This window comes from Bos indicus x Bos taurus, chromosome 11 (genome assembly GCF_003369695.1).
Source record: "Bos indicus x Bos taurus breed Angus x Brahman F1 hybrid chromosome 11, Bos_hybrid_MaternalHap_v2.0, whole genome shotgun sequence".
In the NCBI taxonomy this organism is placed as follows: Eukaryota; Metazoa; Chordata; class Mammalia; order Artiodactyla; family Bovidae; genus Bos; species Bos indicus x Bos taurus.
This window is the reverse complement of record NC_040086.1, coordinates 103,335,309-103,467,791: the sequence shown is the minus strand read 5'-3', so window position 1 is coordinate 103,467,791 and position 132,483 is coordinate 103,335,309. Positions and strand designations below refer to the sequence as shown.

General features: G+C 57.7%; 10 protein-coding genes and 5 non-coding genes across 24 annotated transcripts in view; 5 read left to right on the top strand and 10 right to left on the bottom strand.

Moving 5' to 3' along the window:
- Positions 1 to 6,261, bottom strand: part of CACFD1 (calcium channel flower domain containing 1) — a 9,143-nt gene extending 2,882 nt beyond the window's left edge. Inside the window, exons 1-3 of one of the 2 annotated variants that reach the window (XM_027556815.1) lie at positions 6,072 to 6,261; positions 2,851 to 2,923; positions 2,178 to 2,303 (exon numbers count right to left, since the gene is read on the bottom strand). In XM_027556815.1, coding sequence (XP_027412616.1) covers positions 2,178 to 2,303; positions 2,851 to 2,923; positions 6,072 to 6,192 — 320 coding nt within the window. In that variant the 5' untranslated portion in view covers positions 6,193 to 6,261. Of the gene's footprint in view, positions 1 to 2,177; positions 2,304 to 2,850; positions 2,924 to 3,262; positions 4,686 to 6,071 lie in introns of those variants that run through there. The other variant, XM_027556817.1, reaches the window with a different exon arrangement.
- Positions 6,262 to 6,898: 637 nt separating this feature from the next.
- On the bottom strand, positions 6,899 to 40,495 carry ADAMTS13 (ADAM metallopeptidase with thrombospondin type 1 motif 13). Of its 2 annotated transcripts, none has more exons than XM_027556811.1 (30): positions 40,337 to 40,495; positions 39,935 to 40,001; positions 34,740 to 34,915; positions 32,411 to 32,494; positions 31,774 to 31,898; positions 31,507 to 31,653; positions 29,122 to 29,268; positions 28,682 to 28,844; positions 27,808 to 27,912; positions 26,874 to 27,025; positions 26,725 to 26,788; positions 24,269 to 24,398; positions 23,663 to 23,811; positions 23,215 to 23,335; positions 22,658 to 22,738; positions 21,628 to 21,809; positions 19,519 to 19,654; positions 19,306 to 19,435; positions 18,617 to 18,799; positions 17,527 to 17,704; positions 16,805 to 16,925; positions 15,255 to 15,384; positions 14,960 to 15,139; positions 14,053 to 14,235; positions 11,806 to 12,010; positions 10,758 to 11,064; positions 10,124 to 10,270; positions 9,614 to 9,790; positions 7,910 to 8,094; positions 6,899 to 7,318 (listed from the first exon to the last, which is right to left on the bottom strand). In XM_027556811.1, the coding sequence occupies exons 1-30, from the start codon at positions 40,427 to 40,429 to the stop codon at positions 7,154 to 7,156; spliced, it is 4,413 nt and encodes a 1,470-aa protein (XP_027412612.1). In that variant the 5' UTR covers positions 40,430 to 40,495; the 3' UTR covers positions 6,899 to 7,153. The 2 variants fall into 2 exon arrangements, with proteins under 2 accessions (XP_027412612.1, XP_027412613.1); XM_027556812.1 differs by having other exon boundaries at positions 39,935 to 39,998.
- Positions 40,496 to 46,252: 5,757 nt separating this feature from the next.
- On the top strand, positions 46,253 to 55,034 carry REXO4 (REX4 homolog, 3'-5' exonuclease). Of its 3 annotated transcripts, none has more exons than XM_027556804.1 (8): positions 46,253 to 46,768; positions 48,780 to 49,114; positions 50,821 to 50,958; positions 51,140 to 51,333; positions 52,074 to 52,162; positions 53,006 to 53,080; positions 53,742 to 53,816; positions 54,210 to 55,034. In XM_027556804.1, the coding sequence occupies exons 1-8, from the start codon at positions 46,556 to 46,558 to the stop codon at positions 54,321 to 54,323; spliced, it is 1,233 nt and encodes a 410-aa protein (XP_027412605.1). In that variant the 5' UTR covers positions 46,253 to 46,555; the 3' UTR covers positions 54,324 to 55,034. The 3 variants fall into 3 exon arrangements, with proteins under 3 accessions (XP_027412605.1, XP_027412607.1, XP_027412606.1); XM_027556805.1 differs by lacking the exon at positions 46,253 to 46,768 and adding an exon at positions 48,096 to 48,433; XM_027556806.1 differs by lacking the exons at positions 50,821 to 50,958; positions 51,140 to 51,333 and adding an exon at positions 47,498 to 47,522 and having other exon boundaries at positions 46,253 to 46,808; positions 48,984 to 49,114.
- Positions 55,004 to 79,806, bottom strand: STKLD1 (serine/threonine kinase like domain containing 1). The gene is made up of 21 exons (XM_027554501.1): positions 79,645 to 79,806; positions 79,206 to 79,355; positions 72,554 to 72,640; positions 70,521 to 70,565; positions 69,174 to 69,248; positions 68,349 to 68,450; positions 65,436 to 65,506; positions 64,701 to 64,816; positions 63,115 to 63,233; positions 62,495 to 62,658; positions 61,880 to 62,010; positions 61,133 to 61,216; positions 59,374 to 59,648; positions 59,061 to 59,253; positions 58,556 to 58,696; positions 58,303 to 58,433; positions 57,677 to 57,902; positions 56,999 to 57,127; positions 56,799 to 56,927; positions 55,618 to 55,758; positions 55,004 to 55,462 (listed from the first exon to the last, which is right to left on the bottom strand). The coding sequence occupies exons 1-21, from the start codon at positions 79,804 to 79,806 to the stop codon at positions 55,134 to 55,136; spliced, it is 3,000 nt and encodes a 999-aa protein (XP_027410302.1). The 3' UTR covers positions 55,004 to 55,133.
- SURF4 (surfeit 4) lies at positions 79,620 to 91,262 on the top strand. 2 transcript variants are annotated; one of them, XM_027556808.1, is made up of 6 exons: positions 79,620 to 79,852; positions 86,484 to 86,670; positions 87,216 to 87,292; positions 87,797 to 87,840; positions 88,205 to 88,391; positions 88,959 to 91,262. In XM_027556808.1, exons 1-6 carry the CDS (start codon positions 79,805 to 79,807, stop codon positions 89,223 to 89,225), a joined length of 810 nt encoding a protein of 269 aa, XP_027412609.1. In that variant the 5' UTR covers positions 79,620 to 79,804; the 3' UTR covers positions 89,226 to 91,262. The 2 variants fall into 2 exon arrangements, with proteins under 2 accessions (XP_027412609.1, XP_027412610.1); XM_027556809.1 differs by lacking the exon at positions 79,620 to 79,852 and adding an exon at positions 84,577 to 85,929.
- SURF2 (surfeit 2) lies at positions 91,074 to 95,177 on the bottom strand. Its single transcript, XM_027556810.1, has 6 exons — positions 95,050 to 95,177; positions 94,798 to 94,952; positions 93,486 to 93,589; positions 92,496 to 92,684; positions 92,161 to 92,327; positions 91,074 to 91,609 (listed from the first exon to the last, which is right to left on the bottom strand). Exons 1-6 carry the CDS (start codon positions 95,125 to 95,127, stop codon positions 91,526 to 91,528), a joined length of 777 nt encoding a protein of 258 aa, XP_027412611.1. The 5' UTR covers positions 95,128 to 95,177; the 3' UTR covers positions 91,074 to 91,525.
- A 72-nt stretch (positions 95,178 to 95,249) lies between these two features.
- LOC113901832 (surfeit locus protein 1) lies at positions 95,250 to 99,010 on the top strand. 2 transcript variants are annotated; one of them, XM_027556796.1, is made up of 9 exons: positions 95,250 to 95,331; positions 95,428 to 95,479; positions 96,372 to 96,505; positions 96,586 to 96,668; positions 97,310 to 97,501; positions 98,211 to 98,283; positions 98,361 to 98,523; positions 98,664 to 98,745; positions 98,833 to 99,010. In XM_027556796.1, the coding sequence occupies exons 1-9, from the start codon at positions 95,257 to 95,259 to the stop codon at positions 98,900 to 98,902; spliced, it is 924 nt and encodes a 307-aa protein (XP_027412597.1). In that variant the 5' UTR covers positions 95,250 to 95,256; the 3' UTR covers positions 98,903 to 99,010. The 2 variants fall into 2 exon arrangements, with proteins under 2 accessions (XP_027412597.1, XP_027412598.1); XM_027556797.1 differs by having other exon boundaries at positions 95,253 to 95,331; positions 98,876 to 99,010.
- A 223-nt stretch (positions 99,011 to 99,233) lies between these two features.
- RPL7A (ribosomal protein L7a) lies at positions 99,234 to 102,621 on the bottom strand. The gene is made up of 8 exons (XM_027556799.1): positions 102,524 to 102,621; positions 101,726 to 101,846; positions 101,071 to 101,220; positions 100,650 to 100,790; positions 100,373 to 100,452; positions 99,927 to 100,057; positions 99,569 to 99,638; positions 99,234 to 99,393 (listed from the first exon to the last, which is right to left on the bottom strand). Exons 1-8 carry the CDS (start codon positions 102,524 to 102,526, stop codon positions 99,289 to 99,291), a joined length of 801 nt encoding a protein of 266 aa, XP_027412600.1. The 5' UTR covers positions 102,527 to 102,621; the 3' UTR covers positions 99,234 to 99,288.
- On the bottom strand, positions 99,738 to 99,802 carry LOC113901948. The gene has a single exon (XR_003513607.1). It is a non-coding gene; the product is annotated as a small nucleolar RNA SNORD36 (small nucleolar RNA).
- On the bottom strand, positions 100,129 to 100,201 carry LOC113901946. Its single transcript, XR_003513605.1, has one exon. It is a non-coding gene; the product is annotated as a small nucleolar RNA SNORD36 (small nucleolar RNA).
- Positions 100,529 to 100,603, bottom strand: LOC113901947. Its single transcript, XR_003513606.1, has one exon. It is a non-coding gene; the product is annotated as a small nucleolar RNA SNORD36 (small nucleolar RNA).
- Positions 101,297 to 101,367, bottom strand: LOC113901952. The gene has a single exon (XR_003513610.1). It is a non-coding gene; the product is annotated as a small nucleolar RNA SNORD24 (small nucleolar RNA).
- On the bottom strand, positions 102,026 to 102,100 carry LOC113901951. The gene has a single exon (XR_003513609.1). It is a non-coding gene; the product is annotated as a small nucleolar RNA SNORD24 (small nucleolar RNA).
- A 24-nt stretch (positions 102,622 to 102,645) lies between the features above and the next one.
- MED22 (mediator complex subunit 22) lies at positions 102,646 to 109,284 on the top strand. Of its 4 annotated transcripts, none has more exons than XM_027556802.1 (5): positions 102,646 to 102,731; positions 103,256 to 103,417; positions 105,013 to 105,093; positions 105,886 to 106,094; positions 108,521 to 109,284. In XM_027556802.1, the coding sequence occupies exons 2-5, from the start codon at positions 103,295 to 103,297 to the stop codon at positions 108,711 to 108,713; spliced, it is 606 nt and encodes a 201-aa protein (XP_027412603.1). In that variant the 5' UTR covers positions 102,646 to 102,731; positions 103,256 to 103,294; the 3' UTR covers positions 108,714 to 109,284. The 4 variants fall into 4 exon arrangements, with proteins under 4 accessions (XP_027412603.1, XP_027412604.1, XP_027412601.1 ...); XM_027556800.1 differs by having other exon boundaries at positions 102,660 to 102,766; XM_027556801.1 differs by lacking the exon at positions 102,646 to 102,731 and adding an exon at positions 102,755 to 102,839.
- A 2,135-nt stretch (positions 109,285 to 111,419) lies between these two features.
- Positions 111,420 to 122,855, top strand: SURF6 (surfeit 6). Its single transcript, XM_027556795.1, has 5 exons — positions 111,420 to 111,667; positions 115,189 to 115,383; positions 115,936 to 116,024; positions 116,914 to 117,117; positions 117,248 to 122,855. The coding sequence occupies exons 1-5, from the start codon at positions 111,574 to 111,576 to the stop codon at positions 117,725 to 117,727; spliced, it is 1,062 nt and encodes a 353-aa protein (XP_027412596.1). The 5' UTR covers positions 111,420 to 111,573; the 3' UTR covers positions 117,728 to 122,855.
- Positions 122,856 to 132,483: the final 9,628 nt, after the last annotated feature.

The following is a 132,483-nucleotide window of genomic DNA, read 5'->3' as shown; positions in this document are numbered from 1 at the left end:
GGATCAAATCTCAGAGGTTGTGAGATGGAGCAGGTAAGGCGTGTTAACTACCTAACACGATGCCTGGAACAGCATAGACAGTAAAGAAACCAAGGCTCTGACTGGCGCAGTAAAATCAGCCACATCTCAACAAGGAAGATTCCAAAGGTGAAACTGCATGGGACTCGCCCGCGGTGAGGCGCACGCGGAGCGCGTCACCGGTGAGGCATCACCCCGCTCCGTCTGGTCCCGCTGGCACCACCTGGAGGAAGGTGGGCACTCTGGCTCACGTGTCCACAGGGTCAGTGCCTGGTCCTGGTTGGGACGTCCAGACCAGCGTCAGTGATCTGGGTTAACACACACACCCTGTACGCAATGAAGACAAGACTGTATACCCTCTTCTTGGGCACGACCAACTGAATTCTACCTGCATGTCCATTCTGGCGGGATGTGCGATCATGAGGTTTTACTGGAGTTATAAAATTTCCCAGTAATAAAATAATAATAGGAACTGTGAAGGAAAAAAGAGACCGTGGGAAAAAAATCTTCTGTCAAAACAAAATTAAAGGCAAACAACAGGCTGGAAATATATTCACAGGAAACACAATAAAAGATGATGAAATCTTTAATACAGAAAACACATGCAACTTACCAAGTAAGACATGATGATGCCAATGGGTAAAAAGGAAACGAGACCATTGATTACCAAAGAAGAAAATGCAATTAGTAAAAGCGTAGAGAAAAAGACGTCACCTCTTAGCTAACAGATAGAAACGTGAAAATAGCACAGCGCCCAGGGCCAGGGACAAGGAGGAAGAAACCAGGGGAGCCCCTGCAAATTGTGGCACCCAGGGCCAGGGACAAGGAGGAAGAAACCCGGGGAGCCCCTGCAAATTGTGGCACCCAGGGCCAGGGACAAGGAGGAAGAAACCCGGGGAGCCCCTGCAAATTGTGGAAACAATTTAGCCACACATTGGAATCATCTGAACGACCATCATCCTTGACCTAGTCACTCCACACCTGGAAACAGATCCTGAGGAAATCATCAGAAACACAGAAATTTTTAGCACCAAGATGCTCATCGCAGCCTGACCTGTACTTCAGTTGGCAAACGAAGAAAAGCGTGACACAGCCCGTGGGGTAAGTATTTCTGTCACTAACCGTCATCTTATGAAGCCTTTGTGGTAAAACTGAAAACATTTGTACCATGATGTTAAGGGGGAAAAACCAGGACACAAATTTACTTGCAATGGTTAAAACTGGGTGAGAAGGGGGTTTTTAATATGCCTGCAGACAGACTGAAAGAACTCATATCACAATGTAACAGGCAGTGGGGCTTTGAGTAACAACTTTCTCTTCTCCAGGTTATCTTTAACAAACATACGTTACTGTTAGCATTTTAAAATACATTTTAAAAATAAAGATCAAGGCACAGGACATGCATTTCATATTCCTCTGTGATCAGACACGGGGGAAGCAGCTCTAGAACCGAACACGCATCTTATGCTCAGACTGTCACAACCAGTGGCCTCCAGGAAGGGAAGAAACCTTTGAAATAAAAACCTCTGTGTTGACGCCTAAGGATAATCCAGATAACCACTCCTCCTGCTGCTGCCTGGAGCTCTTAACAGCCTCCCAGACACCAGGCGCTATTCTAGAAGCTGCATTAGACACATCCTGAAGTTAGTTCAACCTCAGGGTTCAGACGCGAGGACTCGGATGCGGACCTTGTTGCTAGGGGTGGGACAATCCGAGAAAAGCACGTTTGGAGGCCCTATTTCCTGTTCTTCCCCCTTCCGTGTCAGGACACCTAGGTGGGCCACTCTCCTGAAAGGCTTTCCAGAGGGACACAAGGATCTACCAGAATCCGCCCAACAACTCCAAACGGATGGGCCAACAGCCGAGGGGAGCCTCCCTTCCCTTATCACCCTCGATGCTGCAAGGCGCATGGGCCTCGCATCTGAAGCCTGTGTGCCCGGAGCTGCGGGCGGGGGCAGAGCCCTGGGCGCAGAACCACTGGATCACGTGGTACAGCAGGTCCATCGTGCAACTCAGCACAAAGGCCGTCCCCGTTTAACCTCCCCGGGGAGTACACAGGAGTGGTCAGCCGTCCCCTCCCCGCTCCCGGCCAACACCGCTGCGTGGGGCAGAGGCAGGGTCTGGGGGAGCCGAGTCACGCCCGGCCCGCAGCACCTCACCCGCAGTAGAAGACGGCCTTCTGCCAGGAGCGCAGCCGGTCTGCCTTGGCTGCCACGGCGTTCGCAAACTCCATGAACTGGCAGCAGAAGGGCGCCTCGCACAGCAGCAGGACAGAGGCGTTCATGCTGGAGGGCCGGGGAGAGGAGCAGACTGACACCGGGCCAGGCTGGCGGGTCCCGGCGCCCGTGTCCCCGGGAAGCCACCCCTCCCGCTGCTGCCTCGAGGAACCCCTATCTGGGCTGCTCACCCCACCAGGCTCCGAGACAAGCCAGAACAGGGTGGCTGGAGCAGGGTGCCCAGGGCAGAGCCAAGGCTGGGGGCTGCCACGGCCCACCTAGGGGAGCTCCCATGGAGGAGCCCAGGTCCCAGTCGCAGTGACCAGACCCTGGGCCCTTCCAGCGGGCCGGGCCCTTTCATCCCCGCCCCCCCCAGCCTGGAGGGAAAGAGCCCCCGTTTGCCCCAAGAACCCCCCGAGCCTCGGAGCAGGAACTGTTCTGCACAACTCACACCCCTCCCAGGTCCCTGAGCCCCCCGCACACCACCAGCATCCGGCATGCCTCACAGACCAGCGCTCCCAACTCGACCCCCATGGGCTCCCCCCAGCCCTCCTGGAAGGTGAGGCTCTACACACACCCCCAACCCCCTAGGCAGGACCGTCGCACGCTTACTCACACCATCCACACGCCGGCCGCGATGTTCAGAGGATGGATGGTGATGCAGTTGAAGAGGCCCGAGATCGCACAAGCTGGAAAGAGAAACACACGAGCGGGAGTCGGCCAGGGGAGGCCACCCAGGGAGACAGCTCCAGACGGTGCGAGAAGCCCTTCCGACTAAGCCCCAGGCTCTCCTCACAGCACCCAGACGTCTGCCCTCGGATAGCTGACCCAAGCGATGCCAGCACATGGCTCCACAGACCGGTGAGGACAGACTCAGGCAGGTGAAGTGCTTGCCCAGACCCCATGGCCAGGGCGCAGCTGGATCCCGGAGCCGGCTTGCTTGAGGGCTCAGTGAGGGCATCCCGCCCTCTCTCTGTTCCAGGCCTGGGGGAGCCCACCCTCTGAGCCCCAGCTGTCCCGACACCCACCTTGCAAAGTGAGCAGCATCAAAGACAGACTGTCTCTCAAGGGCTCGGGGCAGGGAGGCGGCGCCACGCACGGCGCGGGCCGCGAGAGAGGCCCTTTGGGTGTAGGTGCAGACAGGAATGCCCCTCTTGGAACAGAAATCGGGATCAGGTCAGCCTGGGTCACAATCCCCGCTCTGACCACAACCCAGCCCAGTGACTCTGGGTACGGTCTTTTCACCTTTCCAGGCCCGTTTCCTCTCCTGCAGCCCAGCCCACCCACCTGGAAACACCCAGGGCCTGCGGTGTGGAGGGGGCATCCTCTGCTACCCGGGAAAGTGGCTTCCCTGGGGCCCCAAACGTGGAGCCCGCTCACGCCCCCGATGGCCTCCCGTGGCAGGGTCTGTGCACTCGCCTCCCTCCGTCCCCAGGGCCCCAGCCCGCTTCACCAAGAACTCCGGGAGCCTGCCAGGCAGGGCCAGGAAGCCAGTTGCTGGGCAGGAAGCTGCCCCCCCGCCCCAAGGCAACAATGAGCAACCAGTTCATTAAATTTGCAGCAGCTCCCTCCATACCTGATCCCTGAGAAGGCCTGGAGCCCTCCTGGTGTGTTCCCGTGTAACCCTACACAGACAGCAAGCGATGCAAGACGAAACCACGTGCAGGAAGGAGCCTGCCCTGTGTGACCCCCAAGGTCTCCCACAGCAACAGACGCGCTCCGCCCTACTAAAGGTGGCACCTGTCCCGGACCAACCGTCACCTTCATTCAGGCAGCAGGCTCCCCAGGCCACAGGTGTGAGTGCCCAAGACATGGCACTGCTTCTGCCCGACAGTCCGCTGTGCCCGTCTCGCCTGACAGAGGCCCATACGTCCTGCCTTCCACCTCCACCCCTGTGTCTACCAACAGCCAACCTTCCAGGAGGACCAGGTTTCAACCCAGACAAGCAGGCTCCAGCCAGGAGCCCTTTAACCATCAAGGGCTGGAAGATGTCCCCTCAGGGGCCTCCAATGCTCGTCCCAAGTGAGGGGGGTGTCCAGGGCCAGCCTGTCTTCTCCAGATGACAATCAAGACCCCGAGGAAATGCCTCTCCAAGGCCCCCTACCTGAGGAAGGTGGTGCTCCCGCACAGCGACCAGACAGAAGCAGGAGCTCTATCTGAACTCTAGTCTCATCTCTAAAACTCCTATGTGCTTTGCAATCGACCCTGTGTTACATGCTGTTGGGAATCCACATGACAATCACGTTCCCAAATCTGCAGGTGAAAGTGACATTTCAGGGTGAAGCCACAGGTCTCTCTTCATCTTCATGGGTCAGCACCCCAACACTATGAACTCCTGCAGCGGCCCAGGTATCCCGCTTCAAAAGCACAGAGCTGGCTGGGATGCCAGAGTTAACAAGGGACTCAGCCTCATGGCTCAGCTGGTAAAGCACCTGCCTGCGATGAGGAGACCCGGGTTCGATTCCTGGGTCGGAAAGATCCCCTGGAGAAGGAAATGGCAGCCCACTCCAGTATTCTTGCCTGGAGAATCCCATGGACAGAGGAGCCTGGCAGGCTACAGTCCACAGTCCATAGGGTCGCAAGAGTTGGACAAGACTTAGTGACTAAACCCCCACCACCGGCAGGGCTGAGGACCCCAAGACAGAGGGAGGAGGGTGATAGCCCACAGGACACAGTCAGGCCCTCCACTCCCCTCCCCATGCCTCATCAATGTCAGTCCCACAGCAGCCTCACTGATCTGCCAGGGAAACAGCTACCCAGACTCTGAAGGATCATATCTAAGACCCGACCAGTCTCTCCTACAAAGTCAAAAGCATGCTTCCTCTGAATAGCAGTGACAGAGACTCAGAGGCCCTTTGGTGACTGGCAGAGGGCCTGTCCCACTCTGGCCTCTGGACAGGGGCACACCCTGCCAGAGTAGCACACTCCTAACCTGCACTCCTGGCTTTCTTCTGGCCTCCACCCACCTGGGAGGGCCCCTAAAGAGGTGCTCCTTCTGGCATATCTGATCAGGGTCTGCCTGGCCCCGGCCCTCTGTGCCAGGCAGTCACTGTTCAAATCCTGAGAATGCCTAGACAGACACTCCCTTTTTAAGACCTCGGGCTGTGCCCGCCTGAGTCCAGTAATTCTCAAGGTTGTGGGTAGCAGCACCATTCAGCTAGACTGACGCTTGCCTCGGAAGACCTCCAGATCTTTATTTCACTGAGTAGCAGATCCGCCTTCCTATACCTGATCTTTTGAGGGTGATTGCGCTAAAAGAGCCTGGCTTCCCGGAAAACTTGAGGTTGGGGGTGTGTCCAGGACGAGCCTGCATCCCGGGAACAGGAGGATGCGAGGCGCTGCTGCGGCTGAGTTGACAGCCGGAGGCAGAGCTGACATCAGAGGAAGCGCACCGTCTCCAGATGGACCCCGAGGACCCAGAGGAGGGGCCACCTCCCTTCCTCGGGGATCACCTGCTCCCCGACACCACCTGCCCCTTGGGAAACCTGGCCAGACCTGCACCCGCCCCACGTGTAAACAACCTTCGCCGGAGGATAAGGCGGTCGCTGTCCGCACGCGCAGCAGAGTCAGCAGGCGGGGCTGCCCTCCGGCCAGGCGCGTCGGGGGGAGGGGGGAGCAGCAGTGAGGCCACGTCGGGCCCGCGGCTCCCCGGGCGGTCACGCTCCACCTCCCCCGCGGCGGAACGCGCCTGGAGTCCCGGCCGCCAGCCGGTAACCATGGCAACCACAGAAGCGCCCGCTTCCCGCGCGCCCAGTGCATCCAGCAGACTGCATCCCGAGCGGGTACCTTCCCGGGGGCACGCGGGGTGGGGGGCGCGGGGCCGGGCCGAGTACTCACAGACTGCCCCTAACACCCCCGACAGGCGACACAGCCAGCGGTACCACCACGTCATGCCCTCCTCCTGCGCGGGCTGCGCCGAGCTCCCGGGCGCCACCGCCGCCCCGCCCGCGCCGCTCATGGTGCCGCCGTCCGGCGCTGCCCGCCGCGCGCACAAAGGGCCGCGGAACCGGCCGCGTCGTCCCGGCGCGCGGCCTTGTGGGAGAGGCGGCCGCTTATTAGCATAGGGGGCGGGGCTGGCGGGGAAGGGGCTGGCGGGGCCGAGCGGAGGGAGGGCGCCCGAGAGGCCCGGGCTTATTAGCATAGGGGCGGTGCGTCGTGTCTTTAGCATGGGGGCGTCTTTAGCCCTCGGATACCTGGACGGAGAGCGCCCGGGGGCCTCGCGCTTATTAGCATAGAGGCGGGGCTTCGTGTTATTAGCATACGGGGCGGGACCCGCTGGAGAGCCCGGGGGCCTCGCGTTTATTAGCGTAGGGGGCGGGGCCGCGGCGAGGTGCGCCCGAGAGGCCCGGGCTTATTACTGTACTAGCACAGGGCCGGGCCCGGCCCCGCCGAACTCTCCGACGGTCTGCCTTCCCACCCAGACTAGCCTCCCACCCAGACTAGCAAAGGGGCGGGGCGTCGCAGGGAAGCGACAGGAGCGCGGGCATCAGGGCCTCGGTACTCCAGCCTCCCTCCTCGGGTAGACGGACGTCCGCTGGCAGTGGCCAGGGGTTTTCTGGAATCGGGTGTGGATGTGGAGCCCGACTGCGGCCAGGGAATCCCCGTCGTGCGGTGGGCTGGGTTTTCAAGCCGTGTTCGGACACTTTGGATAAAGAAAACGCCACTCAGCCGGAACGCTCCATTTATTGGTATCCGAGGGCTGGGAGAGTCCCGCCTCCCACCCTCTAGTGTTCTGTCTGTTGGAGGAGGCACTCAGACACCAGAGTCAGCTCACCGGGGCTGGACGGACACCTGCCAGGTGTTCATAAATGTCAGGCACCTTCCTTTCCCTACCGGGACTGGGAGGAGGCATTCCACTGTGTCCACTGGGCAGCTTAAGGATGCGCTTGGAGAGGAAGCTGAGGCAGGGGATCGGCTGGCTAACCAGCTCTCGTGTGGAGGGTCCAGTACTGGCCCCGAAGGCTGGCGTGTGCTTCCAGGAAGCCCTGGCTAAACTCCATCTCTGCCTGGCTGCCCTCTGACTCCCAGTAGAGCGTCTTCTGCCCACGAAATGCTGTTGTCCTCAGGCTGTGGATGTCCCGGATCTGGGAGAAAAGAGGCAGCCCAAAGGACCGACCACAAATAATAATTAGCATAAGCATTTTATGTGTAAAGTATCGTACACCCAGGTCACACAACAGCCCATCACAAAGACGCTGTTATTCTACCTGAGCAACTGAGGCTCAGAGAAGCTGCACTCCTTCCTCAAGGACACACAGCCAGAATGCCAGAGCTGGGATCTGAGCCCAGATTTGTACAGAGGCCAGACAGCCTCCTGCAGGGAGCTGATACCTTACAGAGGCCAGTTCGCCCAGAACACACCAAAGCTCATCGAGGGAGGGCTTGGCCTACTCTTCCAGTAAAATTATCTGATGTGCTAAAATTATGCTTCAGTCCTGGGTGAACCGGCTGCCTACATCAGCCAGTTCTGTATTTCATTCTTGTAGGGAGCTCAAGAAACATTTGTTGGTGAATAAATGGAAGAAACTTATCTCCCATTCATTCATTGATTTTGAGGATTTTGGTCTGAAGTAGACTCAGTGGCCCAGTCCAGTCCCTGCCCCCTGTCCCCAGGGACGGCTGTCCAGAATGATAGCAGAAGTCAGCCCTTCCTGTCCCCATCCCAGCAGCCTCACCAAGATGTAACTGGCATCAGTTCCCTCGGCTCTGGTGCCGCTGTCCACGGTCAGGGCATGGATGGCAATCCGGGCCCACGGGGCCACGTCGATGAAGATGCGACAGCCCCCCACGTTCCTCCCATCTGGACTCATCGATGGGCTCGAGATTTCGCCCCGGGGTCCGAAGAGCTGCATGTCACATCCTGCAGGGGAGAGCAGGTGGACAAACTGGGAGAGGACCATCTCACACACAGAGGATGCCCCAGGGATGGTTGCTCCTGCCAGAGGCCAGGACAGCTTACGGCCAGGCAGCAGTGGGGGTCGGTGCGGCACCACGGTCAGGATCAGGGCCCCCTGGCAGAAGTCCCCACTGAACCCCACCTCTACCACTTCCTGGCTGGGTGACCCTAATGAAGGCTTTAAATGCTCCGGGCTTCAGTTCCTTCTGTAAAGTGAAGGGAACAGCAGCACACACTGGGCAGGGCAGACTTTTTAAGATACCTCAGGGAAGCCACACGTGCAAAAGAGCTTCATACCAAACCCGGCCCGGGGGCAGCCCTCCTGAGTCTCCCCCGAGGTAGGTGCCTGTGCGTGGGGAGCCTGGGAAGTGAGGAGCGATGACCAGGCCAGCAGCCAGGGCCTGTGCTCCATGCTGAGGGGCCAAGGAAGAAGGGTCCCAGGATCCCACTTCCCACCTGAGCTCTGGGGGGCCCAGAAGTGCCTGGAACCCCGGGGGAAGCCACCTTCCAGCAGCTTGGGATGCAGAAAAAGGGCAAGACCCCCAAAGCAAGCCAGAGGGCTATCCACGGGTCTGCTGGGGCCCCAGGCTTGCAGGGCTCCCGGCCACTGTCCTGCACATGAGGTGCGTGTGCACACACACCCTGCTCTGCAGAGGATGAGCCAAGAGGACAGTGCACTCAGGGGGGCTGGGCAAGGCAGCTTGCAGAAGGCCCTTAAAGGATCCTGAAGGACCTGAGTGCCAGGCCAGGGTGTGGGGCCATGGTGGCCTGAGGGAGGGTGTGCGCCCTTGTGCCATGGGGCCCCAAGAGGAAGGGAGGCCACACAGCTCGGGACCCCATCCTGGCCACACGCGCAGGGGTGGGGTGTCAGGGGGTCCAGGAAGGCCATGCATTTCATTCGCAGTCAGCTCATTACTTTGCCGACAAAGGTCCGTCTGGTCAAAGCTACGGTTTTTCCAGTGGTCATGTACAGATGTGAGAGTTGGACCACAAAGAAAGCTGAGCACCGAAGAATTGATGCTTTTGAACTGTGGTGTTGGAGAAGACTCTTGAGAGTCCCTTGAACTGCAAGGAGATCAAACCAGTGAATCCTGAAGGAAATCAACCCTGAATATTCATTGGAAGGACTGATACTGAAGCTGAAGCTCCAATACTCTGGCCACCTGATGCGAAGAGCAGACTCACTGGAAAAGACCCTGATGCTGGGAAAGATTGAGGGCAGGAGGAGAAGGGGGTGACAGAGGATGGATGGTTGGATGGCAGCACTGACTCAGTGGACATGGGTTATGAGCGCACTCAGGGAAACAGTGAAGCACGAGGAAGCCTGGTGTGCTGCAGCCCCTGGGGTCTCAGAGAGTGGGGCACAACGGAGCAACTGAACAGCAATGGCTCAGTCCTCTGTCTGCCTGGCCCGCCAGCCCATCAGCACTGGCCCCGCTGGCAGGTTCTGGGCGGGTGGGGAGGCTCCACTGCCTCGCCGTACCTCGGTGGAAGGCTCCCAGGGCAGGCTGGCTTGAATACCGCAGCAGCACTCCGCCTCCGGGCCGCACAAGACGCTGCCTCACCAGCAGCGTGTTGGCTTGGGAGCTGAAAACCATGCCGGCCGGCTTCCCGCACATCTTCCTCCACACGAGCCTGCCCCAAAGCAGCAGCATCTCCCCTGGGAAGGGGCAGTGCAGTGAGGACCCGGCACCCCCAGTCCAGCGGCAGCCCAGTGGCCTGGGGCAGACTCAGCTGAGTTCAGGTCCCGATGCTCCCACTTACTGGCCATGCAACACTAAGGAACTCCATGTGTAAATTAATCTCTTCTAGCCTCAGTTTCCTCATCTGTGAAATGGGGACAGCCACACCCCAGTCCTCAGCTGGCTGTAGTGATTACACATGGGGAGGCACTTGGAGCATGCTCCCAGGCATGGGGCACCCTCGAGTTACCCTCACTGGCACCCCCAGACCCTGGGACTGGCAACAGCTGCTCCCGTGGCCCCAGACATACCAGCACTGCAGTTGAGAGAACCCTCCAGAAACCGGAGAGTCACCACTTCACCCAGGGGCCGCCCGATGGCCACCGCACAGTCTGGCCGCGCCGTGCCTCGCATGTCGATGATTCCCGTTGGCCCAAGGTGCTGCCGGCCACAGACACCTAGCAAGCAAGCAGCAGGACGGCGGGTGAGCAGCACTCCCAGGTGGCGCGTCCCCCGCAGGGCAGGGCCAGGGGAGGAGCCTGGGAGCTGGGGTGGCTCATGTCCTCCCAGGCCCCACCAGAAGCCTTCTCGGGTGAGCAGGGCACTGCGTGGGTCAGCGCATCACCACCCCAGGCACAGAGCCACGCCTGATGCGCCAGTGGGTCACACGGGCAGGGCTTCTGACTCTTCTCAACCTTCGGGTTCTTCTCCCCGATGGTAGTAAAAGTGAGCTTGCACTTTCCCAGTGAGGCAGAGGGCCCAGCCTCCCAAGCCCACCCCTCCAGTTCAGCCGTGCTCAGCCCAGTGTCCAGAGTGCTGCAGTCACAGGTCCACCCCCTTCTCTGGGAGGTCCCCATGAGGAGCTCGGTCTTACTCTCCCCGGTGAAGATGCCTTTGCCCCCCCTCCTGCAGCCCCCCCGCACAGAAAGAAGGAATGAAACTAACTGGTCTCCACTGGGCTTTCCTGGGGCCCGGGCAGGCGTCCTTGAGCTGGGGAGAGGAGGCGGGTGTGGGGCTGGGGCCACTCCAGGGACGCAGCTGTGGCAGCTGTGGTCTGGCCTGGAGCAGTGGCTTCCTCACGGGGCGCCGGGCTGGCCATCCCCTGCCCCACGCAGGGCCCAGCCTGGCAGCCCCGCACGGTCACTGGCTTGGGCAGGTGCTGGCAGAAGTCGGCGGGCACAGGCACCTGGGCCCCAGGTCCTAGGCAGGCGTCGTGCCGATGCTGGATGCCCTCCCCACAGGAGACGGAGCACTGCCAGGGAAGAGGGACAGAGTGAGGCTGACCCTGCCAGGGCAAGACAAGCACAGTGGTTGACCAGTGGCCAGGCAGGATCTGATATAATCTCTGCCCAACGCAGGAGGCGAGCATACGTGCCCATTCTCCAGATGAGAAGACTGAGGCTCAGAGAAGTCACCCTTCAAGGGTCACAGAGGGAGGAGGAGCATGGATTCAAACCCGGGTCTCTCACTGTGGCCCTCCAGGCCTCGCTGCCTCCAGGCCGCAGAGTGAGGACCTGTGGCTTCCTCCTTCCGCCCTCCGTCACTCACTCAGTGCAGTGTCCGCCCTGCCTTCCCGCCCCGCACCGCCCCTTCCAAGCGATCATCTCTCCACCCCGGATGCCCAGGCTCCTCCTGACGCTGGCGGCCATGTGCTCCGCCTCTTCTTCCCTCCATGCTGTGAGCGAGCCCCTCCAGGGGGAGGGACCCAGCCCTGTCTACCTTCATCTCTCCAGGGCCTTGCAAGGTGCTGGGCGTGGGATGGCAGCTGCTCACCTTCCGGAGTTATCAGCCCTTCATCTTCGGGCGTCTCCAGACCTTGGGGCCTCTGAAGGCCTACCTGTCCCCTGACACCTCTAGGTCTTCCGTCCCTGGGTGCCCTAACAGGCCTGGCTCTCCCCCTCCTTTCAGGGGATCACGACCCCCTGCCCACGTCCCCATGCGTGAGGACCCTCGGCTGACACACTGGCCGGCCGGCCCCAGCTGCAGCGCTTACCTGTGTCCAGGCGCTGACGTGCCACCGGTAGGCACAGTCAGCGACGATGCAAGGGATGCTGGCCTGTGGCTGCACAAGACCTGCGCAGGCTGCCCCGTCCACCTCTGTGTCCTGGCCGTGGTCCAGCCGCACACAGGCCAGCGAGCGTGTGGCTGTGCCTAGCCCACAGCTGGCCGAGCACGGGCCGAGGGACGTGACTTTCCACCTGCAGCAAGAGAAGACCCCAGAGAGGGGCTCGGCTCCCCCAGAGGTGGCACTGCCCAGGGGGGCTTCTCGGACGGCCAGCCAGGACCAGTTCCGAGGCCCCTGGGGGCTTCCAGCAGCACAGCCCCTGGGCCCCTCCTGGCTGATCACCGGGCTGAGTGGCATGGGGGAGGCTCTGCAGGAAAGAGAGCTCTGTTTCCTTAAGAAGGTCCCCCCTTCCGTCCCCTTTGTCACAGAACACCCGTGGCACCAGCTGCTGGCTGGGTCAAGAACAGGGCCGGGGCAGCGGTGCCCTGGGATGATGGACAGCTGATTTCCGTCCCCATCATTCACTCCTGACCATGGTGGTTTATCATCTTTCAGCAAATGATGACGACTGGTGCATTTCAGAGCCGAGGCTGAAGCCAGGCAGGCTGCCCTGGGGCCTGGAGTCCTTATCATCACACTAGGCTGCCCCAGCCCTGAGACCCGAGATGCCGCCTCCCGATTGCATGCCTTCTGTGGGCTTGGTGCTGTTCTAGATGCCAAGATACGGCCGGGAACCAGACCAAGTCCTCCCCACGCGCCTCGGAGCACACACAGGTCTCTGCCTCGTGCCACTTGGGGCCGGATGGGTCTTTGTCGCGGGGCCATCTGAACGGTGGAGGGTGTGTTTAGGGGCACCCCCGGCCTCCACCCACCATATGCCAGCAGCAGCACGCCCCCCGCCCACCCGCGTTGTAACGGTGTCCCGGGGGGACCCCCTGCCTCCCTGTGATGGCACTTTGAGCAGAGCCTGGGGAGGGATTTCTGAGGAGACACATACGAGAGCAGCGGGAAGGCAGGCGCACAAGCATCCCCTGGAATGTTCCAGAACATCAAGGGAGGCCAGGGTGGCCACAGGGACATTCCAGGGGTAAGCAGAGCTCCTGTGTGCACGAAATGCCCATTTGAAAAATCCCAGATCATCTCAAATATGATGCGCAAAAATAAATGGAGTGCACGTTTTAGCGTGAGCAAGGAAATCAAGGGACACGGGTGTGGATAGCAAATGGATCATAAAGTTACAGCGATTAAAACAGTTTGACTTGGGGGTGGCGGTAGGTGGGGGAATAAGCCAATAGAGCCTGGTAGGAGGCCCCACACAGATCCGACACACAGGAGAAGTGAGGTGCAATACAGGGGGCGCGTGGCAGGGGCGGGGGGTGCAGCCAGTGCTGCCGCGAGCTGGTGATGTGGAGAAACAGCTTGCTCCCCTACTTTGCACGCGTGCTGAGTTGCTTCAGTCGTGTCCGACTCTTTGTGACCCTATAGACTGTCGCCCTCCAAGTTCCTCTGTCCATGGGATTCTCCAGGTAAGAATACTGGAATGGGTTGCCATGCCCTCCTCCAGGAGATCTTCCCAGCCCAGGGGTCGAACCTGAGTCTCTTATGTCTTCTGCATTGGCAGGCGGGCTCTTTACCACTAGCACCCCCTGGAAGCCCCCTACTTTGCAACAGACCCCCAAATAAATCACAGATGAGTTTAAAGGTTTCAATGTAAGTGAAGTCGTCCTGTGGTGGCGTACTTCTTTAAAATGAAGGAGACAGAGGAAACAGAGATACAGAAGCATCTGTGAAGCCTGGCGGTAGGATGTGGGTGACTTACACTCTTTTCTGGATGTTTGAGTGACACAGAGGAGCACTGTGTTATTTAAAGTGCAAAATACAAAGAGGAAGCCGCAGGAGCACTGGGAGCTTCCCCATCGGGCTCCCATCCATCTCTGGACCCCCCTGGCAGGACCTGCGCTGTCCCCGTGGCTTCAGCAGTGCTGAGCCCCAGGTGGACTGCCCTCGGGCCCCGCTCAGATGCTGCCTCCTCCACTGGGAAGCCCCCAGCCCACCCCCATTAGAGCTGACAGCGACTGAGTTTGCCAGAATGGCACCAGGTGCAGCCTGCCAGGAGGAAGGTGGGGGTCCTGTTTCCGTTGCCCCCACGACGCCCTGTTACCCCCATGGGCCCAGCCCCACATCAGCACACGCCAGGCACTCAGGCTGCCTACTGCCCACGCTGGGGCTGCTGACCTGGGCGGGCAGGGCTCCGGGCTGCAGGCCTCCTGTTGCTCCGGGCGGGGCAGCCCCTGGCACTGGGTGTCCGGCAGGATCTCCTCGTCCGTGTCCTCGCCGTGGGCCCGGGCACAGTACAGGATCCTCTGCGCCACCCCTCCCCCACAGCTCAGGCTGCAAGCGGCCAGCTTGTACCGCCACCTGGGGCAAACGGGAGTCAGGGGGCGCCCCGGGGGACCCGGCTTCCCCTCACGTCCACCCCAGACCGGAAAGGGCCTGGAAAAGGTTCTCTTTCCGGGGAGTCACTTTTACGTCTCCCCTGGGAGGCTCAGCGCAGTGGACAGAGAACATTCAGAAGACCCCACTTTGCAGAAGGGGAAGTTGAAGGCTGACGTGTCCAGAAAAGCAATGGGGGAAGGGGCAGGGCACCCAAGGGGCCCTGCAGAGACATCGGTCTCCAACAGGAATCCCACACCCATCGTCACCCGGGCCCGCTCCCCCAGGACTCCCAACCTTCTTTCCCGCTGTGTTTCCACATCACACCAACACCGTCCATCAAATTATACATATACACACATACATCAATCTTCTTTGTCATGCGTCCCCCCCCAGCCCCCAGCGTCTGCTCCATGAGACGGGGATGCCTCTGTCTTATTAGCGGTAGGGTCCCTTTGTGACAGCACAGCAGCTGGGCACAGTAGGTGCCCAGTAAAGAGCAACTGATGAAAAATGAGCCACCAACCGCATGTGCCCACAGCATTCCAAACCCTGTGTGATAAACGCCCTACCCCCCAGTCTTCTGTGCACCAGTATGACCCACTCCTGCGGGTGAGGATGCCAAGACTTAGGAGCTAATGGGAGGTGATGATGCCACCCTGCAAGGATGCTCGCCTAGGACCACCTGCCTCCTTAGGGAGGGGCCCACCTGGCAGGGCAGGGCTCCAGGCTGCAGTCCTCCAGGGTCCTAGGCCGGGGCATGGGCCAGCACTTGGAGTGAGGCAGGGAGACGAGGCGGCCTTGGTCCATCCTCACACAGCGAACAGCCAGTGGCACCTGCCCGCCTCCACAGGTCACCGGGCACGGTGCCAAGGCTCGGGTCTCCCACCTGCAGGGAGGGAAGGCCAGTGTTCCGTAGGGAGCCGCAGCCAGGGTGGAGCGCCTTCCTCCCGGGGGCACCCAGACTGCTGCAGCTCTGCACGGCCTCCCTCCCTCAGACTCACCTGGCCGGGCACGGGGCAGCCTGGCAGGCCTCCCGCCGGCTCCCAGGCTTGCTTGCCAGGTCACACAGCTCTTCCCGGACGGGTGTCCTGAGGGCAGTGTCCATGCACACAAAACGCAGTTCCACCAGGCCTGCGGGGAGGAAGGAGGAACCCCCCACCCCGAGAAGGGGGTCAGCGAGGACCATGGGAGCCCCAGTCTCTGGACAGCTCTAGCAGATGAGGCCTCCCTGGATTTGAGTCCCGGCTTCCCTCAGAGCTCAGTTGGTAAAGAATCTGCCTGCAATGCAGGAGACCCCGGTTCTATCCCTGAGATGGGAAGATCCCCTGGAGAAGGGATAGGCTACCCACTCCAGTGTTCTTGGGCTTCCCTCGTGGTTCAGCTGGTAAAGAATCCGCCTGCGATGCGGGAGACCGGGGTTCTATCCCTGGGTTGGGAAGGTCCCCTGGAGAAGGGAAAGGCTACCCACTCCAGTATTCTGCCTAGAGAATTCCATGGACTGTATAGTCCATGGGGTCGCAAAGAGTCAGACACGACTGAGCGACTTTCACTTTCTGCCACCTACCAGCTGTGTGACCTTGGACAAGTGACTTAACCTCTCTGAGGCTCAGTTTTTTCATCTAATGGTGCCTGATGTGGAGGGATATTTATCAAGATTTTTCCAGGAGACTAGACAGTGCTTGATGGGCTTCCCAGGTGGCTCAGTGGTAAAGAATCTGCCTGCCAATGCAGGAGTCACAAGAGACACGGGTTCGTTCCCTGGGTCAGGAAGATCCCAGGGAGAAGGAAATGCTAACCCACTCCAGGATTCTTAACCTGGGAAATTCCATGGACAGAGGAGCCTGGTGGGCTACAGTCCATGGGGTCACAAAGGGTTGGACATGACGGAGCGAATGAGCATGCACGCACACACAGAAAGTGCTTGGCACATAGTAGGCACTCAGAAATGGTGGCTGATCTTTTTATTGAGGGACATTGTAAGAGTTGCTACGTTAAAACCCCTTACTGTGTCTACCGCCAAGATGTTATTAGGGCCGTGTCCTTGAATCTCTCCTTTAGGAGTATCCACAAAAGAAATCTCTGGCCTCAATTCTAAGTACGCTGGGGTTTAGCTGAGCAAGTGATTAGGGTTTTAGGTTAGTTAGATATTTTCAGCCTTGCCTCGCAGCTTGCAGGATCTTAGTTCCCTGACCAGGGGTTGAACTCGGGCCACAGCAGTGAGTCCTACCCAATGGCCCACCAGGGAATTCCCAGGGTTTTTAGTTTAAAACACTCTGTATCTTAACATTAATTTTTGCTTCTCTGGATTGGCCACCAGAAAGCTCAGAGCTAAGTTTGGGGCCTTCCTTAGACCTGAAGAATACGCTCCTGGGTCCCAGCACGGCTGGGTTTTATGGTCACTTCCTACCTTCCAGCCAATCAACAAGCACGTTCGCATGGTTGCTGTGCTTGGCTGGCCCCAGTCTCCTTGCTTATAACGTCATGTCCTTGTGTATGCCACCTCAAACGCTACTCTCGAGTTAGCCGACCCTCAGGAGCACCAGGGCCTCACCTTGACCACAGGAGACAGAGCAGGGCCCCGCCAGGGGTGTCCACACGTGCGCGGCAAGTGCCTCCAGCCCGGGGCCGCCCGCTGGGGACGCAGCCTCCCGCCCCGGGGGCCGGACGTCCAGCTGCAGGGGCCAGGCACCGAGCTGGTGGGTCTGGGCCTCCCACCTCCAGACCCCCGGGCACCTGGCCCTCCACTCCCACCCAGCACACCCCTTCAGGAGAGAAAGGAAGTGGTCACCAGTACCCAAAGGCCACCCACCCACGGCTGCTTTCCCGGGAAGCTGGCTTCCTGGCTCCGGCAGTGACTTCATGCCCCACACTGGCCTCTACACCAGCCTGAGCAGTCACCGTGGGGCAGGCGGTGCTGGGCCTTGGGAGCCAGATCAGCAGGCACGCCTGGCCCTGAAGTCCCCTCCCCACTGCCACAGCCCAGGGAAGTCGGGGGCATGGGCTGGCATGCTTGTCTGAAAGCAACGCCTCCCAGCTTGAGCCCATGGACGCCGGTGGGAGCCTGGCAGCAAAGTGCCACCATCTTATCAGGCTCTGGACGCTTCAGGCTGCTCGCCAGTGGGGAGGGGACGTCCCAGCACCCTGAGCTCTGCATCGAAGTCTGCCCTCTGCCCAGGGGCCTCCCGGGGACAGCAGCCCTGCACGAGGGAGGTCTTCCAGCTCTGGCCAGGAGGCCAGTGTAACCAGAGCTCCCCCTTCTCCCAGGACGCTCACCTGGTCCCAGCCGGGAGGACATGTCGCCTCGACACAGGGCTCCGGGGCAGGCGGCTTCTCGTCTGCAGAGCAGGGCCCAGCAGTCACCAACAGCCCCGTGCCATCTGACCCCAGCACACACGTCGTGTTCTGCACGGCCGGGTCTGTGCCACAGGCCGACGAGCACGCGTCTGTTTCCCTGAGGACAGGACACGACAGCCGTCAGGCTCTGCCTCTGCCTTCGGGCGGTCGTGCAATCCAGGTCCTGGCATAGAGAGGCGGTGAACCTGCTCCCCAGTCTCCAAGAGCCCACAGAGGGTCCCCCACAAAGAGGCAAGGCCAGGAGCCTTTCCCTGAAGCCTGGCTGAACAGCTGCGGGCCTCCACTTGGCACCCAGGGTGCAGAGACTAGCCCTGATGCTCCCGCCTTCCAGAGGCAAAGGCGGGTCCCCAACCAGAGAAGAGCGTGGCTCCGCGCGACCTAGACCCAGCGGTGCTGGGAGGCACGTGCCAGATGCAGGCAGCTCGCCAGCTCAGGGGCAGCAAATGCGCCTCCTACTCCGGCCCTGAGAGCTAGAGGCGGCCTGAAGTGCTGTGTGGAGAGGATCCCAGGGCAGCCTCAGCCCTCAGCAGGAGAGAGCAGTGACTGCTGTGTCTGCCACAGTCACACGGCATGCGGGGGACAGGGAGGGTGCCCAGGGCCACCCGCGGACCACCAGCGCCCAGGCCACCCCCCTCCCCGCTACCCAGGTGACAAATCTGGGACCCAGAGAGGGAGGGGACTGGCTTGGGTGCCCCAGACGGCTAGCGGCAAATCAGACTGATAAGTCTCTGTCAGCTGGAACGCTGCAGGGTGGACAACGGCAGTGACAGAGTGACGTCTGTGGCTGGACATCTGTGGGTTTGCTCTGTCCTCACGAGTTCGAAAAAAAGTTCAAAGAGAGGGGACTGGCCAGTCCAGGGCCTCCTGGGTGGGAGGGTGGCAGGGGCTGGCCAGAGGCCTCGGGAAGAGGGGACACCCCAAAAGGGAAGGGCTCAGTGCAGGGACGAGCCCCGCCAGGGAGGCTCTGCCCGGATCTGGCCTTGGGGGGCCCTGCCCACCCCGTGCTCACCTCTGGGGGCAGGGCTGGGAATTGCAGGTGTCCATGGCCGCCGGCTGCGGGGCCAGCGCTCTGCACCGGGAGCGGGGAACGGTCCTCAGCAGGCCGCCCCGGGCCTCCACGCAGCGCACCTCTCGCTCCCGCAGGCCACCCCCACACGAGGCGCTGCAGGGGCCGAAGTCTCCAGCCTCCCAGCTGAGGAGAGGAACAGGGCATCAGAACAGATCCGTCTGACCCGTCAGATCACTTCCCTGGCCAGGGCAGGGCTCAGGGTCCCTTCAGGGACCTAGACGCTCTCCAGGTGTCCCTGAGCCACACCTGAGCCTAAGGACATCTGTTTGAAAGCGCCAGCAGCTGGCTGCCCCCTCCCCCCACTCAACACGGACCACCTTGCTCCTAGCATCGTGCTCCCACCGGGCTGTGGTCCCTCCCCAAGCCAATACCACAACTCTCGCAGGCAGGGCGGTCCTCTCCCCGAGCAGTGGGCGCCTGAGCTCAGAGAGGGAGCGAGCTACCCATAGACGGGGGCAGCAGGTCACACCAAGCTGACCAGCCACTCGGGTCTGCCCGAGTCTCGGTGTCTTCACCTGCCACCTGGGGACACTGCCAGGGCCGATCAAGGACTCGCCCAGACCCTGCCAGCTGTGCTGCGAGGGCCCCTGAGCCACCCCACCCCCAGGCGGGCCACGGCCAGCACTCACTGCGGGGGGCAGGGCCCAGGGGTGCAGGTCTCTGACCACGCCGCGGGGGGCCGGCTCCCTGCACAGCGGGCAGCCTCCACCCACTCACTCCTGGACTGGTCCCGACAGCTGTAGGTCACCTGGCGCAGCCCTGGAGGGGAACAAGGGGCTGGGCCACCTCCACAGGGCAGGCGGCATGCCAGGCTTCCAGGCGAGCCCCGCCCTGGGCCCCACCTGCCCCGCAGCTCACGGAGCAGGGCCCCCGCACCGGGGCCCACGCCCAGGCCCGCCGCTGCTCCGGCTGGAAGTAGGTGAAGGTGATGTCGGGGCGGGCGGGGCTGCCGTACTCCTCGCCGTAGCGCCTGTAAACCTGCCGGGAGAGGGGGGCTGTCACGGCCGCCTCCTTCAGGAAGCCTCCCGCCCTGCCCTCCTCCCGCTTACGTTCTTTCACTCAGCAAACCACCGCTGATGCGGAGCCCAAGCCACACGTAGCAGCCAGGACACTGCCCCCGGCTCCGGGAGCTCATGGTGGCTGGGGGAGGGTGGGCTGCAGCCAGGCACAGCGACGGGTGTGCACAGGGGGCCAGGGAGCACCGAGAAGGGCCCCGAGGAGGCTGAGCAGGGTGGACAGCTGGAGGAGGCCGCGGAAGGGGCCTTCCAGGCCCAGCCCGGGGTGAGAAGCCCACAGCTCTGGCTTCTGCAGCATGAGTGAGGCCGTGGGAAGGGCAGGGACGGGCCGCATCTGGGGCTCTGGAGGGGGCCTGGCAGCCTGGGCTCGGCCCTGAGGACACAGCGGGTTAAGGAAGAGGGTCCCAGGGAGGCTGGGCTTGTCTGTACTGCAGAAAGGTCCCTAGGTCCCGGGAGGGGCCAGCCTGGTGGGCAGAGGCCAGGAGGAGGCTCCTGGTCCCAGCACCTGCCCCCACCCGTCACAGCCCTCTGCTAACACGCGTGTTCTCGGCACACACACCACCCCCACTGTCACCAGCAGGTCCTAGGTCAGAGGCCCTGAATGCAGCCTGGGAATCTGTGTTTCTATCCGCGCTGCAAAGGATGCCAAGAGAACTGCTCGACAGCCAGCGTTTGGAAGTAGGCTCCTGGGGTGGGGAGGGGGCTGAGCTAGGCAGGCCACATGGGGAGGCAGGGAAGGGGTTAACCGCTCCCCAGGGGCTCGCTCTGGCCTGGCCTTCTGGGGGGAGCCCCGCTGTCTCCCCAGCTGTGGGAGCAGGGGGTGGGCTGCTAGACCAAGTCAGGGGCCGTCGACACTCGGCCCACCCCCAGAGGCTCTCCGGGGCTACTTCACCCTCCACTGCTTTCTGTCCAGCCCCATAAGCACCTTCCTCAGCAAAGCACACAGGGGCCGCTCGCAGGCCAGGTCCCAGCGGGAAGGACCCGCACAGACACAGCCTGGGCTCCGTCCACCCCAGAGAGACAGCAAGACCCACACCCACGCCGAGCTGCCCCGGGCGGGGCCTGCGGCCAACAATGCCTGGCGCACGCTCGCGTCCACTCCCCGGCCTGCCTGTGACCCCAGGAGGTAGGACTGCTATCCACGTGCGCGTGGGGGGTGCCGACGTTCGGCCAAGCCCCTACTGTGCAGGATTTTGGGGAAAAAATAGACGAATCTTCACAATCACTTTATCTCGGCGTGCTTAGTTTCGTTTCGCAGATGGGGGAAACCGAGGCTTGGAAAGGTTAAGCGTCCGCCCCAAGTTTCTGTGGAGCCAGGGCTGAACCCTGGGCTGAGCCCCTAACCGGGCTCTTGGCCCCTGTGTCACCATGCTCCCCTGTGTCACCCTGTGTCACCCTGCTCCCCTTTCTTAGGCTGATTCTGCTCCGCCTGTTGGGACGACAGACCCCACGGGGGCCTCTAACCCGGGCGTCGGCCCGGCCCCCCCAGCTGTCTAGAGGCCCACGGCCTCCGTCGGTGGGTCTGACACAGCCCAACCCCCACTGCACCTGCACAGGGACCCCCAGCAGCTCCCCAGGCCCCCAGGAGGGAGCTCAAACCCCTCACGCGGCCAGCAAGGCCCCTCAAGGTCTGCCCAGGCCTCCAGCAGCCTCCTCACCGGAGGGCCCCCTTGCTCCCCGCCCCTGAGCGCCTCTCCACTGCAGGCCCTGGTCCCCCAAGACTCTCCCCGCCCTGCTTGCCCGCAGCCTCAGCCGCAAGGCCCCTTCCTGGAAGCCCCCGGTCCCTCTGCAGGGCTCTCCCTCTGAGCCGCTCTCAGGACTCCAGGGGCTCCGGTGGGCTCTGAGTGGGACCCCAGCCCTGCAGTGGCTGCTGAAGGAGCAGGTGTGGGTCTGAGCTGATGGACAGGCCGACCCCGGCAGAAGCCCTGTGGTCACCTGGATCTCCATGTCGTCCCGGGTGGGGCCCCGGATGCGGATCTCCTCCCGGCGGGGCAGCCGGTCCTCGCTCAGGGTGACCCTGTACTCCACGCGGTTGTCCTCCAGGAGGGAGGGGTAGCTGGTGCTGGCAGACGCGCTCCCGTTTCCGGCCACGACGTAGCGGCCACGCACCCTCACCGCTGTGGGCGAGGGGCCGTCAGCACTGCAGGGCCCCCCACCCTGGGAGCCAGAACCTCCCCCTCCCACAGACGGCCCTGTTAGGGAGAGGGGACAAATGTGCCGGCAGGATGCACCGTCCAGGGCTTCACCTGCCACGCCCGCCCCAGGGCCCCCCGCTCTCCCGGGAGCAGACCTTCCTGGCGCCCCACGCACAGGGTGTCTGACCGACGGAGGCTTCCCCACACCGTTACTCTGTGCCTCTTCCCGGAGCCCGGGGAGCACTGTGGACCTGCTCCCTCACCAAGGGCAGGCACAAGGACCTCAGGGTGAGCACCCCAACCCAGATTCAAAGGGCACCCACGGTGTAGAGAGGTCGGCCTTCCCCAGAGACGGGTCTGACCAGCGCCCTGTGCCTGACCTGATCCGTCTTTGTTTAGGGTGAAAGGTCAAATATGTGATTTAGGGTGGGGGCTTTGAGTCACCAAGCCTCAGCCAAGCTGGAGACTGAGATCGGAATGGTCCGGGTAGCGATCAATCAGTCCCTCAACCTCATCGACATAAGGAAGTCCCCATGACACCCGGGCACTGAGCTCAGGAGAGCTCCCAGGGTTGGCAGCACACTGCATGTGTGGTTGCTCTCGAGGCTGGACACAGAGCCCTCCCTGACACCACCCTAAGCATCTCTTCCTTTGGCTGCCCCCTTGTAATAAGCCGTAACCGTGAGTTTAACAGCTCTCAGAGTTCTGGGGGTCCACCTGGTGAATCCCCCAACTGAGGGCATTTGAGGGACCCTCAGACTTGCAGGTGGCATCGGAAGGGAGGACACCTCGGGGCTGTGCCCTCAGACTTCTCGGTCTGGCCAGCTCACCCAGGTGTGTGAAGAGAGGCCTGCGGTTGATGATGTAGATGCTGGTGAGGTTGGGGGTGACGGTCAGGAACGTGACGTACTCTAGGAGGAAGCAGAGGAGCTTACATGACTTGCCCCAGGTCACGGCAGAGGTGGTCTCAGGTCGCTGAGGTCACAGTCAGAGGGAGGACGTGTTGGCGCCAGAGGGAGGTGGGACTTAGCTCCTCGACCGACTTTGCAAGAGACCTGACTTCTTACATAAATAGATCAAAGTCAAGGATTTTCCAAGCATAGCATCCCTCATGCTCAGATGCCTCCAGCAGGAGAGGCGAGAACAGCCCACCTCAGCCATCCCACGTCTGTGTTCTTCTGCGTCACAGGTGCTGAGAGCAACCGTGAGTGATGGGCCACCTCATCACCGACCTGAGCCTCCTGGGGAGGCTGAGACCCACTGGGAGGGCCGAGGACCAAGACAGCACGCAGCCCCACCACCTAGGCAGCGGGCACCCGGGCTCTGGGCTGGCGCGCTCTCCTGGAGGCTGGGGGGAGCCGGGCCCTTCGCCCCAGGGAGGCCCTACCTCTGGCCCTTCCGGCCGTGAAGGAGCCGCTCTGTGGCTGGCACGTGCTGTTGTCCCCGCCGCACACCTGGCACACGTCCCGCACCTGCCCGGAGTCCATCCTGCCATCACAGCCAAACGTCTGTGCAAAGGAGAGTGGCAGGTGAGGCCCCGGCGGTGTCTTCGGACAGGGCTGGCCTTTGAGGTTCGCACAACCAAACTGGCTGTTTCTGCCGTTTCTGGTGTAGGAGGTGAGCTTACATGACTTGCCCCAGGTCACGGCAAGGCTCTTGACTCCAAGCTCGACCTGTTCCCCAGCATCACCCAGCACAGACTCTGCTGCAGCTTCGTGGGAGCTGCACCCCCAGACTTGACCCCCTCGAAGGCCCCTTCATGGCCTGGCTTCTCTGGGGAGAACCCTCGGGGCCACAGAGGGTAGAAGGGCACTCCACCGCGCACACACGCCTACCCTGCAGCTGCCTGACACGCACAGCCTCAGGGCCCCGTCCTCCTGAGGGTCGCCCGGCACACAGCGCGTGCCGTCCAGGAAACGGTCCCCACGCCGCACCATGAAACTCTCGCCGACGGCCCGGCACACGTGTCTGCACAGGGCGTTCCCTGGGGAGAAGCAAAAGACAAGGAGCCCGGAGGGAGGGTGCAGGGAGCCGGGGACAGAGACTCTGCGAAGCTGGATCCAAGTGGGCTCTCACTGACCCCCAAGCGCCATCTCACTGGGCTCTTTGCATTTGGGGTCGGCGCGGGTTTTACTTCCCACCTGCCCCGCCTCCCGAGGCAGTAATCACATCACCATGTGATGAGTGGGCCGACTTGTGAGCCGAGTGCTTTTCCAGCATCACGCTACGCCTCCTATCTCCGTTTGACAGACGGGAGATGGAGACTCAGGGAGGAGAGGTCAGGGCTGACCTGCCGGCAAGGGGCTGAGCCGGGGCAGGTGGGATGCTTGGTGAGACACAGAGCCTGAGCCTGCTCGCAACAGCATCAGAGTGATGCCGGGCCTCCCCTAGTGACGCTCCCCGCCCAGGGTCTTGGGCCTGGCCCCCCAACCTGGGCCCACCTTCGCTGTACTGCTCTGCGGTCCCCCAGCGGTAGAAGGCGGTGCTGCCCCCTGGGGAGAGGCGCAGGGGCTCGCTGTCCGTCTGCGCACACTGCTCAGACATGAACTCCAGCTGGGTCTTCTCGCAGGCCTGGATGGAGGAGGTGGAGGACGGGCACAGGAGGGGCCAGGGCAGGGGGCTCGGGGAGGGAACCCTCGCCCCCGGGAGACAGCAAGGGCCCCTGCAGCGGGAAGATGAAAACTCGGGTTTGAGCCTGGCTCCTGGCTGCACCTCAGTTCCCTGCCCTGGAGAGTGCGGTGTCGAGAACCTTCCTCTGCTGACAGGAGGATTCTACAAGAGTCTGAGAGGACACAGGGCAGGGCCTGCCCCAGGCAACAAAGAGGAAAGAAAGCCAGGCAGAGAGCTCAGCAGAAGGAAGGCCCCGTTTATGTGGATCCACTACATCTGTGCTACGTCTAGCCAGAGCTGTGGTTTTTCCAGCGGTCATGTATGGATGTGAGAGTTGGACTATAAAGAAAGGTGAGCACTAAAGAATTGATGCTTTTGAACTGTGGTGTTGGAGAAGACTCTTGAGAGTCCCTTGGACTGCAAGGAGATCCAACCAGTCCATCCTAAAGGAGATCAGTCCTGGGTGTTCATTGGAAGGACTGATGTTGAAGTGAAACTCCAATACTTTGGCCACCTGATGCGAAGAGCTGACTCATTGGAAAAGACCCTGATGCTGGGAAAGATTGAAGGAGGAGGGGAGACAGAGGATGAGATGGTTGGATGGCATCACTGACTCAATGGAGATGAGTCTGAGTGAACTCTGGGAGTTGGTGATGGACAGGGAGGCCTGGCGTGCTACAGTCCAAGGGGTCGCAAGAGTCGGACACGACTGAGCAACTGAACTGAACTGAACTATGTCTGTGCAGGTATCAGTATTGGAAAAGTCACAGGAGTCGAGAGCAAAGGGCCTTTGCACGAGAAGCTGGTGCTGAGGCGGGCTGCGTCCTGGCCTGCTCTGCACTGGAGTCTGAGGAAAACAATCGGAGTGGGCCTGCTGAGTCCGCCTGGGAAAGGCGGGCAGGGAAGGTCTCACCACGTGCAGATCTTAAGTCAAGGCCAGGGGAGTCTCTCCACACCCTCTATGATGGCCTCGTGGGAAACACAAGTAAGTGCTGGAGGGGATGTGGAGACCTCAGAACCCTCGCACATTCCTGGTGGGAAGGCCAAACGGTTCAGCTGCCGTGGGAAATGGCTTGGAGGTTCTCAAGGAGTTAAATGTAGAACTACTGTGTGATCCAGCAATTTGGCTTTTAGGTGTACACCCCAAAGAGTGAAAAACTGGTGCTCAAATAAGGCCACGTACACACACACTCGTAGCAGTGCTATTCGCAACAACCGAAGACAGAAACAGCCCAAATGTATCGACAAATGGACGACGGATGAAGGCGCGAGCAAAATGCGGTCCCGTGGAAGATTACTGGATAATATTCCATCCCGTGGAGCATTATTCAGCCACGAGAAGGAGTGGAGTTCTAAGGCATGCTACACATGAAAATACCACACACCGAGTGGAAGACGCCAGATGCAGAAAGCCACGCGCGGTATGATTCCCCTTAGATGAGATGTCCAGCGCAGGTAAACCCCCAGAGCTAGAAAGTGGATTGGTGACTGGCAGGGACCAGGGGGAGGCGGCAGGGGAGTGGCTGTTTAATGAGCTGGGGTTTGCTCTGGGGTGACGGGAACCGCTTGGAACCAGAAAAAGGTGGTGGTCGCACGGTGCTGTGAAGGTGCGAGATAACACTGAACCGCAGAATTTCACATGGTTGACTTTATGGGTGTCAAAGTCACCTGAACTCATAACTAAAACAAATCACCCATGCTCTCCCCGTATCCGGCTTGGCTGTGGGAAGGAGAGGTGTTCTCAGTGCAGGGCAGTGCCATCCGGGTAAGGAGGGGGACACTCTGGGGGCGGGGGCTGCTTTCAGTGGTCGGACAGGCCTGGGCTGTGTGCTGTGGTCCAGAAAGTGAAAGTCGCTCAGTCGTGTCCGACTCTTTGCGACCCCATGGACTATACGGTCCATGGAATTCTCCAGGCCAGAGTACTGGAGTGGGTTGCCATGCCCTCCTCCATGGGATCTTCCCAACCCAGGGATCAAACCCAGGTCTGCCGCATTGCAGGCAGATTCTTTACCAGCTGAGCCACAAGGGAAGCCCAAGAATGCTGGAGAGGGTAGCCTATCCCTTCTCCAGCAGATCTTCCCAACCCAGGAATCGAACCGGGCTCTCCTGCATTGCAGGCAGATTCTTTACCAACTGAGCTATAAGGGGAAGGTATCAATAAAACCACTTTTGCTCTTGAAAGTGCCCCGTGCGAACCACAGATCACAGCCGTCCTGACCCTTGGGCTCCTCCAGGCCAATGCCACCTCTGACCACAGCCCCTCCCCTGCCCAGGGAAGCAGGCATACCTGGGTGTTGCACATCTCGGCCTGCAGGTCCGAACCTACGCACGTGCGCCCCCCAAAGGCAGGTCTGAAAATGCCCACAAGACGACGGGGTGAGAGGGGACCCAGGGCCCTGAGCCAGGGAGCACGGAGCGGCCACCTCCACGCAGTACCTGGGGTTGTTGCACCGCCGTCTCCTGGTAATCACGCCGCCTCCGCAGGAGCGGGAGCAAGGACTGGCGGGCCCCCAGCCAGACCAGTGCCCGTGCACCACCCCCACGGGGGCCAGCTCCGCCAGCGAGCGGCAGTGACCCTTGGAGCACCACTGCAAGAGACGGATGGGACCGTGTTCTGCACCCAGGGCCCCCCACAGCCACAGGCACCCACACTCACACGTACCCCACACCCAGAGCATCCTACACCCACAGGTGCCCTACACCCAGGGCCCCCCACACCCACAGGCACCCATACCCAGGGCATGCCCGCACGCACAAGGTAACCCCCATACACACACACACACACACACACACACGCTTGCAACCTCCACCAATGCTAGACAGGACAGCCGACACCTGCCCGAAGTGCAGGGACTGCAGGAGGGTTCTGGCCACACAAGGCAGAGGGGACACGCAGGGGAGCCGCAGGACAGGTGACCAGGGCAGGGCACACGGAGGCCCACTGCCGAGCGGTCACGAGAAGCCCTGCCCCTCTGTGAGGCCGCTGACAACACACCCCTGTCCACAGGCCACCACACCGGGCCTGGGAGCAGGCATCCCCAAGTATACTGTGCTCTCTGGGGGCAGTGAGGAGGTCAAGAGGGGGACCCTGGACCCTCGCCTGCTCCAGCAGAGTCGCAAGGGTCCCGTAAGCCTGGAATAAAGCCACCTGCAGAGGGGGTGGGGCAAGCACTGGGCTGCCTACCACTCCTGACCAGCACACTCAGGACAGCGCCAGGGCCCTCTGCCCCCTTTTACTGAGGTCCTGCTGTCTCCCACCCCAGGAGGAGGGCTGCAGGGTGCAGGTCTGGGTGAGCACGTGTGAGTACGCATGTGTGTGTCCACACACACACACACATGCACGCACATGCCCTGCTGACTCCCCACTGACCTTCCCCACGCCACACTCTGTCCCATCCAGGAGAGGAATAAGCAGGCGGCTACAGCTGCTTGGGTCCAGGGGGTCTGTGTGGCAGGAGAGAGCCTGGCACATGTCCTAAGAGGGGGGACAGATGGCCAGCTGAGGGGCCCCCAGGGCCCGTGGGGTCAGTGCCCAGCTGCACCTGTCCCTCCCAGACCACAGGACAGTGACACAGCCAGCACCCCGGACAGTGGAGCGTGGAGAGTGGGGCCTGGCTGACCCCTTTATCGGGAACAGGAACAGTGGCCAGGGCCCACAAAAGTGTCTTCATTTGTTTTAAAATTGGAAGAAAAAAAAGATGGTCTTTTAGATCAAATAGAAGGTCCTAATATATAGCATTAATATACTTGTGTTTATAACAACACCTGTAATATCACATATTTTATGAAAACACTAAGCTGTAATTCCAAGTATTTTGTAAGCAGGAAGGGGCTCACAGAGGCAAAAGTGCCTGCAAGTCCTCTGCAGCCCAGGGAGGAAGTCTGTCTTTAGGGTACCTGCCCCCCGCCAGCTCCCCTCCCACTGCACTTTGGGCTTGGAGGTCACTTCCTCCAGGAAGCCCTCCAGCTCCCATAGGGTTGGAAGCTGTTGGTAACCACCTGTGCAGGATCAAGGTCCATGGGCTCAGGGGCTCTATCAGAGGCAGCTCTACATAATTTGTGGGGCTTCCTCAGAAGGAAAACCTGAGGGCCCTTGTTCAGAAATTGAGAATTTCCAGAGGCATCTGAGGGTCTGGGCCAGTGGGCAGGAGGGCGGAGAAGGGCGGTGGGGGCATGAGCGGGCAGAGGGAGGCCCTGGTGCGGAGGGGCGGGTGGCGGGGCGCGTCCCCCACGGCCGGACTCACCAGGTGCTCCCCGCGGAAGGTGCAGGCGACCGCCGCGGGGCCGAAGGCGACGCGGCACTGCTCGTCTGCGCCGTAGTAGAGGCCGGGCTGCACCTCGGGAGGCTGCCCCGCGGGCCCGGACAGCGGCCCCGGAGGGTCCCACAAGCAGCGCGCCCGTCCTGCGCTGCGACAAGGCCGCGGTTCAGGCCGGGGGTGGACCCCGGGTGGGGGACCCCGGGAGGGGGCGGGATGGACGGGTGGGCACCGGAGGTGAGGGCGAGCAAGGCCGAGATGGAGGGGTGCCCCCCGAGACGGGCCGCGAGCCCAAGGAGAGGTGGACTGGGGCCGCGACGGGAGCGGACACGAGCGGAGGGCCGCTGGAGGGCGGGGCCGGGGCGGAGGAGCGGGGCGCGCTGAGCCAGATGCGGGCGTAGGGAGGGGCGGGGCGGGGGCGCGGCTACCTGAGCAGACTCAGCAGCTGCCGGCGGCTGCAGGGGGACCACGCCGGGCCCCCGAGGGCGAGGGCGGGCGCCGCGCCGTCCGAGGCCATCACGTGGCCGCTGGGCCCGCAGCCGCTGCCCGGCACGCCATCGTGCTCCAGGCCGAAGCTGCGGAGGAGGCGGCTCTGAGGGCGGCGTTGACCCTGAGTAACCCACCCACCCTCGACTCCCTCGGCCCAGCGCTCTCGTCGCCCAGGTGGCTCTGGCCTCTTTTAGCCGATACACATCTAAAGGCTTTAGAAACGTGCCGGCCACACTCTTCACGGGGTTTGAAATCTGGGAGGACGGCGCTCCAGGGAGGGCCGTTGAGGCCCTGGTGCTGTTTGCCTTCTTGACCTGGGGTGCATCGGTGGGGTGAACACAGGAAAAACACTGCATTCTGGAGAAGTGGAAAGGTGGGCCTCTGGCCAGGGTTTCTGCTCCCAATGGAAGGCAACGGTTTTCAATTCCTGTTTGTTTCTCCCAACAAGATAGATGGAGGAGGGACTGCCCTGGCAGTCCAGTGGTTGAGAATTATTCATTTTCCAATGCAGTGGAGGGTTGGTCCCCAGCACAGGGGAACTGAGGTTACACATGGTGGGGGGTGGGGGGCACCTAAGAGCCCATGCAACTGAATAAATGAATAAATAAATATTTTTTACAAAAAAGATAGATGGAGGAATTGTGATGGCTGGGCTGGGGGAGAAGTCAGGCAGAGATGCAGAGAACTGGGGTAAAAGTGGCGGCTGTGGGTAGGAGCCCAGCCTTGTCCTGGGGGGGGGCGGGGATGGGAACTCCTCCACTCTGGCAGGAGGCTAACAGGCAGCATGTGGGAGCTGGGGGCTGGTGGGTGAGGAAGTTAGGCACTCACTTTCCACTTTAGGAGTCTCCGGTACTATTTGAATTTTCATAGGAAGCAGGTATTTGCTTTCATAATGAAAAGACTAAAAATCAAAAAAGCAAGACGCCCCCCACTCTTGGTAGACAACACAGAGGAGCGCGCTGCTGCTGCTGCGTCGCTCAGTCGTGTCTGACTCAGCGACCCCGCGCACGGCGGCCCCCAGGCTCCCCTTCAGTCATGTCCAACTCTGTGCGGCCCCACAGACAGCAGCCCGCCAGGCTCCCCCGTCCCTGGGACTCTCCAGGCAAGAACACTGGAGTGGGCTGCCATTGCCTTCTCCAGTGCGTGACAGTGAAAAGTGAGAGTGAAGTCGCTCAGTCATGTCTGACCCTGTGTGGCCCCACAGACGGCGCCCACCAGGCTTCCCCGTCCCTGGGACTCTCCAGGCAAGAACACTGGGGTGGGTTGCCACTGCCTTCTCCAATGCGTGACAGTGAAAAGTGAGAGTGAAGTCGCTTCGTTGTGTCCAAGTCTTAGCGACCCCCATGGACTGCAGCCCACCAGGCTCCTCCGTCCATGGGATTCTCCAGGCAAGAGTACTGGAGTGGGGTGCCATTGCCTTCTCTGACAGAGGAGCACAGAGTTGCCCAAAGAGCGTGTAACAGTCATACGAGGAAAAGTCTGAAAATAACCTAAGTCTAACACTGGGGAATGGATTGAGTAAAATACGTGCATACCAAAAAAAAAAAAAAAATCAATATATGTTGTAAAAGAACATTTGAGAGAAACGTTTGGGATATATTCTTATATAAAAAGGTTAACTTGGCTGCCCTGGTGGTCCAGCGACTAGAAATCCGCCTGCTGGTACATGGGGCAAAGGTTCAGCCCCTGGTCCAGGAAGATCCCCCGCGCCTCGGAGCAACTAAGCCCGTGCACCACAGCTACTGAAGCCCAGGACCCCCGGAGTGGGCGCTCCGCAGCAAGAAGCCGCCAAAGCGAGAAGCCCACACGCCACTCCCAGAGCAGAGCCCCCACTCGTAGAAACTAGAGAAAGCCCGAGAGTAGCCATGAAGACCCAGTGCAGCCGAAGATAATTAATTAAAAAAATGGTTACGTGGAAAAAAATTTTTTAAAGGCAGTTAACCAACGTACAGCATAATCCCAATTTTGTGGATGAAAATGATGTGTGTGCGTGTGTAAAGAAAAGATGGATGTTTTCTCCAAGTGGTGGGATTTGGGGTGATTTTTACAGCCTTGTTTTCCTTTACATGAATTTCCTACAATAATCACTTTTTAACTCCTAAGTTTGTTTTGCTTATATTTGGGGGGGGGGGAATGTTTTAATTATTAGGTAATAAAGAAGTATCAGATTTCCAAGCCCTTGCCCCTCACCCTCCCGAGTCCACTGGGTCAAGAGTAGAGGCCCCTCCCACCTGGCTCTTCCTGATACCCCCACCAGCCATGACCTCCCCTCCCCAGGTCGTGTCCTTGCCTGGAGCTTGGGGCCAGGGCATGGGGCCCCTTACCTGTGCCCAATCTCATGGGCGATGGTGAGCCCCAGGTCAAAGCCAGTATCCTCAGTGATAAGGCAGCTCCAGGAGGAGGAGCAGGCGCCCCCCAGCTGGGTGACCCCCCGAACCTGCCGGTTACCATCGGGCAATTCCAGGTCAAACCTCAGGAAGAGAGAACAGACACCCAGGGGGCGCTGAGGTGCCTGCCCGCCAGCCGGCCACCTTGGCAGAGAACGGGAGCAGCTCCCGGGCAGGTTGGCATGCCTGCGGGGGCTTGGCTACCTGGTGATGTACAGGACCAGGTCAGCATGCCCGGGGTCCGTGTCGTCCTCGGGGTTCACTGTCCTGCTCCATTCACAGACGCTCAGCAGCGACGCGGTGATGTTAGCTGTGATCTCTGGAGCATCCTGGGAGGCCGGCAACAGAGCACACTTTTAGGGGCTCCACCCCAAGCCGGGTGCTGACTGCTGCTGCAGCCTCAGTCCTCATGACAACGCTACTACCATCCCAGGGCACAGAGGAGGGGCCTGGGGCTCAGCAGGGCAGAGCTGGAGCTCGGGGCCAGGGCTGGCGGGCAGGAAGACATCACCCCTGCTGTGCACCCGCTGGAGAAGTGAAGTGCAAGTCGCTCGGCGGTGTCCGACTCTCTGCGACCCCATGGACAATACAGTCCATGGGATTCTCCAGGCCAGAATACTGGAGTGAGTGGCCTTTCCCTTCTCCGGGGGAATCTTCCCGACCCAGGGATCGAACCCAGGTCTCCTGCATTGCAGGCAGATTCTTTACCAGCTGAGCCACCAGGGAAGCCCAAGAATACTGGAGTGGGTAGCCTATCTCTTCTCCAGCAGATCTTATGGACAGAGGTTAAAGACTGCAGAAACAGGTTTACCAGGGACTGGGCTCCCGGCTCAGCACCTACCTCAGGCTGGGTCAGGATGACCATCTTCACCAGGTGAACTCGGAACTGAGCCCCCAGGGATGGGTCCCTCAGCAGCTCTGACCCCTGTGGAAGGGCGGGCAGGAGAGGTGACACATGAGGGCGGCCGCGGCTGACGTCAGGGATCCAGGGGTGGGGGCGGGGTGCCTGGAGAGGATGCTCCATCAGCCTGGGGGGAACCTGAGGTGCTAGTCCTCCAGCTGGAAGCCAGCCATAGAGACAGTCGGTCCTCCGGCCCTCGCTTTGCTCACGGCTCAGGAAGGCCAGCCAACACAGAGAACCCTTGAAACAACAGGATGCAAATAACTGCCATCCACCTAGAATGTTCCTTTCAAACACGGGCTTCCCTGGTGGCTGAGATGGTAAAGAGTCTGCCTGCAATAAGAGACCCAGGTCGCTCCTGGGGTTGGGAAGATCTCCTGAAGAAGGAAATGGCTACCCACTCCAGTATTCTTGCCTGGAAAATCCCATGGCCAGAGGCGCCTGGCAGGTTATAGTCCATGGGGTTGCAAAGAGTTGGAACAACTGAGCGACTTCACTTTCACTCCTCTCGGCCTGGAGCCACCCTGTCCATTCTCATCTCCGTCCAATACCTCTCTTATCTCTGCTCATCTCCACGAGGCAGCTGAGGACCTCCTCCCCCTGCCCTGTGTCTCCTCCCTGGGTACCCCAATGAGAAGGCTCCCCTCCAGGTTCCCGGGCTTCCCATGTGGTACTAGTGGTAAAGAATCCACTTGCCAACACAGGAGACACAAGAGACGCAGGTTTGATCCCTGGGTGGAGAAGATCCCCTGGAGGAGGAAAGGGCAACCCACTCCAGTATGCTTGCCAGGAAAATTCCATGGGCAGAGGAGCCTAGTGGGCTACAGTCCATGGGGTTGCAAAGAGTTGGGCACAACTGAGCAACTGAGCACTCCTGCACCCAGCTCCCGCTCTTCCAGTGCATCTGCCAAGATGCCAGCAAGGCTGTCACTTTGCACAGCGGTTGTTCACGTGAGCTTGTCCTCTAGAGACGTGGCGTCTGGCAGAGGATGTGGCCACCGCTGGCCTCGGCTGACCTGAGTCTGAGCCAGGCTCTCCCCCTACCTGCCTGTGTCCTCAGGATCCTGTTAACTAACCTCAGGGCCCCAGTTCCCTCCTCTGTAAGAGGGAGAGAAAGACTTCCATGGCTGTTGGCAGACTTAGCAACAATGCAGCCGGCACACAGTGGGTGCCCGGCCGTGACGCGGGCCGTTACCACGACCGGCACCCCCTGGGAAGGAGCCAGTCTGCGGTACTACCTGACCATCGCTGGGCCTCATAAAACACGTTGAATGGCCAGAGGGAGCGTGGTTTGATGATCAAATTTCAGTATATTAGACGTAGAGGCACCCCCAAAGCTTGGAAACAAGAGCTTTCAAGTGACTTAGAGGGAATATTTTCCTTCTTGGGGGCTGGGAGCTGGAAACCCAAGATGGCTTGTCCTGGACTTGAGCCAGCTTCTCCAGGGATTGGGACCTTCCTTTTCTCCAAGATAGCTGGGCACACCTGACGCTGGGAACAAGGTGATGCCAAGGACCCCACCTTCTGACGCTGCCCCGACTCCAGGGTCCACTCACCAGGGGAGCAGCTCAGGCCCTGGTGCTGCCAGCAGGGGCATTGCTTTCCCAAGGTTTGTGGAAACTTACCTGGCTGCCTAGGACACATGTGTCTCTGTGTATTTACAAGCGAACGCGCTCTGGTGTGGCCCGGCTCCAGTGGGAGCGCAATCACCAGCTTTGGGGCCGCCTGTGTCTGTGCTGCGTCTTTGTCTCTGAGATAATAATCAGTTGGAACTGTGCGTCCTGCCCCCGCTGTTACCCCAGAAGTCAAGTAAGGGGGAGCCCCTCCCACACGGGGGTGCAAGAAGGGCGCCGAGAGAGCCCAGCGTGGGGGAGCCCACTACAAGCCAGTGTGAGCTGAGGGGCCCCCAGGTCAAAGGGACACTGGGGGAACGGCCAGGCTTACGGGTCCGGAGCACAGGGACCCAGGAGCAAGAAGCTGGGGGTTGCACTCCCCAGTTGAGTGGAGGATAAGAACAGATCGCATCTCTCCCCACCCCAGGACCCTGAGCCTCAAATGTGACCCCAGCCTCAGGCTTACACTGAGTTCGACCCACCAGATAAGTGAGCCCACTGATGCTGTGCACAAGCCCTGGGTACGGGGAGCTGTGTCCACAGGCTCCCAAGGATGGGCCAGCGGTGGCCTCCAAGGACCGCCGCCGCCCCCAGACCCCCGAGCCCGCCCCCGGTCCGCACTGCCCACAGAGCCTGTTGCCCCGGCCCGCTCTCACCATGTTGAGGTTGGTGAGCACGTAGCGCTCCGTCTCCTCCCCGTGGGTCCGGTGGACGTCAGGACCCACGGCCACCAGCAGCTCCAGGTGCAGGACGTGCCCGGCGGCCCGTCTCCGGAGGCGAGGGGCAGGGGGGCGGCCTGGTGAGGGGGCAGGCAGGGCTGAGAGCCGGGGTCCTGCAAAGCAGGTGAAACGGGGCTCTGGCCACCGGGTCGGCTGACCTCAGGGCCCGCATGACCAGGCCTCACCATCCCCTATGCTCGTGGGCTTGGAGACGCGGTGGTGGGAAGCCCCCCATGCCATCCACTGTGGGGAGGGGGTAGTTGGCGGGCCCCAGCCTCAGCTTCCTTGCAGGGAACTGCCTCTGGCACCGGGAGACTGAGAGAGCCGTTGCTAGTTCTTTTCTAATTATTAATCTGCTAAGCATTTATTTAGTTAATTAACTGATGTATAGTAACTTACAATGTGTTAGTTTCAGATGTACAGCACCGTGACGCAGTTACGCGTGTGTGTGAGCGTGTGTGTGCATACGTGTGCATACGTGTATGTGCACGCGTGTGTGCATACGTGTGTGTGCGTGTGTGTGTGTGTTCAGTTGTTAAGTCATGTCTGACTCTGCAGCCCCATGGACTGTAGCCTGCCAGGCTCCTCTGTCCATGGGATTCTCCAGGCAAGAACACAGGAGAGGGTTGCTATGCCCTTCTCCAGGGGATCTTCCCGACCCAGTGATCGAACTGGAGTGTCCTGCTTGGCAGGAGGATTTCTTACCACTGCGCCACCTGGAAGCCCTTATATAAACACACACACATGTATGTGCGCTTTTTTCAGGTTCTTTTCCCTTTTAGGTTATTATAAAAAAAGTTAGCAGTTGAGTACAGTTCCCTGTGCTATAAGTAGGACCTTGTTCATCTATTGTGTGTGTGTGTGTGTGTGTGTGTATTCAGTCGTGTCTGACCCTTTGCAACCCCACAGACTGTAGCCTGCCTGGCTCCTCTGTCCATGAGATTTTCCAGGCAAGAATACTGGAGTGAGTTGCCATTTCCTCCTCCAGGAGATCTTCCCGACCAATACATAGAACCCAAATCTCTTGTATCTCCTGCGCTGACGGGCAGATTCTTCACCACTGTACCATTTCATAGATCAGTTCAGTTCAGTTCAGTCGCTCAGTCGTGTCCGACTCTTTGCGACCCCATGAACTGCAGCACGCCAGGCCTCCCTGTCCATCACCAACTCCCAGAGTTCACCCAGACTCACGTCCATCGAGTCGGTGATGCCATCCAGCCATCTCATCCTCTGTCGTCCCCTTCTCCTCCTGCCCCCAATCCCTCCCAGCATCAGAGTCTTTTCCAATGAGTCAACTCTTTGCATGAGGTGGCCAAAGTATTGGAGTTTCAGCTTTAGCATCATTCCTTCCAAAGAACACCCAGGGCTGATCTCCTTCAGAATGGACTGGTTGGATCTCCTTGCAGTCCAAGGGACTCTCAAGAGTCTTCTCCAACACCACAGTTCAAAAGCATCCATTCTTCTGCACTCAGCTTTCTTCACAGTCCAACTCTCACATCCATACATGACCACAGGAAAAACCAGAGCCTTGACTAGACGGACCTTTCTTGGCAAAGTAATGTCTCTGCTTTTCAATGTGCTATCTAGTTTGGTCATAACTTTCCTTCCAAGGAGTAAGTGTCTTTTAATTTCATGGCTGCAATCACCATCTGCAGTGATTTTGGAGCCCAAAAAAATAAAGTCTGACACTGCTTCCACTCTTTCCCCATCTATTTGCCAGGAAGTGATGGGACCAGATGCCATGATCTTTGTTTTCTGAATGTTGAGCTTTAAGCCAACTTTTTTACTCTCCACTTTCACTTTCATCAAGAGGCTTTTGAGTTCCTCTTCACTTTCTGCCATAAGGGTGGTGTCATCTGCATATCTGAGGGTATTGATATTTCTCCCAGCAATCTTGATTCCAGCTTGTGCTTCCTCCAGCCTAAAGGATGTACTCTGCATATAAATTAAATAAGCAGGGTGACAATATACAGCCCTGACGGACTCCTTTTCATATATAGTACTGTGTATATGGCACCCCACTCCAGTACTCTTGCCTGGAAAATCCCATGGACGGCAAAGCATGGTGGGCTGCAGTCCATGGGGTCACTAAGAGTCCGGTACCACTGAGCGACTTCACTTTCACTTTTCACTTTGATGCATTGGAGAAGGAAATGGCAACCCACTCCAGTGTTCTTGCCTGGAGAATCCCAGGGACGGCGGAGCCTGGTGGGCTGCCGTCTATGGGGCCACACAGAGTCGGACACGACTGAAGCAACTTAGCAGCAGCAGCAGTGTGCATATGTTAATCCCAAACTCCTAATCTACTCGTCCCCTCTGCTCCTTTCCTAACTATAAGCTTGTTTCCGGTGTTGAGCGAGCAGTTCCACGCTGGCCCTCCTGGAGCTGGCTTCTCAGCGCCCGTGGTTTTGAGCCCTCGGACAGCCACCACCTGAGTTAGGACATCTCTGCCCTCCTCGGGTGGGGAGTGGGAGGTGCCAAGCTCTTGCATGTCACTCACGCTATGACATTTAGAACAGACGGCTCGCCTGGCTCACAGGAGAGAGGTGGCCAGGTCTTGGGAGGATGGCTGTCTCAGGTGGAGATACTTCATTCCACCCTCTGGGCTGGCTAGGCATGCAGGGCAGTGCAAGGCCCAGAAGTCAGCTACTGTGTGGAGTTTACATCCTCTGGCTACCCCAAAGCCCCACTGTGGGCACACTGGAGAACGACGTCGCCCCAGGATGGTAAGAAAAGCCCAGGGCCCCACCGTGCTTGCAGCAGACGCAGCCTGGGGAAGGCATGAGCAGGCCTGCGGGCGACAGGGCCGACTCCCACCCTGGCTGTGCCTGGGAGTCCTTGAGCAGGCTTGCAGCGGGCACGGCTCATCTTTGGGCCCCTGGGTTCCCATCTGCTGCATGGGAACTCTCAGCGACCTCTGACCTAGGGCCCAAGGCTCCAAGGCCCACATCAGTGAACGTGCTTTGTAGACGGTGAATGGCTGTTCAGAGGCGGGAGGTCTGCATGTCCGAGCAGACAGTCTGAGGGCACAGCTGGTGGCCATGTGCCCCCCGGCCTGCCCCGTGGGCTGGCACACCCTGCATGCTCACGAAGGCGGCTCGAGGAGCTCGGCTGTTCTGCATGGCCCCAGGCATCAGGAGAGCTGGGCCCTCCCCCAGAGCCGTCCCTGCCCACAGCCCCCTACCCCTCCCAGGAGCTGTACCTGGAACGGTGGGGGCCCCAGGGGTGGGCCTGTGGGTCAGGTGGGGCTGTGCGCCCCCCAGGGATGCACCAGTGCCCGGTGCTGCCTCTTCAATGGCTGGATGTAGAACCTGTCTGCACCCACCAAGATGTCGCCCTCCTGGAGGACAGAGAGCCATCTGGTCTACCAGCCCTTCCCCCTGTGCAGGGAAGGGCCTCAGTGGGCCGTCACAGCACCAGGCACGGACGGGCCCTGGGTCTCTCCCAGGGCTCCTCCCCGAGTCCAAGGCCCAAGAGCCCATCTGTGGGAGACAGCAAGGGACCCATGCCCTCTGGGGCTGCACCCACTGACTGCCACCTGCCGCCAGCTCCCACGGCCGGCTTCCCATTCCCCATCACGTGCTCAGGCTTCAGCCCCCAGATTGCAGGGCCTAGTGAAGACCACAGACAAGGATGGAGGGGTTCTCAAGGGCCGCGCTCGGCCTGCGCTAATGGACAGTGCTGCCTGTCACCAGGTGGACCGCCAGTGCCCTGTCTCGGCCCGGGCTGGACTGTCCAACCCGGGAACCTGGCGGCAGGCGGCGGGGGGGCGGGGGGTTGTATGACATAAATGGCTCTGCTCACTGGGTGACACCGCGTGACGACACGTGACACCAGTCCCCACAGCCCCCAGGAGGCCGGGGCCGCCTTCACCACGCCTCAGGGACAGCACAGGTCAGCCGAGGGGCTGGCCCTGGGTCAGCTGGACGAAGGGGTTCAGCTGAGCCCGAGCTCAGCTCTGACTGCAAAGCCCACCCTCTTCCCGTCCCCACGCCCCGGGCCTGCACTCAGCTCTGCCCCTGCTAGCTGGGTGGCCCTAGGGAACTCAGCGGCTCCTCTGAGCCTCCAAGGAGCAGGCCCTCACTGGGTCAGAGTCTGGCAAAGATCCAAGCGGTCTTGCTCTCGCATCTGGGGGCTGGGGGACACATCTGCCCCATGGTGTCCCCCCAGCCAGCCCGGGCGCCCACTCACCATGAGGCCCGAGCAGTAGGTGAGCCTGGCTGCTGTGTCCGGGGGCAGCAGGGCCCAGCCTCCTGTGAGGCAGGGGTGGGGAGGCCCCCTCAGCAGCCGCAGGGAGGCACTGACTGTGCGCTCGCTGGCGAAGGAGGCGGCCAGCAGGCCCAGCTCAGGCTGGAAGCGGAAGGAGAGGAGCCAGCCCAGGGCTGCCAGGGAGCAGCGTGGGGCCCTGCATGGCCCGGCCTCGTCCTTGTCCTCACAGGCGCAGGCCAGGGGGGCCACATCGAACGGGGGCACCACGGGAGACAGGAGGCCCCGTGCTCACCCCTGCTCAGCCCTCCGGGTCCTCTCGGGGGTCCGCGCTGGCCCACAAGCCCGGCCCCATGCACCTGACCCCGACCCCAGAGCAGTCACGAGTGGGACACCCCTCACTCTCTGCTTGCCCTGCCCCTGGCCCCTACCAGCTCTGGATCAAAGTCCCCAGTGGTCCTCGTCAGAAAGGGGGCTGGCACCACAGAGAGGCCCCCAGAGGTGGCCCAGGAACAGCGGGAAGAGGCTCTGGCTGGAGCGCGACCCAGTGCCCGTCTTGCTTCTCACAGAAAACATAAATGTTTACATCCTGGCCAGAAACCCACAAGACTTCCTGAGCTGGTCGGCCCAGGCGAGGCGCCGGGCCGGGAGAGACCAGCTAATGAGTGACCATTGCCTTGAGCGAGATACCGAGGAGACTCCCAGGGTCAGAACCCCAGCTCGCCTGGAACACCCGGGCCAGTCTTTATCAACTTGGCAGAGAGGACCAGAATTAATTAAGAGCGACAGCGGCACCTCTGACCTCCTCCCAGCAGAGCCTCCAAAAAGCCGGGCCCCCTGACTCAATGGTGAGACACCCCTGCCTCCCCGGACCCCCGTGGGCTCTGAGAAACCCCCCTTGCAAGGGGGCCCGCCAGGACGTGTACCTTCAAAGGCAGCATCAGGGCCAAAGTAAGAGGTCACGTCCGCTGGCTCCAGGGCCTGCAGAAACTGCTGTGAGACAGAGAGACAGCGCTGAGGAGTGAGGAGACACGGGGTGGGGGGGGTGGGGGGTCGCGGAGCAGGCCGAGGGGCGAGAGAGGGGCCCTGGATGGAGCGGGGTGGGGGGACGGCGTCTGCCCTCACCATCGGGTGTGCAGCACTGAGGCCAACTCCATCTCCAGGGAGCCCACTTTTCCCCTGAACCCTGAGTTCAGACTTCCTCCCCCTCTGCCCAAACGCTGTTGGGCGCCCCCTCGCCCCCCAGGGAACCCAGCCCTGAGCCCCAGAAGAGTCTGGATTCCCAGCTCCCAGGTTCCCCAGCACCGCGGCCTCATGGGCCCACCCACCTGCCGGGGATCAGGGAGTGCCCAGCAGCTCAGGAAGAAGAGCGCAGAAGTGAGGGTCCCCCGCACGCCTCTCCCCTGTGCAGAGGGAGCCATGCTGCCTGCGATGATCTGCAGGAATCCTGGAGTGCCGGCAGGCGGGCCGCGGGGCTGGACCAGGAGGCTGGGTTTACTCGCGGGCGCTTCCTCCCAGGGCAGGCGCTGGGGGACTGGGCGGCCTGCTGGCTCCTCCTGGCCGTGCGCAGGGCTGGCTCTGACTCAGAGGACTGCCACCCAGCCTGCCCCTGGGAGCCTGGGGCTGGGGTTGGGGATTGGGGAGGGGTGGGATTCATCTCCCAGTGGTGACACACGGGGAGATGAATCCCAGGGACACCCTGCTTTCCGGGACCTATCCCTGCGCTCCCATCATCACCTCATTCCCTCCCTCTCGGCCACTGCCTGGCCTGTGTCTGTACCCGGCGGGCACTCACAGCACTGGGCTGGGGGCACCGGGCACACTCAGCGTCCCAGGCTCCCTGGTCCCCTCCGTTTGCTGGGAGGTTCTCAGGGACGTGTGCCCCACTCCATTCCGCCTCCAGGAGGCCTTCCCCAGCAGGAGGCCAACGAGGGAGGGGTACCCCCTGGTCCATGCCCACCTCAACCCCCTTCGAGTCCCATTACGCTGGAGGCACCTGCCCGTCCATCTGGGCTGGTCCGCTTCCCCTTACAGATGTCAGTAGCGGTCTGAGCCTCTGCCTTTTATCTGCCGCGGGCATCCCAACCCAGTGGGTGGTGTTCATGCCCGACTCCACCTCTGGCAGCGCTTCTGAGACCCAAACTGACAACCCATGCTCATCCAGCCATCTCATCAACCTGGGCTGGGATCTGGACTGGGCTCCCCACCTGGCCCCTTGGCTCTCCCTCTCCACTCCCATCCGATGTCCTCACGCCCCAGCTCTGCCCTTAGGATGGCATGTCCACTGAGCCTCCAGGCCTTGTGATTCGCAATCTGGCCCCTGTCAGCCCCCTGCCTGCCTCCCTAGCCTGCCCCCTGTGCTCACAGACCTTTAGCTACCACCACCCCAGCTTGCCTTCCATCCCTCAGACACTTCCAGGGTTCTGTCCCTCCCTCTCACCCTGGGTCTTCACAGTCCAGTTTCAGCCCAAACATCACCTTCTTCATGGCGCCATCTAAATACCCCTGCCCCCAAGAGGGGTGCCACATTTAGAAGAAAAAGTCAGGACAGCAGTGGAATTTGACTTTCAGATAAACAATGGAATTTTTTTTTTCTTCTTCTGGTGTAAGGGTGAAAGTAAATGCAAGAAGGCAAAGTAGTTGTCCTGGGATGTCTGACAATTAGCTGAGAAAAGAGAAGCAAAAGACAAAGGAGAAAGGGAAAGATCTATCCAAATGAATGCAGAGTTCCAGAGAAGAGCAAGGAGAGATGAGAAATCTTCCTAAGTGAACAATGCAAAGTAATGAAAGAAAACGGTAGAAACGGAAAGACTAGAGATCTCCTCAAGAAAATGAGAGATACCAAGGGGACATTTCATGCAAAGATGGACACAATAAAGGACAGAAACAGCAAGGACCTAACAAAAGCAGAAGAGATTAAGAAGACGTGACAAGAATACACAGAAGAACTATATAAAAAAGGTCTTCAGTTCAGTGGCTCAGTTGTGTCCGACTCTTTGCAATCCCATGACTGCAGCACACCAGGCCTCCCTGTCCATCACCAACTCCCGGAGTTTACTTAAACTCATGTCCGTTGAGTCATGATGCCATCCAACCATCTCATGCTCTATTGTCCCCTTCTCCTCCCATCTTCAATCTTTCCCAGAATCAGGGTCTTTTCAAATGAGTCAGTTCTTAACATCAGGTGGCCAAAGGATTGGACTTTAGCTTCAACATCAGTCCTTCCAATGAACACTCAGGACTGATCTCCTTTAGGATGGACTGGTTGGATCTCCTTGCAGTCCAAGGGACTCTCAAGAGTCTTCTCCAACACCACAGTTCAAAAACATCAATTCTTTGGTGCTCAGCTTTCTTTAGTCCAGCTCTCACATCCATACATGACTACTGGAAAAACCATACATAGCCTTGACTAGACGGACCTTTCTTGGCAAAGTAATGTCTCTGCTTTTCAATATTCTATCTAGGTTGCTCATAACTTTCCTTCCAAGGAACAAGCATCTTTTAATTTCATGGCTGCAGTCACCATCTGCAGTGATTTTGAAGCCCAAAAAATAAAGTTTGACACTGTTTCCACTGTTTCCCCATCTATTTGCCAGGAAGTGATGGGACTGGATGCCACGATCTTAGTTTTCTGAATGTTGAGCTTTAAGCCAACTTTTTCACTCTCCTCTTTCACTTTAATCAAGAGGCTATTTAGTTCTTCTTCACTTTCTGTCATAAGGGTGGTGTCATCTACATATCTGAGGTTATTGATACTTCTCCCAGCAACCTTGATTCCAGCTTGTGTTTCATCCAGCCCAGTATTTCTCATGATGTGCTCTGCATATAAGTTAAATAAGCGGGGTGACAATATACAGCCTTGACACACTCCTTTTCCTATTTGGAACCAGTCTGTTGTTCCATGTCCAGTTCTAACTGTTGCTTCCTGACCTGCATACAAATTTCTCAAGAGGCAGGTCAGGTGGTCTGGTATTCCCATCTCTTTCAGAATTTTCCACAGTTTATTGTGATCCACACAGTCAAAGGCTTTGGTATAGTCAATAAAGCAGAAATAGATGTTTTTCCGGAACTCTCTTGCTTTTTCGATGATCCAGCGGATGTTGGCAATTTGGTCTCTGGTTCCTCTGTTTTTTCTAATACCAGCTTGAACATCTGGAAGTTCATGGTTCACATATTGCTGAAGCCTGGCTTGGAGAATTTTGAGCATTACTTTGGTAGCGTGTGAGATGAGTGCAACTGTGAGGTAGTTTGAGCATTCTTTGGCATTGCCTTTTTTTGGGATTGGAATGAAAACTGAGCTTTTCCAGTCCTGTGGCCACTGCTGAGTTTTCCAAATGTGCTGGCATATAGAGTGCAGCACTTTCACAGCATCATCTTTCAGGGTTTGGAATAGCTCCACTGGAATCCCACCACCTCCACTACATCATGGAAAATGCTGGGTTGTATGAGTCACAACCTGGAATCAAGGTTGCCAGGAGAAACATCAAGAACCTCAGGTATGCAGATGACAGCACTCTAACAGCAGAAAATTACGAGGAACTGAGGGACCTGTTGATGAGGGTGAATGAGGAGAGTGCAAAAGCTGACTTGAAATTCAACGTTCAAAAAACTAAGATTAAAAACACACGTGTACCTCATTGCAGCACTATTTCCAACAGCTAGAACATGGAAGCAAGCTCCATGCCCACGGACAGATGGATGGGCAAGGAAGCTGTGGGTATGTACACAGTGGAATACTACTCAGCCAGCAAAAGGAACACATTTGAGTCAGTTCTGATGAGGTGGATGAAACTAGAACCTGTTAAACGGCTGAAGTGACTCAGAGAAAGATGAATGTTGTATTCTAACGCACATATACGGAATCTAGAAAAATGGTTCTGAATAATTTATTTGCAGGGCAGCAATGGAGAAATAGACATAGAGAACAGATCTATGGACATGGGGAGAGGGGAGGAGAGGGTGCGATGCATGGAGAGAGTAACAGGGAAACTTACATTACCATATGGAAAATGGGGAGCCAACGGGGATTTGCTGTCTGGCTCAGGAAACTCAAACAGGGGCTCTATGTCAACCCAGAGGGGTGGGGTGGGGAGGGGGATGGGAGGGAGGGTCAAAAGGGAGAGGAGAGATGTGTACCTATGGCTGATTCGTGTTGGAGTTTGACAGAAAACAGAAAAATCCTGTAAAGCAATTATTCTTCAATAAAAAATTAATTAAAAAATAAAACTAAGATTATGGCATCCAGTCCCATCACCCCATGGCAAATAGAAGGGGAAAAAGTGGAAGCAGTGACAGATTTTATTTTCTTCGGCTCCAAAATCACTGTGGATGGTAACTGCAGTCATGAAATTAAAAGACGCTTGTCCTTGGAAGGAAAGCTATGACAAACCTAGATGCTGTATTAAAAAGCAGACACATCACTTTGCTGACAAAGGTCCATATAGTCAAAGCTATGGTTTTTCCAGTAATCACATACAGGATGTGAGAGTTGGACCATAAAGAAGTCTGAGCACCAAAGAATTGATGGTTTCAAACTGCGGTGTTGGAGAAGACTCTTGAGAGTCCTTTGGACAGCAAGAAGATCAAACCAGTCAATCCTAAAGGAAATTAACCCTGAATATTCATTGGAAAGACTGATGCTGAAGCTGAAGCTCCAATAATTTGGCAACCTGATGCAAAGAGATGACTCCTTGGAAAAGACCCTGATGTTGGGAAAGATTGAGGGCAAGAGGAGAAGGGGATGACAGAGGATGAGATAGACAGATGGCATCATCAACTCAACAGATATGAGTTTGAGCAAACTCTGGGAGATGGTGTCGGACAGGGTAGCCTGGTGTGCTGTAGTCCATGGGGTTGCAAAAAGCTGGACACGACTTAGCAACTGAACAGTAACAACGATGCTCTCAGGGCTTCCCAGGTGGCTCAGTGACAAAGAATCTGCCTGCCAGGCGGGAGATGTTGTTGGATCCCTGGGTCGAAAGATCCTCTGGAGAAAGAAATGGCAACCCACTCCAGTATTCTTGCCTTGGGAAAGCCCATGGACAAGAGAAACCTGGCGGGCTACCGTCTACGGGGTCACAAGAGTTGGGACACAACCTAGCAACTAAACAAGAAGTATGCCCTCATATTGTAGCTATTATATGGAACATATTATGGTAAAAATTATCCTTTATCTGAAATTCCTGTTTCTCTGGGCGTCCTGCGTGTTCTCTGGCAGCCTTAACCTTCCTCGGTCTCTACCACAGCATTTCATCTTCTCATCTTGGTGGCAGTTGCTAGGATACAAAACTGCTGATTTGGTATCTGAATTTCCCTGAAGGCCCCCCAGCACAGGTCCAGAGGCTGGGATGGGAGCTTTGGGGAAACGCAGGCCTGGCCTCCAGGTGTTGTCAGAGCCAGGCAGGAGGTGCGAGTGACATCTCTGTTGTCACATAACATACAACACGCTCACTCCTTGGAAGAAAAGTCATGACCAACCTAGACAGCATATTCAAAAGCAGAGATATTACTTTGCCAAAAAAGGTCCGTCTAGTCAAGGCTATGGTTTTTCTAGTAGTCATGTATGGATGTGAGATTTGGACCATAAAGAAAGCTGAGCGGCGAAGAATGGATGCTTTTGAACTGTGGTGTTGGAGAAAACTCTTGAGAGTCCCTTGGACTGCAAGGAGATCCAACCAGTCCATCCTAAAGGAGATCAGTCTTGAGTGTTCATTGGAAGGACTGATGCTGAGGCTGAAACTCCAATACTTTGGCCACCTGATGCCAAGAGCTGACTCATTTGAAAAGACCCTGATGCTGGGAAAGATTGAAGGCGGGAGGAGAAGGGGACGACAGAGGACGACATGGTTGGATGGCATCACCGACTCAACGGACATGAGTCTGAGTACACTCCAGGAGTTGGTGATGGACAGGGAGGCCTGGCGTGCTGCAGTCCATGGGGTCGCAAGAGTTGGACACGACTGAGCGACTGAACTGAACTGAACAGACAACACTTGTCCCAGCGCTTTATCCTTGTTATCGGATGCTGCTGGACCGCGGAGAGCCACCTGGGGTCCTCCCTCCCGGCCCTGTGCCTGAGTGTCCCCGCCGCGTAGGCAAGACGGCCAGGGTGGGGACAGCGGCCGGGGGACAGCGGCTCCGCGCCCGCCGCTCCCCGGTCCGGCCGCCCAGCGCTCCCTGGCGGCCGCCTGCAGCTCTCCCCTCCGGCCAGGCCTCGGTGCTACACCAACAGCGGTCCCCCTCGCTCCCCTTCCGGCGCTCGCCTTTCTCGGCCCCGGGCCGACCCTCAGAGACATCCCGGGCTTCTTCCAACCCGACCCGTGGCCTCCAACCGCGGACGCCGCTCACTAGGGCGGCGGCCCTTCGCCTTAGCAGCCGAGGAGGCCCGCCCTTCTCCCGGCTGTGTGGAACCAGAGGCGAAGGCCCGGTTTCCAGCCCGATTGGGGAGAGAGCGAGCACTTCCCGGAAACCGGCGCCCACGTGAGGGGGACGCGTGCCGGGCGGCTTCCGGGGTCCCGGAGGGCAGTGAGCCGGGCTCCGGGGCCGGAATGGTGAAGGCGAGGGGGCCGGCCGCCGGGCGCGCCCCGCGTGGCCCCGCGCCGGACGCCGGGCCCGTCAGGAAGCCAAGGCGGAAGAAAAGACTCTGGAAGAACAAAGCGCGAGAAGCCGGCGGGACGCCGGGGGTCGACCCCGGAGTGGTCGCGGTGCGGCCCCCAAAGGCCCCGGAGGACTTTTCCCCGAACTGGAAGGCGCTGCAGGAGGCAAGTCCGCAGGGGCCCTACGGGCGGAGAGGGGGACGGTGTGTGGGTCACGCGGGGCGCGCGGGCTGGTGTGGACTCGGGGAGCAGAGCCGATCGCAGGGGCTGGAGCGCGTGGGCTGCTGAACAGCAGAGGCTCGATGCAGAGGGTCCTGCTAACCGTTCAGGGTAGTCGCTCAGTCGTGTCCGACTCTTCGCGACCCCATGGACTGCAGCACACCGGGCCTCCGTGTCCATCACCAACTCCTGGAGTTCACTCAAACTCATGTCCATCGAGTCAGTGATGCCGTCCAGCCATCTCATCCTCTGTCGTCCCCTTCTCCCGCCTTCAGTCTTTCCCAGCATCAGGGTCTTTTCCGATGAGTCAGTTCTTCGCATCAGGTGGCCAAAGTATTGGAGCTTCAGTCAGTCTCAGCATCAGTCCTTCCAATGAACACCCAGGGCTGATCTCCTTCAGGATGGACTGGTTGGATCTCCTTGCAGTCCAAGGGACTCTCAAGAGTCTTCTCCAACACCACAGTTCAAAAGCTTCCATTCTTTGGCGCTCAGCTTTCTTTATGGTCCAACTCTCACATCCATACGTGACTACTGGAAAAACCATGGCCTTGACTAGACGGACCTTTGTTGACAAAGCAATGTCGCTGCTTTTCAATATTCTATCTAGGTTGCTCATAACTTTCCTTCCAAGGAACAAGCATCTTTTAATTTCATGGCTGCAGTCACCATCTGCAGTGATTTTGGAGCCCAGAAAAATAAAGTCTGTCACTGTTGCCACTATTTCCCCATCTATTTGCCATGAAGTTCTGGTAACACTGGGCTTTTAATCGGTGACCACTGCCACTGATCACTGAGCGCTTCAAATGTGCTTTAGACACTGCTGGATGAGATGAGGTGACGTGTTCATATTTAACCTGAGACTGACTCTCAGATGTTTTATCTTCTGCATTTTACAGATGAGGAAATGGGCCCGAAAGTTTAAGTAGATTGCAACCAGGTCAGCAGAACCAGGAGTCAGACCCCTCCGCTCCGCCCAACTCCCTGCTCGTAATGTCACGTTATACCTCCTTGCTTTTCTGGCCCATCAGTGGGCCAAGGCTCACTTGCAGATTACTTACTGGTCACTATCTCCTGAGTGCTGTTTGTTGGCTGTGCTTCACTCGTAAATTGTCTCCAGCTCCACCGGAGCTGGCTGCTGCTGTACCGCTTATTTCTGGATGAGGAGACTGGGAGGGGCTGAGGGATGAGGCCCAGGGTCACACAGCCAGCACCTGGGGTGCAGCTGCACAGGGCTGGGTGGGAGATTGCACTCTTTGCTGCTGCCGACCCTCGTGGTGTCTCTGCAGCCTCTTCTGAGCTCCTGAGATCTCTCCCGGAGCCTCAGAGTGGGTGAGGGGGAGAGCAGAGAAGGGCTTCTGAGACTGTTAACCTGCGCCTTAAGGGGGAAGTCCAGATCCTTCTCCTGTCCTGACACACAGACCGTGAAATTCCCTCGGGCAACCCCAGGGGTCTTGGACTTCCTGAGCTGTGACTCTGCCTCTTTCTCACAAGAAAGTAAAGCAAAAAGAAGTGAGCAGAAGGATGGATATTTATTGTGGGAAGAAACTTCACGTTTTCTCTAATTCATACAAGAAAGGCAGTTCTCCTGTTCCTTAAACATCATGGGAACAGGTAGGTAGGATCCGCCTCCTCACTCAGCTGGTTGCTGCACAGCAGGGTCTTAACCCAGGGCGCTGGGCTGGGAGACCTCAGCCCTCCCTGGAGGGGAGCAGGGGTGTGGTGGTCCACCCCATGTCATTGGACGTGACCGTCTCTTCCTGAGACCCTCACAGCAGGAGCAAACCAAGAAATCTCACTGAGAAAGTGGCTACCGCGTGCCAGCTGTGAAGGAGTCAACTCTAAAATAACTGAGCATGGGAACAGGCTGCTTTTAGACACAGACACACTTTTTTTTCAGTCTCTAGTGTGTCATTTCCAAATTACAACGTGTTGTGTATTTTGTTTTGGGTTCTGTTAGCTGCTGAAACAAAGATCACGGACTCCACAAGATCCTCCACTTCTGTCTCAAACGGATTCCAAAAAGCAGCCCCAGCGTGTCCAACAAAATAGAAACTCCATCTCAGATAAAGCAAAGACAGATGCGATGGGGACGGAAAACACAGACCCCGAGGTCACAGGGGCCTCCGGGCCCTCGGGATCGCTGATGAGCAGGAAGATACAGGCGCAGCCCAAGGAGAAAGGGGCCCAGAAAAGGACCAATGGAGACATTTCCCCGCAACAAGGCGACATCAAACATAAGAAGCGGAAAGCGAGGGAGCCGACCGCCCCCTCGCCTCCAGCCCCGCCCACCAAGTAAGTACCGCGGGACGTGGTGACGGACACGTCTCCCTGGCCGCCCCGTGCCTCAGCCTCCTCCCCGGTCACAGCGACTGAGGCCTCTCTCCCTAAGGAGGCCGAGGCTGGTGGCCCCTCTGTCCCCTTATCCTGGGGTTGTGGGTTTCTTTGTTGGTAATTCAGGGTAATTCAGGTAATTTAGAATTAACCTGCTGCTACTGCCGTCACTTCAGTCTTGTCCAACTCTGTGTGACCCCATAGATGGCAGCCCACCAGGCCTGTGCGGGCAGAGGCCAGGGGGCCTGTCCTGTCGTCCAGTGCGTCTCGGAGGAGAGGACCCGGCTGCTGAGCATCGCAGCCTGAGCGTCCCCGTCTGCGGGCTCGGCACGGGGACGCCACGGGCACCAAGGGGTGTCTGAGTCTCCGTTCTCCTGGTAGCGTGTTTATCTGTGGTTCCTAAATCCCAGGCTCTGCCGTCCCTGGGATTCTCCAGGCAAGAACACTGGAGTGGGTTGCCATTTCCTTCTCCAGTGCATGAAAGTGAAAAGTGAAAGTGAAGTCGCTCAGTTGTGTCTGACTCTTTGCGACCCCATGGACTGCAGCCTACCTGGCTCCTCCATCCATGGGATTTTCCAGGCAAGAGTACTGGAGTGGGGTGCCATTGCCTTCTCCAAGAATTAACCTAGGGTAGGTCTATTCCCCTAGAACGTAGGCATAGCGGAGGCTGACCCTGTCCCATAGCTGCTGTATCTCCAGGGCCCAGAACAGGGCTTGGCACCTCGTGGGCCCCCAGGAAAGACTTGTGGAATGAATGAACACCAAAGCCAGAAAGACTTGAGTTCAAAACCGATTCCCACGTCCTGCCAGTGGGTGGTTTGGGGCAAGTTCCTGAGGAGCCCTGAGCCGCAGCCTGGTCACCAGTGCGGGTCTGTGAGGTGCCTGTGCCGCCCCAGTGCCTGGTGGTTACTCAACAAAGCCTGGGTGTCGCCCACACAGGGGACCGGCCAGCAGCTGCCTGTCCATGGCTCGGCAGGGGTTGGTGTGTCTGTAAGTCTGCCTGGCTGTGTGTTGCCGGGGGTTGAGGACACAATGGCTGGAGGTTTGGGAAGCAGCGTTTGAGGGTCTGCGTGTGTCCCGGTGCCGGGTGCCCTCTTGGGAAAGAGTGGTCCCAGCTGGGCCCTGCGTGGAGAAGGGGCCGCCGGGGGGCGGGGACAGACGACAGGCTGGTTCGTTTCAGTGACTCCCGCGGTGTCGTCGGGATCAGCCCCGCGAGGGAGGGGCCTGTGCGGGCAGAGGCCAGGGGACCTGTCCGGTCGGCCAGTGCGTCTCGGAGGAGAGGACCCGGCTGCTGAGCATCGCAGCCTGGGCATCCCCGTCTGCGGGTTCGGCACAGGGACGCCGCGGGCACCAAGGGGTGTCTGAGTCTCCCTTCTGGCAGCATGTTTATCGGTGGTTCCTAAATGTCTGGTAGCTGTTCATTCTGTCATTGAGAAGAAAATGTCAGCAGCCGTCACACCCGGGTAGGGGTGGAGGTGTATTTCTGTTTCGTGTTCTTTGTGTTGCTCTGTGGTTCCTCCATTTTAGCTAAAGGTCGTATTTTTTAATTAAATGGGAAAGTGCCAAGGTGATCACCGTGGCCGGCGGCCAGGCACACGGGCCTGAGCACCCTGAGAGCAGGCCACGCTCGCCACCACTCTCAGCCCGTTCTCCCCTCTGTCTCTTAGAGACGACATCTGGTTTGACGATGTTGACCCAGCGGACATCGAAGCGGCCATTGGCCCGGAGGCAGCGAGCATAGCGAGGCAGCAGCTGGGCCAGAGCGAGAGCAGCGGCTCGCTGGTGAAGGAGCGGCCCTTCGGCGGGTACGCGGGGCACACTCAGCCTTGGGAGGCCGGGGGGTCTTCAGGAAAGGGCTGCTTCCCTCCCCTCCCGTCATGTGGGCAGGCGCCTTGGCGTCTGGCCGAGCCCGGTCCTCGGCACGTCGCTGAGCGGTGGAGCCGGTCCCGGGTCCCGCGGGGTTAACCTGGAGCCTCGGTCCCCCAGGCTGACTAAAGCCCTAGCCATGGACTGCGAGATGGTGGGCGTGGGCCCCGAGGGGGAGGAGAGCGTCGTGGCCCGCGTGTCCCTGGTGAACCAGCACGGGAGGTGCGTGTACGACAAGCACGTGAAGCCGACCCAGCCGGTGACTGACTACAGGACCGCGGTCAGCGGGGTCCGGCCTGCGGACCTGGCGCAGGGTGGGTGGCTCAGCCGGGCACGGCCGCCGCGGGGGCCCGGCGGTCTCTCCTCCCTCCCGGGTGGGTGGGCTTTGTGTCGGCCTGGCTGCCTCTTGGCCACCTGACTGTCAGCCAGGCCAGTGTTCCTGAGCTGCGGTGTCGCTGGGCAGTGGGATGGAGTGGGGTGTCGGAGGAAGGCCGCTGGGAGGTAAAGATGGGCCCGGGGAGGCGGGACAGGTGGCAGGGTCTTCTAGATTATTCGGAAGCCGTGGGGATGGGGTGAGCAGCGGGAGGCCTGGCCTGGGGTGGGTTCTTGAAGGTTCCCTCAGGATCCCTATGGCTGCGGCATTGGGAATGAGGTTGGGGGGCGGGCGGAGGTGTCCCACCTTGGGACACACCCGGGTGCCTGGTCTGTAGACTTTGCCCTTGGGTGAGCTGTGCTCGGGGCCCTGAGATCGGGCCTGGAGGCATCCTGAGGGCGGGGGCTTGAGGCAGCTGCCCCCCTCCTCCGGCCGCGTGGTCTCTGCCGTCCACGCCTCTCGGGTCCTCGAGCACGGCCCATGCTGCAGCCCGGCCGCTCCTCGGTCCCAGGCTCTTCCAGTGCTGCCTGGGCCGGGCGGGCAGCCCGAGGGCACGAGCATGGTTGGCGCAGCCTCCCCTTGGCCCCCCGCTCCTGAGGGCCTCACCCACCCCGGGTCTGACGGGGCAGGAGCGCTCGCTCTCAGCGCGGCCCTGAAACCCCTCCTGTGTATGGCTTCCAGGAGAAGAGTTTGAAGTTGTTCAGAGGGAAGTCGCGGAGCTGCTCAAGGGCCGGATTCTGGTCGGACACGCGCTGCACAACGACCTCAAGGTGCCGGCCGCGCCTCTGTGTCCCCGGCGTCGGGGGTGCCCCGCATGCGCGCGCCTGTGTGCCCCACGGCGTCGGGGGTGCCCCACGTGCGCGCACCTCTGTGTCCCGCGGCGTCGGGGGTGTCGGCCCACGCCTCCTGATGTGGGTGATGCACCTGCAGGGAGAGCCGGGGCAGGGGGCGGCTCCTCACGCACCCGGGTAGACGGAGCCACGGCTGACGCTGCCTCCCCGCCCAGCGACGGCCCCACTCCTCAGGGCAGAGCCCCCTCCCCAGGTGGGGGCACCCCCAGTGCCTGTTGCCTCGAAACCCCGGGCAGGCCGTCTCACAGGCTGGCCCCTGAAGGCCAGCACGCCGGGTGGCAGGCCAGCTCCGAGGGCCTCTTCCTGTGTTCCCGAGGGTGGGGCTCGGCCTGTGCCCGCTAGGGTCTCTGCCCCGGGCCGCACTGGCTTGCCTCAGGCTCCCCCTTCAGCCCCTGTGCCCTCCCCACCCTGGTAACCTGGGCAGACTTGCTTTCCACCTTCTCCTGGGCCTGTCTCAAGATCATGGGGGGACCCGTTTCATCCCCGACATCCTGTGTGTATATGTGTGTGTGTGTGATGCAAACTCAAGTACGGGACAAATGGTCGCTGGTTCCTTCGTGACTGAGTCTCCACCTTCCCCGCTTTTAAGGCTGCAGCATGTTCTTCCTGCTGAGCATCACCTGTCCCGCGATAATCGCCCCTGGAAGTTCAGGCTCTCATCAGTGCCTTGTCCTGTCTGCATGCTCGGTATGGGATTCTGAGAAGGGGGTGCACCTTTCTGCAGACAGACACCAAAACGCCTGTCGTGCCTGCCTTCTCCAGGCGCTGTTTCTGGGCCACCCGAAGAAGAAGATCCGGGACACTCAGAAGTACAAGCCTTTCAGGACCCAAGTGAAGGTACCTGAAGCCATGCGGCTCTGAAGGCGTGGTTCACATGATTATGGGTTCTGGTCCCCGGAAGCTGGCTTCCTGGTTAGAGGTGTTTGGGTTTGCTTTGGTTTTCCCTTTTAACCTTTAAAACTAAGAGGAGGGACTTCCCTACTTGTCCAGTGGCTGGGACTTGGCGCTTCCATTGCCAGGGGCCCAGGGTCAGTCCCTGCTCAGGAAACTGAGGTCCTGCATGCTGCGTGGTTCAGCCAAAAAAAACCAGTGAATAAATAAACGAGAATCACAAGGAGAATTAGACGTTTTTAAAAAAAGTAATCTTAGAGAAAAAAGACTTGGCCAACCCAAAGTTTGTGCCGCTGAGGGCAGTGGGTCCGCTCTTGTCTGTGATCACACCCCCAGCCGAGGGCCAGAAGGCACGTTGTGTGTGCTCCAGAAGCAGGCCGCCCCATGACGAGCAGGGCTGCTCCCCACCCCGCCACGAGCAGGGCCGCCCGGGGCCAACGATGCACCGTCCCTCCCTGGTCCTCCGCAGGCTGAGCGGGCAGTCACCAGCCCACACGGCCACTTTGCGTGGGAGGGACACTCACAGTCCCTTGGGTCAGTGCTCAGCGGGCCACCCCCTGCCCAGGCCCCACCCGAATGTGGCAACGTGCTCCCCTCTCCTCGGCAGAGTGGACGGCCGTCTCTGAAGTTGCTTGCAGAGAGAATCCTGGGGATCCAGGTGCAGCAGGCGGAGCACTGTTCGGTAAGCGTGTCCCAGGTGATGGGGGCAATGGGCCTCTGGGTGATGGGGTGAGGGGCCTCCGGGTCCCGTCTAGATCGCAGGCCCCCAAGGGCTGAGGGTGAGGCTGCGGGCCCACAGAGCCTGGCCCTCTGGGTGTTGGGCTGGGCCCGTGGGACGTGGGAGCACGTCGCCACGATCGGGTGGGGCCTGGGCAGGGGCTGGCCTTCCGCGTCGTGTGGCGTCCGGGGCCCCTCATGAGCCAGCACGCCCATCCCTCCCCTGAGCGGGGGCCACGTCAGTGGTCGTCATCGCCCCACGTCTGGCGGCGGGACTCTGGAGCTGTGGGATGGACAGAGGGGTGTGGCCACACCGGTCACCGGCAGGATGACCATGGTGATGCCCCATGTCCCCCAGGTCCAGGACGCACAGGTGGCGATGAGGCTGTATGTCCTGGTGAAGAGGGACTGGGAGAGCCTCGCTGGAGACAGGCGGCCCCCCGCTCCCGAGGCCCACAGCCAGGACGCCTAGCAGGGCCCCGCCCCCGGTGACCCTCGCGCCCGCGGGAGCCGCAGCCACATCAGACGACGGACGGAGCCCCGGAGTCCCCAGAGCCGGGATGCTGCGGGCGGGTTTCAGAATCATGATGGCAGAGGCGCGCGGCATGCGTGCTGCTGAGCTGAGCGTCTCTGTCTGGTTGTAGCATCCAGGCCTCTCCCACACGGGGGCCCGGGCGGGAAGCGTCCGGTTGTCTGCTGGGTGTTCGTCACCTTCCTCTGAGGGGGGCCCTTTCCCTTACTGCCGTCGGCAACGGGAAGAAAGAAACTCCGTGGACTCGGGCGTGGACTGCGTGGCTGCCCCGTCGCACCCTTGTTGAGGGATTTTCTCTGCCACTCGGGGGCTTGGGGGGATCTCCTGAGGCTGGGGTTCCGCTCGCCCCCCCTTCCCGTGCACACCCACTATATTTGAGTTCCAGGTTAGAGCCTGCAGCAGGCAGGGGGCCTCGGGCTGCCCAGCACGGTTTTCCCGGAGGTGGGCGCCCCCTGACCTGAATGGACGTGTGAGCGCGAGTGTCTGCAGCGCCCCGCCTGGCCCGGGGTGCAGACTCTCTCAGGACAGGAACAGCCTGCTGCACTGAGAGGGGCGTGCAGCGCCCGAGGCTATGCTGAGCCCCCGCTGGCCGTGTGAAAAGCCTGTAGCCACTATGAAGGTCATGTGACATAAACACATGTTTTTATTTGAGTTGCGCCTTGTGGAGGCCCCATGTCTGAGAGGACGGCTGGCTCCCACCTCTTCTGACCCCCTGCCCCCCAGGAGACGCCCGTGGCACTGGGCGCCCCTTCAGGTACAAGTCGAGGGGGAGAGGAGGGCCGGGCGGCCCCAGGGTGCATCTACAGGCTGCCCTTGGAGCTGGGCTGGGCGGCCGCCTCCAGTCTGTGGAGCACGCTGGCTGTGTAAGAAACGAGCTCCTGCAAGGAGAAGAGGGTTGGCTGTCCTGGACTGTGTCTGGGCGCTGCCCCTGCCCCGTGGGGTGTCCCACAGCCCTGGTGGGGCCGTGCGATGAAGCAGGGAGTGCCCACCGGCGCTCACCAGGCTGGAGGTGAAGCGACCATGGATCTCCGCAACCAGGGGCTGGATGCCGCTGGACGCCAGCTCAGACAGGATCTCCTCTGCAGGCAGAGGATGGTCCTGAGGCCGGCGCGAGAGGGCTGGGCCCCCACCCTTCAGGGCTCAGTGAGAATCCCAGGGACTCAGGAGCACAGTCCTGGCCCAGCGCGTTCCCGCCCACCCCCAGTCGGTGGCGGCCACGAGCCGGGGTCCTCACTGTAGGTGCCCAAGTGGGCCAGCAGCAGGCACACGCTCTCCACCACCTCTGGGTCATCACGGTGCAGCTGGTACGTCTCCTGGATGAGGTCCAGGCCGCTGCCGCTCTCCCTGGGCAGCACCACCTGCAGGGCGGCCAGCTCTGGGCGGGGGTGGGGGGGGGTCGTTCCCTGATGGGTGGGCCTCAGGGTCCCCCAGGAGATGGGGAACGGCCATACTGAGTTTGTGGGGTTGTCGAGAGCCCAGAGTGCTGTGGGCAGCAAGCCTCAGCCGGCTGAGGACACCACAGTGGCCTCGGGAACCACAGCAGTCAGGCCTTGACCACTGCGCACCTTGGGGGTGTTTTCCGGCAGAGGGCACCTGTCTCTCCACCCCAGCAGTCTCCCAGGCCGGAGGGGCGAGGGAGCGCCCCCACGTGAGAAGGCCCATCAGGGCAGGTTAGACCCGGCTCCTGATGCCATGTGTCATCAGGTCCCCTGGAGTCCCGGGGGAGGTGGACACCCCAAGGTGTCAATAGATCCTCTAACCCTAACCCAGACTCTGACTCGGGTGTGGCTCACTGGGTTCTGACGACCCAGCTCCTGTGCGCTGAGCCACGAGCCTTTTGCTCTCAGGGCTCCAGGCCCTGTCCCCGCCCGGTTTGCTGGGATCCCAGACGGAGTGGGGGCAGGCCTGCAGCTTAGGTTATCTGCATCAGAAAGGGGCGATCCTGCCCCACTCCAGAGCTGTTCCAGGAGCGAGGGTCACCCCATCTAGCCTGCGCATCCAAGCGGACCAGACGTCACAGGCTGAACCACCCTGACGCTGGTGGCAGCCTTGGCCAGACTCCAGGCCCCAAGCATCTCTAGAGTCTAGAGGGCTGTGGTCCTGAGTCGGGCGCAGCCAGGGTTCCCATGGCGGTGGGGTTCAGACCCAGTCTGCTGTGCTGACTTCACAGCCACAACTGGAGGAGCACCTCTGCTCACACCAAGTGTGCTTGGGCAGGGGAGGTGGTCATGATACAGGGTCACACCAGCGAGTGTGACTGGGTGCAGAGGACGCCTGCGTGCTGGGACTACGGGTGTTTCTTTTCCCTGCTTTGAGTGTGTGTGTGATTTTGGTCTGTGGGCCACCAGCAGGCTTCACTGGGAAGCCCGCCCCGCCCCCGCCTCAGAGTGGCAGCCCCGTTGGGTCCAGGCTCACCGGACACCTTGGCGAGGCTGGCCAGCCCGCGGTAGGCGTTGTTCACCAGCAGGACTCGGTCCTGGTACAGCCGTACGCTCTGCAGGAGCAGGTCCACCACCTCCGCACACTCCTGCTCCCGGATGCAGCCTGTGGAGGGGCCAGCACGCCTGTGTCCAGGGCCCGGCCAGCTCTCCAGCCCTGGGCCCCCAGCTGCTCACCCAGCAAGGACAGCAGCCACAGAACCGCACAGCCAGCTTCAGCCACCTCCGCGTCCCTGGGGAACGTGACCAGTATCTCGGTGACGAGAGCCGGGGCTCTCTCCAAGGGGGCCTTGTTCACAATGATAGCTGCAACGGGATGGGGTGAGAAGGAGGGGTCGCCCACTTCCTGGCGAGGGGAGAAGTGTCTTCTGTGTGCATGGCCCCTGGCCCCACCTGCCACAGGGATAGCAGGAGCTTTGGGGTTCCAGGTCCGCTGTCCTCCGAGATGGGGAAATGGGAGGGCCGATTCCAGCCTGCTAAGCAAGTCTGGGCAGGCATCAGACCCCAAGGGGAGGCTTGGGGTATCTTGCACCCAGCTGTGCTCAGGGCCCTCCAAGGCTGGGAGACCTCTTCTCCTTGGGAAAATGACTGTCCAGGTGCTGGAGGGCCCAGTGGGACCTGGAGAGGAAGCCATTTGGCCGGCGGGGGTCCCCCTTTCTGAATCAAAAGTCAAGAGAGGTCGCCCAGTGCTAGAGCCAACCTGTGAGACCAGGGAAGCCTCTGATGTGTGCGAGCAGAGGGCCTCCTGGGGTGGGCGGGTGGGGGGCCTAGGGTCAGGGTCTGCCCCTTCCCTTCTCCCAGCTCTCGGGTGGTCAGGGAGCAGCGGGGAGGGGTACCAACCTCGGGCCCACTCACCATCCACCAGCAGGGCCCAGAGCAGGCTCAGGCCGTGGATACAGATGTCCCTGCTCCTGGGGAGGCTGTCCAGGCGCTTCAGGATGTCCTCAAACAGCCGGGCCCTCTGCAGCTCATCTGTGGCCAGTCCTGTGGGTGGGCCCTGGAGTGAGGCCACAGAGAGCCCCTCCTCAGGAGGCCTTCCCTGGGGCCCCTCCCTCCTCTCCTGACCTCGGACACCACGATCTCACGCATGCTTAGTCACTAGAGTGTGTTCTGAGCCAGCCTCTGCCCAGCATGGGGCTCAGAAACAAAGGGGTGCTCTTGGTCCATCCCCTGGGCCACCATCCCAGCATCTCGCGTCCTGTCACTGGGCTGGGACCAGCCTCCAGGGCTTCTCTTCCAAGGTGTTTTGTCTCGGGTGGTAAGCGGACATTGCCAAGTGGCCCTGACTTATGCCTGTCATCCCAGCATGAAGGCGCATGGCAGCCCTTTTCAGTCCCCGCCATGAGGTCAGTGGACTGTGGTGGGCCCGTTAGTGCGGGCGGGCTCCAGGTGAGGGCCTGGGCTCTCTGGCGCCCCAGCTTCCCTTTGCAGAGGTGAGTAATCAGACGGGAGTCAACTTGGGTAAGGCCCTAGGGGGTGACCCTCTCCCCCACGCCGCCCCTCGGCCAGGACTTGCTGGTGGCCATTGTGAGGTGGGGCGGAGGGGCCGGAGGGGGAGCAAGGGCAGGAACCTGAAGCCCACAGTGATGTCGCCGCCTGGCAGGGCCCATGCCTGTAGGCAGAGGGACGCATGTGGGCGCAGGACAGCCAGAGGCGGTGTCTGTGCCCCTGTGGAGGGGCTGGGTGCCGCCCGCTCTGTGCCCAGCGCCCGAGGACGGCCCAGGCGGCACCCACCTTGGCTGGCCACGATGGTAAGCAGGCTGTAGACCATGGCCAGGAGCTGCTCCTCCGCGGGGTGGCTCTGCAGGATGCTCAGCAGCACAGCGGCGATGGTGCCGGTGTCCGCTACTGTGGCCGCCGGGTCCTGGGCCAGTGCTGTGTGGGCCACGGGAGAGGAGGGTTTACCCCAGGCTGAGGGCTTCGGGGAGGGGGCCTCCGTGATTGCAGGGAGGACGCTGAGGACGGGGCACAGAGCGGGTCCCCACAAGTGCTTGTGTGACCGAGTCAAGGACCACGGGGCTGGGGGCCCTGCTGGGCGGGCCTGGGAGCCCACGCCAGGGTAGACGTTAATCACAGTGGACATGTAAAGCGTTGCATGGGAATTCAACCTAAATAATAAAGTTCAGAAAAGTAGTGAAATAATTCCAGTTTAAAAACCAGGTATTTAAAGCTTTGTTTAAAGACTCCAGGAGGAGCCCAGACCGTTGGCTCCAGCCTCTCGCTTACCCCCTCAGCTGACCCCCCTGGAAGCCCATGTCTAGGACCCCGCCCAGCCTGCTTGCGGGGGGCGGGTGGTCACACCCCGAGTCCAGCTCCTCCTCTCGTGCCTGGAGACCAGCCAGAGCAGGGAGGAGCTGGCCCAGGGCCCCAGAGCAGGTCACAGGCAGGCCCCGGGTGCTGCCCCAGTCTCCTGGCCACACCGTGCCGTCATCCTGGGGTGAGGTTGGCTGGCAGAACGCCCAAAGGGTCCAGACACCAAGGCCAGACCTGGTGAGGGGGGCAGGGAGCCCACTCGGGCCCAGGGTGGGTGTCAGGGGGTAGGGGGAGCTCACCCGGGCCCAGGGTGGGCGTCGGAGGGTAGGGGGAGCCCACCCGGGCCCAGGGTGGGTGTCAGGGGGTAGAGGGAGCCCACCCGGGCCCAGGGTGGGCGTCGGGGGGTAGGGGGAGCCCACCCGGGCCCAGGGTGGGTGTGGGGGGCCGGGGAAGCCACCTTGGCCCAGGGTGCGCAGCAGCAGGGCGCAGGCACACAGCTGTATGTCCAGGATCCTCTGGTGCTGCTTCATGACGGTGAGCAACACGTCCACCAGCTCCTCTGGCCACGGCAGACCTGAGTGGGTGGACAGGAGCAGGTGGGGGGAGGGGTGTGGACCAGACCAGGGACCAGCCCCGCCGGGAGTTGGGGGCATCGCACGTGGGCCCTGGGTGGCCAGACAGCATTCGTCAGGTATGCGGAGTGCCTGCCACTGGTCTACTGTAGCCGGCTTCCTATCCCAACGGCTCTACAAGGTCAACCCTCCGCTGACAGAAGAACCCAGCTGGTGTGACTCCAGAGCGCAGGTGCCCTTGGCTGCGGCTGCCCTCAGAGGGGACGTCTGCGGGCCCCTTAGACTGTCGGTTTGGCGGCCCGGGACCTGTGCCGAGCACGGGGAGGGGAGCAGGCCGTGGCGGCAGGGTCCAGGCCCAGCTGTGCCTCTTCCCACTGCCGTCCCCTCTCCCAGCCTGTGTCCCTGTGGTGAGAGTGACAAGGTCAGAGCTGCTGGCGCCAAGGAGGCCGAGTCGTGGCCGGCCCATCTCCAGACAAGGTGCCTGAGGCTGGGGTGGCCACCAAGGCCCCCTTCGGAAGGGACCCGGCACCGCCCTCGCCTTCCCTGGGAGCAGACTCTCTTTGCCCATGGACTCTGTCCTGGCCACAGCCGAGCTCCATGGGATCGCGGGGAGGGAGAAGGAAAGGGAAATGGCCAAGGGGAGGTCTCCGCGGCCTCATGAGGGGGCTAGGGTTTGGCCTGTGTGATCTGTGCAGTCCAGCCACTGGGACAGCCTGCTATGGAAGGATGGACGATGGACAAATGGACGGTGGGTGGATGGAGGAGGAGGATGGACAGTGGACGGAGGGGACAGGTGGTGGGTGGATGGAGGGGGATACTGGATGATGGACACTGAGTGGAGGAGATGGATGGTGGGTGGATGGATGGATGATGGACAAATGGACAGCGGATGGAAGGGACCGATGGTGGGTGGATGGGTGCATGCATGTAATATTCAGGCTGGTGAGACAGGTTGAGTGCAGATCTTCCAAAACCCATCTTTTGGTAGAATTAACGGTATTAGTATTAACACTCAACGGAGATGCACTCTTGAGAGGTGAGTAGGTTGGTGCGTCTGCGCAGGCAGTGAGCAGCGTCTGTGAAAACATCAAGTACTCAGACCTGCACATTTGGGGTCTTACTATGCAGAAGCGGACGGAGCTCACAAACGCCCCGAGGTGGTCCATGTGAACTCGGTTATGACCCTGGGAAATCAGCAGCCACTCAGATGCCTGACCAGAGGGACGGTGGAGAGGTGGGGTGTCTGTGTAGCATCCAGGAAAAGCAGGTGGAATGAGGCCACAGGAGATGGTTCTGACCCCGAGCCATCCACCACCCGCCACCCTCGGCTCAGTAAGAGAAGTCCAGGCTCCTGCTCCCAGCAGGCAGTGGGGCCGCGCATGCTGACGGATCAGGCCTCACAGGAGTCCAGCGAGGAGCGCTGGAGCAGGTAGGGCTCCCCAGGAAGCGCGCAGGGGCGGAGTGGAGCTGGGGCCGGGGGCTCTACCCAGCTGGTCTTCAGGCATCCTCAGGAGCCTCTTCAGGGCCCTGTGCTGGACTTCAGGGCGGCTGGAGAAGTTCTGCATGACCTCTGCAGAGGACAGGGCAGGGTGGGGAGGTCTCAGCTCAGGGCCCATCTGTGAGCCCCCCACCACACAGACACACGTGACCAGGCGTGAGGCCATGCCCTTATCCCCACCTCCTGGGCAGAGCCACCGGGCCAAAGTCCAAGGTCAGCCTCAGCGCCCACCCAGGGGGTTCAACTCAGGTGACTCCCTCGAGGCCACTCAGTTAGCGGGTGATGGGCTTCAACTGGACCCAGCTGTCTGCCTCCAAAGCCCATGACCAAGAGATGGGGAGACTGGGCCGCAAGGACCCAGGGGGTGCCCCTTGCCCACAAAGGGAGGCAGCGGTGGCCCACTGGGGGCAGGTGGGTGGGAGGGAGTCCCTTGTAGCCCAGGCAGGGGGCCGCTGAAGGGGAGAAGGGAGTGAAGGGCCCACCCACACCAGGGGCAGCGGGGTGGGAGGGCGGAGCCAGGCCTGAACTGAAGGTGACCTCCAGACCCAACGTCCACCCAAGAGCAGAGGTGTGGCCCCGGCCGGCGCAGGTGGAGGGGTCTACTGAGCAGGGCATGCTTGGGAAGGATGAGGGGCAAGCCCACCGGCCGCACGGGAGGAGCAGTCCAGGGACCCCCAGCTTTATAAAGAGGCCACGGGGCCCCCCTGCGCTGGCCTCTGGGGCCCCCACGGTCACCGAAGATGCTGGCCACGTTGCTCTCGAGCAGCATGTCAATGATGAACTCGGGCACCACCTGCCGGCGCAGAACCAGGGCGAGGCTGGAGGACCGGAAGTTGCTGCGCATGAAGGTGAAGTGAATCACGTCCCTGGGGAGGGGCAGAGAGCCGCCGCCTGTGCCCGCGCCCCACTTGCCGGCAGCCGCGTGGCCCCCACCTTCTGTGGGTGCCCACTTCTCAAGCACCTCTCACAGCAGGCGCCCCGGCACGTCCCGTCCAGGAGGGACCCAGCGCTCGCACCCGCGTGGACCCCTCCCTCCATAATGTAGACTGAAAAAAAAAAGAATTCCCGGCTGTGTTGCAGTAAAGGTGAACAGAACGCAGAATGGATCGTGTTGTTCTTCTGACTTTAAAATACCTTAGAATTCAAACACGCTCCTGCGCCCAGGGCCGTGGCCCCTGTCGGGCCAGGGCTCAGAGACGCGGCCGCAGCTTGGGACGGCCCAGCTCAGAGGAGCCATTGTCCGTGGATGGAGCACTTTGTGGCATTGAAACCCCAAGTGGCCGCTGAGAGATTGAGAGGGGAAGACGGTGGCAGACAAGAGTGAGATGGGACCCCGGAACCTGAGCTCACCTGACAGTGACTCGCTCTGCGGGGTCGGCCTGGAGCATCAGAGGCAAGAGGGCCTGGAAGGTTTTCGCGTCGGGGACCTTCTTCTCCTCCATGGTCCGCAGGACGCCGCTCAGGCTGGCGGGGGAGCTCCGAATGGACTTGCGCAGGTGCATGGCTTCCAGCGTCTAGGAGGAGAGAGGACCGTGTATACTCTCCCTGCGGGAGGGAGGCGGCCTGACCCCAGGCAGAGGGAGCTGCAGTGGCGGCCGCTGTCAGGAAGGCATGGAGGCCACCTGTGCCCCGGAGTTCTGGTCCAAAGAAGAAATACAGGTTTGGAGAAGAGCCAGTGGCCATCTCACTGGCCTGAGGGAGTGGGGACAACCTCCCTCCATGGCTGGGACCCCATGGTGGGCCGGGTAGCGCACCTGAACTCGGCAGATCTCGTCCCCGAGGGGCTGCTGTGAGGGCCAGGTCGGCGTGTTACCAGCATCACCCCCACACGAGGGCCCAGTGGGGTGGAGCACAGGGGGCTTCACACAGGCACACCCGCTGCGGGAGGATGCCATGGGGGCGTGTGCCCCTCTCAGGGCCAAGGTGGGCTCCCGGGGGCTGAGGGGCGGGGGCGGGCGGGAGGCCCTCACGTCCAGGAAGGAGCAGCTGGCCATGTCCAAGACGATGCACCCCAGGGACCAGATGTCAGATTTCCGGCTGAAGGAGAAGCTGAGGGCTTCGGGCGCCATCCAGGACTTCTGGAGGGGGTCTGTTGGCAGGAGCGAAGCGGGCCATACGTAAGTCCTGTGCTCCTCAGGGAAGCAAGCAGCTTGAAAATGGGCCCTTGGTCACTCTCCTCGGGGGAGGGAGAGACACGCTGTCTGAGGCCCCAGGCCAGTAAGATCCTGGCCCGCGAGGCTGGGGCCCACCAGGCTGGCTGTGTGCGCCCCTGAGTCCCACGGTGGCTGCCGGAACGTTCGGACGGGGCGTCTCCAGGAAGGCTGAGACCGTGCGCTCACTCACCATCGCCTCTGCATGTCAGGACCTCGAGGCAAAGCTCTAGGTCCCTTTCCAGTTTCTCAACTGGAAGCCCAAACGGGGTCCCCGTCTGGCTCAGGGCCTGACCCACCTTGGGCACCCCTGCCTTTCTGGACCCCCACTGCCCAGACAAAGGGGGGCTCCAAGGACCCCTGCCATTTACACTGCCAGCAGACCAGCCCATCCACGCACCTGCCCGCCCACCCACCCGTCCATCCACCTGTCCACTTGTCTGCATGTCCATCCACCCACCCACCAATTCACCCGTCCACCATGGGCAGTATGCCACCAGCACCTGCCAGCCCAGGACTCTGCCGTTCTCCCATGGAGAGCCGCCCTCTCCTCTCACCGCCCTGATGGCTGTTAGGCTTGAAGCCCAGCTCCCTTTGCCCTGTGGTCTTTTCAGAGGATGGAAACGTCTCTCTGACTCCTCACCTCTACCATCTCCTGGGTTACTCTGAGGCTCAGTAAAGAAATCCAACCCGAGGGGCTTCCCTGGTGGTGCAGTGGATAAGAACTCGCCTGCCAGTGCAGGGGATACCGGTTCAATTTCTGGTCCGGGAAGACCCCACAGGCTGCAGAGCAACCACGCCTGGGTACCACAGCTACGGAGCCTGAGTTCCGGAGCCTGCGAGTTGCAGCTCGTGAAGCCTGCGTGCTCCAGGGCCCGCAGGCCACAACAGCTGAAGCCCGTGTGCCTAGAGCCCATGCTCCACAACAAGAGAAGCCCCCGCAGTGAGAAGCCGGCGCACCGCATCTAGAGAGCAGCACCCCCGTCTGGAACTAGAGGAAGCCTGTGCAGCGATGAAGACCCCGCACGGCCACATATAAATAAACACAACCCAAGCTAGTGCCCGGCGTCCACCAGCCCTCCCCGCGCTTCCCTCCCCTTCCTTCCTTTGGAGACCTCCCTCCCCCTCCGTGAAGGGGAGCATTTTCTGAGTGTCTTCTGGACCCTGCGTGTGCACCACCCCCCTGTGGTTGCACCCTGCTCGGTTACAGCCCAGGCAAGGGGGTCTCTGTGGAGTCCACAGAAGTCTGGGGTGGGGGGGCGGTCTCTGGGGACCTTCTGAGCAAGGGGAGGTTTGCTGTTGCCCTGTTCCAGCTGCTAGAGCGGCCCCTGCCCTTGGACCCCCCTCGAGGGGACGGCCCCCACTGCTCCCAGCCACCGCTGCCCCCGGCCGGGGTGGCCAGCCACCTTCCTCCGCCCGGACGTTCCACTTGGCCTTGTCGGTCATGAGCGTGTTGGAGCTCAGGTCCTGCAGTTTGCAGTGGGCGTTGCTGACGAGGGCGATGTTGGAGGGCTTGAGGTTCCTGCAACCGAGAGGCGCGCCCTTCCACCCGCTGCCCGGCGGGGCCACATCTGCAAACCCTCCACTCCCTCCACACCTAGGGCCCCCACCCCTTCTCCCCCCCGCCTCAGTAAACGCCTTTTGGGACCACTTCTCGTAAGTGTAAGTACACTCAGTCACTTCAAATGGGGAAAATGGGGCGACTACGAGCAGGGAAACGGGCGATCCACCCGCGGTCCCTCCACTGGCAGCCTTCTAGAGCTCAGCCGAGAGCTTGTTTGGGGCCTGGCTTCCCATCCGTGACTTTAACAGGATCGCAAGCGCTCCCTGCCTGTATTGGTTCACATGGTTTTCTCTCCTTCACCCACAGGCGGGTCCTTCCAATGGTGACTAGAGCGTGCAGCTGCACTGCCGCTGCGACTCCCAGGGTCGAAAGCTCGGCCTGGGAGGGCCCGGAGCCCACGGGTGCTGCCATCTGCTGCTTGCCTTGCACTTGAGAACCTCCCGCCCCTTGTGTGCCTGGGGAGGGTCGCAGAGGGGGTGGCACTCCCTCTGAGTCTGGGAGGTGCTCCGGGAGGAGCAGGGCCCACCCTCGTCCGGCTGCCCCTCCCTCCCATGGGCCTGCCCGGCCACCCGCTCACCTGTGGATGACGTCCAAGTGGTGCAGGAAATCCAGTGCGTCCAGCACCTGGCCTAGCATGTTCTGCAGCCACTGGGGAGAAAGAGATGCCGGGATGGGGGGCCAGGAAGTGCCCGCCCTTCACAGGCAGTTCGGGGGCTGCTCAGTGCAGCCCGTGAGGTCATGGCCTGTTCCCACCCTGTGGGTCGAGATGGGCCTGAAGCCAGTGGCCAGCAGCTCAGAGCCAGCGCGGGAGCTTCTGCTGAGGGCTGCGTGGGGGCTTTCAGGACAGCAAGACCTCGTCAGTTGCAAGGCCCTGGGTTCCATCCCCAAGCTCTTGTCCCTGGGTTCCAGCTCTACCTGCACCCCACCCCTCGAGGTACCATAGATGCTGAGTGTTCAGCTCTCACTTGGGACTTCCATGTCCAGGTCATTAGTGTGCAAAGAGCCCTGAAAACATTCTGGAAGCAGTTTGTGTCAGCAACAAGATCCATGTGGTTTCTAGGGCAGTGGTTTTCACACCGTGTTCTTGAGATCCTGGACCCCACCCAGGGTGCCCGAGAGGGGCTGAGGGGCAGGACCTCGGACTTCCTGACCCCAGGCCCCTGAGTAGAGTGCCTCTGATCTCCTTACTGGGGTTCTGAGAACATCCTGTGTTTGACAGGGTTCTACAAACAGAAAGTTTGAAACCCACTCTGAGCCTGTCTCGAGGCCCACCTTGGGAGAGGAGCCGGGTGCCCCTTGGAACACCCCACCACCACTCACCCACCATCAGCAGGGAGACAGTTCCCAGAGGCCCACAGAACAGAGGTGTGTCCAGAGCAAATGTCATGTGGTGTGGGTCACAGGCCTTAAATGTGAAAACGAGATAGATCCAGTCTGAGGACAATGGAGCAAAATATTATCCTAATCCTGGGCCAAGAACAGCTGCCCCAAAGGCTCAGAAGGCACCAACCAGAGAAACACTGATGAACCGCAGCTCGTGACAACAAAGAAAGTGAGCCGGCGGCCGCAGACTAGGAGACACTTGGGCACCGTGTCCAGGATACAGACACCATTTGTCCGTTTGTATGGATCAGTAAGACGGACGGCCCCATGTTTAAACGGGCCAGGGCCTGAACAGACACCAAAGAAGACATCCAAATGGCCACAAAGTGCTCACTGACCACGCTCAAAGTCAGTAAGGCTGAAACGTGATTCTTAATTGAAACTAACAAGTCTGGGATTTCCCTGGCGTCCTGTGGTTAGGACTCTGGGCACCCAATGCCGGGGGCATGGGTTTGATCCCTGGTCGGAAATGAGCTCCCATAGACCACAAGCGAGAGTTCACACGGCACAGCTAGAGATTGCGCGTGCCCCGGCGAGGACCGAAGATCCCGCGTGCCCCGGCGAGGACCGAAGATCCCGCGTGCCCCGGCGAGGACCGAAGATCCCGCGAGCCCCGGCGAAGACCGAAGATCCCACCAGCCGCTACTAAGACCCTGTGCAGCCCTGTGAAGAGACACTAAAAAGAAGAAGACTGACATGGAGCAGGGTGGGCCGGGATGCAGAGCCCAAGGGCCACAACTTGAGGGTCAACACCAAGTCGACTAGCCATCCCGGAGACTGGGGACGCTGGCCACAGCAGCACACGCAGCCACTCTGTGACCCGGCAACTCCACGCTGAGGGACTCCCCCAGGAAACGGATATTTCGGTCCATCAGACACATGCCCTGCAGTGTTCGTGGCGGCCCTCGCTCGCAACAGCCCCAAGCTGGAAGCAATGCAGGTGCTCACAGCCCTGGACCAGGTGTGCGATGGAGATGTGGCCATCCGATGGAGCCGCGCCTGGCCGTGGACAGGCGTGCTCTCATGACACACTCAATTCAGTTCAGTCGCTCATTCGTGTCCGACTCTTTGCGACCCCATGGACTGCAGCATGCCAGGCCTCCTTGTCCATCACTAACTCCTGGAGTTTATGCAAACTCAATGTCCATCGAGTTGGTGATGCCATCCAGCCATCTCATCCTCTGTCATCCCCTTTTCCTCCTGCCTCCAATCTTTCCCAGCATCAGGTCAGTTCTTTGCATCAGGCGGCCAAAGTATTGGAGCTTCAGTTTCAGTGTCAGTCCTTCCAATAGATATTCGGGACTGATTTCCCTAAGGATTGACTGGTTTGATCTCCAAGGCTCTCTCAAGAGCCTTCAGCACCACACTTCAGAAGCATCACCTGGTGTGAGTCAGGCGTGAGTCACCTGACACCCTCACAGGTGAGTGAATCTAAGCACCAGGACAAACAGGAGAAACCAGACACAGGCGAATGTCATGCTGTCCGAGCCCATCTGTGGGAACTTCAGGGACAGGCAGAGGATCTCCGGAGGCGGCAGTCGGGCCCTGGGCACCAGCTGGGGGCATCTGGAGGGCCAGGAGCACTCTGACCTCATGTGAGGCGGGGACGGAGTGTCCACCCATGCAAAACTCAGCCCGCTCTACACTTAAGATCTGTGCGAATTACTGCTGCTACTGCTAAGTCACTTCAGTCATGTCCGACTCTGTGCGACCCCATAGACGGCAGCCCACCAGGCTCGCCTGTCCCTGGGACTCTCCAGGCAAGAACACTGGAGTGGGTTGCCATTTCCTTCTCCAACGCATGAAAGTGAAAAGTGAAAGTGAATTCGCTCAGTCGTGTCCGACTCCTAGCGACCCCATGGACTGCAGCCCACCAGGCTCCTCTGCCCATGGGATTTTCCAGGCAAGAGCACTGGAGTGGGTGCCATCGCCTTCTCCTGTGTACATTACGGTAGGCAAATACCTTCATTCATAAGCGTCAGAAGAAATGAGCCTGGGCTCCAGTGGTGCTTGCCCCCCGCTCTGCCGGTGCCCCTCTGCCCCCGCTGTGGGGCCTCACAAGGTCCAGGTGGGCCCCAGCCCTGGCATCCCCGACAGTCTGTCTTACCTCGGAGTCTATGGCTGTCTTTGCCGCCCTGTTCTTCTCAATGACATTCTGGAAGCTTTCCTTGTGGTACTCCATCACCAGGCAGAGGAACAGAGAGGAGATCTGCTGGGGACACAGCCCCTTAGCCGGGTCCTGCCCAGACCCCTTAGCCAGGTGCCAAGTTCAGGCCCCCAGCAGCCCAGGCCGGGGACCTCCTGGGCCATCAGCGCTCCAGGACCTTCCTCCCCCGGGCCAGCACCGGCGGTGGCTACGGCAGCACTGCCCTCGTCCCCCAGGGGGTGGACACGGCCCATCCCGAGTGGCTCCCCGCTCCTGCCCCACTTGGGCTTTTCTTAAAGGTGCATGAGTCCACCACAGCACACGCAGGCCACGGCGCCTGCGGCCCTGGCACCTTCATCCCTTAGGGCTCAGCTGAGACCCACTCCTCCTTCTGAGGGGCCTAGCCTGATGGGACCCAGCAGCCCCTGGCTCAACCCCATCTGGAGTAACCAGCAGGCAGGCCTCGGGGTCCCTGGAAAGACGAGGAGTCAGATGGCCACCGGGACCCAGCGCAGGGCTTAGGGGCTGCCAGGCCCAGACTTGAGAGACACTGCGTTGTTGCCAGCTGGTTTCTCCCAGCCTTCTCCTGGAAAGTGGGATAATGAGCCCCACGCAGAGGCTGTAGGGTCCCAGGTAAGATGCTGCCTAGAAGCCCCGCATGGCCCGGAGGGTGCAGAGCCAGGGGGCGCCTCGCAGAGGTCCTGCCATTGGCGCTCACAGGGTTACAATCGGCGGGGTGGGGGGCCCTCTGTGCCCGCCGAGTCCACGGGACCGGCTCTGACCCACCTCACTGTCCCACATGATGAAGAGCTCCTGGTAGATGGAGATGTGGGCGTGCTGAAGCTTCAGCAGCGGCATCAGCTGTGAACAAGGGCAGACGAGGTGGAAGTGTGGGGAGGACTGCATCTCAGCCAGCTCCTCCGCCCAGGGCAGGGGCGGGGTCCCGGGAGGGTGGGCGGCCGGAGGTTAGGAGCAAGATGGCCCGGGGTAAGTCCTGTCTCCAGGATGTGCTGGCTGTGCTGTGTGACTGGGGACAGGCTCCTCAACCTCTCTGAGCCGCCCAGCCCCATCTGGAAAGAGCAGTACCCATGTTATCTGCCTTGTGGGGTGTCAGGAGGACCAGGTGAGCCGATGCCGGCAGAATGCCTGGCCCGCCGGAAACAAGCAGAGTCCGGGATGTCTGGAGGAGCGGGTGTGGCCGAAGGGAGGAGGGTACTACTGTGCCCTGGCCCCCTGGCCCCCTGGCCTCCTGGCTGTGGGCACTAGAGGTCCCAGGCCCTGCCCTCAGCTCCAAGTGCTTTGAGAACGATCGCAGTGAGGCGGCAGAAGTGGCTCCCTTAGCAACTTGGAGCCAGATGGACAGCTGCTCATGATGGCGGGTTGGGTGTGAAAGGCAGTGGCCTAGCAGGATGTGGGAGGGAGTTGGGCAGGGGGGCTGTGATGCTTGGTGGGGTACGGGATGGCCCCCCACTTCTTCCTTCCGTGAATGTGGCCTGGGCCCACCACTGTGCCTCAGACACATTGTGGATGGACCAGCTGCTGGTAAAGCTCAAAAGCTGGTGATTCCAGAAAGAAGAGAAACGGGTGGCCACTAGATGGAAGGGGAGACATTTAGCTTCGTGTAAAATCCAAGAAGAGCAGAGAAAACAACTCAGAGCCTTTGCCCAGCAAACTGAAGCATACGCAGCTGTTTCTGCTCTTACTATAAACCAGGACGTTACCGTCAGTGCCGACAGGCAGATCTAAGGAATGTAAACGAATTTACGTGTTCTTTGTTAAACATTCTCTATTTTCCAAATTTTCTGTTGTAACTGATACTTTCATAATTAAAGAAAAAGATCCTTTAAAAGATGGTTATTGGTAGGACAGCCTAGGGACCCAGCCAACATTTAAAGGTAATCTTCTCTGAGAATGTATATTCTAAGTTGTCGGCACCTGGATTTAGAAATAAATGTTTGGGGCACAGACTCCCTTCGTGACATGGGGGATCTGGCTCCACAGCACCGGCCAAGAGCTGGTCCTGACTCTCCAAGCCCCCAGCAGCCCCCACTCTTCACTCCACAGGCGGGTACAGAACAGGCTCTGTGCGTCCTCCATCACACCCTCTGGAGAGGTGATCCCCCAGAGAGTTACCTCCTCCAGGGACTCATTGGCCTGATGCTCATCAATGCACTCCACCTAGAGCAGCACAAGAGAGCTCGGTCAGTCTACACGCAGTGAACACCCCTATCAAGACTGCCACCACTGCCATCACCACCACCAGCATCAAAATCCCAGTCACTACCATCGTCACTGCCACCACCACCAGCATCATTCACCAGGGGTGCCAAGCTCCTGTCATTCGTAACCCACCACACAGCACCAGATGGGCCTGGAGAGGTTCTAAGGGATGGATCCAGAAATACTTTAAGCAGTGAGATCATCTTTGCTCCTATTGCAAGGATAAGTTTAGGACAGCATAACATAAACTTCAAAGCATCATTAACCATTTTCAGACCATCTCGAAAGCCGGGAGGAAAACAGTGTGTCGCCCCTAGAGCCAAGGAGCTTGGCAAAGTGTCAGCCTTATCCTGCATTTCTCACTTGGGCCGGGAGGGTTGTCCCCGGTGCTGGACGTGGCTGCTGGGGAACGTGTGCAGAGAGAGGCAGGTGCTGGGCAGAGCAGCACCAGCTTCGACTCTGCACCATCTCTGGTGGCAGCAACTGTGGGTGCACGCTGTCCCCACATCTTACCAGATCCTCACCCAGAACTTCCGCTCGTAAGATTTACCAGTGGAGAACTCCTGTAATCAGCTGACCACAGGTGAAACTGCAGTTGGAGAGTGGTTCTCAGACCCGTGTGAAGACCCTGAAACAGGCGCCCTGTGCGTCCCTTTCTTCTGCTCAGGGGCTCGTGCTTAAGTCATTTTGGCCAAAAACATACTGAGAGCTTTAAAATTATCACCTCTTTTTGACCTGGAAATCCCACCTCTAGGAATTTGTCCCAAGGAGACCATGGATCCTCAAAAAAAAAAAAATTAACTAAGATTGTTTATCAGGGTTGCTTATTGTTGTTTGGTCACTAAGTTGTTTGTGACCCTATAGACCCCATGGAGCCCGCCAGGCTCCTCTGTCCATGGGATTTCCCAGGAAAGAATACTGGAGTGGGTTGCCATTTCCTCCCCCAGGGGATCTTCCCAACTCAGGGATTGAACTCGAGTCTCTGTAAAGGTGGATTCTTTACCACTGAGTCACCAGGGAAGCCCCATCAGAGTTGCTTATAGAGTGAAAAATCAAGAAAATTTTAGCGCTTGTCCTGAGTGGATAGCTGGGGGGTCAGTCCTGGAAGCCAGCCCACAAAGGAGCAGGAGGCTTGTACGCATTCCCGGCCTGCCTGCCTGCCTCAGGGGAACTGCTGCAGAGACAGGAGGCCTGGCAGAGCCGAAGGGCGTTGGCAGCAGCCCGCAGCCAAGCTCTGGCCTAGACCCTCCACTCTTCCAGACCACCTGGGCTTGGACATGCCAAGGTGCACACTACACAACCCCCTGCAGTGCGCACTCCACCCTGCCGTGCCAGCCCTGATGAGGAGGTAGGGGAAGGGCCCAGGGTTGGTGACCTGCCCTTAAACTTGTGTGACCTTGGGCAAGTCCCTGCCCCTACTCCCCAGCCAGCCTCCTTCAGTTCAGTTCAGCTCAGTCGCTCAGTCATGTCCGACTCTTTGCGACCCCATGGGCTGTAGCACGCTGGGCCTCCCTGTCCATCGCCAACTCCCGGAGCTTACTCAATGTCCATTGAGTCGGTGATGCCAACCAGCTCCTTATCCTTGGCTAAGGATAAGGGGTCATCGGTCCCACTTTGTTGAGTTGGTGGGCGGTTAAATAAGATGACAAGGATGCCTGGCACCATGCCCACGTAAATGGGGAGTGTGGTGATGGTTGCTGCTGGAATAAACATGAGCATTCCTTCCCCATCAAGGTGGAAGAGTTCAGTCTCCAGGGAACCCCAAGGAGCCTCATACCACCCCCACGGCTCCCCCCGCAGCCCCTGGCCACCCCTGGATTGCCTCCAGGACTGCTGGCAGACAGGAACCCGGCTGTCGTATGAGGAAGCCTTCCTCTAGGGTGGGGGAGGTCCGTGTGTGTCTGGGGCGCTGGCCCCACTGGAGTGCCTTAGGCACGGCCTCTTACCTGCTTTATCACGCGTTTTACTTTGGTTTTTGTCTCCTCTACCACGAGGTTCACCCCCAAAGCCCCAGGATTCAGCCACTCCAAAATCTGCCAGCAAAAGAGAAGCTTTCAGGAAAACGTACCCGTCTTTGCACTTCCCAAAGTGTGCCCACCTCCAGGGTCTGTTCCGGTCTTCCTAACGTTCTTCGTGGGCTGGCAAAGAAGGCAATGACCCAGAAGGCTGAGGAGGCCCGCAAAGGCAGAACCTGAGCCCGTCTCTCAGGGGCCGATTCTGGAGCTCCGTCCACCACCCCAGGCCCCTTCTCCAATCTGTGGTTAGGACCAGCCAGGCGTCCGAGAGCCGGCACCTCCCTGGGGCAGAGGGTTTCTTCACTCGCTGTAGCCCCTTAGGGTCCCAGCTTCCAGCAGCCACCTCCAAACTGGGCCACCAAACAAGAAAGTAACTGCTGCATAATTGGTGCAATCATAAGCCGTGGCTCCATGTGAGCCTGGATGTGCCAAGCGCTTCACAGCCGCCCACACAGTTGGCACTGTTTCTCATGTCCTCGTTTAGACGAGGAAACTGAGGCACCAGGAGCTGGGTCCTTGCCCAAGGGTGCAGCACCAGCACCTCAGAGGGCCTGGCCTGGACTGGAAGTCGGGAGTCTGACTCCAGAGATGGTGCATGGACGCACGAGGCTGGGTGGCCTGAGCACATTCCTCAGAGGATGAAGGAAAAGGCGCTGCAGGAGGCAGAGGAGTCCGTCCAGGTGGTGGGGCCCTCAGTCTGTGGACCCTCAGAGTCCAGAGAAGTTTTAGGGCTCTGTAACCCAGCACCCGCAGCCTAAAGCCTGCTGAGAGGGTGACGGGGCGGAGACCTGAGCAACTCATACCCCTGTAAGAAGGCTACACTCAGGCACTCAACAGGCAAATGAAACAGTAAAATGCACACGCGTCTCAGATCAAGGCTTTTTTTTTCCTCTTAAAAAAGTAACTTTGTTTTTAAAATTCTCTGGTCACCCAGAAACTCGTCTGCTTTACCACCGGCTCACTCCCCACCCCCGACCACCCCCACCCCTGTTGCTCCAACACAAAAGGGGATTCTCACAAAGTGAGCAAAACCTAACTTAACGAATCAGTCAGATTAACGAATCTTTTTACAAAGACTGACTCTAACATTTAATAAAGTGGACATCTTATGCATTTGGTAAACATTCAAATGCACTCATCTCACACACTACTAAAGTAATGCTCAAAATTCTCCAAGCCAGGCTTCAGCAGTATGTGACCCGTGAACTTCCAGATGTTCAAGCTGGTTTTAGAAAAGGCAGAGGAACCAGAGATCAAATTGCGAAAATCCACTGGATCATCGAAAAACCAAGAGAGTTCCAGAAAAACATCTATTTCTGCTTTATTGACTATGCCAAAGCCTTTGACTGTGTGGATCACAATAAACTGTGGAAAATTCTGAAAGAGATGGGAATATCAGACCACCTGACCTGTCTCTTGAGAAACCTATATACAGGTCAGGAAGCAACAGTTAGAACTGGACATGGAACAACAGACTGGTTCCAAATAGGAAAAGGAGTACGTCAAGGCTGTATATTGTTACCCTGCTTATTTAACTTATATGCAGAGCACATCATGAGAAACACTGGACTGGAAGAAGCACAAGCTGGAATCAAGATTGCCGGGAGAAATATCAGTAACCTCAGATATGCAGATGACACCACCCTTATGGCAGAAAGTGAAGAACTAAAGAGCCTCTTGATGAAAGTGAAAGAGGAGAGTGAAAAAGTTGGCTTAAAGCTCAACATTCAGAAAACGAAGATCATGGCATCCAGTCCTATCACTTCATGGGAAATAGATGGGGAAACAGTGGAAACAGTGTCAGACTTTATTTTTCTGGGCTCCAAAATCACTGCAGATGGTGACTGCAGCCATGAAATTAAAAGACGCTTACTCCTTGGAAGGAAAGTTATGACCAACCTAGATAGCATATTCAAAAGCAGAGACATTACTTTGCCAACAAAGGTCTGTCTAGTCAAGGCTATGGTTTTTCCTGTGGTCATGTATGGATGTGAGAGTTGGACTGTGAAGAAGGCTGAGCACCGAAGCATTGATGCTTTTGAACTGTGGTGTTGGAGAAGACTCTTGAGAGTCCCTTGGACTGCAAGGAGATCCAACCAGTCCATTCTGAAGGAGATCAGCCCTGGGTGTTCTTTGGAAGGAATGATGCTAAAGCTGAAACTCCAGTACTTTGGCCACCTCCTGCAAAGAGTTGACTCATTGGCAAAGACTTTGATGCTGGGAGGGATTGGGGGCAGGAGGAGAAGGGGACGACAGAGGATGAGATGGCTGGATGGCATCACTGACTCGATGGACATGAGTTTGAGTGAACTCCGGGAGTTGGTGATGGACAGGGAGGCCTGGCGTGCTGTGATTCATGGGGTCGCAAAGAGTCGGACACGATTGAGCGACTGAACTGAACTGAACTGAACTGAAACATTCAAATGGCTGTCTGAGGAGGCTTTACAAATAGCTGCGAAAAGAAGAGAAGCAAAAGGGAAAGGAGAAAAGGAAAGATACAGCCATCAGAATGCAGAGTTCCAAAGACTAGTAAGGAGGGGGAAGAAAGCCTTCCCAACTGATAAATACGAGGAAATAAAGGAAAACAATAGAATGGGAAAGACTGGAAATCTCTTCAAGAAAGTGAGAGATACTGAGGGGACATTTCATGCAAAGGTGGGCACAATATAGGACAGAAACAGTGTGGACCTAACAGAAGCAGAAGATATTAAGGAGACAAGAATACACAGAAGAACTAAAGAAAAAAGATCTTCATGACCCAGATAACCATGATGGTGCGATCACTCACCTAGAGCCAGACATGCTGGAATGCAAAGTCAAGTGGGTCTTAGGTAGCATCACTACAAACAAAGCTAGTAGAGGTGATAGAATTCCAGCTGAGCTATTTCAAATCCTAAAACATGATGCTGTGAAAGTGCTGCACTCAATATGCCAACAAATTTGGAAAACTCAGCAGTGGCCACAGGACTGGAAAAGGTCAGTTCTCGTTCCAATCCCAAAGACAGGTAATGCCAAAGAATGTTCAGACTACCACACAATTGCACTTATCTCACATGCTAGCAAAGTGATGTTCAAAATTCTCCAAGCTAGGCTTTGACAGTATGTGAACTGAGAACTTTCAGATGTTCAAGCTGGATTTAGAAAAGGCAGAGGAACCAGAGATCAAATTGCTAACATTCGTCAGATCACCGAAAAAGCCAGAGAATTCCAGAAAAACATATACTTCTGTTTCATTGACTACACTAAAGCCTTTAACTGTGTGGATCAAAACAAACTGAAAAATTACTCAAGAGACGGGAATACCAGACCACCTGACCTGCCTCCTGAGAAACCTGTGTGCAGGTCGAGAAGCAATGGTTAGAACCGGATTGGAACAATGAACTAGAACCAAATTGAGAAAGGAGTACGTCAAGGCTGCATATTGTCACCCTGCTTATTTAACTTCTACGCAGAGTACTTCATGTGAAATGCTGGGCTGGAAGAAGCACAAGCTGGAATCAAGTTTGCCAGGAGAAATATCAACAACCTCAGATATGCAGATGACACCACCCTTATGGCAGAAAGCAAAGAGGAACTAAAGAGCCTCCTGATGAAAGTGAAAGAGGAGAGTGAAAAAACTGGTTTAAAATTCAACATTCAGAAAACTAAGATTATGGCGTCCGTCCCATCAGTTCATGGCAAACAGATGGGGAAACAATAGAAACAGTGAGAGACTTTATTTTGGGGGGCTCCAATATCACTGCAGATGGTGACTGCAGCCATGAAATTAAAAGACACTTGCTCCTTGGAAGAAAAACTATGACAAACCTAGGCAGCATATTAAAAAGCAGAGACATTACTTTGCCAACAAAGGTCCATCTAGTCAAAGTGAAAGTGGCTCAGTCATGTCTGACTCTTTGCAATCCAATGGACTATACCGTCCATGGAATTCTCCAGGCCAGAACACTGGAGTGGGGGGCCTTTCCCTTCTCCAGGCAATCTTCCCGACCCAGGGATCAAACCCAGATCTCCTGAATTCCAGGTGGATTCTTTACCAGCTGAGCCACCAGGGAAGCCCAAGAACACTGGAATGGGTAGCCCATTTCTTCTCCAGCAGATCTTCCCGACCCAGGGATCAAACCCAGATCTCCTGAATTCCAGGTGGCTTCTTCACCAGCTGAGCCACCAGGGAAGCCCAAGAACACTGGAATGGGTAGCCCATTGCTTCTCCAGCAGATCTTCCCGACCCAGGAATCGAACTGGGGTCTCATGCCGTTGCAGGAAGATTCTTTACCAGCTGAGCTACAGGGAATCACCCATCTAGTCAAAGATATGGTTTTTCCAGTAGTCATGTATGGATGTGAGAGTTGGACCATAAAGAAAGCTGAGCACGGAATTGATGCTTTTGAACTGTGGTGCTGGAGAAGACTCTTGAGAGTCCCTTGGACTGCAAGCTGATCCAACCAGTCAATCCTAAAGGAAATCAGTCCTGAATATTTATTGGAAGGACTGATGCTGAAGCTGAAGCTCGTATACTTTGGGCACCTGATGTGAAGAACTGACCTGATGCTGGGAAAGATTGAAGGCAGGAGGAGAAGGGGACGACAGAGGATGAATTGTTTGGATGGCATCACCGACTCGATGGACATGAGTCTGAACAAGCTCCGGGAGTTGGTGATGGACAGGCAGGCCTGGCAGGCTGCAGTCCATGGGGCTGCAAAGAGTTGGACACAACTGAGCGACTGAACTGAACTGAAACATTCATTTCTCTTTATTTTCCAACTTTCCTTTTGTGAATTTTTTAGGCCCTAAACATTTTCACAAGCCCTGAAAAAGGCCCAGTCTCCCCCAGCTAGGGACTACTGATGGGGTGTCTTAGGAGCCTGAGGGCTGCAGATGTTGAATTCTGAATGTTCTAGGGTTTGCAGGAGCTGAAGCGCATGGACCTGTGGGGAAAAAAGGATGAGGTTGTTTTCTAGCATGGAAAAAGCAAGAGAGTTCCAGAAAAACATCTATTTCTGCTTTATTGACTATGCCAAAGCTTTTGACTGTGTGGATCACAATAAACTGTGGAAAATTCTGAAAGAGATGGGAATACCAGACCACCTGACCTGCCTCTTGAGAAACCTATATGCAGGTCAGGAAGCAACAGTTAGAACTGGACATGGAACAACAGACTGGTTCCAAATAGGAAAAGGAGTGTGTCAAGGCTGTATATTGTTACCCTGCTTATTTAACTTATATGCAGAGTACATCATGAGAAACGCTGGACTGGAAGAAGCACAAGCTGGAATCAAGATTGCCGGGAGAAATATCAGTAACCTCAGATATGCAGATGACACCACCCTTATGGCAGAAGGTGAAGAGGAACTAAAAGGCCTCTTGATGAAAGTGAAAGTGGAGAGTGAAAAAGTTGGTTTAAAGCTCAACATTCAGAAAATGAAGATCATGGCATCCAGTCCCATCACTTCATGGGAAATAGATGGGGAAACAGTGGAAACAGTGTCAGACTTTATTTTTCTGGGCTCCAAAATCACTGCAGATGGTGACTGCAGCCATGAAATTAAAAGACGCTTACTCCTTGGAAGGAAAGTTATGACCAACCTAGATAGCATATTCAAAAGCAGAGACACTACTTTGCCAACAAAAGTTCGTCTAGTCAAGGCTATGGTTTTTCCTGTGGTCATGTATGGATGTGAGAGTTGGACTGTGAAGAAGGCTGAGTGCCGAAGCATTGATGCTTTTGAACGGTGGTGTTGGAGAAGACTCTTGAGAGTCCCTTGGACTGCAAGGAGATCCAACCAAGACTGCAAGGAGATCCAACCAAGTCCATTCTGAAGATCAGCCCTGGGATTTCTTTGGAAGGAATGATGCTAAAGCTGAAACTCCAGTACTTTGGCCACCTCCTGCAAAGAGTTGACTCATTGGAAAAAGACTCTGATGCTGGGAGGGATTGGGGGCAGGAGGAGAAGGGGACGACAGAGGATGAGATGGCTGGATGGCATCACTGACTCGATGGACGTGAGTCTGGGTGAACTCTGGCAGTTGGTGATGGACAGGGAGGCCTGGCGTGCTGCGATTCATGGGGTTGCAAAGAGTTAGACACGACTGACCGACTGAACTGAACTGAATTGATATTCAGACTGGAGAGGCCTTAATTTCATCCGTCATTTTAGAGAGGGGGAAACCCAGTGTAGAGGGGCAAGGGACACCCAGGAGGTCCCCTATGAGCTAGAGGCAAACACTGGCTAACATGGGCGCCTTGGCTCCTTGGGGTCAGACGTGGAAGCAGGGCGGCTTTTCAGGTGTGCTGTGCTTAGTTGCTCAGTCGTGTCCAGCACTTTGCAGCCCCCGTGGACGGTAGCCCACCAGGCTCCTCTGTCCATGGGATTCTCCAGCCAAGAATACTGGAGTGGATTGCCGAGCCCTCCTCCAGGGGATCTTCCCCACCCACCGATCGAGCTGGGGTCCCTCGCATTGCGGGGCGGATTCTTGACCAGCTGAGCCACCAGGGAAGCCCTGGGGGCCACAGGGACTGTGACCGTTAAACCGGTAGGAGCTGGGGGTAATGGCCACATGGCCGGGTCCTGGGCTCGGGCCTGACCATCGGCCCCTCGTCGTCCCCGCCTATTCGCCAGGGACCGCTCGGCACCTGGTACTTTTCCATGGGGTCTTCAGGGAAAGACTCGGCCTCCCTGTCTCTCCGCGGGGCACTGGGGTGCACCTCTGGCCCGAGCCGCAGTCGGACCCCGGACTGAGCATGCGCAGTGTGGTCCGCGTCCGGTGTGCGCCCATCCCCCACCCGGGGGGCTCCCATCAGCCCCCGGGCGCTCGTTTGCCGACCCGGGCCCTCTCTGCCTGAACCGCGCTGGCTGCTGCGTCCTTTCAGCCGGCCGGCCCTCAGGGGCGGGGCCTCGCGCGGGGAGGGCGGGGCCTGAACGCGGCGGGGAGGGCGGGGTCTGGGTGCGGTGGGCCGCGCGCGGCCCCTTTAAGGCGCGGCCGGGGCGGGCCCCGCGGCGCGGCCCCTTTAAGGCTTGGCCTACGTGGCAGCCGCTGGAGCCGCGGACGCGGAGCGAGGCCGGCCGCTGGGTACTTCCTGTGGAGGCCGCAGCGGGCGCGGGCGCCGACGGGCCGAGCGCCGAGGGAGTGAGCGAGCGAGCGAGGGAGCGAGGGAGCGAGCGAGCCGAGCCTCCCGCCGCCGCCATGGGCCAGAACGACCTGATGGGCACGGCCGAGGACTTCGCCGACCAGGTGCGGCCTGCGGGCCCGTCCGCCCGGGGCGGCCCCCACCACCGGCCCTCCTGTCGGGCCCCCGGCCTGGGTGTCTCCGGGGCCCCGCCCGTGCCCCGCGGAGCCGGCCCCCGGCCCCCGGGCCGCCCCGAGGCCTGGCCGGGCCCCTCCCGATGCCGGGCTCGCTCCCCCTCCCCCAGCCGGGCCCTGCCTCCCGGCCTCGCCGCCTGCCCGGGCCGGGGCACCCCCAAACTCGGCCTCGGGGGCCCAGCCCGCCCTTGCGCCGTCTGCGCGCCGGGGCGCCCTGGGTGTGTTCCCCGGGCCCGGGCTTCGGGCGCCCGGCTCTGTGGGCCTGTCCTCCCTTCCTGATCCGGCCCGGCTCGTTCTAGACGCCGAGGGGCGCCAGCGGCTGTCTCCCCGCCTCCCGAGAAGGGGTCTGAGGCCCCGGGGTGGGATGGGGGATGCTTGGGGAGCGTCCTCGCCTTTCTGCACCGCTGGGTGGTCTCTGCACGCTTGTCCTTCCACTGGGCACTCTTAGGGGGCGGGTCCTGAACAGGGGGGTTGGTCAGACCGAGGCCTGAGGGGATCCTCCCGGTGGAAAGGGGGGCGCCCTGGTAGGCACCCCCGCTGCAGAAAGCCACGGCACTGATTCTTTGCTCTGTCCCAGACGTCTTGGGTCACGGGGTCCCTTTGACCCTTCCCTTCCATCTTCCTTCCCTGTCTGGACTCTGCCCCGCGATGAAATGAATGGATATCTGTCTGTACATACAGCTGGGGGGAGGGGGACGCCTACCTTCCTGTTCGGGAGTCCAGGAGTGTCCAGGTGGCATTCCTAGCAACAGGGAAGCGGCCCTTGAAACAGGCCACTGAGTCACTGCTAAAGGTGTTCGGAAACTAGACGGACTGAACCAGGTCCTGCCAAGGGGACAAAGCTCTCCCGCCGTCTCCTTCGACCAAGCGTGGCCCGGAGACCATGGTGGTGATTCTTCAGACGTGTGCCTTCTGCTTCTGAAAGTGTCCCGTTATGTCTACAGACTATAGGAGGAGCTGCGGCTGGCCCAGCCACCATGCTCTCTTTGGTTTACTTAATGGGTGTGTGGCTTTGTCAGAGTTAAAAGTAGTGAGCTTTAGGTTTCTGTTTTTATGGGGGTGGTTATAATTCATCATACTCCAAGGCTGGGCTCTCTGGAAGGTGTGTGTGTGAGAGAGAGAGATTTTTAAACAATAGTTAAGTGAGCTGTTTTCTAATCAGTTATTGGTGAACAAGATTTCCTGTTGTTCCCCTGACGGATGAGATCTCTCTAGTGTGGCCTCCCCATTGGGTTCTCCCAGCCCCACTTTCCTGTGAGCTGCTTATGTTATAAAACTGTGGGGCTAAAACAGTCAACTTGAAGAAATGTTTTTCCCTCAGGTCACGATTTTGTTTACAATCTAAAAATTGTATCCCTTGCAAAAACAATTTGTATAGAAAGCGCTCAAAAACCAAGCCAGCCGACATTGTCCGCTTTCGCTGACATGATTTTAGTGACCCAGTTTTGTTTCCCCAAGTAGCCGCTATCTAAGAAGACAGCTCGATTCAGCCATGGTAGCTGTGAGAGCCTCGTACACTCTCTGCAGCCCGGAAAAACCCCAGTTTTGCAAGTGAATTTCATAACTGAATCTAGATAAAATGTCTCCACTCAAGTTGCTGCCAACTATCAAATGATAAACCCTCCTCCTGCCAAAAAAAAAAAAAAGACTATCTTTACGTAATCCTTTCTTTTTTTTTTTCTCCATGCATTTTGTTTGCTTTAAATGAAAGAAGCAGAGTCTTGGAACTGGAAAGGCCCTCGAGGGGCACACAGGATCAGCCTGTACTGGTTTCACTGCTGAGGCTCCTGGGGCCACAGCCCCGGGCAAAGCCCACAGGCAACACGCTTCTCAGGCCTGCTGTTTTTCTGTAAGAGAGCACACTGCCTAAGATCTGGAAAAACAAGGTCACATCTACCGGGCAGGGCAGGTTCCTGCAGTCAGTTTTTGAGGGCCAGAGCCCACCTTGGTGGTGACAGCTGTCCACAGACACCTCCGTGCCCTTCCGTAGGAGGGTGGGGCAGGAGCTGCTTCTGCCACCTGGCCTGGTGTGAGAGAAAGGCATGGACAGGTGACGGGGTGCAGAGCAAAAGTGATGGCTTCCTGTGGACAGAATCTGGCCAGGCTGGGCTGGTGCTTTTGTTTTTTGACATCGATCCACGTAGTGTTAAAACAGCTGCCAACAGTAAAGCTGCAGAGAGTCCGGGCTTTTAAGATGAAAATGATCTCACTTGCAGGGATTGGGGAAGTGTCACGACAGTCACTGGTGTGACCAATAAATAGAAACATGACATGCGTGGCTTTTCCAACCTCATTTTCAGAAAACAAAAGCAAAAATGAGGGACAGAAGGTCAGCCAGAAGTCAGCAGGGTCTCAGAAGGGCCGTGTGTCCCCTGAGAGCTATGACGGTAATCTGGAATCTTCGATGCTCCGGCATAGGGCCAGGCCATCCGTGCACACTGCTTGTGTCGCTCGAGGGTCCCGGGAGCTTGGGCCACAGCACTTGCATCCAGATGCAGAGAGGGAGGTCTGTGTGGCCTTGCGCGGCATGTGGTGGCCCACCACGCTGGGTCGGCGAGCTGCGACCTTCCTCCGGGCCTGCAGAGACACTAGTGCGGGTGAGTGGTCTGGCGCCCTGCGGCCAGCAGGCTCAGCTGCCTCTTTGGCATCAGGCTCCTTGCCCTGGGTGGCAGGGACAGCGTCCTCCTGCTGGAGAAAGTGCTGAGAGGGCTGTCTGCGGAAGCTGGCATTCGGAAGCCATCTGAGCCTGGGTCTGAAGGGGCCAGAGACTAATGAACTCAGCAATCCAGAATGACGCCCGTCCCCTGCAGCTGGGACTCAGGGCCAGGCTGCAGGCTATGACTCCTAAGCACATTTGCCCCAGTAAATAGGAGTGTTAGCACTTAATGGGCTGTGTCACCAAGGTGACAGATAAGCCGCATGAGGCCTTGCTTTCCGTGTGGCCTTTGGTATTTCCACCTGTCCCCTGGCAGGACAGAGCCAGTCCTGGGAGCTCACACCTCCAGGAGCTCCCTTTGGCCTCGGGTCAAGTGCTGGGGAGCAGGGCATGGCTCTGGTGGGACACTGAGCCGGGCCTCCGTAGCCCCCAGGTCTCGGGGCTGTGCCTTAACCCCGCGTGGAGCCACTGGTGTGGGTAGGGTTTGGGACAGCGCTGGGTGGCTTCTCTGTGTTCTCCGCCTGTTCCTTTGTCATCCCTCCCCCACAAGGGCTTCCGGCCTTACACCAAAAAGGAGCAGGGAGAGGGCAGAGAGGAGCCGGCTGACTCACTGCTGTCCTCTGCTCTGACCTCAGACAGGAGGTTCTGAGAAGGCACCCTGCCTCCCTACCTCTTGGGGAGCGGGGTGGAGGCGCGGGCGTGGGGGCAGGGGCAGCGGGGCTTATCCCGGAAGGCCATGAGCAGCCTGGCACTGCTCCTGTCTCAGTGGCGCTGTGTCCCACTGGCTTCGGTAGGGAAGCCAGGCCATCTCTCCAGCCCAGGGCTGATCGACACCTCTTCCTGGACATCCAGGCGCTGCGTGGCCTTACAGAGCACTCAGGGAGACTCACTGGGGGTCTGGGGGCCCTGGTGGATGTGCCCCTGTGAGTCACCGGGCTCAGGTACCAGCCCTGACTCAGCCTGATTGGCCGGAGGTCACTGGCCACAGGCTCTAATCTTCTGGGGCGTGCAGGCTCGGAGTGGCCCTGGAGAAGGGCAGCCCCAGTTCTCAGGGTGCACGGAAGCCTGACCTGCCTCTGCCTGCAAGTTCTCATAAACCAAGAGTTGCAGCCTGCTTTCCTCAAGTCCCTTTTGTCCTGAACACCCAGAGAGAGTGGGTTTCCCTGTGTTCTGTGGGAGCTGCAGATGGCTGTGTGACGTGATGGCCGTGTCCCAGAGCCACGTCCCAGGTTGGGTACAACTGCTGCTTAAATCCCTGCTGCTCGGAAACCACAGCCCCGTGTATGGAAACCTTAGCTCTGTAGGTGAGTCCTCAGATGGGGTCTTGCTTAGGACCCATATGTCACGCTGGACCGTAAGATTCCTGTGAAAGGCCTGCCCCCCAGAGGGTGACAGACCCTGTCCCTTGCCCTGCAGGCCCTGCCCACTCAGCATCTCCTTCCGGCCTTCCCATCGTGATCCTCTGTCTGGGCACAGCGTGCACTGCCCGTGACCACTGGGTGCGTGGGCCACAGTCAGCCCCTGCCCTCGGGGCCCATGGTGTGTGCAGGAGGCCAGCTTAGCGTGAGCACCGGCCGGGTGGCCTCTGGGGGCCTGCTTCAGGGGCTCCTCGGCCGTGCCAGGGGGACGCTGTCTGCAGCAGCACAGCGTGGGCCCAGGGACCGGGCGCCGAGAGCGTAGTGTGTGCAGGCGAGGCGCACATCGGGTCTGCTCTCACTCTGTCCCCCCGGCTGCCTTCCTCCGTGTTCAGTCCAAACAGGTGCTCACTAGAGGGTGGCTGGTCTCAGAGAGGCCCTGGATCGGCCTGACATATAAAACAGCCCCAAACCTAGCCCACGCCGTTGTTTAGCTGCTAAGTCACGTCCAGCTCTTTGCGACCCCATGGCTGTAGCCCACCGGGCTCCTCTGACCATGGGATTTCCCAGGCAAGAATACTGGGGTGGGTGGGTTGTCATTTCCTTCTCCAGGGGATCTTTCTAACCCAGGAATTGAACCCACGTCTCCTGCATTGGCAGGTGGATTCTTTATCACTGAGATGTGCTTAGTTGAGAGCACAGATACCTGAATTTTTGCAGTGTTTTCTAACTCAGAGATGTCTGTCTTGGCATGTCTGCACTCTGAGGAAGGAGTGAATTACCTGTCCAAAGAGAACTTCTCTCCGCCGCTCTCTAATCCCCATGACCCAGACACTCAAATTAAGAGCGCAGACGTGTCATGGAGGCTTTAAACACCGCCTCCGTCTTGAGGTTTAGGGGCCAGTGGAGGCGAGTCGGCCCCCGCCTGGGATTCACAGTCCACACTGCCCTCCCGGCAGGCTGTGCCAGCCTCATATGGCTTTCCCCAGGTTTCAACACTCTGCTGAGGCCTGTGTTGTTGCCAGGGCTCCTTGGCTGGTGGCTGGGCCTACCAGGCTGGGTGATTACCCCGTTGCTGGGTGTTTTGATTCAGGCCCTGAGGCAGAAACGGGCGGGTGTGTGGCCTCCGCTGTTCCCACAGCTCCTGATCTGAAGTGCTTCTACCCTACGTGGACTCCAGAGTTCATGTAGGTGTATTTGGGATCTCTTTTTTTTTTTTCCTTTTAAAGACAAGGTCCATTGTCCTCTTTTTTCCTCTGCTTATTAAAGTTGGAAAGAATCTTCACGACTGTTAACCCAGTGGTCCTCACTTTGTAGGATAGTAGAGACCCCCGCCCCCACCAGAGCATTCACTCAGCTTGTCCACAGCGCGTGGCCATCGGGGTCAGAGCCAGGGTGAGAGCACCGGCCGTCAGCCTCAACCCCGGGCCCGCCTGCTCGCCTGTCTGCGCATCTCCCTCTCCCACTGGGACTCTGGTGCGATTCCGTGGGGGTCAGGGGCCAAGCAGATGCGGGCAGAAGTGACGCCTTGGGGCCCAGGCTCTGGGACCTGGAGAGGGTGGACACCTGGCTTGTCACCCCTCTGTCCTCAGGCCAGGCTGCTGTGGCCCAGAGCCCGGGGGAGGGGAGGCGTCTCTGTGCTGACTAAGCCAGAACAGACAACTAAAGGTTGGTCTACACAGCTGGCGGCTTGCTAACCATGGTGGACGGCTTTAGCAGCGCCTAGGACTTTCAGTCAGCTTTTCAAAACACCAAAGCGGAAGAAACGCTCCCAGGCACACCGTCTTCTATCTCAGCAGCAGGTTGGCAGCCTCAGAGGTTGTGACACTCAGTGTCCCTTCGAGGGGTCAGATTCATGGGTGCCCTTCGGACTCTGGCTGCTGACACACAAGTCACGTGGGCGGGCACCCGATCTTTCTCCCCAGTTCCTGCTGTTACCGGGTATCACAGGGCGTCTTTTCCTTTGTCTCTCCGCTTTGAGCGCTTGGTAAGAGAAGGTGCGTGTGGTTCACCCGAATGACACTCGCGCCTCGGTTTCGAGTTGCGTGTGTGTTTCTTAGTCAGCCATCGTAAACGGCCTGGCTGGCACGGGGCAGGAGGAAGCTGTGTCTGCAGGCATTGCTGGCTGTCACCGTGGGAGCAGGGCTGTCCCAGCAGCTCGAGGGTAGCGAGGCCAGGCAGGTTCTCACTTCGTGGATGCCCCGAGACGGACCCTGGGCACATGCCGGGGCAGCAGTTCTGCAGTGGAGAGACCCTGGGCCAGCGCGCCGCCGAGGCCCACCGAGTCTGTCATGGGCCAGCCTGGCTTCCCACGCCCTTGACTGAGGTGGGCGTGCTGTCGTGCAGCAGTTGCACATGCGATGACAGTAGTTGACACGCACACGCCGGCTGAAACGACAGAGGAGGAGGTCGGGGGCCGGATGGAGGTCTCCCTCACCTCCAGGCAGGGTGCCCGGACCGCGCCCCCGCCCCCTGGGCAGTGCTGGGAGCGGGCGACAGGCCTCCCCCCACCCCGTCCCGCCGCCCTCACTGTGGCTTTCCCGGCCTGCAGTTCCTGCGCGTCACGAAGCAGTACCTGCCGCACGTGGCACGCCTCTGCCTCATCAGCACGTTCCTGGAGGACGGCATCCGCATGTGGTTCCAGTGGAGCGAGCAGCGGGACTACATCGACACCACCTGGAACTGCGGCTACCTGCTGGCCTCCTCCTTCGTCTTCCTCAACCTGCTCGGACAGCTGAGTGAGTGGCGCCCGTGCCCCCGCGGGTCTCCCCGGCAGCGGGGTCTCCCGGGCAGCGGCCTGCGACCCGCTCCCCCCAGCAGGGCGCCAGGTGGGCCTGGGAGCAGGCCCTGCCGGCCCTCGGCTGGCTGCCCTGTTTAGTCCTGGCCGCATCGCTTTGCGGCCCTGGGCTCAGTGACCGGAGCAGGAGGTGCAGGGCACTGGGGGGCGGCCAGTGAGGAGCCGAGGCACCCCGAACCCGGGGTCTAGGAGGGTGACAGCGGCAAACAGAGAAGGGCGGGCCTGGGTCACCGGTGCGGCCACGTGGCTTCGGGCCCGGCTCCCGCGACCGTCCCGTGTCCTCGGGGCACAGGGCAGGACTGCAGCTCCCTGCAGAGCTCCTGTAACACGCCGACTCTAGCCAGGAGGGCGCGTTCTGGACCAGGGCTTTGGATAGGTAGAGGCCATCCCCGCCAGAGGCTGCTTTTGGCTTGGGGTGGGTGGCTGGGTTGCCGCGGCGCCAGCAGCCAGTGCAGGGCTGCAGCCCTGACCTCAGCCCCCTTGCAGCCGGCTGCATCCTGGTGCTGAGCAGGAACTTCGTGCAGTACGCCTGCTTTGGGCTCTTTGGCATCATCGCGCTGCAGGTGAGTGGTCTCCCTCCTCTCTCCCTGCTTAGAGCCGAGCCCCTGGGGCAGAGGCCGTGAGGACTCGGCCCCACTCCCCTTCAGCCCGCTTGTGTCTGCCTGGAACTGCTTGGGGCCGAGCTCCGGGCTTCCACCGTTGTCCACTTCCCCAAGTTCCTTGTGACAAGGCAGCAGGTCAAAGGATTCTCTACTTCACAGAGAACGCGTAGCTACTCATGAAATGTTTAGCTCACATTTCACCCGGATTGGGTTTGTCCTCCAGAACCATCTGGGCCCAGCTCTGAGGAAGCAAGGGCTTGTTGACAGGTCCGGGCCACCACCCACCCCAAGGGACGCTGAGCCCGTTGCTGAGTTTGGGGCTGTTGATGTCCCGAAAGGGTTTTGTCTGTCTGGTTATTTAGATTTCTCATGTGTGTTGGAAGAATTGCCTGATGCTGTTAATTCTGTAGAAACAAATTTGTCTGGAAACGCTGAGACTGCAGTTTGTCTTTCCTCTTCCCTCAGACGATCGCCTACAGTATTTTATGGGACTTGAAGTTTCTGATGAGGTAGGCAGCTTCTGCTTGGTGGCTAGTGTATCTCTTCGTGTCTCTAAAGTCAGTAGCTGTTGGTGGAAGTGAGTTTCTCTGGGTCAAAACCATGCTTCTTAGACTCTGTAGCGAACGTTGGTGAGGCCTTTTCCTCCCCATCCCCGAACCCCGAGAACACAGGTGAGAACCCCACGTCTCACGAGGGCTCACGGGTCCAGGGGGAGTGCTGGTCAGCAGGAGAGCCCGGTGCAGGCCCCGCAATGGGTGCAGATGTCCATGGGGGTCAGCGGGGTCCCCTTCCTGCTGGGGCCTCTGGCCCTGTCCGCCCGGCACTGGTGGGGCCGGGGGGCCTGAGCGACTGCTGTGGGGGTGTGTCCCGCAGGAACCTGGCCCTGGGAGGAGGCTTGCTGCTGCTGCTGGCTGAGTCCCGATCCGAAGGCAAGAGCATGTTCGCGGGCGTCCCCACCATGCGTGAGAGCTCCCCCAAGCAGTACATGCAGCTCGGAGGCCGAGTCCTGCTGGTCCTGATGTTCATGACGCTGCTCCACTTTGACGCCAGCTTTTTCTCGGTACGTCTCCCCGGTTGAGTCCCGACCTTCTGGAAGGGCGCTGCCCCCTCCTCTGCATGCTGCACACCGCCGAGGGGCCGTCAGATGGGACCTTGACACTGCCGAGTTCTTGGGGCCAGGAAGCTGCCCTGGCCTTGCCGCAGGGCCCCTCCAGCTGGGGATGCAGGCTCCCAGCGCGCACACCTGCAGCTTCCAGGCACGCCCGCCTGCAGCGGGCACTGTCTGCACACGGGGGGTCGGGGCTGCAGAGTCGAAGGCTTCATCCTTGGCCCTAGGAGCTCATAGAGCCGGGGCCCTGGCTGGGCAGGGTCCCCAGGAGGGCTCTTGGCACTGGGGGCAGGGAGTGGTTGGTCCTGAGCAGCTCCGGGGAGTGTGGTCCCAGGGTCAGCCGTGAGTGAGTCCCGCTAATAACCCTGCCTGTGAACTGCAGACCTCTCTCCGTCCCGAGTTACTCCACCCTGGCGCGAGGCCCGCAGGGACGCGGGCAGCTGGAACCGGCCTGCACATCAAACAGGACACGTCTCTTCTTCACGTTCATTCTCATTCCATACCTTTCGACCTATGCAGATCCTCCAGAACATCGTGGGCACGGCTCTGATGATTTTGGTGGCCATCGGCTTTAAAACCAAGCTGGCCGCCTTGACTCTTGTCGTCTGGCTGTTTGCCATCAACGTGTACTTCAATGCCTTCTGGACCATTCCCGTCTATAAGCCCATGCACGACTTTCTCAAGTACGACTTCTTCCAGACCATGTCGGTGATCGGAGGCTTGCTCCTGGTGGTGGCCCTGGGCCCCGGGGGTGTGTCCATGGACGAGAAGAAGAAAGAATGGTAACGGAGTCCTCCCTGCCTGGCTGGGACCCGCGGCCGTCGAGGACTGGTTCAGGGTGGATTTGAGTAACTGCCAGCATCTCCTGTACCCTCTTTCCTTCCCTCCCTTGGTAAAGGCACAGATGTTTTGAGAACTTTATTTGCAGACACCTGATCGTTAATGGCTAAACCTGCTAAGGACCCACAGCCTGGCACCTGACTATGTGGAGCCGGCCGGCCCAGGCCAGCGCCCCCGCCCCAGGGCAGGGCCTGGCTTGTTGGAGTGAGCATCTTGCTTGGCTGTGGCCTGTCAGCCCAACTTTTTTTTTTTCTTTTTTGGGGTGGGGGACCTTGAAGCTGTACTGTGAGCAGATACATTTGTGTATCATTCAAAGCAGTCTCCCTTTTTTTTTTTTTTTGAAGTTTACCTTTTTAGCTAACTACTCAATGATCTGGGGTGGCCCAGCCCAACATCACACTGGTTCAGGCCCGCACCAGTGCCTTCCCCGTGGGCTCCGCCCTGCGCTGTGATCCTCTTATAGGGCCGGTGAGAGCGTGTAGAGAAACCCCAGACCCCAAGAATAAGGCAGTATTAGAGCAGCAGCCAAAACTGCGGTTTACGGCCAGGGCGTTCCTCAGAGAAGTGGCTGGGGTCGGTGCGGTTTCCGCAGGGTGCTGCCTGGGAGCGCAAGGGGCTCACAGTTGGGGACGAGGCCCTCAAAGGCCGCCTGGAGCCCGCAGGGGCCGGAACCCAGGCCTGGCAGCATGTGTGGGCCTTATTGGTGCCCGCATGCCCAGATGGGGAGCAGCCGCCACTGCAGGCAGGGCTGGACCGGAGCGGGTGCTCAGACCAGTTACCTCAGGCCGACCTGTCCCAGAGCCGCAGCCGGCGCCCACTGCCCAGCGCCCCTGGCCCACTCGCTCCCTGCCCTCACGAGGCCGCTGCTTGCTCAGATTGTCTATTTGCTATGCTGAATGCAGCCCCAGTTACTTTTTACGATCTGTGATGCCTTACCGATTGGATCTTGATCCTGTATTTAAAGTTTTCTAACATTGCCTTATACTGTGTTTCTCTTCTTGGGGGTGGGGCCGTGAGCTCTTCTCGCTGTTCTTCACTCGTCCACCTGGTAGCAGAGGCCATGAGGTGACGGCAACCCCTATGCCGCCCCGGGTCCTCCTGGGGCCAGGCCCTCCGAGGTCTCACAAGACTTGCCTTGGAGCGGGCCCCATCTTCTCTGGATTCATCTGCTAGGGGTGCGAGCCTGACCCAAGGGCCTTTCCTGGGGCTTCTGGGGCCCATCCTGAACCCAGATCCACATGGACCTTCGTGTTGAGCCAGGGTGAGGGGAGCAACCCCCACCCCGACCCACTCAAGCCCCTGGCCAGCTTCACAGGGCAGGGGGAGGCTGGCTCTTACTCACTGGAGCTGCTAGAACCTTCCCTACAGTCTGGACCCAGCTAACCTGAGGGGAGCCATTGCCACCTTTCCAGCACCACCCATGTGCCCCCACCCACCCCTAGGCCCCCACTACAGAGGTTCCTTATAGCCCACCCCCAGGAGCCCACTTCCCTACTCCCCAAGTATTTACAAGGATGGAGGGCTTTCTACTTCCGTCCCTGGGGTGCTCCCACGTGAAGGGGGTTCTGACTCTGTCTCAGTCTAGGCAGGGTGGTCTCTCTCAGCGCACCCCCACCCAATTACCCCAGCCTCCCGGCCCCAGGGAACAGCCCACTTGGCTAGGCCGCAGCTGCTCTGTGGCTGTTTTTGGCAGAGTACAGTTTCTGGTTTGTACAAACTGAGACTGACCCCTGGTGGTCCCCAGTCCACCTCCCCTGTCCCTGAGTGGGCTAGTGCTCGGGGCAGGGGTAGACGCTTATGTAAGAAGAAAAGGACCTATTAAATTGGTTTTAGCAAAAAGAATTTCTGAAAAAAAAAACAAACTTTTTTTTGCTCTCTGTGGGAAATAGGTATAAATCTCATGCTGTATTTTATATCTTAGTTGTGTTTGAAAACATTTTGATTTTTGGAGACACGTCAAAATAAATAATGGCATTTGTTGTATGCAGTGTGGTCCTCTGGTGTCCTCCAGCCAGGTGGGGCCTGGCCAGGGCTCTTCGCCAGAGACCACGTCCAGACGGAGGTCTTCCTTCGGGGTCCCTGCTGCTCCCTGGGTGTGGGGTCAGACCCTAGCCGTGCAGGCAGGGGCAGCAAACGAGGAGTGCGTGGAGCAGGTCTTGGGAACTGGATCAGCGGGGACCCTGGCGGGCAGCTTCCGAAGACTTTCAGAATTCTCTCAAGATGTGTTTTACCCCAGCGACCTTTCATCAACCTGACTGTTTAAAAGAGCTGAAGCTCTTAGGTTTGCGGTGGTGATTTTTGAACTTCTTTTTCAAGGAGCTGGACCGCTTCTGTGGCACAAACGGAGAATTCCCGTCAGCGGGAGCATTCGGACGCAATACCGGGGTGCTGTGAGCCTGCCTCCCAACCCCAGCCTGCAGGGAGGAAGGGGCTTTGGTGGGAACCCCTTGGCAGCTTTCTGCCTGCGGCTTCCGTGACGACTTGGCCGGAGTTAAAAGGCAGCACTCGGACCCCAACCGCACAGCCCTGCCCCGCCCTCTACCAGCCCAGTGCTACGTCACTGACGGAACTTCTTTCCTGCCCCAGTCTCAGAGGTTCCGGGGGCTGTGATCGAGTCCCTTCCTCGAGGTTCCTGCGCAGCGCTCTGGCCGCCCTGCCTTAGACCGCGGGCCCTGAGCCTGCTCCCTGCAGCCCCTTCTGCGTAGGCGCAAACCAGGAAGCAGCCCCGCCCCGACCGGGTAGCCCCGCCAGCGCGTCTTGTATACTGCTGGCTTGAAATTTCAGCTTTTAAAAAAAAGGTATCTGATTTTTTTCTAAAGAAGCTGAAACCCACGGCTATAGGAAGCTGCTGCTGCGCCCGCAGCCCGAGGGCCAGAACTACCTTCCTGCGCTTGAGGACGCGCTCCTGGCCCGCTTCCAGGGCCCTGCTGTCTTCAGGGCCCGGCTCTCGGGGGCACCTCGGCTTCTCATCCTCGTCCTCGGTCAGAAAGTCGTCAGTACTATCCCCAGGCCCAGTCGCTTCTGGGTCCTTCTTGGCGAACAGCTCTGCTGCAGGGGTAGAGGTTGGGGCTGTCTGAGGTCAAGTGCACCACCTGTGCCCAGGGGTCAGCCAGGCGTAGGACCAGAGGCGGACACGCAGCGGGAGGGAGCTGCTTGTGGATGGAACCCGCGGGGGCAGCTGTGACCGAATCCCAAGGACGGGTGGGCGGCGCTTACGTGGGTACAGGTCTGTCATGCTGTCGTCACTGTCGCTCGGGGCGGCGCCGTCATCACTGGACGGGGGCTCCCAAAAGGCTTCTCTAGGACGTGGCGGCCCGTCACCGTCCTGCTGGTCTTCCCTCCTCCTCCTCTTGTGCAGGAGGCAGGCCGGCACGAACTCCACGCCCCGCTCCTGACACTCCTCATCTGCGAGACAGTAAGCTGCCTGGCTCCCTCGCACCTCCCCACCGTCCTCCGGCACACAGCTGGGCTCAGCCAGGCCCTGCCACCCTCCTCCCCAGGGAAACATCAGGAGAGCCTTCAGCTCGGCTCCTCCTGGGAGAGCAGCCAGGTACGTGGGGGTGCAGGCCAGGGACAGGACAGTGGAGACCGAACGGGCCTGGAGCGCCCATTCCATCGGCTCCAGCCAGTTTCCAGGAAGCTGTGCCTGGGAGAGTGCCAAGCAGGCACAGGAAGCCACGCCAGCCTGCCACCCGGAGACTGAAGTCCCCTTGAGCACAGCAGCTAGGACCCCTCCCTGGATGGTGCGCTCCATAAAGTCCCGGCTCTAAGCCTCCAGCGCACTCCCATCCAAAGCTGCCAAGACCCTCTGTGGTCTTGTCCCCACCTGCCTTTCTAAGCCCACCTTGCCTGGTGGCACAGTGTCCTACAGAACCACCCCCCCCAGCCAAGCCGAGCACTCTCCCCACAGCCCCTCAAGTCCTGTCTGAAGAGAAACCCTCAGAGAGCCGCCTGTGTCAGGCAGGCCCACTGGGCTCAGCACCACCTTCTTCAGAGCACTTGACCTCACCTGCGCCGCTCTGGAGTCCGCTGCCCGCCCTGCGCTGCCTCTACCATCGCCCTCTCCTCACCGTGCTGGGACTGGGCCTGGTGCACCCACCAAGGGCCACCAAAGGCTGACCGGGCTGCCGTTTCTGCCTTCTAGGGCTGCTGGCCTGGGGAGAGCACACAAGCACCCAGACACCCACGTCCCCCGAGGCTACTTACACTTCCGCAGCGCCCTCTGGTACCGCTGGCCCTGGGTGTGCCTCAGCACGTGCTCCGGGGACTTGTTGATGTGTCTCAGGGTGAGTTTGCAGAACAGCTGGTGCCTAAGGGAGAGTTCACAAGCCAGAGTCTAGACCCACAGCTCTCTACCATGACCACGTCTTAGAATCACCACCAGAGAGTATGATGGGGGAGGTCTGCCATGTGGCTTAGGCATCAGGATTCTTCCAAGCTTCCAAGCAACTGCAGCCTGCCACTCCTCCAGACAGCCTCACCGTCCACCCAGCAAACAGGTGCAGACAGCCTGGCCAGCCTTCCCAAACTGCTCCGGCAGGAGAGGCATGTGGACCACTGCTTCACAAAGCGCTGGACAGTGGGACTGTCTGCCACCCCCTTCATCTTGACTACTACTGTCAACCGTGCCCTCTCGGCTAAATCAAAGCTCTCCTTTAAACGAAAGAAGGAAAACGAACACTTTCAGAACCTCAGATGACAAACCACAAGTGTGCCAACCCTCTACGAAGCACACAGGCCCGGGTGGCAAACCTCGTGTTTCCAAAAAGAAAACGAAATATCAACTTCAGATATGCAGATGGTACCACTGTAATGCACTACCACCCAGCAGTCATGTATGAATGTGAGACTTGGACCATAAAGAAAGCTGAGTGTGGAGGAACTGATGCTTTTGAATTGTGATGCTCAAGAAGACCTTTGAGAGTCCCTTCTACAGCACAATCAAACCAGTCACTTCTAAAGGAAATCAACCCTGAATATTCACTGGAAGGGCTGATGCTGAAGCTGAAGTTCCAATACTTTGGCCACCTGATGCAAAGAGCCGACTCAGTGGAAAAGACCCTTAAATTGGGAAAGATTCAGAGCAAGGGGAGAAGGGGATGACAGAGGATGAGATGGTTAGCTAGCATCACCGATTCCATGGACATGAATTTGAGCAAACTCCAGGAGATGGTGAAGGACAGAAAAGCCCGGTGCACTGCAGCTCACGGGGTCGCAAAGAGTCGGACACGACTGAGCGACTGAACACACACACATACAGACATGAGCGAGACGGGGGCCTCACTTGGGGTCCTAGGTGACTCACAGCTCCAGAACTCCCACCTGCATCTCAGGTCTCCTATCAGACGGGAGGGTGGGCGCTGCCAGACTGGCCGCATCTCTGAGGAGCGCTCACTCTGCGCAGAGGGGTCGGGGCTCCGGAGTCTACCCAGTCCCGGCCAGACTCAGCACTAGGAACTGTCCCTCCCCGGGCCTCCCCGGCAGTGCCCGGCCGCCCCGCCCCGGTCTGGCCACGTACGGGTTCTTGGTGCTGGGCACGATGTGCGGCTCAAACTCGGCGTAGTCGAAAGCCGGGGAGGCGCGGACCAGCCGCTGGTACTTCTTGCCGCGGGTGTAGACCTGGAGCTCGGGCAGGCGACACGGCAGCTCGTGGCCGGTCAGAGCGCACCGCACCTGCGGGCGGGAGCGCGGCGCGGTCACGGGGTCCGGGCGCTGGGGGTCTCGGGGCCCGCCGTGGGGTTCCCGCACCCCACCCCCGCCCCGCTCCCACCTTGCAGGCGCCGGGCTCCAGCCGCAGGCTCGGGTGCTCGCGCAGAAAGGCGCGCACGTCTGCCGGCAGCTCGCTCATGGCTCGGCGCGCGGAGCTGGGCACCGACCTTCGCCGGAACCACGTGGGCCGGGGGCGGGGCCGGGGGCGGGGCCGAACGGCGCCCGGGAAGCACACGCCTCCAGGGCCCGGAAGTGAGCGGGCCGGGCGATGGCGGCGGCGCGGCAACTGGGGCTGCGCGCTGCGGGTCTGCGGCCGCTCCTGTGCGCGGCGGGCGCGGGGCCGGTGAGCGGGCCGGGGCGGTGCGGCCGGGCGAGGGTGCGGCCGGCCGGGCGCGCCCTCGGAGTGGGCGCGCTCAGCCGGCCCCTCGCGTCTCCGCAGGCCCCGGCCAGCGTCGTCTGGAGGAGCGTCCTGGGGATCGCCCCGCGCGCAGGTGAGTTCTCGGGCAGGGACGCCCCAGGCGCCCCGGGGAACCGTTTCAGTCCGTGCGTCCACTTTGCTGGGGGCGAGGGCGTCGCGATAAGCTCTGAAACTGCCGCCCCAGCCTCGGGAGTCAGACCCTGGGTGCGCGCGCGCTGTTCTCGGTGCTGCCGCCCTCCCACCGCACCCGGCCAAGTGCAGCCACTGCCTGAGGGCCCCTGAGGCTGAGGCGGGGCCGACCCGAGACCGAAGCCGTCTGGGATCCTAAAGGAAAGCATGGCTTATCTGTACAGTTTGCATGTGGTCCCCGAGGTTCAGCAAAGGATGTTTGTGTATAGAGCGCTGTGCACCCTGGAAAGGCGGCTGTAAGTCTACTCCAGGCCTGCCTTTTTTTAACCATCCCTAAGACCTAGGATGCTTTCCGTTGATGGAACTCACGCTCTGAGAGCTTAAAGGTATCTCTTGTGTACGTTTTTCCAACTTTAAATTTATGAGCGATTATCGTTCTGAGAGCTCTGTAAAGCACTCTCCTGAAGTGTATCACGTTCTCTCTCTGCAGAGCATGGGCAAGTCCTTGAGTCTAAGTGACAGGATACGTCTCAGCATGTCCTTGCAGGAAAGCCATGAGGTGGTTCCATGAGTTACCCAGGGTCATATGGGTGGCAGAGCCAGGCCCTAGTCGCTGGATCTCATTCAGTCGGTGACTGTCCGCTGAATGCGCCGGGCGCTGGGTTTGGAGCGGGCTGGACGCAGGTGCTGCTGGTTGGCTGCGACTGCCCGTGGTGGCCCGGCCCTCCTCCTGTTCCACGTTCTCTCAGGCAGCCAGGGCAGCTTCGAGGAACTGGCCACTCCAGTTTTTCGTTCCAGGGCTTCTGGCCCCATGCCCATGCTGTGACATCTCCTAGGGTTGGCCTGGAGGCCCCGCAGGTGTGGCAGCTCTTCAGCCGAAGCAACTGCCACAAAAACCGAAGATGAGTCCTTCCTCCGCTGGTTTCTGCTTCTCATTCCTGTGACTGCCTTTGGCCTGGGGACGTGGCAGGTAAAGGCTGATGTGGCTCTCCTGGCCCTGAGCCCTTGACCGTGCTGCCGCCCACTTGGGCTTACGCCCTGTGCCCACAGGTCCAGCGTCGGAAGTGGAAGCTACAGCTGATCGCAGAGCTAGAGTCCAGAGTTATGGCCGAGCCCATCCCACTGCCCGCAGAGTGAGTTTGTGTGACTGCCCAGCTGGGGCTGGTCTTGCTCGAGGTCAGCAGCGGGGCCTGGCTGCGGCTTGCCTGGTCCTGCTAGGCTTCTTGTTGACATCCAGCTGCTGCCTGACACACAGGTGTAGAAAGGCCTTTGGGCTTCACCCGTTTCCAGGCCCAGTGTACTGAGGGCTCGCGCAGTGCTGACAGCCTTCCGTAGCAGTAGTTCTTAGGTGGCGGGGTGCAGGCGTCTGTTGCATCTGGACATGAGTGGTGTTTTGAAAATGTGCCTAGTGATTCTCCTGCCTTCCCTCCTTTAAAAGCACTCACCTACAAGGACAGCTGTCATCATGACGCTTCCCATTCAGAGGAGCAGACAGTGGGTCATATTTGCCTTGCAGATGGTTGCTTTGGCCCCTGTTTTACTGAGTTCACACAAGAGTCCACAGCTTTGTTATTCTTGAAAACGAGAACCTTTTGGCAGCATAGATCCTTGTTCCCACGTGGCTTCCAAGGACTCAGCCCCGCCTAGAGGGCACAGCATGCAGCCCTGCAACCCCCACGGTGCTTGAGCATCGTCTTCTGCTCAGGCCATGGTGGGCGTCGTGGTCTGCAGACCCTCAAGTGGGTCTCGGCTCCCCTTCTCCCACCCCATGTAGCCCAATGGAACTGAAGAACCTGGAGTACAGGCCCGTGAAGGTCAGGGGGCACTTTGACCACTCCCAGGAGCTGTACATGATGCCGCGGACAATGGTGGACCCGGCCCGGGAGGCCCGGGAGGCCGGCCGGCTCTCATCAGCGGCCGAGAGCGGGGCCTACGTGGTCACTCCCTTCCACTGCACTGAGCTGGGGTGAGTGGTGTGGCAGAGGTACTGGTTCCCACGTTCCTTCTCAGCCCCCAGCCCCGGGGAATCCAAGCTACCCAGACAGCTCAACTCCTTGGAGAGTTTGAAATATCATCCTGGTGTCATTAAGACAACTAATTACTGAACTTCGTCTGCGTTGTCAAGCTCCAAAGGGGAAGGAGAATGAAACAGGCCCCTTTGGAGAAAACTGTTTAGTGGCTGACATATTTAGTGATTATGGGGCGACAAGAGGGGCCAGCAGAGGAGCCCCGGCCTTGCGTGGAGGGTTTCGGGTCGGGAGCCTTCCCAGGAGTGTTTGAGTAGGAAGTGGTATGTACTCGGCACCACCCCCACAGCACCGCTTCCCCCCCACCCCCCCAAGATCCAAAACTAGAGCATCAGCCCAAGAAGGAAAACCCAGGGCCTCAGCCTCCGCCTTCTGGTTTTAGGTGCAGGATGGGCCCCAGTGCTGCAGCTAGGGACAGGACAGGGAACTGAGGGCAGGAGTTGAAGGGAGAGGCAGTGGGGAGACGTCCGTCGCTGGCTGTGTCGCAGCAGGCCAAACAGCAGAGGTTGGCGGTGGGGAGGGCGTTACCCAGCTTCCCCCCAACCAGCTCGCTCTGCTTCAGTCTTCCCTGGGGCACCCAGTGACCACTGGTCATCACCTGCATTCAGAACCTCTTCCCTGCCTGAAACAGTGTTCTTACTACTCTAGGATCACCATTCTGGTAAACAGAGGGTTTGTGCCCAGGAGGAAGGTGAATCCAGACACACGGCGTAAAGGCCAGGTGAGGGGCTGGACTGTCCTCTCCCAGAGGAGCCGTCCCAGCTCTGCAGAGACGGCATTTCGCACCTTTCCTCACAGGTTGAGGGAGAAGTCGATCTGGTGGGGATGGTGAGGCTCACAGAGACCAGGAAGCCTTTTGTCCCCGAGAATAACCCAGAGCGGAACCACTGGCATTACCGGGACCTGGAGGCCATGGCCAGGCTCACAGGCGCAGAACCCATCTTTATCGATGCTGACTTCAGTACGTCATGACCAGCACACCCCAATCCCTCCCTCCTCCCCTCCTGTCCTCTACACCCCAGCGTGTGTCGGTGGTGGGAGTGAGCCCGCCTTGGCTGAGTGTCCCACAGCCACCGTGAGGACACCCTTGTGTTCCTGCAGAGAGCACAGTCCCTGGAGGGCCCATCGGAGGGCAGACCAGAGTCACCCTGCGGAACGAGCACCTGCAGTACATCATCACCTGGTGAGCCAGGGTCTGGCCTTGCCCCCCACCCCCACCCCCCACCCCCCACCCCAGACCGCGACAGTATGCCCTGCTTTTCAACCCAAGGTACGGACTCTGTGCGGCCACATCATACCTCTGGTGCAAGAAGTTCCTAAGTTGGACTCCTGGTGTGTGAGGAGGTTCGCAGAAGTCAGCCTGTCCCTGAACAACTGAAGCCACTTCAAGAGATTTGGTTTTATGCTGATCACATGCTCTTGGTATAAATAAATCTCCACCACACAAAGTGCCTTTCTTTCCACCCAAACTCCAGTGTACCACCTAAGACAGCTGGAGACACAGACAGGGCCTCCGTGGTGGCGCAGTGGGGAACCCCTGCCATGAGAAGCCCGCGCACAGCTGGAGTGGCCCCTGCTCGCCAGATAGAGGGCAAAGCGCCACGCAGCAAACGAAAGCAAAACTGATCAAAGCATTGCCACTATCCCCAAACTCATTCCAGAATGCTTGACACCAGCTGAAGGAGAATCTTTATTACTTTTATGTACAGAAAACTCCCTAGTGCGCTCAGCCCAGCTTGGTGGCCAGCTCTTTGGCCTTCGCCTTTTCCAGCTTGGCGATGCGCGCCACCGACTTCGGCCCCAGGACGTTGCCTCCCCAGTGACGACGGATCTGTGGGAGCAGAGAGGCAGTCGTTTTCTGAGGCTTTCAAACCACAACAGTTCATGCAGTTCTATTTCACTGTTCGCAGCTGACTGGCATGTACAACTGCTCAGAGTCGAGAGCGGCCAGTCTTTGACTAAAGGCTCTGCTCAAAGACAACGTCTCGTATGAATACGTTTCTTACCTCATCGTATCTGTCGTTGTAATTGGTCCTGATGGCTTCCACCAGCTTAGCCAGGGCACTCTTGTCCTCCCTGACAAAGCAGAGGGGGAAAGTCAGGTCACTGGCCTTCACAGGTTACCCCCCTCCCTCAAAGCAGACATGACATCAATTTAGCTCCAACACAAGTCTCTTGCCTCAGATATAGCATGACCACATGGCTTATTCAGGTGAAGAAATTCATAACCATCATTGGCAAAGATTCAGAAAATGTTTTTTTTAAAGCTTGGTCTTTAAGGTAAGATCCTGAGAAATTACGGGAACCTGGAGTGGGGGTAGGGTGGTCCCCCAGTGACGGGAATGCTGGGCCCTGTGCACTTACGAGTTGACTTGTGTGAAGGCTACGGTGGTGCACGTCTTCCTGTGCACCAGGCGCCCCAGCCGGGCCTTGCCCTTGATGATGCAGTAGGGCACCCCCATCTTGCGGCACAGGGCAGGCAGGAAGACCACGAGCTGGAAGACAGTGTTAGCGCTACAGTTATCTGAAGCAAAAGCAGTAATATGAAAGGGCTAACGTGGTAGCAATTGCTCAGGGTTAAAAAGCTCATGTGTTTGCACTTCAAGGTTTAATTCAGTAAGAAGTTCACATCATTGCAAAAGCCAGGAACTGCATCCCTTGTCAGGACTTCCTTACGTGAAAAGCTGACCACCCCTGCCATTCCACCAGGGCCTGCCAGACCCAGCGTCTAGCTGGCGCTCTTCCTGGGACAGACAAGCACCCACCCATCTAAGCCCAGCAGTCGACACAGGAGCAGCAGCCACACATACCTCAATGGGATCCACGTCGTGAGCGATCACCACCAGCTGAGCCTTCTTGTTCTCCACCAGGGTGGTGACCGTGTTGACCCCTAGAACACACAGCCAGTTTGCATGAGGGCGGCGTGGGGCTGCTGTTCCCAAGAGCAGTTCCACTGCAGCCTGGCTGTGACTCAGGGTTAAAAAGCTCGGATTTTACTCTCCACAGTGATTCCAGGTGAAGAAATTCATGCATCATTGCCAACAGCCTGCCCCACAACTCACCCTCTTCAAGGAGAGGTTCCCTCACCTGCTCGAAGGACAGGTGGCCTCTTGGTGGGGACATCGCCTTTGCCCGCGGCTTTCTTCTCAGCTCGGGCCAGCAGCCTCTGCTTCTTCTCTTGCTTTGTCTCTGGTCTGTACTTGTGGGCCAGCTTAAGCAGTTGAGTAGCTGACAAAAAAAAAAAAAGACCACCGTTCAGATGTGAAGTTGCGATATTTGTCACTTAAATGCTAGATCACTGTCCTGAGTACAACCACAATCCAAGACATCTCAGACCCAGTTCATTATCCCATCAGTATATCATGTTGTGGAACTAGACAAGGAAAACCAGCCTATTAAAAATACCTACTGCCCCTTCAAACGCCTGAGTTCTAGCAGGTCCAAGAAAGGGTGGCAACCGTGCCCAAGAAATACCCCCCAACAGTGTTTCTAGGCCACAGAGCCGCACCTGTTTGTCGGTCCAAGGCCTGCGTGAACTGGTTAATTGCAGGAGGCACTTTCAGCCGCTTATAGAGAATAGCCCTTTGCCGCTGCAGCCGGATGTAGCGGGGCCATTTGACAAAGCGGGTGAGGTCCCTCTTGGGTTGGATGTCCTGTCCTGTGAGGTAAAAAGTAACTAGGTGAGGCTCAAGCTCCTTGCCGAGTTCGGGTATAGACATACACTTATGATGTAGTGCATCAGCGATCTTGGTGGTTTAAAGTGTCATCACCATCTTCCAGGTAACATACTTTTGCATCACTTGCACACAGACACCAAAGAACACAGAGGAGACGACAGCGCCACCTCTTGTTCAACAAGCAGCCAAGGTGCAGCCAGCCCCATCACCTCTGCTCTGGGAACGCCAGTTTTTGATGGCCAGCACCCGGGCTCCGTGTTGACGCAAGTTCGGGCCACCGAAAAACGACCATCACTGTGCCCCCTCTTAAGGCAAGAGACTAAAAGCCAGGCACAATTTAGTTAGAAAGTGGCAAAAACGTGAGAATTCCAACCCAAGTAAGCCTCGACTCCAAACCCAGTGAAATCTAGGATAGGACACGACCTTCTGTTCAACCATTTTCTCCATCGAGGACTACGTGAAAACACATCTCCTCCCGTTTCTTACCAATGCCAAAATTCTTGGGCCTCTTCTCGAACAGGGGGTTGACCACCTTCTTGGCCTCCTGCTTCTTCACCACGGCCGGGGCCGGGGCCACCTTCTTCCCCTTGGCCTTCTTTCCCTTCGGCTGGGTGAGAACAAACACCAGCTTTCGCCGCCGCCTCTGCCGGTTTCTCTGCAGAGGGGCGGGTGCGGGGGCCTGGCCCCCCGAAGACGAGTGCGGACGGCGGGCGACCCCGCCACCCGCGAGGGCAAGCCCGACCCCTGTGTCGGCGCCGCGCAGGCCCGGAGGCCGCGCCCGGCTCGTACATCAGCGATCTTGGTGGTCAGGACAGTCCTCACCATCACTCAGATAGCAAATATTCTTTCACATCATCTGCACAAGCCCGGCGGGCCCGCGAACCCGCGGCGCCGCCCCTTCCCCGCGACGGGGCAGCGGGCCCCCTCTTCGGGGACCGGCAGGCTCCAAACAGCAGAAGCGAGCGAAGACACCGCGCGGGCCAAGACGCCCTGAGCGGGCCCCCAAGAAATGGAGGAGCCCCCCACCCCCGGGGCACCGGCGCGCTTCGGCCCCGTCCGTCCCCGAGCCCCGCACTGCGGCGCTGCTCTCCTCGGATCCTCATCCCCCACTGCCGGGCGAAGTGGGGGAGTGTTATCCAGCCCCAAGGCCGCTGAGCGAGGTCCTGCGGGGCGCCCCTCGCTCTGGGCAGTGGAGGCACCCTGGCGAGGTCGCGCTCCGAGGAGGATGGCGGCGGATAGAGCTCAGACGGCAGAGCCGGCACCACGAGAGAAAAGCAAACTCACCATCTTGAGGGGCTGGCGTAGAGAGAAAGGACGGGGTATTGTGGGTAATTTGTAGGCGTCCTCGGAGATCGCGAGAATTGGCGCCGGCGCGGGATTTCGGATTTAAAGAGAAAACTCCCTTTTCCCCGCTGCGCGGTCGGGGGCGGTGCCTAAAGCAGGAAGAGCCGTGGGAGACCCGGGGAAGGGCCGCGGAGACTGACCCGCAGGGGTACGCGCTTGTTCCCCGACTCCGCCCCTAGCGAGGTACCCAGCGGGCCCTGGCTCTGCGGGCCCACTGAGGGAGCTGGGGCGTCGTGGCTCGGTCGGCGTCCTTCTGGTGGGGTTTACTCCCCCGCGAATTCGGTCGGGGGCCTCGCCGGGCGGGAGCGCGCGTAGCCCGGAGGAACCTGGCGCGGGGCGGGAGGGCGGGCGGTCCCGGGACTGAGGAGCCCCGACGCCTCCTGGGGCCGCCCTCTAGGGGCCCCGGCGTGGAGACGGGGGCGGCAGAGTCGGGATAGGACCCGAGCGGCTCGGCGGGGACGTGCGTGAGCCTGGCCTCCGAGAGGGCTGCGCCGGCGCCGGCCCGGTAGTCGTCGGGGTCCGGCCAAGGGGGCGCGGACCAGAGGAGAGCCCATAGCGCGTTTGGCAGAAAGGGCATCTCCGGAGAGCCTGCCCGAGGGTCCTACCCAGGCTGGCGCCTGCAGCGGGGAGAAAGGCCGGAGCTGGCCTGCTCACACCCAGACTCGGTTCCAGGTGTCCCGCTCCCCGTCCTGCGCTGCCTGAGGCCCCGCCATGGCCCAGCAGAGAGCCCTGCCGCAGAGCAAGGAGACGCTGCTGCAGTCTTACAACAAGCGGCTTAAGGACGATGTCAAGTCCATCATGGACAACTTCACTGAGATCATCAAGACCGCCAAGGTGGGTGGGGGCCACCGGTCTCCGGCTCCCTTGGAGACCAATACAGTGGTGAGCAGAGCTGAGTCGGGGAGTCCGCTTTCAACCTCCCAGCCAGGTGGTGGACATACTGCAGTGAGCCCATAGGCAGGGCCCTCGTCCCCATGGGGAGAAGTTTGGGAGGGCCGGGGATGGGGGGGCGGTGACCGCAGCAAACAGGGAGGCAGGTGAGTCATCTGGCTAATTACAGGCCCTGGGGAGGCATTTGTAGGGGGCTCCAGTCACAATGCCGGGATCCAGCATTACTTACTAGCAGCAAGGGGTTGGATGACGTCTTGACGTCTCAGTGCCTCAGTGTCCCCTGCAGCATGGCATCCTTGTATGGCTGGATGAGTTTATCCACGTAAAGCGGTCACTGTGGGGACTATTGTGAGCACATGTGGTCGCTGAGAAAAGCTGGGGAAAGCTCCTCACGTGGTCAGAGAGAGGGTCAGCGGCCGGTTCCGGGCAGGCAAGCCCACTGACTGGAGTGGGCCAGAACTCTGCATGACTGTTCCAGTCCTGTAACTTGTTTGAGCCTTAATAGTGACGATGACCGCTAGTGCTGTCGGTTGGGCTTCCCTAGGGGCTTAGAGGTTAAAGCGTCTGCCTGCATTGTGGGAGACCTGGGTTTGATCCCTGGTTCAGGAAGATCCCCTGGAGAAGGAAATGGCAACCTACTCCAGTATTCTTGCCTGGAGAATCCCACGGATGGAGGAGCCTGGTGGGCTACGGTCCACGGGGTCACAAAGAGTTGGACTCGACTGAGCGACTTCACTTTCACTAACTTTCAGTGTCAGGCTGAGCTGTGAGGGCCCTTTGTGTGCCGTCCCATTTAATGGTCACAAGAATGTTGTAGGGCAGGTCATTGCTCTCCAGTTCCTTTTCAGAGGAGGGAACAGGGACTCAGAAGCTTTAGCATCCTGCCCCAAGTCAGGATATTCTGCGAATATCCAGCAGGGCTGGGATTAGGACCTGGGAGATCTGGGTCCCCACCACTCAGGGTGCCCTGACCCCTGCCCATATCGTGGCCTGGTGGGTGGGTTGGGACAGTTGGTAGCCCGGACCTTGCACAGGACAGGCAGGCAGGACTCCCGGCCCCTCCACTGACTGTCTGAGGCACCTGGAGTGCACTCAGGTCTGTCCCGGCTTCAGGTTTGCCCACGAGGGAGAATGGTCCAGGCTTCAGTGAGGTTCCTAAGACGATGGTCAAGTGCTTAACACAGTACCTGGCACCCAGAAAGTGCTCAGTAAATGGTCACTTAAAAAAGTACATTGTCCTTTTATTCATCCATTCAGCAGGTCACTGACTGCCCAAGCTAAAAAGATGGGGCCAACCCCTCCTTGCACCTGGCACAGCAGCCCTCGTACTTAGGCATCTGTTGGCCCTGTGAGGGTGCCCATTACCCCTTAGAATGGGGCGGGGGGTGCCGGTACACACAGCCCGATGTCTGGGGGCGGCGCCTGGGGCAGAGGGCACGGTAGGCCACGGTGTGGCGAGTGTGGGTGCACTGCTGTCGCCGCCAGGCGCTGCGGGCCAGGGCACCTGCCCACGCTGGACTTTCTCGTTTGCCCCCCAGATTGAGGACGAGACGCAGGTGTCAAGGGCTACTCAGGGCGAGCAGGACAACTACGAGATGCACGTGAGAGCTGCCAACATCGTGAGTCACCAGGTGGAGGGGACAGTCTGGGCTCCAGAAGCCTTTGGCCCCTACTGGGTTCCCGGGGGGCAGAGGGGCAAACCACTTCTCAGGAGACTCCCTTTGAGAGGAGGGCTTTCCTCAGCAGCTGAGGGAGGGGCTGGCAGGTAGTGGGTACGGTCACGATGTCGAGTGCTGGGCAGGGGTTACAAAGAGGTCAGCCTTTCCTCTCTGAAAGTCCTCTATAAGTGCAGGCTCTCTATTAACTAAGGTTCCTTGTAAGTGAAGGTTCTGTAAATGCAGGAAGCAAACGGCTAGATGAAACAGGACAGGCGTCTTGATCCCTTTCAATGCCACAGAATAAGCCTAGCTACCAAGCGTTTCCATGGGTCCACACCCATGATGGAAATCCATAGCATGGGGTCCTAAATGAGTCCCCGCCAACTGGCAGGTATGCTGGCCCTAAGGAAGAACAGGGCAGGTTAAATGGACGGCAGTTTTGTCTGGGGTTTGAGGTTTTCAGAAGCAGAATACGTGATTGAATAAAGTGTGCGATTGGCCATCACACCTGCAGGAGTGGGAGCCAGAGGCCCGACAGAACCTGCCTTGGCAACAACTCACGTGCCTGCAGTGGCTGCCAGGGACCCTGCCCTCCCCTCGCTCACCTTCTAGTCCCTCACTTCTGACAATGACCCTGTGTGAGTGCCGTGGCCCCACTTCGAGGATGAGGCCACCGCTGCCATTGCCTACCCAGCATCAGGCGCACGGAGGCAGGCAGTCCCTCACCACGCCCCCCGATCCCCACGGCCGCAGGTCCGAGCCGGCGAGTCCCTGATGAAGCTGGTGTCTGACCTCAAGCAGTTTCTCATCCTCAACGACTTCCCATCGGTGAACGAGGCCATCGACCAGCGTAACCAGCAGCTGCGAGCCCTGCAGGAGGAGTGTGACCGGAAGCTCATCGCACTGCGGGACGAGGTTTCCATCGACCTGTACGAGCTGGAAGAGGAGTATTACTCGTCCAGGTACAAATAGGGCTGGACCCCTTGCACGGCGGACCTGCAGATCCTGGCCCGGCCAGCAGGAGTGCCCAGCCCCACCCGGCAGCCTCGTTTCCAAATCCTTCGTGGTCTCAGCAACAGAACCCTTTGTCTGGGTTTCACAGCAGACCTCAGGGTCAGAGCATCTGATCAACAGACAGCTGATGCTGCCTCCTGGGGCCCAGGCGTCAGAATGAAAATCAGAACCTCGAGGGTTGGAGGGCCAGGCCAGCGTTTCTGTCTGGGGGCGCGTCTGTCCGGAATAACCGTCTCATCCAGATCTGAATGTCCTAGCCGGGCGGGGCCAGCGCTCTTGGCTACCGGCCCCTGTCCAGGACCCCAGTGCTTGCCCAGGTTGTGACTCACCGTGGGTGACACCGTGGGCGTCACTGAACGCCCACGCTGTGTGTCTCGGGGTGGGGGTTCCTGGGAAGGACGGGGAGAAAATCCAAGCGGAGTGTGGCCTTGAACGCCAGGCCCGGGCACTCATACCACTGAGTTCTCATTCAGTTCAGCGTCACAGACCACAGCCCTCCTGCACGCTGGACCCAGCTACAGCAGTGGGCAAGGCCCATGACACCAGCGCTTGTGGCCTGCTTAGAATCCTGAAACCCAAGGCAGTTTGAGCTGGAGGGGCCCCAGGAATCAGAATCCAGGTGTAATTTACTCACGGGGAAGCTGAGGCTGGAGAGGCCCCCCACGTCCATCCTTGTTAGCTTGGAAAAATCAAGACTCAGTCCAGCGGACACTGGGTTGGCAGCCCCTCGCCCTCGCTGGACAAATGTGTCTTTCCCGTCATGGATTTTCACTGCTCCTTTCTGTCCGGTGGCGGCCAGGCTGGAGCCACAGAAGCCCAGAGCCAGCGTGTCTGTGGTCTGAGGCTGGATTTCTCTGTGTGCGTTCCAGTGCCACCCCTCACGGTCCCTCCCACCTTTACCTCCGTGGGAAGGGACAAACGTCGCTGCCCAGTGGGAGTGGTTTAAACGCTTCCGGAGGGTTCTGGGGCCACCTCCATCCCTGATGCCTGTTGGCTCAGCAGGCATGGAGCAAGTGCCTCCTACGTACCAGCCTTCAGGGAGGGGTCCAGAGTGGTCCCTGGGGGTTTCAGATCCTGCTGGGGACATGGCTCCTTATGGCCTTGTTTGTCCCCCTGTGGCCCCCATGGGCCCGGGCCATGGACTGAATGTCTGCAGGAGAGCAGCTTGGGCCTGCCTTTTGAGGCTGAGGGCAGAGAGGGCTGCAGGGGAATGCCTGAGAGCCAGGCTCCTCCTGTCCTGGCTCCGGGCCATCAGTCTGGCCCAGAGGGGTTTCTAGTCCAGCCTGGGGTCTTCGAGAGGCTGAGGCCCTCCATCTGTAAATGCCTGTGGTGGCCGGGGCTCAGCTGAGTCAGGGCCAGCCAGCTGTGGGCCCCTCTCTGCTTGTTCCCTACACAGGCGGCGTGTCCCGCCCCCCCCACCAAGCCACCGGCGCTCAGCCCGTTCTCCGTGTGTGTCCCCGCTGCCCACAGGCTCGCTCCCCCGCTTTCTGCTCACGATTTGCTCTTTCTCTCCCTCTCGCCTTCCACTCTCCTCGAAACTCTGCTCTGTGTCCAGGATGGTTCTGAGGCTGGATGCTGGGGGCGGGAGCAAGGGAGGGAGCTCGAGGCAGGACTCGGGAGGAAGCCAGCGAGACATGTGGGGAGGGGCAGGCCCCACTCGCCCCCTCAACGCCCTCCGCGAGCCATGCTCTGTCCACGTGCATCCTTGCTGAGAGGCCAGCCATGCTCTCCCCACACTGGACGAGATCTGGTGCGTTCAGTGTGGCGTGGCTGCAGATTGTCCCCGTGTTAGAGATGGGAGCCTGAATTCAAGGCGCTGGAGTCCTGTTTGAGGTCACACAGCTGGTGCAGGGCTGCAGGACAGAACGCCAGGGCCTCTGCTCCTAACCGCCACCCCATTCAAGCTGAGTCCCAGGCCCAGAGAGGAGACAGCATCTCTGTCCCCAGGGGCCTTGAGAAGCGCAGGGACTGTGGAGACCACTTCTAGATGCTGGTTCTTGCAACTGCAGAATGGAGCGTGTGTTCAGGCTGGCAGCTCCCTGCTAGAGGAAGGCAGCTGGAGCCAGGACAGGAGGGGGTGGCAGGAGGGACGTGGATGGGTCAGTGGAACGGACCTGCCGCGGTCACACAGCCTGCCAGTGGCTGGTCCCAAATGGGTCCCTGTGGAGCCCCTGGAGGGCCCAGAAGCAGGGGCCGCGCCCATGCCTCCCCCTCAGCCAAGCCTACTTGGTGGAGGGGCCCGCACACAGGGGAGGAGGGGAATGCAGGTCTGTGGTGTGCTCTGTGTTTCCTTAACTGCTTCTATCTTGCTTTCCTTCCCTGGCTTCATCTCTGCCTGCTCCTGTCTCTCCCTGGGTTTCTGGTGGTGGAAAAGCTCAAGTCTATGCGAAGCTAATGATCTGCCTCTGTGCGAAGCTTACTGGAGGCTGGACCCGGACACAGACTCCACTGACTGCCTCTCAGCCCCTCTGCTCGCGTCCCCGGAGCCCAGTGCTGGCGGCCCCCTGCAGGCTGCAGCCCCCACCCACTCCCACGCTGGTGGCCCTGGGCCCACGGAGCACGCCTGAGCCCCCCAGGGCTCCCCCACCCCCGGGCCCCGGGATCTTCGGAACGACATCCAGTTCTCACCCCAGGCTCAACTCCCTGCAGCCCTGGTTCCCACTTGGGGAGCCACTGTGGCTTCTTTGGGAACCTTGTCAGCCCAGGGACAGCCCACCTAGGAGTGCTGGGGGGAGGAGTGCCCCCACCATCCCAGGGTGGCCTATCCTTCCGATTTGCTACTTTCTGGGCTGGCCAGGAGGGTGTTTCCAGGAGAGTTTGTCCCGTTGAGGACCTAGCAGCAGGGCAGGAGGATGCCCAGTGTTGGGAAACCTGACCTGTGCATACTGTTTACCATGGGGGGAGGGGGAGGTGCTCAGAGTGGACAGTACTAGCCAAGGCCCAGCCTCCACGCACAGCTCTGCACACTACCTCATGCTGAGGCTCCTCTGATAGCTGACTGCCCCTGCAGGGCTGTGGGGAAAGGGGGCTGCCCACTCATGGAAGTCAGGCAGGGTCCTTCCTAATTCTGCTGCTGCATATGCTTGGTTGTTTTTGTAATAAGAGACTGTTGAATAAAACCACCTCTGCCCTTTGGCATCGCTTGGTTCCCTTTCTTGCTTTTGGACCACTCGGTCTCCCAGTGGCTGTCAGGAAAGAGCCCCTGGGCTCTGCCTAGTCAACCTCGGCCTTCAGGTCAGCTTTCTGGCCCTGGGGGGCTCTATCAGCATAGGGTTCATGGCTGCATTTCCACTGCCTGGAGAGAGCTGGCTAGGACCTAGAAGGGCCTTGATAGTAGTACTTCGTGAATGTATGAGAAACTGCTACCGTTACTGCATGTCACGTGGCCCGGGCATCTGAACCTCCGGTTGCCCCCAGGTCGGGGCTGTGGTTACCGGCATCTCAGAGAGAGAAGCTCCGAAGGGGCCGAAGTGTTGTGCCCCGTGGTCTGCGAGCTGGGGAGTGCAGTGAGAGGGGCAGGACTCAGCCCAGGTGGAACACGAGGCCCTGTGCCCGGTCTCCTTCCCAGAGGGAGGTCAGCGTCCCAGTGTACGGAGGAAGCGGCAGCCCTCGACCCGACACCTGCGATACTCAGAGTTTATCACTAGTCACCAAGGAGCCACACACTCGACGGGAACACCACCACGTGTTTTCTTCATCGCTCGCATCCCCGGGGCTTGGAACCTGCCTGGCGCGCAAGTCCTTTCCAGACGAACGCGGTCTCGCCAGCTTCCCCTTGGGGGCTGAGCTCTAAACAGGCCTCAATTACTACGGTCTGTATGCAGGTCAGGAAGCAACAGTTAGAACTGGACATGGAACAACACACTGGTTCCAAATAGGAAAAGGAGTACGTCAAGGCTGTATATTGTCACCCTGCTTATTTAATTTATATGCAGAGTACACTGTGAGAAACGCTGGACTGGAAGAAACACAAGCTGGAATCAAGATTGCCGGGAGAAATATCAATAACCTCAGCTACGCAGATGACACCACCCTCATGGCAGAAAGTGAAGAGGAACTAAAAAGCCTCTTGATGAAAGTAAAAGTGGAGAGTGAAAAAGTTGGCTTAAAGCTCAACATTCAGAAAACGAAGATCATGGCATCTGGTCCCATCACTTCATGGGAAATAGATGGGGAAACAGTGGAAACAGTGTCAGACTTTATTTTTCTGGGCTCCAAAATCACTTCGGATGGTGACTGCAGCCATGAAATTAAAAGACGCTTACTCCTTGGAAGGAAAGTTATGACCAACCTAGACAGCATATTCCAGAGAAGGCAATGGCACCCCACTCCAGTACTTTTGCCTGGAAAATCCCATGGGCGGAGGAGCCTGGTAGGCTGCAGTCCATGGGGTCGCTAAGAGTCGCACAGTACTGAGCAACTTCACTTTCACTTTTTCTCTTTCATGCATTGGAGAAGGAAATGGCAACCCACTCCAGTGTTCTTGCCTGGAGAATCCCAGGGGCAGGAGAGCCTGGCGGGCTGATGTCTACGGGGTCACACAGAGTCGGACACGACTGAAGTGACTTAGCAGCAGTAGCAGCAGCAGACAGCATATTCAAAAGCAGAGACATTACTTTGCCAACAAAGGTCCGTCTAGTCAAGGCTATGGTTTTTCCTGTGGTCATGTATGGATGTGAGAGTTGGACTGTGAAGAAGGCTGAGCACCAAAGAATGGATGCTTTTGAACTGTGGTGTTGGAGAAGACTCTTGAGAGTCCCTTGGACTGCAAGGAGATCCAACCAGTCCATTCTAAAGATCAGTCCTGGGTGTTCTTTGGAAGGAATGATGGTAAAGCTGAAACTCCAGTACTCTGGCCACCTCATGCGAAGAGTTGACTCATTGGAAAAGACTCTGATGCTGGGAGGGATTGGGGGCAGGAGGAGAAGGGGACGACAGAGGATGAGATGGCTGGATGGCATCACCGACTCGATGGATGTGAGTCTGGGTGAACTCTGGCAGTTGGTGATGGACAGGGAGGCCTGGCGTGCTGCGATTCAGGGGGTCGCAAAGAGTCGGACGCGACTGAACTGAACTGAAGTGATTCCAGTCGCCCCCATAGGTTACCGGGCGCCCGCCGCGTACTGGGAGCCGCCTCTGCCCACAATGCTTTGCGTCCCGCCCCACAGTGCTTTGCGTTTCCCGCCCCAAAGTCTTCCGGCGGCAGCGAGGCCCGGTTAATCGATCGCCGCGCGCTGGCGGCTCGGCGCTCGGCCAGCCGCGCCTGCGCACGTGGTGATTTCCAGCGAGCGCCGCTGGGCGGGTGAGGGTCTTGGCTCGTGCTGAGGGCCCTGTGGGCCTGGTGGCGGCCCGGAACGCTGCACCCCGGTCCTCCTCGCTCCGAGCAGGACGGTGAGCGAGCCCCGGCCGACCCCCGAGCCTCCGGCTATGACATCCCTGCTGGCGAAGGACGCTTACCTGCAGGGCCTGGCCAAGAAGATCTGCTCCCAGCCCAGCGCCGAGCCGCAGAAGCGGAAATCGGGTAAAGGCGCAGCCCGGGGGGCCAGGGCGGTGAGGGCTTCGGACAGGGTACCCCGTCCGCCCTCGCGGCGCTCGCGTCCCCACTCCCCTGCAGCGCCCCTGAGCCGTCTTCAGGCGGAGCAGACCCTCAGACGCGTGAAGCGGGCCTGCGAAGTTCCAGAGGGAGACACCGTGAGAGACGCTCAGGGCCGCGCCGCCGCCCCGGCCCGTTGGGGGCTGTCTCGGGGTCCGAGGGGGCTCAGCCGTGCGCCCCACCAGGCGGGAAGCTCGGCCGGGGTTTGGAGGACGTGACTCTGCGGAACAGGCTCGGCCAGCTCTCCACATTGAGTGGCAAGGCTGGTGTGAGCGTTGATGAGAAAGATGATTTATTCAGCCCATTACTGTGGGCAGTGTGGGGAGAAGGGAGGAAGAAGGTGGCCCTGCCAATGGTAGTGTACGTGGCAGGGGCGACAGGGCCCCCTCATACACACAAACAGGCGAAGCAGACAAAAGCTGCCCTGTGGGGAGCCGGGGCTCGAAAGTCCTGTCCAGCCTGGGAGGAGAGGGAGAGCGGCAGGGACGGGCGTGGACCTACCAGAGGAGAAACGGACTTTCGTTACACCCGGAAACCTGTTCACTCTAGGGGTTAAGTGAGTTCCCATCACTCAGTGAAAAGTTAGATCTGTGTCTTTCTAGTTCCTTTCCTGTGTATTTCTCCCTGAACCAATCGGGTCCCTACTTGGTGCACTCATTTCTCATTTTCCTTTTAAAATATAAACATTTTCTCCACCTTTTCTTTGCCACATCACTTATGGGATCTTAGTTCCCCAACCACACATTGAACTCAGCCCTTGGCAGTGAGAGTGTGGGGTCCTAACCACTGATTCAGTTCAGCTGCTCAGTCGTGTCTGAGTCTTTTCCACCCCATGGACTGCAGCACCCCAGGCTTCCCTGTCCATCACCAATTCCCAGAGTTTGCTCAAACTCATGTCCATCGAGTCCATGATGCCATCCACCCATCCCACCATGTGTCAGTCCTCCCACCGCATCCTGACGCCTTCTACTCCTGCCTTCACTCTTTCCCAGAATCAGGATCTCCAATGAATATTAGGTGTTGATTTCCTTTAGGATTGACTGGTTTGATCTTGCAGTCCAAGGGACACCAACTCCCAGAGCTTGCTCAAACTTCTGTCCATCGAATTGGTGATACCATTCAACCATCTCATCCTCTGTCATCCCCTTCTCCTGCCTTCAATCTTTCCCAGCATCAGGGTCTTTTTCAGTGAGTCAGTTCTTCACATCAGGTGGCCAAAGTATTGGCGCTTCAGCATCAGTCCTTCCAATGAATAGTCAGGACTGATTTCCTTTAGGATGGATTGGTTTGATCTCTTTGCAGTCCAAGGGACTCTCAGGAGTCTTCTCCAACACCACAGTTCAAAAGCATCAATTCTTTGGTGCTCAGCTTTCTTTATGGTCCAACTCTCACATCCACACGTGACCACTGGAAAAACCACAGCTTTGACTAGCGGACCTTTGCTGGCAAAGTGATGTCTCTGCTTTTTAGTATGTTGTCTAGGTTAGTCATAGCTTTTCTTCCAAGAAGTAAGTGTCTTTTAATTTCATGGCTGCAGTCATTTTGGAGCCCAAGAAAATAAAATCTGTCACTGTTTGTACTGTTTCCCCATCTGTTTGCTATGAAGTGATGAGACTGGAGCCATGGTCTTCATTTTTTTTTTTTTTTTTCCATTTTTTGAATGTTGAGTTTTAAGCCAGCTTTTTCACTCTCCTCTTTCACTTTCATCAAGAAGCTCTTTAGTTCCTCTTTGCTTTCTGCCATAAGGATGGTATCATCTGCATATCTCAGGTTATTGATATTTCTGCTGGCAATCTTGATTCCAGCTTGTGCTTCATCCAGTCTGGCATTTTGCATGATGTACTCTGCATATAAGTTAAATAAGCGGAGTGACGATATACTGCCTTGACGTATCCCAATTTTGAACCAGTTCATTTTTCCATGTCTGGTTCTAACTGTTGCTTCTTGATCTGCATACAGATTTCTCAGGAGGCAGGTAAGGTGGTCTGGTATTCCCATCTCTTTAAAAATTTTCCACAGTTTGTTGTGATCCACACAGTCAAAGACTTTAGTGTAGTCAATGAAGCAGATGTAGGTGTTTTCCTGGAAATCCCCTTGCTTTTTCGATGATCCAGTGGATGTTGGCAATTTGATCTCTGGTTCCTCTGTCTTTTCTAAATCCAGCTTGAACATCTGAAACTTGTCAGTTTATGTACTGTTGAAGCCTAGCTTGGAGAATTTTGAGCATTACTTTGCTAGCAGGTGAGATGAGTGCAATTGTGCGGTAGTTTGAACATCCTTTGGCACTGCCTTTCTTTGAGATTGGAATGAAAACTGACCTTTTCCAGTCCTGTGGCCACTGCTGTTTTCCAAATTTGCTGACATATTGAATGCAGCACTTTTACAGCATCATCTTTTAGGATTTGAAATAGCTCAGCTGGAATTCCATCACCTCCGCTAGCTTTGTTTGTAGTGATGCTTTCTAAGGCCCACTTGACTTCACACTCCAGGATGTCTGGCTCTAGGTGAGTGATCACACCATCGTGGTTATCTGGATCATGAAGATCTTTTTTTGTATAGTTCTGTGTATCCTTGCCACCTTTTCTTAATATGTTCTGCTTCTGTTAGGTCCATGCTGTTTCTGTCCTTTATTGTGCCCATCTTGCATGAAATGTTTCCATGGTGTCTCTTAATTTTCTTGAAGAGATCTCTAGTCTTTCCCATTCTGTTGTTTTCCTCTATTTCTTTGCATTGATCACTTAGGAAGGCTTTCTCTGCTGTTCTTTGGAACTCTGCGTTCAAGTGGGTATATCTTTTTCTCCTTTGCCTTTTGCTTCTCTTCTTTTCTCAGCTATTTGTAAGGCCTCCCCAGACAGCCATTTTGCCTGGACTGTCAGGGAATTCCCTTTCCACCTTTTAATTTGAAAGCGTGTGTGTGTGTGTTCAGTCAGCTCAGTGTGTCCAGCAGTTTGCGGACCCCGTGTACTGTAGCCTGCCAGGCTTCCCTGTCCGTGGGGTTTTTCCAGGCAAGAGTTCTGGAGCAGGTTGCCATTTCCTCCTCCAGGGCACCTTGCTGACACAAGGATCGAACCCGCATCTCTTTGCCAAGTGGATTCTTTCCCACTAGCGCCACCTGGGAAGCCCAAAACGATATAACCCATTCTGGGGTACACAGTTTGTTGTGGGACGTGCCTTCATTGTCCCTGAGGATGGATACAAGGAGACTGCTGGGTCAGTGTGTGGATGTTGACGGTGGGTCAGCATATTACACTCATCAGGGATTGATGAGTGTGACCAGTCTGCTTTCCAGGAGGTGTGTGGTTCTGAGCTCAGTGGATGAGGGTCCCCACAACTCCCATCTCAACTGGCTTTTGGCATCCTTCTGAAATCAAAACCTTTGCAGGACCTTCTTACCTACTGACTGGGTCACGGGGATTGAAGTTGCAGCCCTTCATCGTTTCTTGTTTCAGCTGGAAAAACTCAAGTCTCAGAAGCTGCTGCGCCCCCCAGGAAGAAGAGGAAGAAAGCGCAGAAGAAATCCCGGGAGCGGGAGAGGAAGACTGCAAAGCCCAAGGCCCAGGCCTCTGCGGAGAAGTCTGAGGCCAGGAAGCCAGAGGTGGCCAAGGAGGAGGAGGGAGCCACCAGCTCCACCAGGGTCCCAGCAGGTGAGGGGGGCGGGCAGGCAGGCAGAGCCTGCTGGGATCTGGGGTAGGTGTGGATGTGGCCCTCTCTGGTTATAACAGCAAGATCAGGTACACTGGGATGGTATGAGGCTTTGTAGAGGACAGATCGCAGGGTCTATGGGTGGATGGGCAGCTCAGGAAGGGCACAGAAGCCCCAGGTCATATAGTAACTGGGACAGAGAGGGGCATGGCTGTGTCCTCTAAAATCCTCAGCGACCTGGCATGCCGAGCTTCACTGCCCTCAAGTTTCTGAAGTGATGTCCTGAGAGCTGCCTCTGGGTGTGGGTGGGTGCCGCAGGAGTTGGAAGAATCCAGAGATGGGTTTGGCCCGTGCTACACAAGCAAGCCCTACCCCGGAGGCCAATCCAGCTTGAAGAGGCCCTGCAGTTCCACCAGTGGCCACTGGGCGGGAGTGGGGGTGTGGGGCGCACACGGAGGCTCAGGCTTTGAATCCGGCCCCTGTTGGGGGGGGGGGGCGGGGCACAGGAAGGTTGAGAGGGGCTCTCCTTTCGGATTTCTGATCCTTCTTTGCAGATGGCCTGGCCGCAGAGCCTGACTCTTTGTTTGCCTTGGACGTTCTGCGGCAGCGCCTGCATGAGAAGATTCAGGAGGCACGGGGCCAGGTAGGTGTGGGGTGGGGGCGGGCAAGGGTCTCTGGGTGCTGCAGGGCTTTCCCCACCCCACCTGGAGGAGACACCCTGGTGCTCTCCGAGGTTGGCTCCCTGCTCTGCCAGCCGTCGTGGGCCTGGGCAGGAGGGTCTCGGCAGCTCTGTTCTGCGGGAGGTCAGGTGCCGTTCTCGTCATCTAGGGGGGCGGTGCAGGCTCAGCCCCCATGTTGAGCTGCTGCCTCTTCTCTGCTGCGGCCTTTGAGAGGCTTGGGCTCCTCTCTTAGCAGCACTTCCTGGGCGTTCGTTCTTTTGATTGTCCTGACGGCCCCTGAGGTAAGCCAGGGCCTGAGGTGAGGCAACCTGCTCGAGGGGACCGCCACGGGACTGTTGCTCCGGGATGTGAACCAGCCTCAGTGCCGAGTGCTTAGTGGGGTCGCCTCCCCCTCCTTTCCCTGGGGACCTCCCCAGGCCTCTGCCGTGGGGGACAGGCCCGAGGGCCGTGCCTTCCTGCGGTGGTCCAGAGTGCTCTTGTCTGCCGGGCGGGGTCTGCACCAGCAACACTGCCTTGTCCTGACCGAACCTCCCCATCTGGTGGTGGCGGGGCCTCAGCCCCCTGCCCTCACCCCGTCTGACCGGATGGAGGCCAGTGTGCCCCTTGTTGGGTCATCAGGTAGACTTAGTGGCCCCCTTTTGGGAAGTGCCCTGGCAGGTGGTCTGTGCCTGGAATCTGGAAGGTGTGGTTCTCAGAGGGTCCCCTCGTCCTTGTTTTGGGCGCACTCTGGGGCCAGGTCATCTCGGGGTGGGACGCCGCACCCCGCCGGCCCTGGTCCTGACCTGACTGCACGTGCTAAGCTGGGGGCCCCATTATGAGAACCTTATGAGTGAGCGCGGGATCACCCCACAGGGCAGCGCCAAGGAGCTGTCCGCCGCTGTTTTGGAGAAAAGACGCCGGAGGAAGCAGGAGCGCGACCGGAAAAAGAGGAAACGGAGGGAGCTGAGAGCAAAGGAGAAGGCGGCCAAGGCACTGGAGGGGGCAGAGGCCACCGAGCCGGACCTTCAGGTGCCCAGGGAGGAGGCGCAGGCCCAGCCGGGGCTGCTCTTCAACAAGGTGAGCGCTGGGCTGAGTGCCCGCCCTGTGCTGCCGTGGGGCGGGCGGAAGTGGGCCCCCGGGGTGGGCGGAAGTGGGCCCCGGGGCGGGCGGGCAGCGGCCCTAAGCTCGAGTCGCCCTCTCCCACGAGGTGGAGGTGACCGAGGAGGAGCCGGCCAACAAGGCCCAGCGCCGGAAGGAGAAGAGGCAGAAGCTGAAGGGGAACCTGACACCGCTGACGGGCAGGAACTACCGGCAGCTGCTGGAGCGCCTGCAGGCGCGGCAGGCCCGGCTGGAGGATCTGCGGGACCGGGACGCGGGGCAGGCCCAGGAGCTCGAGGCCAAGATGCGCTGGACCAACCTGCTGTACAAGGCCGAGGGCGTGAGGATCCGCGACGATGAGCGCCTGCTGCAGGAGGCCCTGAAGCGCAAGGAGAAGCGGCGCGCGCAGCGCCAACGCGCCTGGGAGAAGCGCACGGCGCACGTGGTGGGCAAGATGCAGCAGAGGCAGGACCAGCGGCGGCAGAACCTGCGCAAGAAGAAGGCGGCCAAGGCCGAGCGCCGCCTGGAGAAGGCTCGCAAGAAGGGCCGCATCCTGCCCCAAGACCTGGAGCGCGCCGGCCTGGCCTGAGGCCCCGGCTGCCCAGCCCCCATCTCGGGTCATGCAGGCTCCGGCGGAAAGTGGACTCTGCCACGTACCTCTCACCGGTTTGTCCGGGGCTCAGTACCCCCGTGCAGAAGAGCCTTCAGATCCGGGGAAGGGGCTGACCCGGATCCAGCTCCAACCTCTTATTAGACCAGAGGCTCTCTGCAGGTTGTGGGGTAGCGGCCCAGGGAGCTGTGAGGAGGGAGTGGGCACCTGGGGGGGCTTTGCTGGCCGCCCCTTCCTCTCACTGTCGCAGGAGCAGGAAGGGCATGGCCTTTGTGACTGCGGTGTTGGCCCCAGGCGCGCTTGGTAAGGGAATAAGCAGCTCCTGCAGCAGAGCTACGGTGGAGGTGATGGGCTTGGTAACGGAGCAGGAGGGCGTCCTCAGGCGCCTGTGATTGAGTTACACGAGTTGATGTGGAAAGAGGGTAGAGAGGAGAATTTAAGGTGAAGATGGTTATTAAAAATTCTGACTACTAAAAGATAGTGTTATTGGAGTAGGAGGGAAAAGAAATTGGAGCTGGCTGGATAGTATCAGTCTGGGGGAAGTGGGAGAGAAGGGGTAAAACCTGGAGAACTACGTGGATGGATGGAGGGTCCGCAGTGACGGACAGGTGAGTGCAAGCCCACAGGCAGGCAGCGTTGACACGCGCGGGTGAAGTGTGTGGTACGTGGGTTGTGTTTCAGGAAGACTTCGTAACATTCTTTAGACTAAATTCCAGTTAAGAAACAGATGGTAACCAAAAGGAAACTGGTGTGACTGTCATTAGATGACGATGTGTTACTAGAGTTTTAAAGGTATTGCTAGAGAGAAAGGATGTCACTGAATAGTGAAACAGGTTCAGATCACCTGGAAGGTAAACAGCCTTGCCCCAGAAACAGCTTCAGATCTGCCTAACAGAAGCTGACACTCTGCAAGGAGAAGTCAGTTCACAAACCAAGTGGGAGATGCTTAACATCTGCTCTAGGGACTGATGGTCAAGTAGACAAAATCAGATGGATCCGGAAGATTCAGATGAGAGTGTTTATAAGCTTGATCTAATGGACACACAGACCTGTGTACCTGAAAACTGTGTGTACTGGGATTTCCCTAGTGGCCCAGTGCTTTAGTTCAGTCACTCAGTCACGTCCAACTCTTTGCTCCCCCTTGGACTACAGCATAACACCAGGCTTTCCTGTCCATCACCGACTCCTGGAGCTTGCTCACACTCGTGTCCATCAAGTTGGTGATGGACTCTGTTCCAGTGCAGGGGTATGGGTTCAGTCCCTGGTTGGGAAACTAAGATCCTGGATTCCGCAGGGTGTGGCCACATTTTTTTTAAGAAATTAAAAAGAAAACCTCAAGCACACACGGAACAGTGGTGAAAACTGACCATCACCTGGTCCACAAAGCAAGTCATATTTCAAAGCTTCGGCATCGTACAAAGTGTGTTATTGGGCCATAAAACAGTTTTAAAGTTCCAGAGGTAACTGTTAAAGTTACATGTTTGGAAGTTTAAAAACACACTTCTAAATTACCTGTCAAAGAATCCTCATAGATGTGAGAGACTGTTTAGGATTGGAAGATAACGGAAGTGGTGTGCATTAACATTTGTGGGCCTCAGCTGAGACAGTGCCAAAAGCACTTTATAGCCGCAAAGCTGTGCTTATGTGTATCCTTGGTTTTAAGTGTTAGCAGGTGAGTCCATCATGCGGCACAATTTTCTGCTTGACCTAGAGCCTCACTCCTGGGCTCTGTTGACCCGCTCTGCCCCAGGCAGTTGCTCCCAAATTAATGTCCACACGTTGCAGTCAGGAGAGTTGGGAGAGTGTAGCCCCCTGTGGGAGTTGAAGGAGCATCTCCCAAGGCCTGGTGGGTATGTGTCATTGGGTATTCCGCTCCTTCCTCTGAAGCCTGGAAGGCCAGGAACCACGCCCCTCCACCCTAGAGTGCTGCTGTGGCCTAGTGTCATGTAGCTCGTGTGCAAAGCGAGCAAATGGTGCGCTTTGGCGGCAGGTAGCATCAAGCAGCCCTGGACAATAGGAGTTAGAGGGAAGGAAGGGTGAGGAGGTATGGAGCATCCACCTGGTGGGAGACCGTCTGTGTCCAAGTATAGAACAACGCTGCAGCTGCCCTGGGCTGGGCCGCCACGCTCCTGTCTGACCCAGGGCTGGGAGCTGGTGGTGCACAGAAGCAAGGACGTGCCACACAGGACTCAGGGCAACAGAAGTATCTCACTTGCAGGGAAGAGAACATTACTGGTTGAGTCTACGAAGCTTGATGCCAACTTCTTGGGTGCTGTGTGCCTCGAGTGCAGAAAGTGAAATGCAGAAAACTTCCAACAGGCCTCACATCTCATATTTTCAGGACCAAATGACAAGAGTCTCAGAAGGCCCCCTTCCTGGTCTATCCAGTGAGTAGGATAAAAGTAACCCCTAACAGGACACATTCATGGACTGTGGCTCACGAGGATCTGGGTTCCAACAGTCCCGCAAAGATGGTACTCTTAGTCCACTGGCCCTCCTCGGGTGAAGCTGGGAAGAAGGCTCCCAGCCAGCCTTTCCTTCTGCTTGGGTGCTCCAGGACTTGAGTGAACTCGTGGTTAGAAATTCAGTGAGGGGCTGTAAGCAATTGAGTAGCTCAGTGAAGCCTTGTTCACCAGAGCTGCCGTCCAGGTGCAGAGGGCAGAGACCTGTCTCCAGACCCCCATGGGCTGGCTCGTTTGGGTCATTGCACTGAGCACTAGCTTGGCCAACAGTTGAGGAACCTCACACGACCATGTCACAACATGTTCCCTGCTGCCCTCAGGTCCCCGGTCTGCACTGGCCCGGGAGCTTGGTTCTACCCCTGTGTCTCCCAGGCATTCCATCCAGCCTTCAAAGAGCCACTGTGGTGCCTCTCTGGTGCTTTTCCCAGGACCTTGGGAGAGGAGGAGTCTTCTGTAGGCTCCCCAGCCTATGAGGTGGATGAGCAGGTAACACAGTTAAGACCCTCCAACAAGCCTGGCCCTCTACTGAGAGTTCTTAGCTCTTGTAAGTTATTCCTAGGGATTTCTGTAAAGTTCACTTAACCTTAGCTTGGGCCACTGTGGGTTCCAGGTTTTGGCTGAGCACCAAAGGAAGTAATGGGAACTTTTCCGGTTCCCTAGTCAGCCCACTAGACCTTGCTTCTGAAAGGAACCATATCTGGAACTGCACCACTCCTTTCTTGGCCAAGCACTTCTAGAATTAGTTCCCACATAGTTACGTGATTTTTTTTTCTCCAAACTTTCTTTTCTTTTCTTTTTTTTAAGGGAGTGCTTCTCCTTTTAAAAAAAAAAAAAAGTTTATTTCTTTTTGGCTGTGTTGGCTCTTCATTACTGCTCAGGCTTTTCTCTAGTTGTGAATGGGGGCTCCTCTCTCAATAAATGGGCTTTATCTCAGTGGCCTCTCGTGCAGCACAGGCTCAGTAGTTGGGAGACGCTGACTTAGTTGCTCTTGCCATGTGGGATCCTCCCGGATCAGGGATCGAACCCATGTCGTCTGCATTGGCTGGCAGATTACCACTGAGCCACCAGGGAAGCCCCTCAGACTCTTCTGACTTTGACTATGTAATTGACCACGTGGGTCCTGCTGAGATGTGTCTCATATATCAGTCCTGAGACAAGGTGAGATGGGGGTGAAATGGAGGAGACTGGTTTCACCTTGGAAGTGACGCCTCAGATGAGTTTTTAGATATGGCAGGGACTGATTTCTCAAGGTGGTCCTCGGTAGGTTGGATATTCAGGGTACCCGAGGTACCCAAAATTGTCCAAATACCCCCGTCTCAATTCCCGGGACTGATGAGTGCTCCAGCTCTCCCATGAGAGATCTGGTAAGGTTGTGAATTCACCTGTTGGTAGGATTTGCTAGTGAACTAGCAAAACTTCAGTTTTCTGTTAATTCAGTCTTGGCAGTTGCAAACTCAGAGATTCTTCTACAAAGTAAGAGAAAGTTCCTGATTCTCAGCTCTTGCCTTGACCTAAAACTTTAGGACTTTGAGCCTGTCGTTGTCTATTGACTACCCAGCACTGTTAAGGGAGACCTCCCCATCCCCAGTCGCCTTGAGTAGTCCTTGAGTTTCTCAAGTCTTACTGTTTTTAAGGTGGTGTCAGCTAGTCTCAAAGTCTTGCCTTCAAAAGATATTTGTCTCTGGTGTCCACATCTCCAGATAAGGTGTTTTGTAGCTGTGTGCCAGTACACCCAGGGTCCCCTCCCTTGGTGCTGTCTAGATGGCTACCCTCTGCTAAAATCATAGGCTTCCCAGGTGGCGCTAGTGGTAAGGAACCCACATGCCAATGCAGAAGACGTAAGAAATGTGGCTTCAGTCCCTGGGTCGGGAAGATCCCCTGTAGAGGGCATGGCAACCCACTCCAGTATTCTTGCCTGGAGAATCCCACGGACAGAGGAGCCTGGTGGGCTACAGCCCATAGGGTTGCTAAGGGTCAGTACGACAGAAGCGCCTTAGCATACACAGCTAAAATCCAGCCAGATAACAAATCCCAGGTTTTCCCTGACTCATTCATGACAGGTCATGTTGTGTTGTGTTCACAAAAGTGCTTTTTAACAAAACGTAGTTAAAAGCCACGCTGATGACTGGATATGTCTTAGCAACTAGGAATAGAGGAAAGTGTCCTCAACTGGGTACAAGTTTACCAAAAGTGTAAAAATACCATCATACTTAATACCGTCATCAGAGTTTTCTTGCTAAGATGAAGAACAAGGCAAGAATGTCTCTTCTCATAGCTGCTTTTCAGTGTCACACTAGAAGTCCTAGCACATGCAATAAGACAAGAAAAATAAAACATGCAGATTGGGAAGGAAGAAGTCAAACTGTCTTTGCAAATTACATGATCATCTATATAAACATCCAAAAGATGACAAAACCTGAAACGCATAAGTGACTATATCAGGGTTGTGGGGTACAAAGTAAACATGTAAAAGTCAGCCGCTTTCCTGTATACCAGTAATGAACAAGTGGACTTTAAAATCAATAACATTATCATTTACACTGTGAAAATCAATATAAGCATACCTCAGATATATTGCCATTTATTGCAATATCCAGATATTGCAGATAGACCACCACAATAAAGTGAATATTGCAATAAAGTCATACCTTTTTCTTTTGTTTCCCAGAGCATATAAAAGTTACGTTTACACTATATTGTAGTCAGTTATTAAGTGTGCAATAACATTATGTCTAAAAAAAATGCACATACCCACACCTTAATTTTTAAAATATTAGCAAAAAATGCTACCCGTCATCTGAACCTGCAGTGAGTTGTATTAAAATCAAAGATCACAGATCACTGTAACATACAATAACAGTATAAAGTTTTCTTTCAAGATTGTGAGAGGTGCAAAACGGGACATAGAGGTGTGAAGTAAGGGAACGCTGCTGGGAACATGGTGCTGACGGACGCTTGATGCGCCAGCCTTCAGTTTTTAAGGAAGCAGTGTCCTTGACGTGCAGTAAGGCAAAGTGCAGGAAGAGGTGTGCCTGTAAAGGGCGATCTTGCTGAAACGGAGCTGAAAGGACAGAAGCAGGAGCTCTCATGCACATATCACTCAATACAGTGTCAGTAGGAGCTGGGCCTTGCCTCTCAGGCAGGAATGACCCCACTGCTGCCAACAGGAGGGAGAGAGAATTTCTCCTTGCCTGGTGGTAGCTCAATGTCAGGCTGTCACAACTCGGCTGATGAAAATCCACTGTACGTCAAGTCCCAGTTTACTCCAATGGACATTTAATTTTTAGTAGCCCTTTACAACTTCCCCTTCTGCTCTATAAAAGAGTTTTCTTGCAACTTCCATGGTGGCCTGGTGGTAAAGAGTCTACCTTGCAATGCAGGGTATGTGGGTTCAAACATTGGTCAGGGAACTAAGATCCCATATGCCATAGGGCACCCTAGTCCACAAGGAAGAGCTGCTGAGCCCGTGCACCACAACTAGAGAGTCCATGCACTGCCAGGAGAAGGTCCCATATGACACAGGACCCTACATGCTGCAGCGAAGACCTGATGCAGCCAATAACTGTTTGAAAAGTCTCCTTTACTGGACTTGCATGCGGTCCACCATAGTTGCATGTCCTGAATTGCAATTATTTGCTGCTCCTGAATAGGCCTTTTTTTTGTTGGTGGTGGTGGTGAAATAACTGATTGTCACTAACACACCTGTTAAAGTGAAGTCGCTCAGTCATGTCTGACTCTTTGTGACCCCATGGACTGTAGCCTATCAGGCTCCTCTGTCCATGGGATTTTCCAGGCAAGAGTGCTGGAGTGGACTGTCATTTCCTTCTCCAGGGGATCTTCCTGACCCAGGGATCGAACCTGGGTCTCCTGGATTGCAGGCAGATGCTTTACCGTCTGAGCCACCAGGGGAGCCCTGACACACCTGTTAGAAATGGCCAGAATGCAGAACACTTGACAACATTGAATTCTGGTGAAGATATGTAGCAGTACAGTTTCATTCACTGCCAGAATGCAAAATGATATAGCTGTGTTAAAAAAAAAAAAAAAAACACTGGCAGTTTCTTACAAAATGAAACAAATTCTTACCGTATGACCCAGCAATCATACTCCTCAGTATTCACCCAAATAAAGTGAAAATTTATGTCCATACAAAATCCTGCAGAAGGATGTTTATAACAGCCTTATTTACAATTGCCAAAACTTAGAAGCAATCAAGATGTCCTTCAGAGCAACCTAGATGTCCATTGACAGATGAGTAGAGAAAAAAATTGTGGTACATATATATAATGGAATATTACTCAACTATAAAAAAGAGTATATTCGAGTCAATCCTAAAGAGGTGGATGAACCTAGAGCCTATTATGCAGAATGAAGTAGGTCAGAAGTTCAGTCACTTAGTCGTGTCTGACTCTTGGGACCCCATGGACTGCAGCACTCCAGGCTTCCCTGTCCATCACCAACTCCCAGAGCTTGCTCAAATTCATGTCCACTGAGTCAGTAATGCCATCCAAACATCTTATCCTCTGTCGGCCCCTTCTCTTCCTGCCTTCAATGTTTCCCAGCATCAGGGTCTTTTCCAATGAATCAGTTCTTCGCATCAGGTGGCCAAAGCATTGTGGCTTCAGCATCAGTCCTTCCAATGATTATTCAGGACTGATTTCCTTTATGATGGACTGGTTTGATCTCCTTGCAGTCCAAGGGACTCTCAAGAGTCTTCTCCAACACCACAGTTCAAAAGCCTCAATTCTTTGGTGGTCAGCTTTCTTTATAGTCCAACTCTCACATCCATACATGACTACTGGAAAAACCATAGCTTTGAGTAGACGGACCTTTGTTGGCAAAGTAATGTCTCCGCTTTTGAATATGCTGTCTAGGTTGGTCATAGCTTTTCTTCCAAGGAGCAAGCATCTTTTAATTTCATGGCTGCAGTCACCATCTGCAGTGATTTTGGAGCTCCAAAAATAAAGTCTCTCACTGTTTCCCCGTCTATTTGCTGTGAAGTGATGGACCAGATGCCATGATCTTAGTTTTCTGAATGTTGAGTTTTAAGCCAACTTTTTCACTCTCCTCTTTCACTTTCATCAAGAGGCTCTTTAGTTCTTCCTCACTTTCTGTCATAGGGTGGTGTCATCTGTATATCTGAGGTTATTGGTATTTCTCCTGGCAATCTTGATCCCAGCTTGTGCTTCATCCAGCCCAGCATTTCTCATGATGCACTCTGTGAAAGTTAAATAAATTAAATAAGCAGGGTGACAATATACAGCCTTGATGTGCTCCTTTCCAGATTTGGAACCAGTCTATTGTTCCATTTCCAGTTCTAACTGTTGCTTCTTGACCAGCATACAGATTTCTCAGGAGGCAGGTAAGGTGGTCTGATATTCCCAAGTCTTTAAGAATTTTCCACAGTTTGTTGTGATTCACACAACTATAAAAAAGAATGTATTCAAGTCAGTCCTAATGAGGTGGATGAACGTAGAGCCTATTACACAGCGTGAAGTAAGTCAGAAAGAGAAAGACAAATACTGTGTATTAACACATGTGTATGGAATCTAGAAAGATGGTATTGAGGAACCTATTTGCAGGGCAGCAATGGGGATGCAGACATAGAGAGCAGACTTGTGGACACAGTAGGGGAAGGAGGCGGGGATGAGCTGAGAGAGTAGCATTGAAACATATACATTACCATATGGAAGACAGATAGCAAGTGGGAGTTTGCTGTGTGACCCAGGGAGGTCAACTTGACACCCTGTGGCAACCTAGAGGAGCAGGGTGGGGTGTGCAATGGGAGGGGCGTTCACAAGGGAGGGGACATATGTATACTTGTGACTGATTCATGTCGATGTATGGCAGAAAGCAACACAATATTGGAAAGCAATTATCGTCCAAAAAAAAAAAGACATCCTTCAGGAGACCAATAAATAAATGTTGGTCCATTCAGACCAACATGAATACATAATATTAAGTGAAAGAACCCAATCTGAAAAGGCTACAAAGTGATTGATTCCAGCTGTTTATGACAGTCTGGAAAAGGCAAAACCATGCAGACAGTAGAAAGATCAGTGGTTGCCAGGGAGTAAGGGGAGGTGGAGGGGCGAAAAGGTGGAGCACAGAGGATGTTTAGGGCACTGAAACGATTCTGCACAATGCTGTGATGGAGGGCACACGCCATTATACATGTGTCAAAACCCATCGGATGCACAGGGGCTTCCCTGGCAGCTCAGATGGCCAAGAGTCGACCTGCAATGTGTGAGGCCAGGGTTTGATCCCTGGGTCAGGAAGAGCCCCTGGAAGAGGGAATGGATACCCATTCCAGAATTCTTGACTGGAGAATGCCATGGGCAGAGGAGCCTGGCAGGCTACAGTCCTTGGGGTCACAAAGAGTCAGGCACGACTGAGTGACTAATGCTTTCACTTTTCACTTTTGAAGAATGTACAGCACCAAGAGTGAATCCTAATGTGAACTGGACCTTGGGTGATAATGACGTGTCAGTGTAGGCTCATTGATCCTCACCTGTGGTGCAGGATGTTGGTAGTGGGGAAGGCCGTGTGTGGGAGACAAGAGGTTTTATGGGAACTGTTTGCACTCAATTTTGCCGTGAACCTAAAACTGCTCTTAAAAAATTTAGGGACTTCCCTGGCAGTCCAGTGGTTAAGCCTTCATGCCTCCACTGCAAGGGGCATGGTTTCAGTCCCTGGTCAGTGAACTAAGATCCCACATGTTGCTTGCCATGGCCAAAAAAGTAGTAATAATAAAGTTTATTAGTTGAAAAAACAGAGTGATCATTGAAACTGAACGCTTTTCCCTGGAAGTGTGGTGTATCACTTCTGGTCACACTTCACTGCCCAAAGCAAGTCACATGGCTACAGTTCTTCCCAGGGCCTGGAAAGAGAGAGCAAGGATGTTCTTAGGAGCTCTGATGCCTCCTGAGCAAGTGTCACCTGCCGCCACTCTTGGCACAAATGTTTATGTCAATCAGGACTCTTAGGTGCAATTAATTGTATTAATTTAAGCAGAAAGGGGATTTATTAAAAAAGATATTAGGGCATGTCCAACTTGAAGATTCCTCTAGTCTCCTTTCAGAAAGTACCACAGAGCAACTCGGAGAGGAAAAAAAAAAAACAGAAACCACCTCCTAGAGTTAACTAACGATGCATTTAATGTCTTGGACCATACAGAAGTGGACAAGGCGTGGGAAATAGTAGAGGGGCGTCAGGAGAGCCAAATGAAGGGAGCAGGGGTTGTGCTTGGCTCCAAAGCTCTGGAAGCACTGGTGAGCCCCCTTCTCCAAGGTGCAAACCCAAAATCCTGCTCTGGCAATGAGGACAGCATGGGCGATGCAGCAGCCAGAGCCTGCGTGGAGCTCTGCTTCTGAGAAGCAGAGGGCCGGGCGTTGAATGAAGACCTACATGATGAGGTTTATTTGCAGGACTGTGTTGGAGGCTGGGGTTAGAGAGTCGATGCACTGGGAACAGCCTTAAAGCTTCCTTTTCTCTCTGACTCAGCGAAGTAAAGGCTAAAGGAACTGACACATCACGGAAATCCTTATTGCCCTTAATTATGATCTTGTTCCCTCCCACAAGGACACTTGTGCAACTGTCTATGCCAGGAAATACCTTACGTGTGGATGAGTTTCAAAATGGGGAATAGCAGAGGATCTATGTAATAACCTTACAGGATTAAAAGGAAGAAAGGAAAAGGTGAAACTTGTGGAAAATGAAGAAGCCACACCAAAAAAATTTGTAAAACAGATGGACTTCTGTCTGATATTTCTCCATGAATTTTCAAAAAATTAAGCAATCTCCTTAAAGCACAAAACAGAAAAATATGAGCTTATGGAGGAAATAGTCAACAGAAGGGTTTAAAAATCTAAGTGAGACAAACTCAGTGGAAAAAATTCATCACAGAAATTAAGTAAAATTAGAATTAGCATATGAAAGGATGGCTGGCTGTGTTGTGTTCGTTGCTCAGTCGTGTCTGACTCTTTGTGACCCCAGCAGCTCTAGCCCACCAGGCTCCTCTGTCCATGGGATTCTCCAGGCAAGAACACTGGAGTGTGTAGCCATTCCCTTCTCCAGAGGATCTTCCTGACCCAGGGATAGAACCCGGGTCTCCCACATCACAGGCAGATTCTTCACCATCTGAGCCACCAGGGAAGCCCATATGAAAGAATGCTGCTGCTAAGTCGCTTCAGTCATGTCCAACTCTGCGACCCCAGAGATGGCAGCCCACCAGGATCCCCCGTCCCTGGGATTCTCCAGGCAAGAGTACTGGAGTGGGGTGCCATTGCCTTCTCCATATGAAAGAATAAACCCTCCTAAAAACACTGTAAGGGACATGGGGGGGAAAGTCATGATTATAGGAGTCCCAGAAGAAGCAGGCAGGAAGAAAGAGGCTGAGAGCATATTTGAAGACATAATAGCTGAAAATTCCCCTAACCTGGGAATGGAGGCAGACATCCCGTCCAGGAAGCAAAGGCAATCTCAAAGGGAATCAACCCAAAGAGGGTCACACCAAGACACACTGTAATTAAAAGGGCAAAGATTAAAGATAAGGAGAGAATGCTGTAATCAACAGGGAAAAGTAACATACAAGGTAACTCCCATTAAGCAAACTTTTCAGCAGAAACTCTAAGCCAGAAGAGAGTGAGTGGCATGATTTACCTCAAGTGATGAAAAGGAATAACCTACAACCAAGAAGACTCAGCAAGGCTTTTATTCACATTCATGGAAAGATCGAAAGTTTTACAGACAAAAACTAAAAGAGGTCAGCACCATCAAACCAGCTTTACAAGAAGTGTTAAAAGAACCTGTCCAAGTTGAAAAGAGAAGGCCACAGCTAGAGCTCCTTGGTAAAGGCAAACATGTCAACCATAGTAGGGAGGTTAAAAGGTCATCTATATCCAAAATAAGTAGTTAAGGGATACACACACACACACACACAGATGTCAAAAACTAAATGTCGAGGGTGGTGTGGTAAAAACGAAGGGTTGTTAAAATGCTGGGAAGGTCATGTTCAACATCCCTTAAGCTAGGCTTCAGCAGTATGTGAACCAAGAACTTACAGATGTTCAAGCTGGTTTAGAAAAGGCAGGGGAACCAGAGATCAAATTGCCAACATCTGTTGGATCATAGAGAAAGCAAGGGGATTTCCAGGAAAACACTTACTTCTGCTTCACTGACTACATGAAAGCCTTTGACTGTGTGGATCACAAGAAACTGTGGAAAATTCTTAAAGTGGTGGAATACCAGACCACCTTACCTGCCTCCTGAGAAACCTGTATGCAGAACAAGAAGCAACAATTAGAACTGGATATGGAACAACAACTGGTTCAAAATTGGGAAAGGATTACATCAAGGCTGTATATTGGAACCCTGCCTGTTTAACTTATATGCAGGGTACATCATGCAAAATGCCAGACTAGACCACTCACAAGCTGGAATCAAGATTGCCGGGAGAAATCAACAACCTCAGATATGCAGATGATACCACTCTAATGGCAAAAAGCAAAGAGGAACTAAAGAGCTTCTTGATGAGAATTAAAGAGGAGAGTGAAAAAGCTGGCTTAAAATTCAACATTCAAAAAACTAAGATCATGACATCCAGCCCCATCACTTCATAGCAAACAGAAAGAGAAAACATGGAGCAGTCACAGACTTCCTTCTCCTGGCTCCAGAATCGCTGAGACAGTGACTGCAGCCATGAAATTAAAAGCGCTTGCTCCTTGGAAGGAAAGCTGTGACAAACCTAGACAGGGTATTAAAAGACAGAGGTGTCACTTTGCCAACAAAAGTCTATATAGACAAAGCTATGTTCTTTCCAGTAGTCACATACAGATATGCGAGTTGGATCACAAAGAAGGCTGAGCCCTGACAGATTGATGCTTTTGAACTGTGGTGCTGGAGGAGACTCTTGAGTGTCCCTTGGACAGCGAGAAGATCAAATCAGTCAATCCTAAAGGAAAGCAACCCTGAATATTCACTGGAAGGATTGATGCTGAAGCTCCAATACTTTGCCCACCTGATGCAAAGAGCTGACTGATTGGAAAAGACCCTGATGCTGGGAAAGACTGAAGGCAGGAGGAGAAGGGGACGACAGAGGATGAGATGGTTAGATGGCATCACCGACTCAACAGACATGAGTTTGCGCAAGCTCTGGGAGATAGTGAAGGACAGGGGAGCCTGGTGTGCTGCAGTCCATGGGGCACAAAGAATTGGACAGGACTTAGTCACTGAACAACAACTGCAAGAACAAACGCGTGTGTGTGTGCGTGTGTGTGTGTGTGTGTGTGTGCGTGTGTGTAAATGGGGGAATGTAGTAAATAACTCTGAATACCTTTTGATGGTGGCGTGTTGATGAGACTACAAAATGGCGAAGCAGGACGTGCTCTCATCTTCTGCGAGAATTCCAAAATTACAACTCGCTGCTGAACAACCGTTGACAGGAGAATGTTAGATCCCATCAAAAAAAGATACCCCACGTCCAAGGGCAAAGGAGAAGCCCCAGCAAGACAGTAGGAGGGGCAAAATCGCATTTAGAATCAAACCCCATACCTGCCAGAGATGCTCAGAGGGCTTAGACAAACCTTGTGGGCACCAGGAGCCCACAGAGACTGAGCCAGAACTGTGTTTGAGTATCTCCTGTGGGGGTACAGGCCAGCAGTGGCCTGCCACACGGGCAGGGGCTCTGGGTGCAGCAGACCTGGGTATGGCACAAGCCCTCTTGGAGGAGGTCGCCATTAACCTCACCACAGAGCCATCAGAACTTACCCAGGACTGGGAAACAGACTCTGGGAGGGCACAAACAGAACCCTGCACACCAGGACCCAAGAGAAAGGAGCTGTGACCCCACAAGAGACTGCCCCAGACTTGCCCGGGAGTGTCCTGGAGTCTCTGGCGGAGGCGTGGGTTGGCGGTGGCCTGCTGCAGGGTCGGGGGCACTGACTGTAGCAGTGCATCATGGACCTTCTGAAGGAGGTCGCCATTATCTTCATCACCTCCACCATAGTTTGGCCTCAGGTCAAACAACAGGGAGGGAACACAGCCCCTTCCATCAACAGATCAGATCAGATCAGTCACTCAATCGTGTCCGACTCTTTTCGATCCCATGAATTGTAGCACGCCAGGCCACCCTGCCCATCACCAACTCCCGGAGTTCACTCAGACTCACGTCCATCGAGTCAGTGATGCCATCCAGCCATCTCATCCTCTGTCGTCCCCTTCTCCTCCTGCCCCCAATCCCTCCCAGCATCAGAGTCTTTTCCAATGAGTCAACTTTTCACATGAGGTGGCCGAAGGACTGGAGTTTGAACTTTAGCATCATTCCTTCCAAAGAAATCCCAGGGCTGATCTCCTTCCAAATGCACTGGTTGGATCTCCTTGCAGTCCAAGGGACTCTCAAGAGTCTTCTCCAACACCACAGTTCAAAAGCATCAATTCTTTAGCACTCAGCCTTCTTCACAGACTCTCACATCCATACATGACCACAGGAAAAACCATAGCCTTGACTAGACGGATCTTTGTTGGCAAAGTAATGTCTCTGCTTTTCAATATGCTATCTAGGTTGGTCATAACTTTCCTGCCAAGGAGTAAGCGTCTTTTAATTTCATGGCTGCAGTCACCATCTGCAGTGATTTTCGAGCCCAGAAAAATAAACTCTGACACTGTTTCCACTGTTTCCCCATCTATTTGCCATGAAGTGATGGGACCAGATGCCATGATCTTCGTTTTCTGAATGTTGAGCTTTAAGCCAACTTTTTCACTCTCCACTTTCACTTTCATCAAGAGGCTTGTGAGTTCCTCTTCACTTTCTGCCATAAGGGTGGTGTCATCTGCATATCTGAGGTTATTGATATTTCTCCCGGCAATCTTGATTCCAGCTTGTGTTTCTTCCAGTCCAGCATGTCTCATGATGTACTCTGCATAGAAGTTAAACAAGCAGGGTGACAATATACAGCCTTGATGTATTCCTTTTCCTATTTGGAACCAGTCTGTTGTTCCATGTCCAGTTCTAACTGTTGCTTCCTGACCTGCATACACATTTCTCAAGAGACAGATCAGGTGGTCTGGTATTCCCATCTCTTTCAGAATTTTCCACAGTTTATTGTGATCCACACAGTCAAAGGCTTTGGCATAGTCAATAAAGCAGAAATAGATGCTTTTCTGGAACTCTCTTGCTTTTTCCATGATCCAGCGGATGTTGGCAATTTGATCTCTGGTTCCTCTGCCTTTTCCAAAACCAGCTTGAACATCAGGAAGTTCACGGATCACATATTG

Coding starts and splice junctions, on each gene's coding strand:
- ADAMTS13 (XM_027556811.1), bottom strand. CDS start 40,429: ATGGCTCCCTCTGCACAGGGGAGAGGCGTGCGGGGGACCCTCACTTCT. Junction 17,705..18,616: donor TCCCAGCCCTGCCCCCAGAG/GTGAGCACGGGG, acceptor TCCTGTCCTCAG/GGAAACAGACGCGTGCTCGT. Junction 12,011..14,052: donor CCGGAGCCCTGCCCGCCCAG/GTCAGCAGCCCC, acceptor CTCTTGCTGCAG/GTGGAAAGTCACGTCCCTCG.
- REXO4 (XM_027556804.1), top strand. CDS start 46,556: ATGGTGAAGGCGAGGGGGCCGGCCGCCGGGCGCGCCCCGCGTGGCCCC. Junction 46,769..48,779: donor ACTGGAAGGCGCTGCAGGAG/GCAAGTCCGCAG, acceptor GGGTTCTGTTAG/CTGCTGAAACAAAGATCACG. Junction 50,959..51,139: donor AAGGAGCGGCCCTTCGGCGG/GTACGCGGGGCA, acceptor TCGGTCCCCCAG/GCTGACTAAAGCCCTAGCCA.
- SURF4 (XM_027556808.1), top strand. CDS start 79,805: ATGGGCCAGAACGACCTGATGGGCACGGCCGAGGACTTCGCCGACCAG. Junction 79,853..86,483: donor CCGAGGACTTCGCCGACCAG/GTGCGGCCTGCG, acceptor CCCGGCCTGCAG/TTCCTGCGCGTCACGAAGCA. Junction 87,293..87,796: donor TTGGCATCATCGCGCTGCAG/GTGAGTGGTCTC, acceptor CTCTTCCCTCAG/ACGATCGCCTACAGTATTTT.
- STKLD1 (XM_027554501.1), bottom strand. CDS start 79,806: ATGGCGGCGGCGGGAGGCTCGGCTCGCTCGCTCCCTCGCTCCCTCGCT. Junction 68,451..69,173: donor TCATCATGTGGGACAGTGAG/GTGGGTCAGAGC, acceptor TGTCCCCAGCAG/ATCTCCTCTCTGTTCCTCTG. Junction 65,507..68,348: donor AGACAGCCATAGACTCCGAG/GTAAGACAGACT, acceptor CTTTCTCCCCAG/TGGCTGCAGAACATGCTAGG.
- SURF2 (XM_027556810.1), bottom strand. CDS start 95,127: ATGAGCGAGCTGCCGGCAGACGTGCGCGCCTTTCTGCGCGAGCACCCG. Junction 93,590..94,797: donor GTGCCCAGCACCAAGAACCC/GTACGTGGCCAG, acceptor ACTCTCCCTTAG/GCACCAGCTGTTCTGCAAAC. Junction 91,610..92,160: donor GCGTCCTCAAGCGCAGGAAG/GTAGTTCTGGCC, acceptor TTTGTGCCACAG/AAGCGGTCCAGCTCCTTGAA.
- LOC113901832 (XM_027556796.1), top strand. CDS start 95,257: ATGGCGGCGGCGCGGCAACTGGGGCTGCGCGCTGCGGGTCTGCGGCCG. Junction 96,669..97,309: donor CCCATCCCACTGCCCGCAGA/GTGAGTTTGTGT, acceptor CACCCCATGTAG/CCCAATGGAACTGAAGAACC. Junction 97,502..98,210: donor TTCCACTGCACTGAGCTGGG/GTGAGTGGTGTG, acceptor TTACTACTCTAG/GATCACCATTCTGGTAAACA.
- RPL7A (XM_027556799.1), bottom strand. Junction 101,221..101,725: donor GCCCAAGAATTTTGGCATTG/GTAAGAAACGGG, acceptor TTTACCTCACAG/GACAGGACATCCAACCCAAG. Junction 99,639..99,926: donor GCCTTCACACAAGTCAACTC/GTAAGTGCACAG, acceptor CTGCTTTGTCAG/GGAGGACAAGAGTGCCCTGG.
- MED22 (XM_027556802.1), top strand. CDS start 103,295: ATGGCCCAGCAGAGAGCCCTGCCGCAGAGCAAGGAGACGCTGCTGCAG. Junction 105,094..105,885: donor ACGTGAGAGCTGCCAACATC/GTGAGTCACCAG, acceptor CCACGGCCGCAG/GTCCGAGCCGGCGAGTCCCT. Junction 106,095..108,520: donor GAGGAGTATTACTCGTCCAG/GTACAAATAGGG, acceptor GTGGTGGAAAAG/CTCAAGTCTATGCGAAGCTA.
- SURF6 (XM_027556795.1), top strand. CDS start 111,574: ATGACATCCCTGCTGGCGAAGGACGCTTACCTGCAGGGCCTGGCCAAG. Junction 115,384..115,935: donor CTCCACCAGGGTCCCAGCAG/GTGAGGGGGGCG, acceptor CCTTCTTTGCAG/ATGGCCTGGCCGCAGAGCCT. Junction 116,025..116,913: donor TTCAGGAGGCACGGGGCCAG/GTAGGTGTGGGG, acceptor ATCACCCCACAG/GGCAGCGCCAAGGAGCTGTC.